The sequence below is a fragment of the Mustela nivalis genome, assembly GCF_964662115.1.
Source record: "Mustela nivalis genome assembly, chromosome: 15".
Classification (NCBI taxonomy): domain Eukaryota; kingdom Metazoa; phylum Chordata; class Mammalia; order Carnivora; family Mustelidae; genus Mustela; species Mustela nivalis.
Window position 1 is genome coordinate 88,696,824 of NC_139034.1, and position 123,907 is coordinate 88,820,730.

The window sequence follows — 123,907 nt, forward strand, 5'->3', positions numbered from 1 at the left end:
TGGAAACACTCAGGAGGCAACCCCGAGGGGTCTCTCTGAGGCCCTGCCTGCTGCTCTGCAAAGCCGGGGTGCCCACCCCTACCCGCCGCAGCCCCGGGGAGCTGGGCGGGAAGGGCGGCCCCCCGCGGTTCTCACTCGCAGCTCCTCGCTGGCTGGGGGTGCCGAGCGTCTGCCTTCTCTGGGGGAATGTCTGTCCAGGCTGCGCCCCACGTAAGCTGGACGACGTGTCTCCCTGCATTCTGGACACAGGTTATCGTCCGCTACGCTGTGGGCAAGCGTTCTCCCCATTCTATGGTTGTTTTCCCCTCGCTGGACACGCTTTAAAACACGAGTTCTACTTTGGTAAGTCTGGTTTATCTATTCTTCCTTAGGTCACTGTGTTTTGGGTGTCACATCGAGAAAGCCAGTTAGCCCACGACAAACATGTACGGCTTGGAAGGGGGACACAGGGTCCCAGCATCCACGGCAGGCCACTCAGTCTAACACTCGCGCGTCTGGCGTCTCAGAGACAGAATGCGAACAAAACGGAGGGAAGAACGGACGTAAAATCGCCCTTGGAGGATCTGACAAAACAGCGCGGAGATGGAGCCGCTCTAGCTCAGGGCAGGGCGGGGTCCCACGGCGGGGGACACGGTGAGACAGCGGCGTGGCCGGAGGTGAGCGCGTGAGCCACACCGGGGGCACGGGCCGCCGCCGGAAAAGCAGTCTGACTGGAACCCTCCATCTCGCACACAGGAGGAAGAGCCGGTCAGCACAGCGGGAGAACCGCGTCCGCAGAGCCGCCCGCGGCACAAGCCGCCAGAGCACGTTCCCAGATCACGGGGCTCGGGCCAGACGGCGCCGGAGCCACAGTCTCCAGAATCGCCGGGCCGGGCCGGGCCGGCCCACGCCGCACGCGGCCTCCTCTCCCTCAGCTCGCGGACACAGCCGCCGGCCAGCTAAGCCCGTGCGGACGACCGCGGTGCGCGCGGGGGGAGCCCGGAGCCGTACTCACGTGTCGCTGGCGCAGACGCGGAAGCAGCTCATGAGCAGCTCGGCCGCCTTCTCCAGCATGTCCCCGACCTTGCTCTTCCCCTTCTTCACCAGCTGCTGGTCTGCCTGATGGACGACAGACACCGTTAACTTCCTCTCGACTCCCTGGTGGGAAGGACGCGGCCGCCGCGAGGAGCAAAGCTGGCGACCCCCCGGGCTGAAGCCCCGGCTTCGGGGAGCCCCTCCGGCCGGTGCTACTGCGCTGAGAAACGGGAGAGACCGGCCGCGATCCGACCTGCACACAAATCGACTGTCGTCAACCGCACCCGCCAGGAGGCCAGCCCGTCGCCAGGTCTGGGGCGCGGGGCCCTGCGCCACTCCCGGAGCCCCTCCTGACGGCCTCACGTCCTGCCCTACAGCCGGTCCACACCCCGGACACACACTTCCCACACGCACCGCGGTCAAAACTACTTCCCGGCCCCGCCGACCGCCGGTATTTGTCTCTTCACGGCAGCGTCGCCCGCACCGACAACGCGAGCATGGCGGCTGGTGACCGTGCAGGGCCTTTCCAGCGACACCAAAGTGCAGCGGCAACACTGTCCACGACGTCACCCCGTGTGGCCCTGCAGCCAACCCCTAAGTTCCCTTCAAACTGCCCTGAGACACAGGAAATACGGAGTCTCGGTTCCTGGACAGAAACTACCTAACGTTCCTTGTGACGAAATGACAGCGCGGTTCCCTGCAGGAGGGCACGCAGGAGGCTGCTGGCGCGGCCGGCGAGTGCGGAAGCGGCGACTGACGGAAGAGCCGGCGGGCCAGGCGAGGGCATCTGCAGAGCTGTGTGCTGACGGTGAATGAAATATTCCCGCCTGTCCCAAGCACACAACTGACAGGGTTTGCGGCCCATGACCTCTGTGTTCTCAAAAAAAACCAAACCAACAGAATTTCAGATCACTTGAATCAGTCACCGTGAACTTGGCAGCATCTTGTTACTCCAAAACCTTTCAGATGAGGTCACTGGAGACATTAACAAACGGAGATCTGGTTTGGCATTTTTTTGCACAATGAATCACGTCCACACGTCGAACATCTCTGTAACTCGGTGAACCCAAACCCTCCAGATGATGAACGTCTGACGCCACCGGACCACACGGGAGCAGGTGGTCCATCCACGGACACGCTAGTGGATTCCACCGCGACAGCAGATGCTCAGTGCGGCGCTTCCAAGGCCGCACCCAAATACCCCTCAGCAACTACACTCGGAGCTTTGGACAGCGCCCAACTGTCTTCTCCTTCCCAGCGACACCTGCATGAGCCAGGCCGTCTCCACGCGTTCAAGCAGAACCACACGCCCAGCACAGTGCCTGTGGAACACACGGGCTAGGGGAGCTTCTGTGAGATTAAAATGTAAAATCCCGCCAGCTTCTCAGCACATTTTGTTCACTTGGAAAACGTAATTATTTTTTACTTAAAATGTTGATGTCCCGGAGCGCCTGGGTGGCTCGGTGGGTTAGGCCGCTGCCTTCGGCTCAGGTCATGATCTCAGGGTCCTGGGATTGAGCCCTGCATCGGGCTCTCTGCTCAGTGGGGAGCCTGCTTCCTCCTCTCTCTCTGCCTGCCTCTCTGCCTACTTGTGATCTCTGTTAAATAAATAAATAAAATTTAAAAAAAAAATGTTGATGTCCCAACATAAAAAGCTCCCTATTTTAGATGAGTATTTTTTTTTAAATCCCAGTTAAAAGTGTTTAGTGAGGTAGATACACAGACATATGATCAAAGTTCTGTGGAGCCTCGATAATCTGTGTTTAGGTTGTATTTCTTGGTTCTAGACGTTTCCATCACAGTTCCTTAGGTCTTCCATTCTCTGCGAGATCATCTGTGTTTTCATTTGCTTCCAGCGTGTTCACGACTCTCCCTGAGGCTGGTTTCTGGCGGCCAGGGTGCCCGCTGGTCCCGCTGGTCCCGCCGGGCAGAGAACGCCACCATCCGGTGTCTGGGGGTCATCTCTCCTCATGGGCTGAGACTCTCTGTGAGTGACAGTCGGGCTTGAGGTCCCGTGGACCCCGGTCGTCTCACATCAGCCGCAGACACCGAGGCAGTGGGGAGCTGCTGCCGGCTGGGCTGGTCTGGCTCCCCGAGGGCCTTGCTGGAGGGCTGGGGACCGGCGGCTGCGGGGCTGCGGCAGAGGTCTGTCCTCTTGGGCTGCCCGCCCCTCCTGCTCTCCCTGGGGCCTCTTCGTCTCTGCCTGTCCGTCTTTCTGGATCTTCCGGGATCCTCTCGGACCCCGTGCAGGACGGGAGGCAGGAAGGAGATGCGGGAGCCCCGCCCCCTGCCGCTCTGCAAGCCGTGCCGGCCTCAGAATTCCACCGGGATGGGCAGGAGAACGGTACCCTCTCCACCTTGTTCAGAACGGAAAATTGCAGTTTGTAAAACCAAAAAGCCATGTTAGTTCAGTACTGCTGCTCCAAAGCCTACTTACGCTGACCCCCAAGGGCAAACCCACCCGTAAGACCCCGTCTTGTCCTCCTCACAGCAGCGAGACGCCCGGCCGCCCCTGGCACCCACGGCAGGGGGAGTCTTCAAGACGGGGCCGGTTCTATCTCAGCAGTGGAGAAGAGTGTGGAGCTGCTGGCGCGACTGCCTTGCCCCCGGGGACACACACAGGAAAACTCCCTCTATGCCCACAGCGTGAAAACCCACCAACCCGGGCAGAAGCAGTAGTCCGGTCCAGCGACCTCCTGCCCCTGCACACTACACCAGGTACGTGCTAACCCACACCCTAACCCGCAAAACTGAAGAATGACATGAAATTGAACAACAGACAGAAGCGGAGTTTGAGTCTTAAAACAGTGACAAGAACTGAACTTACGTTGTTGGCAAACACCCGGAGGTCAAGCGCGACAGCATACAGGACAGGCAGGGCCCTGCGGGGCAGAAAAGCAGGTGGGAAGAGGGCCCATTCCCGACACCCGCCGCTCCTGTCCACCCACAGGGGGCCACCATGCCTCTGCGAATCTGGCGGCGGCTGCTGCCTTCCTCACCTCCTGTCAGGGCAGGCTGCGGCCCCGGGGCATCCGGACCAACACAGACACTGGGGTGCTCCTCACCCACTGCCCTGGACCCCCGCCCAGAGGCCGAGATCCTGGTGCATGCGGGGTCCTCAGCCCCAGACGGCACCGCTTCACACGGAGCACCTTCCCTGTCCCTTCAACCACTCTCCAAGCAGCCCCATTACAGCATGAGGTCAGTTAAGACCTTCTAATGGGACCCAGAAATCCTAACAGACGGAATGTCACGAAAGGATTTTTTTTTTTTTAATTTAGCTGGAACTGGTTTTACGTGAGAGAAGTCTTCACTTAAAGAAGGTATTTGATTTTGTTTTTCAGTAAAAGGTATTCGCGAGCCTTGTCACTTTCGTGGACGCGCCTTCAGTATTTACCTCCGGTTAAGGGTCGCCACACTAGCACTTTGTCAAGGACGTGGAATAACCCGCCCCCGCGCTCCCTCCGGTCTCGGAGCTGTGCTCACCCACCCTTTTATCCGAGTTAAAATCAGAAGTCAGTTCCGAATTGACAACTGACAAAGCTTTCGGGGTCTGGAAGGTCTGAGACAAAGACAAGGCCCCACATTTACGGGAAACCTGCAAACGGCCGGGGCGCAGCTAACATGTCCGCTGACCCTGGCCACGCCACCACCCACGCTGGCACTAGCCTCCGTCGACACGGGACGTTAAATATCCACACGGAAAACACAACACATTTATTTAAGGTTTTAAAAAGCTTCTGCTGAAAGAAAAAAACCCCAAAAAAACCAAACCTGCCGTTTGCCAGTTCCGTTACGTCCGTCCGTACTCACCAGTTTTCTTCTTTGTGGGCTTGAAACGCGCGCAGGAACGACGTACTGCGTTAAGGAAGTCACCACGTACGGAATCTAAGGCGACGCTACCATGACAGTACGAGACATGAAGGATTCTACATTTTAAGTTTAAACGATTACATATCACAGAACCAAGTCCTGGAAGAAAAGACGTACAAACTACAAATACCTGAACGTCATTAGGTGTTAAGACAGTAAGTGTATTCACTTTCACCTGCTCTCCGAAGTAAGAGATTATTGTTAACACCGTCTTAACTGACGACTTCAAACCTTTCTTTGGGTTCTCCTAAATCTAGATAATCACATATCTAATGGGCTTTAGGTTCTGCAATATAAAGTTTTATTTCCTTGATTACGGAATTCTTAAATTCAAAGGAAACTAAGCTAGTTACTAACCAACTCTCTCCTTTGTATGTTTAAAGAAGAAAGTTAAAAAACAAGCAAACTAAAAATCCAGAGATCAACATTTCACTGACTGAGGCCTTAACTAGAAGATACGACTTAAATGACTGAAACCAGACACTGGCTGGCTGAAGGTCTTCCGTGACCACACCTCAGGGATGGTGTGCGGCGTCCACTCCTGACCTCCAGGCCTGGAGTATGCCGTTCTCATATTTTGCCAAAGGGACTACCTAGTTCCTGTGGCTATACTTAATACTTTAAAGGAAACATGACGATTTACAGAAAGGCAAGTAAAACCCTTAACTGTCACCCGCGTTCTTTGTCCTTGTACTGATAACTAGATGACAGTCTTAAGGCCCAGGATACATTTAAGCACCTGAGTGAAATAAACAGAGAAACGAGTTTCTCTCCCAAAGTTACTTCCAATTCCTTTCTAGTTAAAGGTATGAACAAAAGTGGCCCAATGTCTCCAGAACTTAAACCGCAAATATAACTGAGATATATAAATACAACCCAAACGACAAAGATATTGCACGATGACAGTCTGGCATTTATACGCCTCGATGAAATCGTGGTTCCCGACTGCGTAGGTGCATCTGCGAAGGCAACGTCCCAGGGTGAGGACACAGACAGCAGGACCCGCAAGCGAGCCCCACGTGCCCACCCCTCCCCCGACCCGGGGCGCGCCATCCTGCTGCTCCTCCTGCCCCAGGCCACGGGAACCGGGAGGAGGAAAAGCAGCAGACTGGTGAGATCTGAACTGAAACGGGCTGGGGCAGGAGAAAACCCGTGTGGCGCTCTGGGGCCTGGCAGCAGGTTCTCAGCGCCCGGTCCTGGTCATGGCAGAGCACGGCCCTCCGGCTTCCGTTTGGCACATCTAGAGCCTCAACACACACCGCACAGAGCCAGGAAAGAGCGGGCGGCCTCAATCTACCAGGAGCCCAGCGGCACCCCGACTTCTCTGGAAAACAAAGCCCTGTGGGTGCACGGGCAGGAGGGCGGCCCAATGTCTCATGCTTCGGGACAGACAGCCGGCTTTGTCCAGCCCACCCTCCTAAAGGGAACACAGCAGACACAAGATGTCACTGGAAAGCTAGTATTCCGTGTGCTCTGCCCAGTGCTCGTCCCGTCCGCGTCAAGGCAAAGAGGTGACACAGGCATCATGGAAAACACGTCAGTGGTGAGCCACCACCCGCCCCGCCCCGGAACACAGGACTGCTATGCCGCCAACCTGAGGAGCGTGATATAATTACGCAAGACCCGCAAGACCACTATTTATGTTTTAAAACCTACGTGATCTTTGAAATGAAAGAAAGTTTATTAAAAATTTCAAGTGCTTTAGGGATGTCTGGGTGGCTCAGACAGTTGAGCGTCTGCCTTTGATCCCAGGGTCCTGGGATGGAGTCCCCTGTGTTGGGCTCCCTGCTCAGTGGGGAGTCTGCTTCTCCCTCTGCCCCGTGTGTACTCTCTCTGCTAAAAAAATAAAATCTTTAAAAAAAATGTAAAGTACTTTAAGCTTCAGAAAATTTTCATAGGCTTTAGCAAAGTGAAATTAAAAATACACTTTTTCTTAAAATAAGATGAAATGAGAGAGGGAGACAAACCGTAAGAGATTCTTAACTCCAGGAAACAAACTGAGGGCTGTTGGAGGGGAGGGGGGTGCGGGACGGGGTGGCTGGGGGGTGAGGGGGGCGCGGGGTGCGGTGAGCACTGGGTGTTATGTGAGGCTGATGAGTCACCGGCCCCTTCCTCGGAAACTAACATTGTGCCGTATGTTAACGAAACTGAATTTAAATAAAAAAATAGTACCAACCTCCCCCCAAAAACAAACGCACTTTTCTTCTCAAAGCAAACCATCCATTGTTTCAAGTCTAAGATGGTATGTGTGTGTGTTGTTAGTTTTTATTTATTTTAGAAAGAAAGTGTGTTCGTGTGAGTGGGGACAGGCAGAAAGGGAGGGGGGGGGGGTCTCAAGCAGACGCCGCCCTGACCGCAGAGCCCGCCGCGGGGCTCGATTTCATGACCCTGAGATCCTGACCTGAGCCAAAACCAAGAGTCAGAGACTCAACTGACTGAGCCACCCAGGTGTCCCTAAGCCCAAGACGAGGTCCAGTGAAATCCCTCAATGACTCAGCAATTTCCAGATTAGCTTTTTCTTCCTCCCGGGGGGGTTACCTTAAATGAGCAGCAAACATTTCGTCATAAGGGGGTTCCAAAACCTGCTGACACTTCTCTTCTGGAGAGGCCATCTAAATGGTCAGTAGAAAAATGACAAAAATAAAATTAAAAGGCAGCCAAAGAAGGCATGGTGCAGAGACTGAACCGCGGCTGTCTCCAAAGAGCGAAGCGGGCAGCGGGCACGGCCCTTACAGTGAAGGGAGCAGCGGGCACACTGGCCCTTGTGCTCTCACGCACGTGTCGCCCACGGCCTGTGACATGGCGGCGGGCACTCCACAAACACACCAGCCGTGCCCACCGCAGTCCAAGAGATACTCAGGGCACTTCTGTGGAGACTGCCACGTCTAGCAGACGGCCAGGGAAGACGTGTGGTGAAGCGGCTCCTGGGTGCTGCCAGGTGGGGAAGGCGGCGGGAGTGAGTCCCCTCCTCACCTCCTGGGGACAGAGCCACTGGCTCTGCGCTCTAGGCCAGGCTAGCCGACATTCATTTCCAAGGTCCTCTTCCCTCTCGATGGCCAGATTTGGGGTCAGACGAGAGCCACGGGGGTCACGCAGCACAGAGAATGGAAGGGGTCCGCGAGGCCGACGCGGTAAGCCCACACGCATGCCCGCGTGCGTGAATGTGGCAAGGGAGCGGCAGCAGCGAAACCCCCCGTCCCACCATCCCCGGCAGTGCAGCCAAGGCGGACCACGGCCAGCAGTGAGTGGAAAGCGGCCTCGAGGGGCAACGGGGACGGGCCTCGGATCACAAAGGGTGATCCGAGATCTGCCCGTGGTGGAGGCACAGGCCGCCGGCCGAGGAGCGTCTGGGCAGCAGGCCCCTTAGAGCAATGGTTTTCAACACTGTCACACAGGACGGGCACCCAGGAACCGTCCATGTTAAGAGCTGCTTCTACTCCACAAACTGGCTGCTCTGGTCGGCGGTGCGGCCTGTACACTGAGCCAATACACGGAGCTCCTACGTCTTTCAGAAGGAAAAGTGCCCACAGGACCACAGTCCAGGAGTCCAGTCGGAACGAAGGAGGAAAGGGGACTCCCCAAAAGGCCCAGAACACTTTCTACAGGAGACGGGGCCGGCGTGGCATTTATCCATTAAATCAAGGACACTTACAGTTTAGAGCAGGGTTTGGCAAACGCTTTCTGCAAAAGGCCAGATGGTCAACACCACGGGCTCTGCAGGCATAGATGTCTGCCAACCCAGGCGGCTAGGCGTCCGTGGCACAGACAGCACAGGAACGAGCAGACGTGAACCTGCCCCATGAATGATTTACCTCTAACAGGACACCTCGGTGGGCTTTGGGGACAGACAGGCCTGGGCACAGCCTGGTCCCGTGTGCTGGAGGACCTTGGATGACCTTGCTACACTCCGCATGTCTCTGAGGCTCAGAGGGTCGCGTAGGAGCTGACCGCAGAGCACGGGCTGCGCACCTCAGCCTGTGTGTGCTCAGAAAATGGACTGGAATTCCAAACACCGACAATGAACTTAAAATTTCAACAGGCAACAGTATTCACTTCCTCCTGACTCGAACTCTGAGCTTTGCTTCAGACGCACCCGTGAGCGTGGCCTATCTGCCCACCTGAAGCCGCGGGTTGGCGACGTGAGGGTGCCTGAAGGACACCAGCTCTGCACAGGACGCCCCGTCCCTGCTGTCGATGGCTTCGTAGACCTGGAACATTTGAAAAGAGGTGAGTGGAGTGGAAAACAAAGCGCCTTGCCCCCGCAGAACAACACGTCAGACGCCTCGAAAATCCATCCTCCCAGGGTGCCTGGGGGGCCTAGTTGGCTAAGCCTCTGCCTTCGGCTCAGGTCATGATGCCGGGGTCCTGGGATTGAGCCCCACATCGGGCTCCCTGCTCGGCGGGGAGCCTGCTTCTCGCTCTCCTGCTTCCCCTGCTTGTGCACTCTCTCTCACTGTCTCTCTCTGTCAAATAAAGAAGTAAAATCTTAAAAGAAAAAAAAAAGGAAAAAGGAAAAGAAGACCCATCTTCCTGGTTCTGGAGGAGCCGGAGCGAGGACGCGGAGCGAGCTGGCCTCTTGGCTGCAGCAAACAGGGCAACGTTCCAAAATGAGCTGTTTCAGAGGCCAAGAGACAGGTGACAGCGTCAGAAACAGCCAACAGGCAGGATAAGCCACTGCTTATTAACGGAGGCCTGTCATTTTAGTTTGACTCAGTCGTAGGGACACTTGAAAATTCATCTATAAAACTTATGGGGAAAAAAAAACCTTAAAAGCCACTTTCTACTCCTCAGCTGCAACGGGGGAGGCAACAGCTCAACAAATGGTGTCGTGGTCGCACCCCGGGTCACCTGGCTGCCGCGAGCAGGAGACAGCCCCACTGGTGAAGGTGTGCCAGTGTCCTCAAGGTGCTTATTGTTAAGCAAAAATAAACACACACACACAAAACCCAAAAGAAAACAAACAGACAAACCCAAAGTCCCAACTTGATCTGCGGGGACAGAGCAACTGCAGACAGCACGTGAGCCTGGGTAGAGACGCCAGCCCTGGGCCCGTGCGGTGCGGCCGGGGGCCGGGGGCTCTTCCCCATCTCTGTCCCGGCAGCCTGTGCTGCGGCACACCTCTGGAGTTACGAAACCTAACGAGGTGTGAAGATTTTATTCACCAAACGAGAACACAGAAATCCGAACGGGCAGAGGAAGCGTGATCCAGCGGCACTGGGATCGCATCCGTCTGAGGCCCACAGGAGGCTCTGGGCCAGGAGGACACGGAGAAGGGGCGGACGGCACACCCAGGCCAGGCGCTCCCTCACCTCTCAGCCACAAGGAGCTGTAGGTCACGGCCCACAACAGAGAGCGACTGGAGCTCCCCCAACACTGCCGGCGGCAAGCGGCTGGGTCGGTCCGTGCCTGCACTCCCCCCAGCCCGGTAACCCTACGCGGGGCATCCGCAGCCACAGAAACTGCTCCAGCTCCCGGGTGCTCCGAGCACTCACAGGATCAGATGGACGGTTTCTACCTGCTCATCACCTCGTGCCTCCTGGCGTATGCTGGTGGACGGAGGCTGCAGGGAGGGGAAGTCCCCTACCCTTGGAGCTTGCCATTTTCTCTTTTAAAGTAATCTCTACACTCACCATAAGGCTGGAACTCAGAACCCCGAGATCCGGAGTCGCACCCTCCACCAACTGAGCCTGGTGGGTGCCCCCGAACATGTAACTGCTTGAACATACGGACGGAGTCTGCTTCCCTTCTCGCTCTGCCCCCCACCAGCTCATGCTCGTGTGTCCTTAAGCATTTTTTAAAAATGCTTAAAAAAATACATTGACTAGCTCCATCTGCTAACAAGGCCTTGAAGTAATGCCCCCTCCCCAGCCCCCAGCAGGGGCAACGAGCATAGCCAGCACCAGATTCATTTCCGAAACGCCACTCCCACAAGGAGCAGCGAGAGCTCCCTGGAGAAAGGACTGGTCCGGTGCTGGGACAGGACGAGCCTATGAGCTCGGCCCGGGTACTACTGTGTGGGAAAGCAAAGCAGATCTCAGAAAAGGACGCAGACGTGTCAAAAGGCCCCAGAAACCAGTCTAAAGGAGCTCTCAGTGGCCAAATCTGGGATAAACTGAGCTTCAAAAAAAATAAGAGTAACCTTGTATTGGTTCTGGATTATAACTTGGCACTAACAATAATTAACAACAATCTATGATTCTTTTAAAAAGAAGCACAGGTGGGGCGCTGGGTGGCTCAGTGGGTTAAAGCCTCTGCCTTCGGCTGAAGTCAAGTTCCCAGGGTCCTGGGATCGAGCCCCACATCAGGCTCTCTGCTCAGGAGGGAGCCTGCTTCCTCCTCTCTCTCTGCCTGCCTCTCTGCCTACTTGTGACCTCTGTCTGTCAAATAAATAAAATCCTTAAAAAAAAAAAAAGCAGCACAGGGAAAAGCATTTTTAACAGATGAAATAGCAACTAACACACGGAGTGAGAGCCACCGCCTGGCGAACACGCACCCAATAACCCAGCTGGGAAGACCACGGACGAAAGCACTTCTGAAAGGGTGTGGAGCGGGATGTTCACGGGCTCTCAGTCGCAAAGCCATAGGACAGGAGAAGGGTCCTGGGCACTGGAGTGGCAGGTAGGGGCATCAGGGCGAGCCTCCTGACGCTGCAAGAGGCCTACACTGGCCCGGTTCGCCCAAATCGACTTCCGGGACTCAAAGGTGGACCGTGGCACAGCCACGAGTCCACTGCCTGGGACATTTTAGAAATGTCAACTGTCACGGTCTAAATCCGCTCCCGGAAACTGGCTGGAGGACTCTTCCGGATGCGAGAGTGACCAGCAAGACCACCTGGCTCGGAGTGTGAGCGGATCAGACCCGCAGGTGACAGTGTAAGACGGCCGGAGCCGCAGGTGACAGAGAGCTTGGGACAGCACCGTGGCGGAGGCGAAGTCCGAGTGCCCCAGCTGAGGACACTGATGCTACGGCTCTCGGCTATGCTGAAGGCCCCCCAGCCGGAGAGCACAAGAGCCTCAGTCCCATGAGCAGGGCCTCGGGGGCAGCGACCTCCTTCGACATGGCTCAGGGGAGAGGGAAGGACACAGAAACACGGCGCCAGGTGAGGGTGTCCACGTCTCAAATGTTCTCCTTCCAACTTTTCTGTAGTTTGGAAATTTTCACAATGAAACGTTGGAGAAAAATCACAATTTTAAATGTGGTTTATTAAAAGTAACGTGCTGTTGGAGGTAAGAGTTCGGAGAATGCACGAACAGCGCAGCGCCCGGGGAGACCGGAGCAGAGCAGCGCCGGCTGTGCGACAGCCCGGCGGACCCCGACCGGCAGGTCTGGCCTGGCCTTTCCACGGCAGAGCGCTACAGATGCATCTCCGCCTCCTTAGGAGCTTCTCAATAACGTTTCCTTTTCTCTAGCCTCCTCAGTTGTAAGAACAGAGTGCAGAACACAACACAAGGAGCAAGTTAAGTGACCGTTTATGTCATCAGTCAACAGTGCGCTCCCAGTTAAGTTTTTGGTGAGCCGAAAGTTATGTACATTTTCAACGGCATGGGGTGTCAGCGCCCCCAACCCCCACATCGTTCAAGGGCCGACAGTACATGCAAACTAATCTCTTCCTCAATGTAATTTCTAAAAGCAGAATACTTGGGGAAATGTTAATTCAACCCGTCCTCTCCACACAGAGACAAAACCGGAGTCGTGAATTTGGATTGGGAGGTCCCCACAATTCGTTGCCGGGCAACCCGAGGGCTGGAGGAAGGCGTCCCCTCGTCCACCACTGGGTTGCGGAAAAACTGTGTCGACTGCCGTAGAGGTTAGGACGTCTCCCAGCCTCTCGGAGTCACGGAGGTCACCTGGTGACCGGCGGGGTCCACCCTGACGCAGCCGCGATTAGGGCAGGGCTTTCCGGAAGGAGGCGCGGAATCGGGGAAACTCACCACAGCTTCGGAAGTGGCGTTCGGAAAGGCAGGTCCGGTTCGGCCAGGGAAAGGAGAGAGCCTCCCCACTGTGTGGGGGTTCAATCTCCTTCCCGGGTCTCGGCACCAACATCCCGGCCTCTGCCAGCCATTAGGAAGGGCCGCCCTCCTTGGGCCTCTCCAACTGGTCCTGGCCCCACAAGGCTCTGACTGCTAGCCCCTTCACTTGGGCCACTGTTCAGGCTGTTTGTAACTTTGAGAAATGAAGCAGTGCCCTCCCCCCCATCCCTAACCCCAAGTAAAAAGCAGGCTTGCTCACCTACTACTAAATATGTTGATTCCCCAAATGCTGGGTTTCTCTCTTGAATGCAGGTACAGGCACCCTTCTGGGCCCACTGGATCCAAGGGAACTAGCAGGCTGACCCCTCAAGGCCAGCTGCACTGAGCTGAGCTACAGACCCTTGGTCTCTGACCCAGGAATGCATGCGTTCTGCCTGCATCCAAGAAACAAGAGAACTCAGAAACTTAGGAGGGGAGTAAAACCAAACCCCTTCCCTGACGGCTACTGCGACGTGATCACAGAGAAAGGCAATGAAGGACCTACTACGTGTCCACAGGGAGCTGCTGGCTGAGGGGCTGTGAAGTGTGGAAGACGGAATGTGCCCAAACCGAGAGGCCCGTGACAACACCGTGCACTCTGGAAGGTCCTGACGAGGACAGGACACGGTGGCTGAAATTTAGGCTAACAGAGGCAATGAGCTCCATGTTAAGGGCATGTCTAAGGCCTGAACTCCTGGTCTGAAGGTCCGAAGGGACAGTGGGAAGCCACTGAACCGTCTCTGTAAAATGGGCTTGCGGCAGACCCAGCTCCTACAAGTGGTAAAGACGAGCTACTGTGCGTGGCAGCGGCTGGTTCTCAGTGAGAGTTCAACAAGCCCTCGTGGTTACCCCTCCGTCACCCCGACTACTTCGTCCAACAAGACTCCTCTGAGAGCACAGGAGACGAGGCAGCAGAGGTCTAGCCGAGGACAAGCCGACGCTGACCCCGCACAGCCCCTCCCCATGGGATATATGTGACACTGGTCAGGCACCACTGGTCAGGCACTCCCGGCTACCCCGAAGGAAACACACACAGTGGACTGAGCGACCACAATCCTGTTTCCCGCACAAGAGATCTGGCAGATCCCACTGAGGCCATGCAGAGTTACCATCAGTCCTTTCCTAGAGTTTGCAATCCAAATTGTTTCCAGGGGGCTAAAAGGCAGTCCGACGCAGAGTCCCTGGGAACTGAAGAAGCCTACTGGGGCCATGCTCCCAGAGAAGTAAAGAAGGTGCTTTACCAAATGCCCCGCCTCCAGGGGGTGACCCACGCAGGGTATGTCAGAGGTTCTGTGTGTCCAAAGCACCGGGCATCCCTGAAGCAGGACATCGCTACTGATCTCAATCCTGCCTTCCCATGAAGACGTTCCTGCCCTGAGAGGCCCAGAGGACGGAGGCCGCCTCCCTCCCCTGCCCGTTACATCCTCGGCGGCCGGTGGGTGCCTCCAGGAGGGCCCGGCCCCTTCTAACCCATGGAAGATGCTAGAAAAGTTCTGCAAGAGGAAATCACCGGTTTATAACTTAGTTGCTAGTGGGGCACACGGACGGAACACACTGTGTGTGTGAGCATCGCTCCGACACACCGGTCTTTCCGGCCCACGTCCCTGGGGCCGGTCCGGCGGGGCTTCATCCCACCGGCGCTGTCCGCAGGCGGCTCCCAGCGGAGGTCCCGCGGCCAGAACGGCTCGACCCGAGCGCAGGGGGCCGCACCGCGCCACGAGGAGGAACCCTCACACGGGGTCTGCAGGTCGGCGGCCACCGGGCGGCTCAGCGGGCTGTCCCGGCCGAGGACGGGCGGGAAGGGAGAGCGCGGGCCTCCGGTCTCCTCGCCGTCCCGGCCGGGCACGTCTCCGCCCCGCAGAGCGCACACGGCGGGGCGCTGCGGCCTGCGCCCCGGACCAGACCGTGTCCCGCCCGCCCGTCGAGCTCGAGGGGCCCCGCGGCGAGCGTCAAGGACGGGCGGTGGGCGCGGAGGCTCCGAGCCCAGACGACACCGGGAAGCCCCCGGCCGGCGCCGAAGGACGGAGCCCGGGGACGCGGGGGGAGCCCGGGGCGGCGCGGCCGGGGCAGGCGGAGGGCTGCGGCCGCGAACAGCGCGCTCCGGGCCGCGGGGAAGGACGCGGGGCTCCCGGACCCCGGGCTCGCCGGCGCCACGCTCGGGTCGCGCTTCGTCCGGCAGGAGCCGGGCCGCCCCGACGGTCGCCCCACCCGGCGCGGCTCAGGGGCCCGCGGGCCGCAAGGACGTTCCTCGCGGGCGCCCGGCCCCGGCCCCGGCCCGTCGGACCGAGTCCAGCCCCGCGACCCCCGCGACCCCCGCCGCCCGCCGAGCGCGCTCCGCCCGCCCGCGCCCGCCCCACCGCCGCCGCCGTCCCGCGGCCCACACGCCCCGCAGCGCCGCCGGTCCCGCTCCGCCGCCCGCTCGACGGCCCGCGCGGCGCGCTACCTGCTGCAGGTACTGGTTGATGGTGATGTGCGCCATGGCCGCTCCCTCCGCCGGAAGTGGGCGGGGCCGCGCGCCCGGCCGCGGCCGCCGCACTTCCGGCCCGAGGTCCGTCCCTTCCCGCGTGCCTCCCGCCCCGCCTTCCCCGCACGCGGGTTCCGGGCGGAAAGAGTGCGCCGGAGCGAGCGCGGGGCCGGCATGGCGGCGCGCCCGGGCTGAGGACGGCCGGGCCCTGCGCTGCGACTCGCCGCCGCCCCTCGGCGGGGACGCCCCGTTCGCGCCTCTCGGGAGCTCGGCTCGCCCTTCGCCCCGCCGCCGCCCCCCGCTCGACCGTTGCCGGCGCCCCTCGCAGCGCGGCGGCCCGGGGCGGCGTCGGCGTCGGGCCGGGGCCGGGGTCGCGCCGGGCCGGCGGGGCGGCGGTTGGGCGGCCGGGGCGGCGCCGACGCGAGGCCCGCCCGCCCGCGCGGCCGGGGAGGCGGGACGGGGCGGGGCGCGCGCTGCTTCCCGGCCGCCGCCATGGCCGACGCGACCCCCGGGAAGGCCGCGCTGTCGGCGCTCGTCGGACACACCAACGGCCTCACGAAGCCCGCGTCCCTCGCCGCGGCCGCCGTGGCCTCCAAGCCGGGCGGCGGCGGCTCCAGGAAACTGGTCATCAAGAATTTCCGCGGTGGGTGCGGGGCGGGCGGCCGGGCGCGGGGGGCGCCGGAAGGGCCGGGCCGGGCGGCGGGGTCGGGGGGCGGCGGGGTCCAGGGGGGGGCGGGGTCCCGGGGCGGGGGCTCCGGCCGCCGGAAGGACCGGCCGCGGCGAGCGCGGTCCCGGGGAGGGGGCAGGGCCCGCGGCCGCCGGAAGTGCCGGGCCCGGGGCGGCGGAGGTCGGGGGGGACGGGGCGGGGTCCGCGGCCGCCGGAAGTGTCCGTCGTGGGCCCCGCGGCCGGGTCGGGAGCCGCTGCCCCGCTGCCCTGCGCCGGTGACCGGCGCCGCCGACGCCCGCGGGGACAGCTCTGGCCGCGTCAGCCCGGCCCGCCCCGCCGAGCGCCCCGGACGTCGCGGGTCCCGGACGGCGCAGGGTCTCCGGAGGGCGCAGGTCCCGGACGGCGCAGGGTCTCCGGAGGGCGCAGGTCCCGGACGGCGCACGTCCCCGGACGGCGCAGGGTCCCCGGACGGCGCAGGTCCCGGACGGCGCAGGGTCCCCGGACGGCGTAGGGTCCCCGGACGGCGCAGGGTCCCCGGACGGCGCAGGTCCCGGAGGGCTCAGGGTCCCCGGACGGCGCAGGGTCCCCGGACGGCGCAGGTCCCGGAACGGCGCAGGGTCCCCGGACGGCGCAGGTCCCGGAGGGCTCAGGGTCCCCGGACGGCGCAGGTCCCGGAACGGCGCAGGGTCCCCGGACGGCGCAGGGTCTCCGGACGGCGCAGGGTCCCCGGACGGACGGCGGGGGTCCCCGCAGCGGGGCTGACGCGGCTGACGCGGCGCTCCGTTCGCAGACAGACCGCGGCTGCCCGACAACTACACGCGGGACACCTGGCAGCAGCTGCACGAGGCCGTCAGGGCCATCCAGAGCCGCACGTCCATCCGCTACAACCTGGAGGAGCTCTACCAGGTGAGGCCCGCGCCGGACACGGGGCGGGGGGACGCGGCCTGCGCCGGGCAGGCCGCCGTGGGGTGCGCCGTCGGCGAGAGCCAGGCCCTGGACCCGCGAGGACGTGCGTCCAGCAGGAGCCGCCGCGGGCCTGCCCCCCGGGAGGGCGTCGGGAGTGACCGCCCTGCGGGGGACGGCACCGCTCCCAGGTCGCACGGGACGCTGCGTGCGTCCCCGGTGCGGTGTCCTGCGCCCGTCGCCGGCCTGTGCGGCGCGGTCACCCGGCACGGACCTGCGCGCGGTTTCTGTGGCACTTCGGCCGGTTCCGATCCTCGCCCGACGGGCAGCAGCGGGGTCCCTCGGCAGGGTCGGCGGGTCGGCACCGGCTGGCCCGGTGTCCTCTCGGGAGGAGCGCCCGGAGCGGGTCCGCCGCCGCCGGCGCTTTCGGCCCAGGTCAGCCTGCACTAGTGTTCGTTGGGAAAGCCGCGGGGACTCCAGCCGGCTGCCCAGAGGACCCCGTCGGCCACCCGCCCTCCCACCGCCCAGGACGGCCGCTGTGGGCAGCTGGAAGGGCGTCCGCCCTCTCTTGGGTTACCTTACTGTGAGTCTGGCTTGTCCTCGGGGGACTTCTCAGGGCAGAGCCTAGGGACAACGCGTGTGGAGGACATAGCCACGCGGCGGGGACCCGTGGGTACTCATAGCGCTTGGACACGTCTGCTCCCTGCCCCGCCCCAGGCCTTGCAGGTGACGGAGGTCCTTCCTGTCGCTGTCCGCCCGACCCGGGTCCCCGTGGAGGGACCGTATCCTGCAGTTGCTCGTGCCTGGCATCCTCCCATCAGGGTGGTGCTGGGGAGGGTCAAGCCTGTTGAGCGGCGGTGATTTGTGGGCTCCTTGCTGGGGAGACCCGGGGCCACCTTTCCTCGGGGTCACAGACATTGGGATCGCCAGTTGGGGGTCATGGGTCTGGCTGTTACGGACGTGGACACCCAAGTCTCCCGGCACACATGTTCACTGCTCCTGGGTGAAGACCTAGAAGTGGAGTCTCAGAGTCGTGAGCAGAGTGAGCATTTACCTTGTTAGGAGTCGTCCGTTTGCAGAATGGCTGGACCGTCTAGTGCTGCACAGTGAGGTGTGCGAGCACCAGCTTTCCTGTGTTCTTGCTCACATTTGTTTTTTTTCAGATTTTTAAAAAACTTGAGCCTCCTGAGTACATGTGTAGTGGTCCTCTGGATTTTCGTATGGATGTTAGAATCTGTTTGCCTATTTCCGCAGAAATGTCTGCTAGGATTTTGATGAGGATTGTGTCAGGTTCTCGATCAGTGTGACGGATGCTGATGTCTCGATGGCACCACACCTACCAGCTGATCACAAGGCACGGGTCTGTTTAGTCTTCCTCAATTTCCAGTTGTTTTTAGTTCCGTGTCTAAGTCTTGTACCTCATCTGTGAGATTTACCCATAAGCGTGTGATGTTTCTGGTGGTGGTTGCAGGTGGTGGTGTAAGTTAGAGTTTCTGGTTCGTGCTAGTGTGTAGAAGTAGGACTGTTTATGTGTCGCTCTCGGATGGTGCTCTCTTGCTAACGCTACTTCCAGTAGCTTCTTGCAGATTCCGTCAGATTTTTTACGTAAAGTCATGTCACCTTTGAGCAAAGATGGTTTCACTTCTTCCTTCCTTTTTTTTTTTTTTTTAAGATTTTATTAATTTATTCGACAGACAGATCACAAGTAGGCAGAGAGGCAGGCAGAGAGAGAGGAGGAAGCCGACTCCACACTGAGCAGAGAGCCCGATGCGGGGCTCGATCCCAGGACCCTGAGATCATGACCTGAGCCGAAAGGCAAAGGCTTTAACCCACTGAGCCACCCAGGCGCCCCACACTTCTTTCTTTCTAATCTTCCTGCCTTGTGTTTCATTCTCTTACCTCTGCTCACCTTTCAGACCCTCCAGAACGATGTGAGTAGAAGTGGTAGAAGCCGACGTCCTTGTGGGGCTCCTGTGGGAAGAGCCTTCCGTCTTTCATCATGGAGTATGATGTTAGGTGTGGTTTTTTCAAAAAACCCATTGTCAGATTGAGGGACCTCCTTTCTTTTCGCAGTTTGCTGAGAACTTACCAGAAGCACCTTTTGGATTTTGGTGAATTCTTCGGTGCCTGTTGAGGTGATTGTATGACTCGTTTTCTCAGCTTATTGTATTGATTGGCTTTCCAGACGGTAGGACTGTCCTGCAGACCTCAGATAAATCTGACTTGGTAGTGGGGTCTTGTTTTGTTATATGTTGCCGGACTCGTTTTGCTAACACTGTATTCATTTTTGCATTTGTGATCACAGAAGGTGGTGGTGTGTTTTCTCGTACTGTATTTGCATTTGGTTTCAGAGTGCCAAATAGTCCCTCCTTTTAATTTTTTGTAAGAGGTTGTATAGAATTGGTATTATTTTTTCCTTAACTGTTTGAGAGAACCCCCAGTGGATCGTCAACATCGGCTCTCAGCGGGAGCTCGTGAACGACACATTTCTTCAGTGTCTGTAGAGCTGTTCGGGTCGCTCCTGTCTGCAGGGTCACTGATCTTCTGCAGCACAGCATCTGCCAGGACTGCTGTCTGGTGGGATTTTTGTCTCGTGCGTCGGTGTTCTCTCCAGATGCTCACTGGAATCTTTTCTGTGCCTTCCCTGTCATTGGGTAACTTCCGAGCTTAGGGAATGGCCTTAGAATAGCGGTTTCAGTGTTGGTTCCAGGCCACTTTTGAATTCTTTTTCTCCCCAGTAAGGGTTGTGTTTTCTTCTTTGCACGTTGGATAATCTTTGATTGTCAGACGTGTGATTGATATTTTTGTATTTCTATAAATATTCTGAGCTTCCCTGCAGACCTGTTAAATTATTTGGGAACAGTTTAATCTTTTAGAGTCGCGTTTCTAAGATTTGCTGGGCAGGACGAGAGCAGTATTTTGTCCAAGGCTAATTGTCCCACAATTGGGGCAAACCCTTCCTGAATGAGTATTTAGTGCCTAGTCTCATGTGGTTTTCCACTCTGGCTTGTAGGAAGGTGCTATTCCTGGTCCTCCCTGGGCACCAGACACTGTTGTCTCTGAATCTGACAGTTTCCTCACACGTAGGTCCTGGTCATCGCTCTGCTGAATCCTCGGGGAGGGGGCTCCCTTGAGGTCTCCTCGCTCATCTGCAAGCTCCTCTCTGGCTGCATCTCTTCCCTCTGGGCCTTTGTTTTGGAGACTCAAACTTCAGTTCCTGGTACCCACTCCGCAGCCTGGAAACGGGGGTATAAGAAGTTGGGGTGCTGGGGCTTCTTTTCTGTCTCCCAGAGATCACCGTCTGTCACCGGCCAGCGTGCAGTGCTTTGAAAACGGATGCTTCTTTTTTTTTTGTTTTTTTTTTTTTTTGGCAGGGGTGCTGCCGAAGAGGGGCAGAGGGGAGGAAGAGGGAGCGAATCTTAAAGAAAGCAGACTCCATACCCCGTGCAGAGCTCCACACTGGGCTCCATCTCACAAGCCCAAAGTCATGGCCTGAGCCCAAGTCGAGAGTTGGGACACTTAACTGATGGAGCCACACAGGTGCTCCTTTTGTGTATTTTGTGTGGTTTTTGGTAAATTCAGGGAGAAGGGCTAGTCTAGTCTATTTTTTCTTGACCAGAAGCAGGAGTCCTGTCAAACGTCTAAACCCTCATAGGTTTTTAGTTTAAGAAAATACCATGCAGCACAGGTAGAGCTGATTATTCCTCTTTTCCTGGGTACTCAATCTGGTATTTCTTTCCCGTCCTTTTCCTCAGTAGAGTGACTTCGCAGTAGCTTTTACCCAGCAGGATGTCCCGTGAGGGTCTCCACTGATACTACCGCAAGTGCCCTGAGTGTCCACGTGGTGTCTTCGGACCCTGAGGGCCAGAGGGGCTTACCCCTCAAAAGGGATCACACGTTCCATTGTGTGGGCACCGCAGGAGGGCCCAGTGGGGGTGTGAGCACAGGCAAACTCCTGGCCACTCAGAGACCTTCCCCACGAGGTTCAAGACAGGGCTATGGAGTGAGCTGCTCAGATCTGCGGGAAGCCAGCAGGACAGAAATAGTAAGTGATGTCATTGTGTAGTTACTGACTGTGTGCTTTCGCTGGTCTGGGATAAAGGAGGCAGTGCGCTTGACCTCTTGTTTCGAAATAAAGTCTGTTTTCTGAGGTGGTGTGGCGTATACTTTGCCGAAGAATCTCGTGCGAAAGTAACAATTCTTACTGAAGTGTGAAAGTTATTTTGGGTTTTTTTTGAGGACGTCTTCAAGATGGTTTGGTGTTGATTTGTTTCTCAACGTGGGGTCTCTTATCCCCCCATCAAGGCATCCCTTTCGCAGATAGACCCCCGGGTGTCAGCTATAGTCCACTTGTCATTTCTTTGTCACTCTGCTTAGTGAAGAGGGAGGTGCCAGGAGTGGTGACGGGCAAGTCTTCATGAGGAGAACGTTTTCAGTGCATAGAACCTTTTAGTCTGTTCAAAGACCTGGGGTTTAGACCTTCTAGTCACTACCTGTGGGAGAAAGTTTATCTGGTGTGTCTCCTGTCTCTACGTTTTAGTCCTGTTTGTTACCGTAATGAAACAACGGAAAACCGAAGGCTGCGTTTTCAAGAAGAATCTCAGGGAAGGGCTAATGTTGATTTCTGGCAGTTTTGATGCCCAGACACAAAGCCATCATGGGGGACCTGTTGTTCTGAGGAAGGCTCTGCTGTCTCGAGTCCGACTGATGTCTGAAACCGCGCCGCCTGGTGATACTCAAGTGAAGGAAAATGCGGACGTGGGTATCGAAAGCGCTAGTAGGACGGCGCGGACAGATGCGACAGAGTGAAAAGCCCTGCACAGTAGACACGCGCAGACATCACTTGATGGCCTCATTTGAGAAAGTAACAAATTAACCAACAGTGAAATCAGTACATAAGTTATTCAAAAACAGGAAAATCTGCAAACTTCAATCTATTTGGCTTAATAGAAGCGATTTCATGGGGGTGCCTGGGAGCTCGGTCGCTTAAGTGTTTGCTGAACGTCTGCCTTCAGCTCCGGTCCTGATCTCAGGCTTCTGGGATCGAGCCCTGTGTCAGGCTCACTGCCCAATAGAGAGCCTGCTTTTCCCTCTCCTTCTGCTGCTACCCCTGCTTGTGTGCGCGTGCTATCTCTCTTTCTCTCTCTCTCTCTCTCTCTGTCAAATAAATAAATTTTTAAAAGAGATTTTATGTATTTTTCTGACAGAGATCACAAGTAGGTAGAGAGGCAGGCAGAGAGAGGAGGAAGCAGGCTCCCCGCCGAGCAGAGAGCCCGATGCGGGACTCGATCCCAGGATCCTGGGACCATAACCTGAGCTGAAGGCAGAGGCTTAACCCCTTGAACCATCCAGGCGCCCCCCAAATAAATAAATCTTTAAAAAAGAAAAGATTTTGTAAGCCAGCAGCCTCAGCACTCAACAGGGCTGGTTGTTTCTGGAGGTGGCTGGCATCTGGGACCGGGAGTCTGCTGGTAAACACAGCCACACGGGCCCTGGCACTTCCCGTTCCTCAAATCTCCCTCACTCGGATCTGAGTTTTGATTGAGTTTTTACCTCCTTTACTCATTTCTTATAGGTAGAAATCTGGGGGCGTAGAGCCCTGTCGGTGCCTTCTTCCCAGGTGGTGAGCTCAGCACCTTTCGGCGGGGCTGCCGTTTAGGGCCCGTCTGCTGCTGCTCACCGCGGGGCGGTCGCTGCCGCGTTCCGCCCTGATCTGCGCGTGCCTGTTGGTGCGAGGTGCGCTGTGCCGGGCGCCCCAGCCGCTGCACTCCTTACAGGGGTTGGCCGGAGGTGTGGTTTTCTCCAGGGCTGGGGGAGCTTCTCATTTTCCCCTCCTCTACTTAAACAGCTCCTAGTGCCGGCCTGCTCTCACTTTTGTGATTTTTCACACTGTGGCATCTTTTACTCCTTTTTCTCTCTGATCGCAGCTTTGGTCCTCAAGGCCTTTACGGAAGCAGATCAGCGGCCAGAACCGCGTGCCCGCACTGCATGGCTGCCAGGCTCTGTCCCCACCCCGCAGCATGCCTGGCTGGGCATTCTGCCACCGAGGGACAAGTGTCGCTTGGGGCTGAGGGCTTGGCCCTGCAAATAAACAGGCATTTGATGCTGCCCTGCTCGGCTGTCCTAACACGGACAGCAGCCTGAAGGGGTTGGGTGTGGAGGCCTGGAGGACTTAGATTAGAGAGCTGAGCTGTGGGCGGTTCAGACAAGCAGTGTCTGCCACCAAGCGGGAGCCTTTATCCTCACACAGGTGCTACTTGCCCACCTCTAATGGTTGGATTAGGCAAATTCCTCTTCTCTGTTAGGACACTTGAAAAGATGAGTAGGGAATGTCAGAGGCACCCCCCCCTATCCCCCTCACCCCCCATACAGGTCAGACTGAGTACTCTGTAGGCCAGAGAAGGCATTCCTAAATCCAAAGTACGCCTCGGTTTGGGGAGGGGCTTCCAAGTGACGGCGCTGGGCAGAGACGTCTGCCAGGGCCCTGCGAGTGGGGCCGTTCTCTGTGCTCCCTGTAATGTAAGACTCCAGCAGTGACTCAGCAGAGACTCGAGAAAGGACAGCACCCATGGCTAAGCCGGCTCCTCTGGGTTTGCCTGTGGTTGAAGAGGCCCCCAAGTCCTCAGGCTTAAATACAGAACGAATCTGTGTGCTTCAGGTGAACAGCAAGTCTGTCCAGATAGGACGAGAAACAGTGTTGGAAAACCCACAGTGACAGCCTGTCACGGCTGGAGAGAGGGGGCTTTGAGGGCGCTGAGTCCTGCTTCGGGAGCTAGAACATTCGTAGTGGTTCCCTTCAGTGACTTGTTGTTCCAGCTTCTCTGGATTTTTACCAAACAAAATAAGTTTTATGTATTACATTCAAAACATTTCGTGATAATTATGTTTGTGGGATCCCCTAGTGGGATCCCCTAATGATTAACTTACTGGAGCAGAAGCATTTGTCATCGGGTTATCTTGGGTTTTTTAAGAAGGAAAAGGATAGATCTCTGAATTGTACCGACCGGACTACAAAGTGAAGGAATTGCAGAGTTTAAGAAAAATCAGGGGAGGAGCGCCTGGGTGGCTCAGTGGGTGAAGCCTCTGCCTTCAGCTCAGGTCATGATCTCAGGGTCCTGGGATCGAGCCACACATCGGGCTCTCTGCTCAACCGGGAGCCTGCTTCCCCCCTCTCTCTCTGCCTGCCTCTCTGCCTGCTTGTGATCTGTCAAATAAATAAATAAAATCTTTTAAAAAAAGAAAAGAAAAGTCGGGGGATTTCAGCACTGAATGTACATGAGGCTTTATTTCTATAGCAAGACACACCTATATAGCAAGCACCACACCTTGCTGTGGTGGTGGTGGTACCCTGATGATAAACCTGCCAAGAAGTCGTACTTTTTATGGTCACCCCCGCCACTGCTCCCCCCCCCCACCTCCCCACACCACCCCACCCCCTGCGCTCTGCTCTCTTGTAGTCTTTTGAACATGCGTATGTTCCACATCACGGTTACTGTATTTTTCAACTCAGGCTAATGTGTAGCACTTTGTGTAACATTAAGTATGAGGACTATTAATGTTTTAAGTGTTACTGCAGTGAATAACTTTATAAAAACTTGTTATTTTTATTTTCTCAAGAGTACAGTTTTTGAGTTAAATTTAGATTCCAAAGTGTTTCAAGGCAGTGTATCCCCAATTTTTTTTAAATGGCTCAAAACTAGTCAGAAAAAATTACGTTTGCTTTTAGTATCTCCTTTGGAGTAAATGAGATGTTGGTATTGTACATGGGATTTGAAAAATTTTACTGGAACTGGAGGGAATATACAAACATTTTTTTGATGTGCGTCAAAAATATTTTTTAAAAAATGTTTTTTAAAAAATGTTTCTTCCTGAAAAACTTGTTTCTTCGTTGAGACAAACGTAAGTAAATCACTGACTGACCTTGAGGAACGGTAAATAGGAAACGACACAACCTGGTCTGTCACCTGGGCCTTGGCACTGTTCCTTGGAACCGCCTGTGGCTGTGCCCCCCCGCTTGGACGGCGGGCACGAGGGTCGGCCCGTTGCACGTGACGCTCACACAGCTCTCCTGCGCCCTCGCCTCAGACGAGTGAGTGGGAGCGCCCGGCTTTCCTCTGACGTCCCCGGGTGACGTTGTGTGTGGCCAGGTTGGAAGGTTGCTGTGTGGTGGCCACTCAGACATGGTGCGCTCACACCATGTGACTGTCACACCGTGTTCCACAGCCACTGTTGTCACCGTTGCTGCCGAGCCCTGACCGGGCCCCGCGCTTCAGATAGTCATTGCCCTGCACAGGCTCCTAACTGTGCCCGTGCTTGTGGACGTGTGGGGGGCGGGGCGCCTCTCTGACGGCTGTGATCTTTAGTGTGTGTACACACGGGGCTTTTTAAAGACCTGATTTGTTATTCACGGTGAATAATTCACTTGTTCCTTTTGTTTTCAGGCTGTTGAAAATCTCTGTTCTCACAAAGTCTCCCCAACGCTGTACAAGCAGCTGCGCCAGGTCTGTGAAGATCACGTCCAAGCACAGATCCTCCAGTTCAGAGAATATCCTTTTCCTGGCTCATGGGTTTCTGTCCGTTACCTAAATCCTTTGAGACTGAACATTAGTAGGATAAAGAACTAATGAGTATCCTTAATATTAAAACACCAGCTTTTAAAATTCCCATTTACAAAACCTAACTTACGTTTCATGTGGTCTAATATAAAAGACTTTTTTTAAGTAGAATTTTTAACATTTAAATTACGTATCTGCTTAAAGCAATAGAGTGTCCATTTATTGGGTCTGGTTGAAGTATTTAGGGTGAGTTCTGGAAAGTGTCTTAATTTTATTCTGCCTGCCATCCTTTTATCTTGTCTTCTGGGATGTGTCTCCAGTTCCCACGGACTTGGCGACGAAAGCCAGTACCCATCTGTAGGCTCAGCTGCGTGTGTGGGGCATCACGGCTGGGCTCAGTGGGTTCTCCGCTCAGGATCTATCTGGCTGAAAGCATGGGGCCGGCCGGTCGGAGTCTCGCCTGAAGCCACCTTGCAGGCTTGCCGCGGTGGGGGCGGAGCTCCCCTTCCTCTGTGGTGGGACAGACGCTGCTCAGCCCCTGGAGGCCGCCCTGGCTTCTCACCGCAAGGCCTCTCAGGCACCAGGGTTGTTTGCTTCATCTGAACCAGCAGGAGAGGGCCCCTCTCTGGTCTGCTGGATGGGATTGTGTGATGTGACCCTCATGCTCAAAGTCCTCCCAGGGTCCAGAGAGGGAGTTACAGGCTACGACACGGGAACAGGGGTGTCTTCGAGTTTGGCTGGTGTCCAGACGCGGGGCTCCTCCGGCCCTGTCTGGCCTCAGCCCGCCCCTGCAGCTTCCTCGTGCCTCCTGGGTGGGCTTCGCTTTGCGGCACTTGTCTGGGGCCGCTCTTTCTGGGTCTCTCTCTTCGTTTGTGGTCGGTAGCCTGAACCTGTTCATTTCTGACTTTGTTTTCTAGCTAAAGGAATCTTTTCTGTCCTGTACCCTCACCTTGAGAAATGGGAGCTCTCAGAGCTTGTGGAAACCCCTCAGGGCAGCCCCCGTAGTGCTGCTGCCTGCTGATGGGGCTCGGGATTGCCCGTGGCTGTGAAGCCCTGCGGTGCGGCCTCAAGCAAGGGGTCTCTGCAGACGTGGGTGAGCAGAGCCCGTTTTGATCCTCTTGCCTCGGCATCTGTAACTACAGCTCTGCGGTATTTTCTGGCGCAGCTCTGTCCTTCAGGACCACGGTGACCACACCGTTGAACCTATGGAAGAGGGCCAGCATGCCTTACATCTCAAGGCCGTCTTCTGAGGGTACACAGAGGCACCCCTCCGGCCTCAGTGCCACAGCTCAGGAGTCCCGGAGGCTGGGGACGAGTCCAGGAACCCACGTCCGGATGCTGGCGTCTGAAGGGTAGCTAGAACCCAGGCTTCCACAAGCCACCAGCAGATCCCCAAGTTCTTGTTTGCAGACGGGCACACGTGAGGGAGAACTGGTGTGCTCACTCCTCACGTAGCTGGTCTCACAGAGACCTCGTCCGGGACTGCTTGATTACCTGATGAAATCCTCCTCCTCCCAGCTGACCCTGCCTGTGACTTGCACAGATGCGTTCCTGAGTCACTCGTTCAGCAGCTTCCTTCCTGTCCGGCCGCCGGCACACGGGGGAGGCGATTGCCGCACCTGCTCTCTGCCCTCCGGTAGTCCCAGCGCGGTGACCGAGGCAAGGGGCTTGTCACGTGTCCTCGAGGCTGTGACACACTGTGCTTATAGAAATTACCGAGTATTTCAGAGAAGAGAAAAGTTCAAGTGACGCTCTGCCATCTTCTGTCTCCACTAGGGAGAGGCCCCTTGAGTTCTGAGATGCTGAGTTGCTAGAATCAGGGGCAGGAGCGGCAGTGCAGGGGGCGGCCGGCTTGGGCGGAGCTTCCCAGAGGAGGGGACCCGAGTCGCATTGGACAGGAAGGGCAGGGTGTCGCCGGCCAGAAGGAGTGGGCCACGAGACGCACACAGAGAGCCAGAGCACTGTGGCTCGACCGGCCCCGGGACGGCTGCTGGCGTTCAGGGCTGCCGCTGGGCTTTGAACCTGCGTGTACCTCCAGAGGCTTTGGCCATCGTCTGCACATCTGAGAGCCCTCGCAGGTGTGGGAAGCAATCCAGCAGGAAAAGACCGGTGACAAGGGAGGCCAGTGTCCCCCGACCTCCAGTCCTGGCAACAGACAGGAAGACGAAGCTTCAACGCTGGGCCGGGGTGGGGGGGGGGGTTCGCAGGAGCAGAGGGTACACATTTTAGAAACTGCACGGTGAGGAGAGGGCGGCCAGTCATGCAGGGGAGGGGCTGTGCCTGCCGGGAGGAGGGTGCGGGTGTGACGAGGGGCCAGTGGCAGAGCTGCCGCGGATGCCCAGACACCTGGGGCGGTCGTGTGTCGGGGTCAGCGTGTCCGGCTTTCTCCAGTCTCTGGGTTGCTCTCTGACTGAAGGGCTGCACCTTGCTCTGCGTCCGCGGCCTGTAGCAGGAGAGGTGCTTGGGGAGACCAAGGGACCCTCCCGCGGTTCTCCTCAGGTGCTTGCTCACGCGTGTGATCAGTTCTGCACTTACCCACTCCCCACTCCCTTCTCCCAAACGGAGGCCGTCCCCAGGCGCTGCCTCTCCGCCATGTGCCAACCTGGGCGGCGGACGGTGCAACCGGGGGGGATGTGCCGCGCACCAGGGCTCGGTTCACGAGGGCCTCTTCCTAAATGGCAAACCAGACTTTCCTTGGAGTCTGAGCTGCACGTTGTCACAGCTGTGGTTAGCTGCAGGAGCCCTGGTGGCCCTACGTGGGGTGTTGGGGCTGGAATCCTGCACAGAAGCAGCGCAGCCCACAGGGCAGAAAGGTGCACGAGTCGGCGGCTTCACGACTTCCTGTGTCTTCCTGCCCCACGGGGGGCTTCTTTACGAAGACTCTCTGTATTCACGCTTTCAGGGGCCTTCCGCGTGCAGGGCCCTTGCTCTGGCACGGCACCCTCTTCGTCAGCTGGAAGGGGGCAGAGCCGGAGCGTGGCCCCAGGTTCGTGCTGGGGTTCAGAGGCGGGCGCTGTGTGCTTTTCCTCTGTGGGCATTGTGGACTGATGAGGGCCTGAGGGAGGCAGGAAGTGAATCGCCCGACCTGTGAACTTTGGGAACCATTAGGCGAGAGTTCTCTGCCCTCAGATGGGCAGACTGGGTTTGGGGGAGGGCTGTCCATGACGAACCACTGGCGTCGTGTGGAGCGGATCCGTGGACCTGGCGTGTCTGCTGCTGCCGGCCAGCTCCGAGGCCGCACGCTCTGTGGTCGGAGCAGAGTGGCCTGCTTTAGGAGACACGGCACAGACAGACCTGATCACGTTTCTACTTCGGCGTGAGCGCTGTTCCTGATTTCTTCTCTTCGTTTAATCTTTGCAGTCCTGGGAACACGTAGCTGTTAATGTGGTGTGTCAGCTTGTTGCCACGGTGTCTGGAGGCTGCTTAAACCCTCACTTGCGTCTGGTCCTTCTCCAGACAGGAGGGGACGGTGTCGGGAACCCGTGAAGTGCGAGCTGCCTGCTGTGCGGCCCGGCGGTGCTTGTGTGAGGCTCTAGGTTTCGACACCTGGAGGGCTGGAGCTCTGTGTGTGCCACCCTCGAGGCCCAGCCGACCGCTTGCTGCTGCGTTCCATGGGGAGTGGCCAGAAGTTACTGACCTCTGCCAGCTGTTGAAGGAGAAGCCTCTCTCGATGAGCTCAGCACATGGGCCTCTCCCTGCCAAGGAAACCCTGTGCGGGGCGGGGTGCTGCCTGCCTATTAGAGCACGGGGGCCGTCGGGGCGGTCAGGTTGGCTGGTGTGTGTCTCAGTGTGGGCGGCTTCCCTGGTGCCTCGGCCCTCAGCTGGTACAGACGGCCTGTGGAGATGGCCTTCGTGTGGGCCACACCTCGAGTGGCCCATGTGCAGCCGCAGGCGCCAGAGCTGCTGGGTCCCCGCTGCAGTGGCACCTGTGTAAAAGGCGTGTGACTCTTCTTTGTTCAGACTGTCTGTGCAAGGTTCTAATTCTGTATGCCGCTGTAAATGTGGGCAGTCGTAAAATGCTTCTTTGAGAACAGTGTGTTAACCATTGAACTAGTAGTTCTTTCCTAGGACTGTGTAAAAACTTACTAGCAAGGTCTCGAGAGAAAGAAGTAAGATGCTTGGCCAGGACCACTGTGGTTGTGGTCAGCTCGCCTCGCTGGTGTGGAGAGATGCAGGTGTGCCCGTCAGTCCCTCGGGGCACTGTTGATCTTCTGTCCCCTCCCCAAAGGCCTGGCTGTGCCTCGCCCTCCGCACACCTCCCTGCCACCTGAAGACACTGATGTTTGTCTGATTCGACATGTCACACGCTGGCCGTGGGCTTTTTCTCCTTTACGTGCTGTGGATTTTATGTCTAACCTCACACCGTCTCCGAGGAAGTGGAGCCCCAGGGAAGCTCATTCCTGGTCGAGTGTCCTGGAGCTAGGACCACAGGGACGGAAGCCAGGCGACGCAGGTCTCCCCCCTCAGCGGCTGCAGTGCTGGTCCGCAGAGACCGAGCGCCGTCTGCACCATGCGGCTGGGGAGACTGAGCAGCTCGCGCATGAAGGGGGCTTGGTGAGCCACGCAGCAGCGGGCGGACGCTCAGGACCCCAACTTCGCACAAACCTGGGACAGCCGTGCTCCAGACGTTCGGCCGCGGTTTGCTCTAGGAACCCATAATGCGGCTTCTTTTTTCTTAGAAACGCTATTTTGACCTTTCTGAGAAAATAGGTTCTAATTATCAAGCTGAGAGTGGTCCTGGTTTGGAGCATGAATGGGGTTTCCCATCCGTTCTCACTGAGGCTCTCGGTCGGACATCAGCCACTTGCCTGGAGCTGCCAGTCCCCGGCGCCATTAGCAGTCGGCCGGCTTCCTGTGCACCGGGGTAGCGCGGCTCCCTCGGTCTGACCACCCATACCCACGAGGCCTGGGGCCAGGGTTCAGGCAGCAGGGCTCCTCGAGGGGTGCGGGAAAGGCAGGGGAACACAGCCGCGCTGATCACCAGTTTGGGGTGAGGTGAGTGACGGAGAAAACCCACATCCCTGGTCCTCTGCCAACTCAGTGATGGCCGTGTTTGTGTCAGGAATGGCAGTGAAGGGGCTAAAACTGCAGTAATTAAATTGGCCAGCATTTGGCATGTTTTCCTTAGCAGATCTGCACAGACTCACTAGATAGTGTTTTATTTTTAAAGAAGATTAACACGTGCTGGCAGGATCATTGCAGACAGATGGTAAGTTCACTGACTGTCCCCACGAACCCAGCCTCAGGTGTGGGGTGCTGCCCAGGGCCTGCCTCGCTGCCACTGTGCTGCCTCGTCTCCCCTGCGCACGCCCTCTTGATCCTGTTCACCCTCCGGTGTAGCCGAACAGAAGGGAGTGGGGGAGCGGGGAGGATGTGCCCCTTGTAATGCAGCGTCTTTTTTCCTTTTTAATCAAAGCGTGGCCTCATCCACCTTCCCTTACCTGCCCGGGGACGGTGTGGGCCAGACCATAGGCTGAGATAGGGAAGTTCTGTTTAGGGTGAAATGGCGCCATTCAGCTCAATGTAGTTGAACAGCAGAGCAGAGCAAAGCAGGGTGTGAGTTGCTTTTCTAGATTGGGGCTGGCTGCTACCATGAGCTTCAGACCAGCCTGACAGCTCAGGAATCCTGAATGATCTCTGAAGTTTTCCTTATCCTGCCTTGTGCGTGACCGTCAAGCCCGATGAGGTTTCTACTAGAACTGGAAAGCCAAAGTCTTTGACTTTGTGCACGTGTTGATTCTGATTCGGTCTTATGTATGAGTTTCTTCATGTGGCTGGTTCGGAAGTGGAAGCGGGGCCAGTGGCTTTGCTGAGTGGATGGCATTCTTTTGTTTCCTCAGTGAGGTGAAAAGGGGCAATGAATGAGCCTCTTTTCCGGCATAGTCACCTGGTAGGTTCATCAGAATAGATGAACATCTGCGCGGAAGGCTCTGGTCCCAGGGCTGGTGGCTTCTGTGACAGGAGAATCCCAGGGCCGTTGACGAGCCTGTCCCCTCCATGCTCTGCTTGCAAAGGAGAGTCGGACACGTGGCCAGCAGCCTCGTGTCAAGGTGATAAGGACTGATGGTTTAAGAAGCTTAAAGTGTCTCTTTAGGCCCATGAGATACACCACATCGGTCAAGAGATGACCAGATTTCCAAGTTATCCCTTAGGTTAAATAGTTTAAAATCTGTATAATTAGATTTTCTGGATAAAAGAGGTGAAAATTAAACCTCAAAAGAACAACTAAATATGGGGGGAATCAGTCATAAGGGTCTTGGTGGGGAACATCAGGAAACAGTTAATGTTTTTTTTTTTTTTTAAAGATTTTATTTATTTATTTGACAGAGATCACAAGTAGGCAGAGAGGCAGGCAGAGAGAGAGAGGAGGAAGCAGGCTCCCCGCTGAGCAGAGAGCCCGATGTGGGGCTTGATCCCAGGACCCTGAGATCATGACCCGAGCCGAAGGCAGAGGCTTAAACCACTGAGCCACCCAGGCGCCCCAGGAAACAGTTATTGTTAGTTAGATTTGAGACTGCTGCTATAGTCACGATTCAGAAGGCCTAATCTTGGATGTTTAATAAGCGACGTAAACAGATGCTTTTCTGCTCGCCAGATCATGATCAGAAGTATCTTCCTGTTTCTGGACCGCACGTACGTCCTACAGAATTCCATGCTTCCTTCTATCTGGTGAGTGTCGGGGGGCGGTCGAACTGCCTCTGCAGCTGCCTTTTGGGCCGATCCTTTATGTCCGCCAGACCCACGAGCACACACATCCAGACTCAGCTGGACCTTAGTCCCGGGGGCAGAGCTGGGCAGGGCCGCACCAGGGGAGCCCCTCCGGGCCCCTGGCCGGCCTGCGCTGAACGTCGCCATGGAGGTGGCAGGCCGGTGTGGCGGCCCTGTGGGGAGGCCTGTTTCTGTCACCGGGCGCTGTGCGTCGGGGCTGTCCAGGGCCAGCAGCACACCACTCCCCTCTGCTGGGAGCAAGGGGCCGAGGCTCTCCGTGACCATCCAGAAGCTGGTCCAGCCAGTGGTCCAGTGAAGCTCTGAGGAAGGCCGAGGCTGGTGAGGTCATGACGCAGGGTCCTGACGCCCCCCCACGCCTCCCGCCCGCTGACCAGCCACACGCACAGAGGCCTCCTTTCAGTCTGCCTGTGCACGGTGCGGCATCTTTCAGGGATGCCTCACTGTCACCCACTTCCACACCCTCCGCCGCGCTGCCTGGCCCCGGGGTGCCCGCCGCTGCCTCGCAAAGCCCTGCCTGCCCTGACTGGACTGGTTGCTCGTGGCGTCTGTGGGCTCTTCCTGGGCTCTTCTCTGTTCCCTTTCAACCCAAGTTCTTTAAGGAGCAGCTTGCTTTTCCAGTTTCCTTAGCATCCGTTCCCCTGACCTGAGTCTCCCTGACCTGACCCCTGCTTGCCAGAGCCCATGGATGCTTTTCGTTTTCTAGTACCTGACGTCTGTGCGGTTCTGGACACTCCTTTAAAGCCTCCCCTTGTTCGGTGCCGCTGTCGGCCTTGCCGCTCTGCCCTCCCTAGCCTCTGCTCCTGTATGCGAGGCACTGGACGCTGTGGGGGCCTGCAGCCTGCCGGCCCCGGGCAGAGAGGGCAGCCTTTGTTCAGAGAAACAAGGTGCTGTGCTGGGGACGCCATGAACAGCATGGCAGCTGGTGTGTGCAAGTTCCGTCCTAAGAGGTCCAGCCCTGCCGGCATCCCGAGTCTGCAGTACAGCTCTGGACGGATGATCGTTTTCTCCGTTTCACAGATGGAGAAACTGAGGCAGGGAGTGCCCATAATTTGCTGTTCCCAGGTTGTTTGGGCTGCCTAGTCTGAACTGTTGGTTCATGAACACAGTTTAACGTAATCATGTCATTAGAGACCAGAAACTCCACTTAGAGCACGGATGATGCTGGCCTCGGGCCACAGCAGCAGGCGGGAAAGCTGCTCCTGGCAGGACCAGACTCAGGCTGCAGGTGTGCGAGAGCCGCCCAGGCAGGGAGGGCCGGCCTCCCCTGGGGCCTGAGCTTCGCAGAGTGAGCGGGGGTGCTGATGTGGCCGAGGCAGAAGGAGTTGGTACTGAAGAAAAGGAAGCCTGTGTGGGAACGGGAGGTGCCCGGGATGAGCTCTTTGTGGGGGAGGCGGGGACATGAGGCTCACAGGACGTCCTGCTCACCAATGGCAGAGAGCAGGAGAGCGACAGGTGCTGGGGCTCTGAGATTCCTCAGATCCGCCCTGGGAAGAAGGATGTGAGCCACGGTGTTTGGAAGACTGACGGGCTTTGCGGTGAAAAGCCTGACCCACCCCGGGAAATAGCCTTGATAAGGAGCAAACAGAAAGCCGAAAACGGAGATGCAGCAGGGCTCGGCACAGGGACCTGGGGTCACATCAGCACTTTCAGGCTGAGAGTCACTGTAGCTCGCAGCTGTACCTCGGACTTCTAAAAAGTGAAGCTGACGTACAGTTTTGTTTTTACTCTTCATACAGGGACATGGGATTGGAACTCTTCAGAAACCACATCATTAGCGACAAGATGGTCCAGAGTAAAAGTATCGATGGGATTCTGCTCTTAATCGAACGAGAGAGGAACGGCGAGGCGGTGGACCGCAGCTTACTGAGAAGTCTGCTGAGTATGCTGTCTGACCTGCAGGTACTGCCCCCGCCCCGGCCCACTACTCCCGCGGAGACCGGCGGACCCAGGAGAGCTCGAGGGCTGGATGCGAAGCTCAGTTAGCCCCGTGTCACCGGCCCCAGAAGACAGCCCTTCAGACACACACCCAGCGCCCCAGGGAGAGGGCGAGGGCCTTCGGCACTCCCAGAGGAGAGAGTGCGTCCGGTGGTGTGGGCTGCCAGGTCCCCAAGCCCAGAGCCGGCCCTGCCGCCCGGATGCAGCTCTAGGGGCCGCGAGTCAGGGCAGGTCACCGCCACTGGGCTCCCTGGAAGTCGGGTACGTCAGCTCTTCCTGAGCTAGGTTTCTTTCCTGTAATCGATCAATAACTTTGGTCATTTCCTAGGTATATAAAGATTCATTTGAACTGAAATTTTTGGAAGAAACTAATTGTTTATATGCTGCAGAAGGCCAGCGATTAATGCAAGAAAGAGAGGTGAGACAAGGAAGTACTTTTAAATCACATTTTTTGGTTTTGTAGTTGTTCATCTGAATGTAATTTCTAAAAATTTGTCTTTCCACATAAACATTTTATTAGAATTTTCTGAAAGCCACAATCTAGCTGAAATTCTCGGGGGAATGAGCTTCATTCCTACTACAGTGAAGATTTAATTTTTTTCTTCTAACTTAGAAACTTGTTTATTTCTGTCCCCCGCCCCAGGTAAAAAAGGCCAGTAAAGTTGCTTCTGAAATGTGTAAAATGACCCAAAGTGAAGCAAGAGGATAACAGTTAAATCTGAAATAGGAAAGATACGTCATACCCAAGTCTTCCCTTTGTGTGAGACACTGAAAAAATTATCTGGAAAACCACAGGAAAAAACATGAAATAGTAATTTAAACCCAAAATCTTGGTAACGGTTTCAAAAGTATGAGATCAGGGACTGAAGGAGGCTCCTCTGGGCTGTCCCCAAAGGTCCCTTGTCGTTGTAGAGCGTAGACCGGCTGTTGGTTCTTCTTGGTTTGGAGAGGGAGTTTCACACCCCATACCCAGCCCTGCCCTGCCACTATGTCCAAATGCCAGAGACTTGTGTCCTGGGGCCTCTCCCGTGCCATCTGGCGAGGGCAGGAATGCCCTTTGCCCCTGGAAGCATGAAGTGCGTTGTGAGGTCTGTAGCCAGGCTGTTCGGCGTCCTTGAGCGAACACGCACTCTTTTGATTAGCTTTTGCTGACCCTGTTCTCTGTGGGCCGGAGATGCGCTCGGCGCTCGGCCTGCACCCGCCGACCCAGGGGCTGCCCTAGGGGCCTTGGTGGTGGGAGGGGACCCGTGGCCTCGTCCCCAAGCTGCAGTGGGAGCTGGACACAGCAGCGACATGCAGTCCGGTCCCTTGTTCTAGACATCCAGTTTGATCTCCAGAACCAAGTCCCAGGAAGGTTTCTTCTGTGCACCCGCCCCTCCCACAGTGCTCCCCCCGCAGTGCTCCCCCCGCAGTGCTCATCCCCGTAGTGCTCCTCCTACTTGACTACTTCCACTTCTCCCACTCCTCTGTGTTCATATTTGGCTTGAATATATTTTGCTTTTTTAAAAACAACTTTTGTAAGGACCACAATGTTTTAGCTTTTTGGGTAATACCAAGAATCTTTGTTACTTAAGAAAAAAGGAAAAAAGAGTCTTTGTTACTGACACGCTTAAATGTTGTGTTTGGAAGGTTCCAGAGTATCTTAACCATGTAAGTAAGCGCTTGGAGGAAGAGGGAGACCGTGTGATCACATACTTAGACCACAGCACACAGTGAGTACCGCCCATCTTCTCGGCCCTGCGGCCGGACCGCGGCGAGCCGCTCCCCGGGCTGGCGCGCAGGAGCTGAGGGTGATCTTGTTGTTCACGTGTCCTGCTTGTATTACTTGCAGCCATTCCACGCTTGTGAGTTCCGACAGGTGCTGCGTCGTGAGATTTCACCCAAACGGAGGGGCTTGGCAACCTTCGAGTTTAGAGACCGGGATCTGATTAAGTCGGGGGTATCGTTGAATGGTGGACAGTTTGGATTGTAAACCTTTTGTTAGACTTCTGCAGTAGCTGGCGTTTTTATTTATGTTACTAAGTCCCATGATTTTCTCTTCATCTAGTTTTGTTGGCTGTAAATCTGAAAATTGGAAAGTAGTTGGGGAAAAGTAAAGAGGGGGAAATTGTGAGAAGGTGTGTTTCTCACTCTGCACATCGACTTCATACTTGATTCGAGTGAGGGGAGGTAAGGACGGAAATGAGGTGGAAAAGAGACCGCAGGGTACCACGTGCGGGACCTGCGACTCGCCTGGGGCAGGCGGGATGAAAGAGGCCGAGTTACGGCGCTTTGCACAGACCGGAAGTAGAGGGTCAGGAGAGGAAGGGTCTGTTCGGACATTTGAGGGGCCGGGGAGCGCAACACCTGCGGACGGGGACAGTCCTGCTGAAGCCGGGCCGGCCTTGTGCAGGTGCTGTAGGGACACAGAGTCCCAGCGGGGGGGCGGGGGGGCAGCGCGAGGCGCCTCAGGGGCTGGAGGCCGGCAGCAGGGAGGCGCGGGGTAAGAGAGGAAGGACGAGTGGATGAGGGCGCAGGTCAAGTCAGGGAGCTGCGGGGCGGCGGGGCTACTGGCACGGCTAGCACTGGGCACGGGGCTCCTGTTGTTTTGTGTGTGCTGGTGCACTCTTGTACGTAGGCTCTATTTTAAACCGCTCGTGCCAGTTTTAAAAATACATTGCTTAGAAGAGTGTATGTAAGGTCTCCAAGGAAGGCCGGGCGGGGTGTCTCAGATCCAGGCCCAGGCATGGGTGGATGGAGCACCGCCTGCTGCGGGATTCAGAGATCACAGAATAAAGTCATTGTCAAGGCAAGAAGAGGGAGACTAAGGATAGATAAGCAAGCCACGGCAGCCTTAGGGCTGGGCTCAGAGTGCCCCATCCAAGGCCCCCGCCCCCAGTCTGAGTGTTGTGCATGGTCGCCCGGGAGAGCGAGTCTGAGAGCAGCAGGGTGTTACCTCCTGCCACACCTCGTGACCCGCAGCATGGCGAGGTCACTTGGCTGCCCCTGTCCCAGGGAGGGCGTCTGTGTGCCCCCAGGACTCCTGACCCTCAGGGTGGGAAGGAGCCGATCTCCTGTTGGTCGGCAGGAATTCTCACCAAATCAGTTAGTTGTCACCGTGGATTATGAGGTCAGTCTTCGGGCACCTGGGTGCTAAGGCAGTGAGTTCCCCAGGACTGAACCTTTGGTCACAAGGAGTCTGTGGTATCTGCCCTTAGCTCAGGACCAGCCTCGACACTTGGGCTAGGGCAGGCATCATGGGGACTGGCGGGGTCAAAACTGTGATAGGGTTCCCCACGCCGCAGAACCACAGTCTAGGCCATGCCCTGCCTGGAGGCAGAGTCTGTGAGCAGAGGACGAGTTGCTAAGCAGTCATGGGGAAGTGCACACCGAAACCACAGCACAGTTTGCTTCACACCCACCAGAACGGTGTTGTGGTTACAAAGGGCAAGCAGTACGCAGCCTCGGCGAGACTGTGGGGACGGAAGCTTCGTGCCCCGGCGGCAGGCATGGGAAGTGCGCAGCTGCCGGGGAGGACAGTCTGGTAGGCCCTCCAAGGGCTCCGCAGAGGTACAGGCCTTTCCGATGTCCTTGTTCTGCAAACGTACGTTCCCACGAAACTTGTCTACAGGTAGTCACAGCAGCGCTATTCCTAGTCTGCAGGTGGACGGCCCCGCTGCGGCCAGGCATGGGTTGGCGACGCTGCTGGCCCTCCCTGCTCTGCCTCTGACCTCTGACCTCACCACCAGAGCCCATGGCCCTGCTCCCCCTTTTGGAGGCAGACTGGGAAAGTGCTGGCCGGCCCCTCCTCCCTCCCTCCACTGCTCAGGAGGCCTGAGCTGGGGGCTGGAGCCAGCATTGGCCCTCCTCTCTCTCTCGAGGGTCACGGTACTCTGTCGGGAAGCTCTTTATGAACAGAGGCTCTGGAAAGTGCCCCCGATGATAACCCTGGGGCTAAAGCACATGTTCTGATCTTTGGAAACAGCCAGGACGAGAGCAGCTGTGGGAGACGGACCCAGGGAGGGTGGTTTCGCATGTCCCTGTGAGGGCAGCGGCCACTTAGCGCAAGTTCGGAGGCTCACAGCCTGTTCTGCATGGCACTCGTGCCGTGTGAGCCTCACGTCAGAGCTTCCAGAAGTAGGGTTTTCGACAGGCGGTCATGGGAGGGGACAGCCTGTCCATGCAGAGGGCAGTGGGGCCGGGAGCGGGGCGGGCCGTGCAGTGGAAGTGGGGGGAGCTAGGGTGCCTTGCGCTCAAAGGGCAGAGTCTCCTTTGGAAAACTGCCAACTGAGGGGCGCCGGGCACTTGTCTGTGTGGGTGCTGATGTCTCCTCCGCCCTGAACCCCTGTCTTTTGGTGTCAGTCGGTAGACCGTTTCTAGAAAGACTCCCGAGCCCACTGGGACGGCGGGGACATTGTTCTCGGCCGGAGGGAGTGGCTGTCGTGGAGTCCGCCTGGCTCTGGTGGAGTCCCGGGACATCTGGGGGCACAGACCTGACGTCACGCCCACGCGCCATCTCTGACACGGGTGTTTGCTCTCGCAGGAAGCCACTGATTGCTTGTGTGGAGAAGCAGCTGTTAGGAGAACATTTAACAGCAATTCTGCACAAAGGTAGGTTTTCTTAACTGTCCTGTCAGACCGAATGACTGTCCTTAATACATTAAGAAAGCAAACGACGTAGCCAGGGAAAGGACGTGTTGTGATACGACAGTCGCTGAAAGTCAGGGAGAATAACGACCATGTTGGCTCTCAAGGAAAATGAGTTCCGGGAAGTAGTGAGCGGCCTGTGGTAGAAAGCCCACGGAGGGTGCCCTTAGCCTAAGCGGCCAAGACCGACCGCAGACAGCTCGCGCTGGGTCCTCGTGTGGTGCTCGTCCTCCGTCGCCGGGCCCGTGCTCGTGGCGCTGGCCCGTGCAGAGCACCGCGGGTGTAGGCTGCTCGAACAGGCCCTTGGGTTGTCGCGGGGACTTCCTCCCCACGCCCTCTGCGTGGGTGATGCCATGTGGCTGGGGACTTGCACCAGAGTGCGCGTCTCCATCCTGGGTCTCCTGGACGAGCGAGCATGTGGCAGTGCTGACCAGGCCGTGCTCTCTCCCACCACGTCCGTCACAGTGCCCATAAGCCCGGGGGGTCGATGCCTCACAGCCACCGTGGGCTGCTGGATTGGCTCAGTCTGTGCTCCTGGCTCACTCCTGCCCTCCAGAGTGTGCTTCCTGCCCTGGGTGTCCGAGTGAGCATGGCTCTCGCGTCTCCTAGCACGTTGTGTAGTGCGTCCAAGTGCTGATTGTTACCGTTTGGAAGTCCTTGGAGCTACAGGATCTGCTTCAGGATGTTGGAGAATGTAAAGCTTAATCATGGGAAGGCCCAGAATTATAAACAGAAATTAGGAATTATAAGAAAAATGAACAATCAGCTAAAAGATGAGACATGGTGACACACACCAACCCCCCCCCTCCGCCCCGCGACAGATCCGCTCTCTGAGCGATAAACTACATGATGGGTAACATGGGGCTGATTGGGGCGCGCTGGTCAGGCCGTGGTGTGAGCAAGACCTGACGGATCAAGGAACACAGCTGCCCAGGTGCTCAGGGAACAGCCCTGCCCAACAGGGTCAGGTCCGAGCCCAGAGCCCGGCCTGCGCGCACAGAGCAGCCCCAGCCCCTGCCTTCTGCAGTGGCTGGGGTTTTCACGGTGCGCGCCGCGCGTCACTTGTGCTCACCGACTGTGCTTCTGTCTGATGTGCCGCCTCAGGGCTGGACCACCTGCTTGACGAGAACAGAGTGCCCGACCTCACTCAGATGTACCAGCTATTTAGCCGCGTGAAGGGTGGCCAGCAGGTCCTGCTGCAGCACTGGAGCGACTACATCAAGGTGCGTGGGGCCGTCTCGGCGGGGTGTGGCTGTGCCGTGGCTGTGGCTGTGCCGCACGTCGGGCGGACACTCCACCTCCAGGGTGTGTGGCACCTGGCAGAGGAGCTGGGCGGTCTGCAGGCACCATGGTTTTCGTGGGACAGCTGCATGGGTAGACAGAAGTCCTACACTTCCTTCCAGATTGCTGGCACAAACCTTTGTCGGTAAGGATGACGCCAGCAGTGCAGGCACCGCGTACAGCCAGCTGTGAGGAAGGTCTGCCTTTCGTGAGCTCCCTGAGCTCCAGGTCCAGTTCCAGCCATGATTTTCAGGGGTCACCAATTTTGTGACTCTGCTCTTTAAGCACCCCATGCCTTCGCCCATGAGAATTCTTACGCGTTTTGGTGTATCCCTTCGGTGTGTATGCCGCTTCATGTCCTAGCCCCCCAGGACTGCGATTTTCACGACACTTTGGCGTTTCTTGCCATGTTGGCGTGTGGTTACAGGACGGTGGCAGGAGGGTGCTTGTGTCGGAGGGCTCAGCGTCTGACCCTGGCCATAGGTTACACCCCCACGGCTGGGGGGGCAGGTGGAACTGGGGCAGTCTGGAGAAGGTGGGTGCGGGGTACCAGCGCTCAGACCCCAGCTGCAGTGCTGCTCTCTCTCGTTGGGCCCCATGTTAGCATCTGGGGCAGCTGGTAGGCTGTGTATGAGGGTTCTCTTCACTCTGCTGCGTGCGAACCTGTAATTATCACAAGGAAAACTTCGGTAAATAGAAGGGGTGATGGGGGGCTTTCATGCCGCTGTGTGGAACAGTCTGAAAATCGCACATCTGTGCCCACGTGGACCGCTCGGGCACACACGCACCTCCCCAGATGTGTACCGCAGCATGGGGGCTTCGCGGTCCGGGAAGTCTGCTGGAGAACGAGGGTGTGTGAGCAGCTGCAGGGAGCAGGACTGAACATGGGAGGTGCCCCTTGACAGGTGTCTGTCTAGGCCGTGCGAGTCCGTTGCTGCATGTCCATCGCGGATGAGCAGTCACAGTGACGAAACACCGGCGTGTGTCGGTCACAGGAAAGCTGACCCTGGGCAGTGCGTGTATATTATTTTTAAATGCAGTCAGAACAGAAGGGTCCAGAGCAGAAAGTCCCAGCCCTGCTGGCCGTACGGTGTCTGTCCACTATGTCTGTGACACCCAAGTGCATGTGTAGGTTGTACCAAGGCCACGTTTCCAGAAACATACGTGTTCTTCTACGAAAGGACAGGAGTCGACTGAGCACATTTTGAAGATCTCGTTGGCTGCGCTTGGTGATTCGTGAACTGGGCAGTGAGCCATCCGGCAGGTAGAAAGCAGCCCCGGATTGCTGTGCGGCCCAGCAGACTTTCATAGGCCAGGAGGGGGCCGGACAGGACCCTGCTCTGGGAAGGGCGGTTGGTGTGGCAAGGTCACCTTCCTCTGGAGGGCAGGGCTCTGTCTGGCAGAGGACCTCTCCGTGCTGGCAAGCCTGCTGATTGTTCTCGGGCTCCATTCCTCGGAGGGGAGGCAGTTCGTCCCGGTCTGCTGGCCCGCGGCTGGGCATGGGCACTGCACTTGGGGCTGCCGTCTCTGTCTTCGTAGACACATGAAGCAGGACTTGGACTCGCATGATCTGTGCTGTTGGGGTGTGCATGCCTCAGGCAGCCATTACCTGTTGGATAGGGCATGTTTGGGCTAGAGGTACAGGCTAACAGCTGAGCTCTTGCTGGCTGGCAGTGGGGGAGAAGGAGTTCTGCAGTCAGGAAGTCCCAAGTGGGTGTGTGGGGCTGATGGCGACTTCTGATTGAGGAATTCATATGTAAAAGGTTTTTTAAAAACAGTGGATACTGGGGCGCTAGGGGGGCTCAGTTGGTTAAGTGGCTGCCTTTGGCTCAGGCGGTGATCCTGGCGTCCCAGGATGGAGTCCCGCATTGGGCTCCCTGCTCAGCAGGAGTCTGCCTCTCCCTCTGCCCCTACCCCCCTCAAGCTCTCTCTCACTCTCTTAAATAAAAATAAATAAACTCTTGAAAAAAAAATAAGTAAATAAAAACTGGGCACACTAATTGATAAATTCTCCCAGAAGCAGAATTCTAACACTGAAGCATTAATTGTATATTTGCTTAGTCTTTTGAACGTGGGATGAATCTGTGAAACTTGAAATTGCTTGGTGATTAACACCAACAGTAGTTAATTTACATGAAAGTCTCATGATTGAGAGCAGAAGTGTGTTACCATTGCCTGTGGATGAGTTTGTGTATGTGTTCTTGTAGACTTTTGGGACAACAATTGTGATCAATCCTGAGAAAGACAAAGATATGGTGCAGGATCTGCTGGATTTTAAGGATCGGGTAGACCATGTGATAGAAGTGTGCTTCCAGAGGAATGAGAAGTTCATCAACCTGATGAAGGAGTCCTTTGAAACATTCATCAACAAGAGGCCAAATAAGCCCGCGGAGCTGATAGGTAGGAAAACAGCCTTCCACGCGGTTTTTAAATACAGGAAAATAAGGCGGAACTCAAGCAGATGTTTTTTTTCCCCAAATGTTTAAGCTCCTCTTAAGGAGGGGAGGTGTTACACCGCATTGGGACACTCGTTTTTAAAAACGTGTGCATTACGTTTGTATTAAGCATGTGACATTTCTGTGAGGGTGAGCACAGTAGTAATTTTGTAAAGATGAAGCTTGACGTCACAGAAGGAAGGGACAAAACTGTATTCTCTCGTGCACGTCCTGCACTAGCAGCTCCAGGGCTGTGTTTGGCAAAAACAGTGTTTGGTTCTGTCGTGATTACAGCAAGCAATTTGTGCCCAGAAACTGGGTGAGGAGGATTTGCTCGACTCCTGCGTCTCAGGGTCGTGAGGGTGACCTGACTGATCTGTGGAGCGCATTCAGCATGAAGATATACTCAGTCCCTACCTCTGTGTCCTCACATCGGGACTAAAGTAGGATAAAATCGAATGAGGTCTTAAAAGATAACATGGTTTAAGATGAAACCATTTTTAAATGATCAGTTTATTTAATTACGTTGTCATAATATAAAACATATTTCAAGATTTGTAGACCAGTCAGTGAAACTTTTTAGGTGGAGGGCAAAGAGAGAGAGAGTCAAAGCAGTGAATCAGGACTGGGCTTCCTACTACTGTTGAGAGTGTGTGATGGGAACGGAGGTTCATCATGCGGTTCTCTGCCTCTGTGAGTGTTCAGGGTATTGGATAATAAAAAATTGTTAAGAAAAAACTAATAGAAGCAGCAGCAAGAGGGGCCCCTGGCTGGCTCAGACGGTGGACCGTGCAACTCTGCATCTGGGGGTTGTGGATTCGAGCCTCACTCTGAACAGAAGGATTACGTAAGAAAATCTTAAAAAAAAAAAAAGCAACAAAAGAAATTCACAAGGCAGTTCAGTTGGGCCTTTATACCACTTTATGGATCGTGGTTTCTCCGAAGACCCATATTCAGCTCTTGGCCAAGCCCCGTCCGGTGGTTGATCCGTGCAGCACCCCTCAAAGGCAGGCCATTCCGGTTTCTGCAGTGGTGGTGTTGTGGAGCCCAGGCATGTGATTCGAGTATTTATTCTCACAGGATTTGAGAGTACTTATCTTAGAAAAGCAGATTATCTACCTTTGGTCTCTTATCAATGTCATTTTGGAAAGGTTCCAGTGCTGCCACCTGCTGTTTGTGTATGGAAGTTAACGATGTTCTTTTTCTGTAATTAGAAAGTGTATCAGTTCTTCAGATAATTTAAGCTCTTGATCTCACAGCAAAGCATGTTGATTCAAAATTGAGAGCGGGTAATAAAGAAGCCACGGATGAGGAGCTGGAGAGGATTCTTGACAAGGTCATGATCATATTCAGGTTCATCCACGGTGAGACGCGCCCCCACGTTGTGGCTGTTAACACTCAGCAGGGAGGGGAGCTTACCTGTCCAGACTTCTGTCTGGGGCCGTCTTTCCTGGCAAAGACTTGCCCGAGACATTTCCACTTTGGCACTAGCACAGGGGGTGGAGGGACAGCCGCCCATCGATGGCCGTGCACGTGCTCTCTGGGGGCAGCGCCCGGGGAGGCTTCCGAGTTAGAGCCGCAGAGCCAGCGCCTAGACGTCCCGCAGTCGGAGGGAATGTTGGCGTGTTAACTGTCTGATGTCTTATGTTGTTCTCAATTGGTTACAAATAGGGAAAGATGTCTTTGAAGCATTTTATAAAAAGGATTTGGCAAAAAGACTTCTTGTTGGGAAAAGTGCCTCAGTAGATGCTGAGAAATCAATGCTGTCCAAGCTAAAGCATGGTAAGTGTGGGGCCAGGCCCGTCTGCCGCGGCGCCGCGCCCCGTGCCCGGTGCCACTCACGCCCTCTGCTTGTGCCCCAGAGTGCGGCGCCGCTTTCACCAGCAAGCTGGAAGGCATGTTCAAGGACATGGAGCTCTCCAAGGACATCATGGTCCAGTTTAAGCAGGCAAGCTCTATTTTCGTTCAAGTAGAACAGCCGTGCGTAAGCAGTCCCATTCACGTTGTGTCAGGCCCGCGGCCTTCAGAACGACACCTCGTGTCTCACGCGTGTGAGTCACTTAAATTCAAAATGGAAAAGAAGAATAATCCCTAAAAATTCATAAACAAAAATATGACTTAAACAAGTGCAATAGCATCCCGTGTTGGTAACGTAACCAGAAAAGCAGGAAAAATATCCCAAGTGACTTTGGAACAAGTGTTCTGTGGCTTCAGTGGAATGTGTCCTTAGGACTAAATACAAACGCGTGTTGAGCTGTATTTTGAAAATTACACCGTTTACCTTTTCACGAACTCGTTGTTTTTGATGATATTCTACAATACTTACTTTATCTTGTTTTGTTTTCAGTACATGCAGAACCAGAGCGAGCCAGGCTCCATAGATCTGACCGTGAACATACTTACGATGGGCTACTGGCCAACGTACACGCCCATGGAGGTGCATTTAACGCCAGAGGCGAGTGTCTGAGAGAGTGTCTGCCCTGTGTTCGTACGTACATCAGCGCCACCAAACCGCCATAGACATCCTGCACGTCAGCCAGGCTCAGACGTGTTGTCTATCACCAGATACCAAATGAGAGGATTTTTAAATCGTGCCCTCAAAGATCCAGTGTCCTTGTAGTCTCTGGAAAGCAGCGATGCTCAGGGACGGCCTGTGTCCCTGTCCGGCTCCTTCTGTCCCTGCCCCCCCCCCCCCCGAGTCCCCTGGCTGACCGGGGAGAAGGCAGCAGCCAGGCGCTAGGAGGCAGTACTTGCTGGTTGTCCTTCGTCCCGGGGTCAACACGGCGGGTCTCGTGGGCACCACTGCTCAGGGATCTGTAGGTTAGCCACAGCTGCGGTCCTGCTGGGGATTTGCAGGTAGGAAGGAGGGTCCTGAGCTCGGGTACTTAAAGTCGGCCCCGTTAATTATTAATACCAGGTGACAGGGAAGAGGGCTGCTTCTGGTGTGTCTCCGGGAGTAAAAAGAGCAGGGACGAGGACCTTCTGGAAAGGCCCAAAAAGGCATGGAGTTGTGGGAGCTGGGAGCCCTGGTTGGGAACAGTCCCTGTGAAGGCTGCTTGTGTTATTTCCAAGACCATGTCTTCCAGGATTTTCTTGTTTCTCACCCTACTGGTTGCCTTTGTTTTAGTTTGTTTTTAATTAATTGTTGAAGTACTGGTGTCGCACCAGTTTACACAGTCTTCTGCCCGTCCTCTGCCTCTGCTGTAGACACTGACGGTCCCAGAGCCCTTCAGCTCCCTTCTCAGCCCGCGCAGGCACTCGGACTCTAGCCTGTGCGTCCTTGAGCCTGGGCACACTTGGACCTCCCGGGCTCCGCACCCCAGATGGCTCTCATCCCCGCCCTGTGGGGAGTGCGACTGTGTCTACAGGTGCAGAGGCTGTGTCCAAAGCTGCTTGTAGGTGCCACGCACCCCCTGCCTCCCCAGCTCCCACATTTTCCGGGGCCTCTGTGTGTCATACCCCAAACGGAGCCCCGTGCAACAAACCTCGCTTCCCCTCACCCCTCACTGTGCAGCAGGCCGGCTGGGGGGGTCCACCAGGCTGTGCCTCTTGGGATGCTGCCGAGTTTTTTGCTTCTTATTTTGAGGTAAGTGAAGATTTGGACGGACTTTGCAAGAATAGTTCGAAAGGTCCCCAGAAGTGACTTCCCGTGTCTCCAGCCCTGCCGCCGGCGCTCCTTCTCTCTACGTGGAAGTGCGGCACGCTCCTGCCCGTGCGAGAAATGGGCTCCTGCCCCTAATACCTCGGTGGGCGCGTTGCCGGGTCAGACCCCTGATTCTGCTCTAGTGATTGTCCCGTGGGGAGCCCTGTCCTGTTTTGTCCAGACCCCGCCCAGTTAGCTGCCTCCCTCCTCCGTCACCCCTGCACCATCATCTTTCTTTCCTGAGGCTCCCGTTCTCTTGAATTGTCTCTGTGTGGCGTGTGATGCGATTCCGGCCATGCTTGTTCAGCCAGAATCGCACCCGGGTTTGCTCGGCGCTATGACAGGAGGCCTCTGCTGTCCGTTGACCCCCCCGTCTGTCGGTGGTGGTTCACGTTGTCATTGGGTTACGGTGTTCGCTGGTGTCTTGACTGATTAGTATGTTTCCTTTTGTAATTTTGAAAATGTGGGGGAAGATGATACTCTTCTTTCCCCACAGACTCTCCTGCTGGGCAGTTCCTGCCTGAGGCCACTTTCACCTTGACGAGCAGTGGCTTTCTCAGTCTTTATTTGTACGAACTCACGGACCCCTGGTTACTTGCCTCGACGTTCACGCTGGCCCGCGTCTGGCTGGCTCTCTTCCAGGCCCTTTGTCCTTCTACACGCTTGTGTGTTTTTTTCAGTACTTCTTCGTTTCCTAGCAAAAGATGTTTGAGGCTGGCCATACTCTGCCTTTTTAGAAAATACGCCTACAATATGAATGAAATAACTCAGTTGGAGGTGACGTGTACCTACAGTTTAGGGCTTTAAGCTGTGCAGTTGGGAGGCACCTTCTAGTTCACTGCGGACAGAGCCTGCAGCCGTCACGCTCCCTCCCGCCCCACCCCCCTGCCCAGACTCGGCACCCACCAGCCCTCCATCTCTGGGTCTCCTGTTCTGGAACTAACATCCGTGGAACCTCACGTTGTGGCCTTTGTGTCGGGCTGCTTCCTCTTGGCTTCCTGTTTCAAGACCCGTCCGTGCTGCAGCTCGCATCAAGCCTCCTTCCTTTTTAGGGCTGAGTGATACTCCGGGTGTTATAGACCACGTATCGTCCATCCATCTGTCCGTCCGTCCACGGATACTTGAGTCGCTTTTGGCTTTTGGCCTCTGCAGGTGTCGCGGCTGTGACGGGCGTGGAAATACAGGGTCCCTCCTTTCAGTTCATTTGCTGTTCACGCCTAGGAGCAGAAGTGCTGGCGTGCGTGAAGGCCCTCATCCCCCAGTTTCTGCAGCGGCTCCTGCTCCGCTCGCACTCCTGGCGGAGGCACACGGGCCTCCGGCGTCTCCACATCCGTGTCCACATTCGTCATTTAGCTGCCGTAGCGGCAGAGAAGCAGTGTCTCGTTTTGGTTTGTTCTGCTTCTCCCTAATGAATAACGAAACTGTTCAGTGTCATTTCCCGTGCTCATTGGCCACTGTCGCTCTTGGAAGAACCCTCTGTGCGAGTCCTTTGCCTGTCTTGACACTGTGTAACCTGCCTTCCTGTTGCTAAATCGCCAGAGTTCTCTATGTATTTGGACACTGCGTCTTTTATCGGGTGTGCAATTTGCAGATATCTTCTCCCATTGTGTAAGCTGTCTTTTTCCTTTTTTAATAGTGATTTTTGCACAGAATTTTAGAATTTTGGTAGAGTCTGATCTGTTTTTCTGTTGTTACTTTTTGGTGTCCTGTCTAAGAACTATGGCCAGCCCAGGGTCATGGAAATGCACTCGTATGTTTTCTTCTGAGGCCTTTGTGGTTGGTTGTAGCTCCCACATGTAGGTCTCTGGTCCATTTTGATCCTGGGGCTGTAACCGGCGCACAGTAGTCACCCAGAATTAGCCGCTAGCCTCTCACTCTTCTTACTGCTGCCGGGAGTTAATCTCCGGGAAAACGTTTGTAAGAAGCGTGTCACTGGACTGGCTTATTTTGTTTGGGGGTCGTACGGTATCAGATGCATGTTCTCAGAGTCGCTGCCTTTCAGATACATACTAGAAAGCTTAGAAACGAAATGACAGTCACGTTTGGGATTTGACGTTGACGATAGGTAATGGGTTTGGGTGATAGTTTCGAAGCGTGAGGACAGGTTTGCCGCGTGGGTACGAAGCCGGTGGGCGTCGTGTCTTGGAGGGAACGCACAGGAGGAGTGCAGGTGGAGTCGGTTCACTCCCTCATACCTGCTGCACGGCAGTGCGGCCCTGCCCCTGGGCTCCCTGTCCAGTCGTTGTGACTGCTGCCAGAGGCAAGAGCAGCCAGAGAAGACCCGTGAGGAAGGCGTTCTCACAGGTGAGGGGCGTGGTGGTGGGTTCCCCCTGGAAGCCCGAGGGGGCATGGCGTGGTGCACCGAGTCAAGTGGAGGAGGCCAGGAGAGGCCAGTGCAGTCAGCGGTTCAGATGGAGGGACCTTGGCTAGCCTCGGGGGGGTTTCACTCTTGCTCCTTGGAACTTGGAAGCAGCCAAGGACACTGACAATGGAATGAGCCAAGTGGCTGACACGGAGGGCCAGAAACTGACAGTGCCCCGGGAGCCGGGGTGCGCGGGAGACCAACCGAGGAAGGCTCCGAAGGACGGACGTGAGACAGACACGGAGGTCTAAGCGACGAGTGTCATGGAGGGCAGGGGCGGCCGCCGTCTGCCGTCCGTGCAGAGCTGTTAGTCAGGGTCATCCGCTAGTTGCAGCCTGAAGCAGCACTCGGCTGTCCTGGGCAGAGTGGGGCACATCCAGGGACCCGAGCACAGAGAGGGCGGGGGGGCGTCTGGCACCTCAGAAAGCACGTGTGGAAACGCTGTCGGGGACATAAGAGAGCTTGTCTGTTAGGAAGAGTGGGGTGCCGGGGTGTAGACCGCACGGACCCCTGGACAAGGAGGAGGGGCTCAGGAGCTTGGAAGCAGGGTCACAGCGGTAAAGAACTGGGAGAATGTCTGGAAGGTGCGAGGAAATCCCCGAAAGTAAGGACAGAAACAGACGCAGGCTGCGCAAGCAGGCTCCCCGCCTCTCCCAGCCCTGCCCTGCAGGGGGGGGGGGGGGCGGAGCACCAGGAGCTGGTGCGGCCGGGGCCTGTGGCCAGCGTCTCTGCGGCTGTTGCCAGTGGTGCTGACGGTCTCTGCCACGGGCTGGGGGAGCCCAGTGTGCAGTGTGGGCGCTGCCGAGTGCGGCCTGTGCGCCCATCAGGTACCACTTCCGGCAGCATCGCAGGCAGGAGGAGACCCTGGTGTGCCGGACGGCGCACAGCTGCAAGCGCCGTAGGTGAGCCCGGAACCACGGCGGTCAGAATACAGAGCTGATCTTTCTCTTCCGCTGAGAAAACCTGTAAAAACTCTGTGAATTGCACAGGACGTGGTCTTCGATGGCGGTGTTACTGTGATTACATGTGTTGTTTTCCTGCACTTGGCAGATGGTTAAACTTCAGGAAGTATTTAAGACGTTTTATCTCGGAAAGCACAGTGGTCGGAAACTTCAGTGGCAGACGACACTGGGACATGCTGTTCTCAAAGCAGAGTTTAAGGAAGTAAGTTCTTTGTCTGGTTCACTTATTTTTTATAAACATGTTATTAGCATTTTTCAAATTGTGGTTGAGCTTCAGTAACAAACAAAAGGTCAGTATAACAGCACTGGCTTTTCTGGGTCAATAGAATGAAATACTTGAAGGGTTAATTCTCTAACCAATAAACGTCAATAAGAGATCAATAAAGATAGAAAAGCGTTCACCTAACTGAAAAAGGAGCCAAGGGCAGCTGGCCGGGCGGCGCGCGGACCAGAACCGGCACAGCAGAGAAGCGGGCACGGCCTCTGCGAAGATGACACGCAAGTCCGCGAAGCAGCCTTTGCTTTACAAAGAGCAAAGGATAGAGGTGGCTCGTGAAAGCAAGGCCAAGAAAACCGAGTTCGATGAAAATAAGTTCTACTTCTCTGCAAGTGAAAGGGCCATGTATTAAAATGCAGTAAAATACCACATTTTAAGTGCAGAATTGATCAAGGCTAAAACTTCAAGGAGCAGCACCTCTCACTAGTGGGAGCGTGGGAGCGTTTGGGAGGGCCGTTGGCAGCGCCTCTCCAGCCTCTGACGTCACAGGCCTTGTCACAGTAGTGCCGGTTCTGGAAATTCCTCTTAACAGGACGTTTGCACAGAGCAGGGAATAAGCCTGTCTGTTTCAGTGCTAGTAGTAAAGGGAACGCAATAGGAGAGGAAAGTGCATACCATGATGACAGAAGCGGTCACAAAACGGTGCCTTCATGTTACTGGGTGACTTCAGTTCTGTAAATAAGATTTGATGGAATACACTAAGCAAAGACTTGACAAAATTTCTGCTTTGTTGCTGTTACAACGTACTAATGCATTGTATCCTGCAGATGAGGCAAACATATGTACACGACGTGTAAATCACACATACCCTGACCTGCCTCTGCACAGCTGCCCCTCCCCCACAGCCCTGCAGCTTTCCTCCGCATGGAGCTCCCTGCGTGCGTGCTCAGCGTGCGTGCTCAGCGTGTGCGTGTGCGTGCTGGCCTCTGCCGTGGGGACTTGGTGAACAGAAGTGGGAGATGCTGTGAGGTCCAAGGCCCAGCTTCTCTTTATTCTCGTATAGTCCGTTGCTGCTGCTTATTTGGTGGCTGGTCAGTAGTCCCCTAGCCCCACACCCCACACAGTTTGAGAGAGAAAAGGAACCTTTTCAGCTTTTCCATAGACTGTGCGGACCACTCCCCACACGCCGTGCCCGTCTTCTTTCAGGGAAAGAAGGAGTTCCAAGTGTCCCTCTTCCAGACGCTGGTGCTTCTCATGTTCAACGAAGGGGATGCGTTCAGCTTTGAAGAAATAAAAATGGCCACGGGGATAGGTAAGAGTCCTGCTGTCTGGATGAACGCGTGGTTTCTGCATGTCCTTGTTGTGAAAACCTGTGTTCGTGTCAGAGAGGATGTGGGCTCGGGCTCTGCTGGCCACACGGAGAGCGCAGCTCCTTCGCTCTTGCTGAGTCTCCTTCCCTTTGATGGCGGCCGCTGCCTGGTTTTCTCCCCATGCAGAGGACAGTGAGCTGCGAAGGACGTTACAGTCCCTGGCCTGTGGCAAAGCCCGAGTTCTGGTTAAGAGTCCGAAAGGCAAGGAGGTGGAAGACGGGGACACGTTCACGTTCAACGGGGAGTTCAAGCACAAGTTGTTCCGGATAAAGATCAACCAGATCCAGATGAAGGAGACCGTACGTACGAACTTCCTCGCGGGGGCCCCGGTGCCCACGGTCCTGGTCGTGCGCCCTGGTGTGGCACCGGTTCACTTGGTGTTCGTGGTCGGGCTGGACGGGAGACAAGCGCGTGTAGAGTGCGGTAACAGATCCTCCCGGGCGGAGTCTGTCAGCGTCACAGATCGTCCCGGGCGGAGTCTGTCAGCGTCGAGAGCTCGTGTCCAAAACCCCATCGCTTGCCTTATCTGCGCCCAGCGCCCTTCAGCCTTGGCCTCGGCCAGGGCCTGGGGAGGAAGTGCGGAGGGTCGTGGGTGTCACAGGCCCACTGATGTGGTGGCTGCGGTCTGTGCAGGGGCAGCGTCTGCAGCTTTGATGAGACACCAGCTGTCTCATGTCCGGAGCAGGGTCTGCGCCGCTGCCCTCGGGCCCTTCCTGACGCGGTCGCCCTCACGCCCCTGGGCTGCTGTCACGCACGCAGGCCAGGAAGGCAGCGGCGCCCCTGCTTCCCACGTACACAACGGGGTGTCCAGCTGGTCCCCGGGCGTGTGTGTGAGCGGAGTGGCCTTGTGAAGGTGCGAGGTCGCCTCAGACAGTGTCAGGACAGCTTCCGTTGGTCTCAGGGGCTTCCCAGGTGGAGACACTGACTGTGTCACCTGCCCGCGGGTGTCCAGGTAGGGCCCAGTTGGAAGTTGAGATCACACAGAAACGCGAGAGGCCAGTAAACTATATGAAAGATACTCATTCTCATCAGTAATTGTTTTTAATTGGAATTTATTCCACTTTTCATCTGTCAATGTAGGAAGTGTTTAAAAGTTTGATAATATCCAGAGTTGGCAAGTATGTGAGAAAACAGGCATTCTCTTTATGTTTTTGTCTTGAAAGATGCTTTTAGTGGGCAACTTGACATACTTGTTAAAGATTTAAATGCATATGTCCTTTGATCCATCTTTTTTAATATTAGGGATTTCTGATAGAGTAGAAGGTGCACCGTGTTAGAGTGCAGATCTCAAAGTGGAGCTGTCCTCCGGCTCCCCATGAAACAACCTCTCCTGCCGCTTCGGCTTGCACTGGTGCAGCTTTCTCCAGTGCTGTAAATAGATCAGCTTTGTTCTAATGGGATCACTCTGTGTATGCCATTGGTATGTAGCATTTTGTGACCCATTTTTACTCTTTACTGTGGGCTTCTTGCCGTGTCAGGACTTGGGTTTTCACGGAAGCAGATCAGTTGGTTGTGTGAATCTGTGGGAGCGTGACAAAGCCGTGTTGAAAGGCATTTAAGCTCCTTCCGTCTCTACGGGAAATGACGTTCCATGAGACATCCTGGCACAGAGACTCCTCTGCGCCTGTTTGTTTCTTCAGTCTAAAGCCATTGTCCTGCGGAGCGCCTGGGTGGCTCCGTGGGTTAAGCCTCTGCCTTCGGCTCGGGTCACGATCTCAGGGTCCTGGGATGGAGCCCCGCATCGGGCTCTCTGCTCAGCGGGAGCCTACTTCCTCCCTTCCACTCCCCCTGCTTGTGCTCCCTCTCTCGCTGTCTCTCTCTGTCCAATAAGTAAACTTTTAAAATCTAAGAAAATAAAATAATAAAACAAAATTGTCCCTGTTGAATTACAGGGTCAAAGAATGTGTACTTTTGTTAGTTTGACCAGCCTTTGCCGAACGGAAGGACTTGCACCAGATTCCAGTGTCCAGCGTCGCGGAGGCCGGCTTCCCTCCACCTGCCTTTGCCCACCCTGCTGGCCGGCCGCCTTAGCTGGAACTGGAGCGTCTCTATGCCACTTCATAGCTTGTGCACATTCCGTAGTCTTTCTGATCCCCAAGTCTTCATCTTTTAAAGTAGACCTAATACGACCACAGGCTGTGTGAATTAGCGCGGTATTGACAAAGCCTCCTGGCTGAGCACCTGTCAGCGTTTGTCGCTGCGGCCGTTTCATGGTGAGCCGTTGGCTTTTGTGTCTACTTAATCCCTTGTTCACGTCACTGGCACGTTTGCTGGCGTATTTGTTCTCACTAGGAAATGTTCGTGTGTATTAAAGAGACTGACCCTTTATCATTTGTGACACTTTTGTCTTCTGAGATTTTTTTCCCCCCACATCGTAGTTTTTAAGTTCTTAAGTATAGTCTTTGCTTTCATGGTCTCAGGCCTGGGGGTCGTGCCTAGGAACAAAGCCCTTCCTTTACCCCAACATTTAAAAAATAGTTACTTGTATTTTTCTGGTAGTTTTTACATTTAAGTTTTTCTTTGGGCAATGTAGAAATTACTTTAATATCAAAAAGCAATCTAACTACTTTTCCTGTTCTAAAACTATGGATTGAAACTACAATTCTTTGACGACTTATTTGAATTGTCCCCTTTATTTATTAAGTTTACATATTATGGGTCAGTTTCTCAATTGTGTCTGCGACATTGATTGATCTGTTTTAAGACCAGCACTCAAAATTCTTTAAATGAATGTGTCTGTTCCTATAAACCTATTCTCCCAGGGAGCTTGAGAGTAATTTTACTTTGTCTTAGCCCTCTGAATAAGAACACGGACATTTTTTAATCAGTGCATTACATTAAAATTTCCAGTTTTCGTTTTTATCATACTAAGTCTGATTTATATCTGTGTTTGTATATATATGGATATAAATCACTTCTCTTCATGGGATTTTTCTACAAATACCAAGCACCTTCTCTGGGCCAGGTCCTCTGTGAAGCACCGAGAATTCATCTGTTAACAATAACACATTCTTACCAAGTGTCTGTCTCGGGGAACTTTGAGCCAACAGGTGCTAGATGATTACGTTCCAATGAGCTTGTTAGACTTTAGGTCAGAGTCATGACTGAGAAGTCCAGGAAGGCCGGTCTAATCCCGAGGGTCAGGGAAGGCTTTCCTGCCAAAGGCAGAGCCGAGCTGGATGAGGCCTGGAGAGGCAGGTCACACCCATGAAGGCCGGGGGAGGCACCGAGGGCTGCAGGCAGGCAGGGCCCGTGCAGCGCTGACCCTCGCGCTGGTGCACCTTCTGCGCGCACGTGTCCGTGAGCACCGTTGTCTTCGCGTCTGTATCTGGTTTCCGGCCCCTTTACAGAATTCTCATGGTCTTCGGTCGTTCTTCAGTTGATTTTCTTGGGTGTTTGGGTTTATAGCTCATCTACAAAGAATTATTATGTGTCTGCTCCTCTTCAGTAAAGTTCTCTTAGTGCATAGCTAGAGCCTCTGAAATAACTTTCTGTTTTATTTTTAATTAACTTATAATGTATTATTGGCCCCAGGGGTACAGGTCTGTGACTCGTCAGGCTTACACCCTTCACAGCACTCACCATAGCCACACACCCTCCCCAGTGTCCATCACCCAACTTTTTATCCTGTTCAGGTTTTGTTTTTTTTTTTTAATTGTTCCTTATATGTTAACATGTGTTTTAGATCAAGAAGATGTTCAGTTTCAGTAGTGGGTTTCCGGATGATGAGCAAAGCTGACATTTCTGGAGCGATCTCTGATAGTTGTTGTGCTGTTTTTACTGTGCTACTGGATCTAATCCAGAATATGTAGGATTTATATAGTGTTTTGTAGCTTTTTTGTGAGGGAAATATAACTTTATTTTTGAAGGTCTGGTACTGAAGTCGTCTTGTCCTTGGGAAGCTAGGTTTTGCTAGTGTAACAACAGGATTTACCCAAAGGTTGGCCTTTCTTTGCATCAGAAGTTTCTCCTCCAACTCCACACTCTGAACTAACCCGTCGTGTGTCCGCGTGTGCAGGTGGAGGAGCAGGTCAGCACCACGGAGCGCGTGTTCCAGGACAGACAGTATCAGATTGACGCGGCTATCGTCAGGATAATGAAGATGAGAAAGACTCTTGGTCATAACCTTCTAGTTTCTGAATTGTACAATCAGCTGAAATTTCCAGTAAAGGTAAGTGGATATTATCTTAATGAAAAGTATCGTGTCGTGCTGAACATTGGAAAGACGTGTTCCGTTCTTAACACCATAGACTCCTTTGTCCCTCGTCACGGGGCCTCGTTTCTGCACAGGCCCACCTGTGCGTCCACCAAGTGTCGAAAAACCGGCAGGTGAGGACAGCAGAGTCTTTATCCCAAATGCTGTCCGTCACCGTCGCAGGAATGAGAGGTCGCTAACACTCGCCCTTGCAGGGATGTTGTACTTGCTGGGGAGGGGAGGCCTGTGGCGCAGCTCCAGACGGTGTCTCTCAGTAGGAGTGTGGCTCTCCAGATTATGCCCAGGGAGATCCCACAGACAGCTCATTTACTCAGCAGCGACAAGCACCAGAGCGTTTCTGTTTTGATAATATCTTCTTGTTTCTGTGCGTAAGAAAGTCGACCCTGAACCCTTCTGTCCGTGCACGTGTCCAGCCTGGGCGTATGTGTGGTCCCAGCGGATAGGGAAGCATTAAGGAAAACTTGAAAGCGTGAGCCTCCACCTGGAGAGGTATGAGATCCTCCCGAGACCTGGCTTTCCGGTGCCTGCGCCTAGCCGGCCCCGTGTTCCTCAGGGGTGGAGGCTCCCTGATCCCGTGCCATCTGGTCTGGTACAGGGGCAGCCGACTCTGTCCTCTCCGAGGGGCCCAGTTAGATGGCTCAGTGAGCAGACGCCGACGCGGCTGCAGGGGTCTCCCCGGGCGGGCACAGGGCTGCTGTGCACACGGGAGATGGCACATTCTCCACGGTCACGAGACCCTGCTGCGGGCGCGGTCCTTTCCTGCCTCTAGCTGTGCGGGGCTTCAGTTCCGCTTTGCAGATGAGAGACCCACAGTTAAAGGACTGAACGGGGGGCGAGGTGTGTGGCGGCCCCTTGTCTTCTGAATGTACGATCTGTTGCTGAACAGGTGGCCAGGCCTTGGATAGGGACTGTGTGCCCTTGCACAGGGGAAGCTGGTGCGTATGTGTCACAGGTGTGCTTCCTGCCACAGCAGGGCCGGGGGCGCCCTTCCCAGGCAGCCTTGCCACAAAGCCCATAGTCTGCTTTCAGCACGGGAGCACTCGCAGTCTGGGGCACCCCCCTGCCCAAGCATAGATCGCCAGGACGCGCTCGCACAGCACGGGACTTAGGGAGACACATCTTCACAAAGGATGAAGATGCCGTCGGATTTCCCGTCAAACAAATGCAACGTGTGGCCCCCAGAGTGGGGCTGCCGTGCTTGGGAGTCCGTGAGTGCTGGCCGAGAACGCAGTCCCCCTTGACCCCTCAGGGCCTGCTCTGACCATTCACAGGGGAGCACTTGGATCGAGGGAGAATGTTAGCACTGTCTTTGAAGTGCAGGGACTTCCACTGGGTTCATTTGTAATTGGCTTTTAATGGTTGTTGACGTATGGATACGTACATCTCCTATAATCATGCACACGCTTGTAACCATGTGCTTCTTGCATACGTTCTGTTCCCTTTGTAAATTTAATGCTGCTACAATGGAGGCATTTTGCTTTTCTTTTTCAGCCTGGAGATTTGAAAAAGAGAATTGAATCTCTTATAGACAGAGACTATATGGAGAGAGACAAGGACAATCCGAATCAGTACCACTATGTGGCCTGACGTGTTTTTGTCTCAGCAAGACACTAGAATGTACCTTCAGAGCAGTGACGCACCACCGTGCTGTTTCCAGGACTTCTGACATGGAGCCAGCACGGAGACTCTGGGATTAGAAGGAAAAGAGATGATTCTTGGGTCGCCCTTTACGAAGTTCATGGGTTTGCAAACGACATATGTAACTTTCCCTCCAGTTCTCCTCTTACTCTCTCGGTGTGCAGATCGTTTCTGTTGCTCGGTTGCAGGTTGACTTGCGATTGGACGAGAAGATGTTGGTTAGAAGAGTTTCCTTTGTGAGATGTTGCTCTTGTGGCAGGAAGCTGAAGGTTTGGTTTGGCCTGTGTGTGCGTGTGTGTGTGTGTGTATGTGATTATGAATGCACAGCGGCAGAGACCCTGCGGGCTGCATTTGCGGGCTGCAGGGGGCTCAGGCGGACTCCCGAAGGCAGGCTCTCGCAGTCGACAGGACGCCCAGTTAGAAGCGAGAGCCCTGCGCGGGCGAGCGTGAGGAGGAAGCGGTCGGAGGAAGCGGTCGGCGTCAGACACCGGCTCGCCCGTCACGCAGCCCAAACTGGCATCTGTTTGTTTCCTGTATTTTCCACACGTTTTCGCTCTCATGACTGAGCAGAGCGAGGTTCCCAGTGAGACCTCTCTCGTGTGCCAGGACAGCGCCGGGCCGGCGTGCCTGCCGCGGGAGCCCGCGCGCGTCTTTGCTCTTCTTCCACGGAGTTGTTGTGAATTTTCTGTTCAAGGGCTTGGGGGACGTTGTGCTTGTGTGTGTACAGATTGCGTCGAGCAGCCCCTGTTTTTGCGTCGGGGGAGCTGCTGTTTGATTTAATTGCTCGAATAAAGTTTGGTTTCACAGCCCTGCACGGGGACAGCCGTTGCGCTCTGTGCTGGGGCCACTGTAAAAAGTTTTCTAGGAGACTTCAATCTTGCTGTTGTGAAGCAGAGGTTATTTTGTCAAAAGATTAAAAGGATTTTGTTGGCACCTTGGTTTCACGTTGTGTGTATATAGGTGAGGCTGAGCAGGGGCAGGGGTGTTAGTGCCGTAACTGTAACAAAGATACTTTTCTGGTAACATTTAAAAGTACTTTATATTTTACATAATAGCATGTTTCATTTTGATTAAAAGCTACCAAAGGAATTTTGATCATGGTATAAGTGTTTAAAGCAATATTTTCTGGGATATACCAAGTTTATATAATTTAATTTTGTGCTAAATTATTAAAATTCTCTCCCTTTTTGAAACATGCGTGTTTAAAATTCGACATCTTATGGGTTTCCATGTGAAAATCTTCACTCTTGAAGTATTATTTCTATATTTGTAAATTTTCATTTGTCTGTTCTATACTACATGGTCTGTAAGAGACCAAATAGATTTCTACTTCTTAAATTTTACGTTCATTGTCTCTAGAAATTGTTAATCTTGTAATTTAATGTAGACTTAACTCTGAATAAAATTAGTTTAATTGGCCTTAAAATTACATTAATAAAACTTGTGGTATGCAAACGACACATTCTCCTGTTAAGCAACTCAAAGTCCACGTCCAGGACGGTGGACAGAGAAACACGGAAGTGGGTAGACGGGGCGGCCCTCTCAGGAGTGGAGCTGACCTGTCCGCTCACGAATCAGGGTTGGCGAGGGTGTTGTTGCAGTGAAAAGCCAATGCGGCCCAGCAAAGGGTGTTTGGGAAGGCGGGGGGTGGGGGGCAGGAGCCACAAAACTGGAGAGGTGGTGAGCCCAGAAAATCTGAGAGAACCAGAGAAAAATCGGTGACCAAGAAAAGAACAAGTTTTTATCAGAACACACAACTAGCAGGAAAGCCAAGATATAACGGAAAGGCATGTTTTCAGTAGCCTCAGAACGATGATGAAATTTCTGGTGGCAAACAGGGAAATGGAAAAGCGTGTTTAAATGACGTGGGAGCAGAGAGAAAGCCTGAAGAAGGGGCCAGAGGCTGCTCTCACATTGTCTGTGCGGCGTCTGAGCGTGCGACACGGCCTTACCTGCGAACACAGACCAAGGGGACCCCAGAGTCGCAGGAGAAAACCCATCCTGGCGTCGTGTCAGGAGAGGGCACGACACGCTCCAGGCACGCAGAGGCCGCCTGCCGCCGAGCCGTCTGTAAGTGATGCAGGCCCGGGGGCGGCGGCACGGGGGGGCGCGGTGTCGGGCAGGAGCTGAGTCACCGCCTCCAGAAAACCACAGTTGGGTTACCCTCCTTGACACCGACATAAGTGCCGGAGCTCAGAGAGTTCAGTGTTAGAAGAAACGAGACCATAAATAGAAGGAGGAAGCACGAGATCGTTTTCTTCTAATTCTCACTGGAGAAATGTCTAACCGCAAATTAAGTTCCGTGTTTGTTTCTCAAGTGACATGTGGCCTTCTGAAAGTTCACGTGCGGACCAGTGTGTCCGCGAGGCGCGGGGTAGGGCTCCGAGGTGGACGCGTGGGCCAGCGGCCCGTGCGGCAGGGTGGCGTGCTCTGCGTGAGCTTGAGGAGTGGGGGACGGCGGAGGAGATGGGTGCGGCGAGCGCCCACCCGCTGCGATTTCCGGAAAGAAGCCAGGGTGGGCTCCAGGGGTCCTTTGGAGACAAACTGGTTCAGAGCTTCCCCGAGGTTTGGGCAGCATGGTGGAGAGAGGCGTCCTAGCCGGGGTGGGGGGGGGGGCGGGGGTGGCCACCCAGGCGGCAGGAGCCGGCCGCCGGGTCTGCCCCTGGGGTTGAGCCGACTCCACGACGGCCGTCCGCCGGGTGAGGAGTTGTGCGTGTCGGGAAGGGTCCGGCTGGAGGCGGGGGCAGACGGAGGTGGGGGGGCTGGGGTGACCACAGCCTAGACAGGAGGTGTGCGCTTCCGAGAAGCCAGGGTCTGCAGGAGGCAGTGAGTGGAAGGGAAGCCTCCTACCCCGTCTCCAGGCCCAGGGCAAGGGGCTCGCGATGGTGGGCCCAGAGGTGCGGAGCTGCAGGAAAGCCAGGCCCGGGGACGGCCTGGGGGGCCGTGCAGGTGGGGAGGCGCCACCGGGATGGGGGGGCTGCCGCCCCCAGGCCTGTGGCCGACATCCCGGTCGCTCCCCTGCTGCCCAGAGGGGAGAAGAGAAAGAGAAGGGAGGTGCACCGCCCGCCTCCCCTGCCTCCCGCTCCTCCCACGGGAGCCAAAACTTATTTTTTTTTGAAGTCTTCTCTGCAGAGCTCTGGGTGCTGACCCGCCGACTCTGTTCTGGGAAGTGCTCACCCTCCCGTGCACGCCCCACGTCCCTCCTGCTCTCAGAGAAACGCTAAGCAGACGGCACGAGCCCTGCAGCCTCCCTCGACCCTGCCCAGGGTGCACTGCTGTGTGTGCTTTTGCATTGCACAGTTGTTTCTGGTTTCCTGAGTGCCTGAGCTGAGTGGCAGACCATCTAATGGCCACGGGATCTAGTCCTGCGCCTCTGAGGCCCAGTTTCCAGGTTGATGGGCTCTCGGGCTTGGTAAAGGGCCGTGCAGTCTGGAGCTCTGGCTCCATGGCTGTGTGTGCTCACCGTGCCGTCTCCCCTTGATCTGCCTTCCGGGCACATCGGGGTCACGGGGCTGGCCTCGGCTCCCAGCTCTGGCGGCGCTGTCCCTGGGCTCCACGCATCCATCTTGAGGAGAGTTTTCGGGCACATGAGCCCTGCGTACGCAGCATCTGGCGTCCGTACACATTCAGTGAATACCAAGACACCGCCGCGAGACAGGAGTGTGGATGGAGCCAGAGAATAAACATGGGTGTGGGTGCCAGGAACCAAGGAGGGGGCTTGAGGAAAGAGAGGGCCCCTGCACCAGCAGCTGGGAAACGTCCAGCTTTGGTGTAACCAGGGCCCCTGCTGATGGCACAGTCAGCGGCAGGTGGAGGCAGGGGTGAGGCAGCCTTTCCTCTGGGAGAGGACATGAGCAGGTGTGCACCGACTCGTAGGAAGGGGCTCTGGGGGAGAGGGGCATGTGTGTGTGAGCGTGTTGACGTGTGCCAGTATGTGTGTTCGTACACATGCGTGGTTTTGCTGAGACAGGTCACCATGGAAACGTAGTCACAGACACAGGTAAGTGCAAAGCCACAGGCTCAAGACCGGAGGAGACTTGTAAGGGTTCTTGTCACCAGCGACGTACGGATCAGGGTCCACTGCTTTACAGGCTGAGACCTGGCATTCTCCCGCGCACGTGCTGTTCTGGGTCTGCTTCTCCGTGATGGAGCACGTGAAGCGCCAGAGTCCGTGGAGAGATGGTTTCGGGCTGCAATTTTGAAGTCAGATGGCTCAGGGGTCCGAGCCTGGCTCCGTCTCCATCCGGGTGCTCCTGCGAAAACGACTTAGATTCTCTGGACCCAGTTTTCTTGTCTTCTTGAAGAGGATAATGCTAGTCGGCTCGTGGGTTGGTTCTGAGTTACCGTGTGCGAAGGTTCTCCTGCTCCATACTGCCCCCACAAAAGGTTGAGTAGGGTCGATGCATGTCACAGATGAGATCTGCCCACAGGAGGGCAAGGAGATGCGGACGGGGATCAAGAGCAGAGACAATTCCCAGGCCGAGAACTCAGACCGACGTCTGCATCGTCCACCAGACAGGCGTGGTAAGTAGGTACAGCAGGCAGTGAGAAATGACCCACCACGAAAACTGATCGGGAAAGCCGGAGTGGCCTCATTCAGACTAAGCAGCCCCAAGAACAAGGATGCTCCCAGGGACGAAGAGCCGACTTTAGAAAGAGAAAAGACAGACCTGTCCCCTTGAACCCTGACCCCACAGGCCTCCAGGAACAGAGCTTCAGAACACACAGAGCAAAACCTGACAGAGCAGAGAAGAGCAACAGAAGACAAATAAAGCCGTGCTTGTGGTCGGGGGCATCAGCACCCGACAGACAAAATCAGGACAAACCCAAAACATGGTCAGCCAGTTACAGGGATGTGCATCAAGGGAGGCCTACGGTGGGACGTTAACAAGTCTCATGTCATCTGACCACAAACTAAATTAGAAATCTAACAAAGATAACTGTAAATAACTAAATGTTTGGAAATTAATACGCTTTTTCTTTTTCTTTTTTTTTTGAAAAACTTATTTTTAAGCAATCTCTACCCCTGGCGGTTTGAACTCACAAACCTCAGATCAAGAGTCGCGTGCTCCACTGACTGAACCAGCCAGGCGTCCCTAGCAATACACTTCTAAACAAATAATCCAATAATCCTAGCATCAATAGATGATGTAAGTAAACGGCACACCTTTAAGTAACCCGAGTCAAATAAAATCAGAAAATATTCTGAGTGACTAGGAAAACACACCATGTAAAGGTTTATTTTAAAAAACAACTAAAGAATTACAGGAAAATTTATAGCTTCAAACGTTTACATTCAAAATGAAAGGTTTAATTAATGTTGATGTAAGCATCCACCTTTAAAAACTAGAGAGGAACAACTTAAGACCAAAATAAATGGAAGGAAATAATAAAAGTAGAAATTAAAGAACTAGAAAACGAGCAGATACAGAAGACCCACAGAACTGAGGAGCCTCTAGTCAGACTAGCTGCAGGAGAGGGAACGAAAATTGTGGATACCAGGACTGAAAGGACATGTACCTACGGAGAAGGCTGTGAGTCGTTCACGCTGGTAAAAAGTGGTATGGCCACATTCCCTGAGATTCACAAGCTGTCCAGATGGACACGGAAAGAAACAAAGCAGTTCAATCTGACATTTTAAATCTTTCAGAGGGGAAAAAAAAAAGATCAGAACTGGAGGGTATACCTGGTGAATTCTACTAAACTTTTAAGGAAGAAGCAACACCTATCTTAGACTCTTTCAGACACACAGGACAGGACACCTCACAACAATTTTATGAGTCCAGCATCATCCCAGACAGAAATATTACAAGAAAAGAAAATGACCAGTAGCTCTTCACCAAATACTAGCCATTTGAATCCAGCAATATACAAAATCCGCAATACACCAAAACCAAGTACAATTTGATGCAGAAGTGCAAGGTTAACTTAACATTTAAAAATCTAAAAAAGAAATAAAAACATAATCATCTCAAAAACAGCAGCATCGATGACATCAAACACTGTTGACTTAACTCCCAGCAAACTAGGAATGGAAAGGAGCTTCCCTAAGCCGGGAAAGGACATTTGCAATCTACGGACTGAAGCTGACATGCTGAATGTAACAGACTGAAAGCTCTCCCCCTGCAGCCAGGACAGGCAGTCGCCGCTGCGCTGAGCCCGGAAAGAGAAAGGAAACGCATACAGGTGGGAAGGAGTTGTGAAGTAGTGGTCACACGGGACAGGAGCGTGTGGGTAGAACAAAGCTACCGCTAGAGCAGGTACGCCAACCCAGCAAAATCAGCAGAGGTGGCTAAACCAAGGTCCGCTCTATTTGCACATTCAAGCAACAACTGGAGAATGAAATTCAAAGGTGCAACCCCATTCACAACAGTGTCCAGAATGTGTGGGGTGCCGGAGTTACAGACTGCACAAAAACACAGACGCCGGAAACCGTGAAGTATCGCTGAAAACAATTCAAAGAATCAAAGGGCTGCGTCAGGTCAGGGTTTCTTTTCCCCTGATGGGTGCGTTCAGTCCCACCCGCGAGTTCCGGCCGGGTCTCCTTCACACAGCGGTGAGCTCGTCTTAGAATGCATATGGAAGCTGAATCAAAGCAACTTGTGAAAGAGCCACTGGAGAGCTAAGTGTCCCTAATTTAGAGACTCGCTCTGAAGCCAGAGACGGACCCAGACGAGCCGAACGGAGCGGGAGCATAACCACGTGCCCAAGGGAACTAAGGCTTAGTCTTTGCATCAAAGAGCTGTCCGTCCGTGGAGGGGAGAACTCTGATTTTTATCTCACACCATCCCCAAAACTTAACTTGATCATGGGCCCAATTCTAGAAGCTAAAAGCATAAAACTTCTAGAAGAAAACATAAGAAAAATCATTGTAATGTTTGGAAATGCAGAGATTTGTCAGGACACAAAAAGCATGAATCATGAAACTAATATTGAGAAGTTGAATTTTAATTAAATTTAAGTTTTGCTTTTTGAAAGATACTATTAATAAATAAAAGGGCTAGCCGCATCATGGGAGAAAATGTTGACAGGACAGGGAGGTAGCACATTCAGAATACAGTTTAAAAAAGACTTGGAATTCACAAACAGCAATAAACTTTAAAAATGAGGAAAAAATTTGAACACTTAACCAAAGAAGACCCATGAATGGCGATGAGCACACGGAAGGGCCTTTTCATCTCGCCGGTCCTCATGCCGACTAGCACAAGGCAATGACACAGCTATCGGAAAGACGGGGGACACCAAGTGTTGACAAGGCTGTTGGTAAGGATGGGTCCCGGCTTTTCCACCCCGAGGTGTTTACCCACAAGAAATAAAAGCCTTGTCTGCCCCATGATGTGGGTTTGGGTTTTCATTGCAGCTTTACTGGTAACAACCCAAACGTCCTTCTGCTGTGCACAGGTGACCGTGGTCCTACAGTGGGACCTGCTCCATCCCTTCTGAGCACCATTGTGGGTTACAAATGTTGAAATATCAGTGTTGATTTCAGTTCCCATTGTGTCTCCACTCTTAGGAAAGGGCTCTGGTTAACCACATTTGATTTCTCAAACGAGCACAGGCCCTAGGTGATGCCACCCCACACCCCAGGGCCCCCAGGCCACGACCAGGTGAGTGTGTGTCGCTGGAAACGTGAACTTAATTAAAGCTACACAGTTACTCCTGCAAGTGACTAGGGCTGTGTGAGTTAACTCCGTTTTCCAAGAAAGCAAGTGTTTTGGTTCTTTTTTTATGAAAGTTCCTTTTTCATAACCGTCTGAAAGGAAGACTACCATGGTTGGAGTATTTCAAGGAATCTACCCAAAAGCTGTTGTCAGAGGTGTGCACAAGACGTGCAGTGGAGACATTCTCAGTGGCATTATTTTAAACCGCAAACAAGCACAGGCAGTCTAAGTGTCCTAAAGGAGAGGGCTGGTCTTCATACGTGTGTGGGACAGGACTCTCGCTTCTCTCCCCACCGTGAGCACATGGTTCCCTTGCAAGCTGACAGTTTGCCCGTGTTCCTGACGTGTCCCTCACTGACTTACCCTGTAACTTAAATTAGTTTCCAGCTGTGATCTACTTGCCTTTGTACCATTACTAAGCCAAAGTAAGTATTTTTGAGGTACATTGGCAAGAGAATTGGGGAAGAGAAGTGAAAAAATCTTGTGTCTGGTAGAAAATGACAGCAGCATGGCACAGACCCAGCCGTGACGGAACGGGCACCGCGCAGCTCCCCGCCTCCTTCAGGCCTGGTGCTGGCCACCCTCACCCTTCTGCAGGGGTCCGCCAGCCGTTGTTGGGCAAAGGAGAAGTGACCGGTATCTTACTCAAAACTGGAATATGACCAAATGGTGCAGCCCGTATGATGAACCACCGGGCAAGAGCAAAGGTCATGCCCCCGGCACACACTGCCAGTCCGTCCTAAACCTGGTTACCTTGCGAATCTACTGTTTATTCCCAGGACTGTCCGTCTTGTGAGGCTCCAGGCACATGGCAGTCCCGGCATCACAGGGTCCGTCTCACGCGCGCTTCTCATCTGTAACTTCTTTCTTCCCGGGGCCACCTGCAAACTATCTACTTATTTGCCAACAGCCGTAACCAAGGTAGTTTTAAGAACTGAGTCCTGCCCCTGAGCATTAATAAAGAAAACTGGTTTAGAACGGAGTCTGGAGGCTGGTGGGGGGACACACAGGCCCTGCCGCTGTCCTCCACGGCAGGCCCCTCGGGAAGTCTGACAGGTCAGAAGCTGGACAAGGCGGCCAGACGAGCTTACTACAAGCAAGCACGTGGGAAACTAAGGGGAAAGGCCCCAAGAATCGAGGACTGTCCGGTGCGGGCAGTAGACGCATGCGCCCCTCGAGCTCGAGGGACACCTCCAGAGGCGGCGAGGGCGGAGGCCCCGGTGGGGCAGCAGGACCGGCCGAGGAGGAGGGGCCGGGACACTCGGGTCTGCAGAGCCGCGCGAGCGAAGCGGGGCGGCGGCCGAGGGGAAGGGCGCGCGGCCGGAGCTGCAGGCCGCGATGAGCGCAGACCCGGGGAGCCTCTAGGGAAACCGAGGGCTCGGCCCGGGCGAGCGCCGGGGAGGCCCCGCGGAGGCTCCTCTCCCGGGCGGCACCAGGCTCCGGGCCCCGCCCGTCCTCCTGCAGGGGTCACGGCCGGCGGCCACCTCCGAATCCCCTTCCGCCGCGGTCCGCCTGCAGCTCGGTCCTCCGCGGGGCCGACGGGGATCGCAGCGTCCAGTCCGCGCGTTCGAGTCCCGCCTTGCTCAGCCCCGCGTCCGGCCGCCGGCGACTCCGCGGCCGCAGGAGCCCCCGGTACAGTGCCCGGCCCCGAGGGAGCAAACGGTCCCGGTCGAGGCTCTCGGGCGGCCCAGGTCGGCGCGGGCCTCGGCAGGGAACCGCCCCTCGGGCCACGCGTCTCCTCCCGCCGCGGAACCCGGACGCCCCTGCGCCGCCCCCGCCCTCTTTCCGCTTCAAGCCGGCAGGCCCCTCCCCGGCCCGTAGCTGGGGTCACGTGGAGCCACGGTCACGTGCCTTTGGGTCACGTGCGAGGCGGGCGCCGGCCGGGGCGGAGACGTCGTATCCTCGTGCTCTCGCGAGATCCGCGGGGTCACGTGACAGCGCGGGCGCGGCGCAGCCTCACGTGACGGGCGCCGCCGGCCGAAGGGTCTCTCGCTCGCCGCGGGCGCCACAGCGGCAGGGCCTCGGACCGCGGGACCCTCGCCCTCACGCCGCCCCCGGCCCGCCCGCCCGCCCGCCCCCGGCGCCCGCCCGCGGTCCAACCGCCCCGACCCGCTCGGCTCCCGCTCCGGCCTCGGCGGCCCTCGCGCCCATGGCGGCCCTCGGCGGCGCTCGGCGGCGGTCTCTGCTCCTGCTGCTGCTCGGTGAGGGCCGGGCCGGGCGGGCGGGCGGGCGGGCGCCGGGGGCGGGGGCGGGGGCGGCCGGCCACGCGAGGGCCGGGGGCCGGGGTCTGGCGCGGAGCCGTCCGGCCGCTGCTTGAGGACGTGGGGCGAGAGGTCCGCGGGGGCCGCTGCCGCCCAGGGTCGGCGAACTCGCTGTCTGCGCGTCGGGTCGGGAGCCCGCGGCTGGCGGGGCGCGGACAGCGGCGGGGCGGCCCGGGGCCGGCGGGACCTGCCTGGGCCCCTGCCCTGCCGCAGACGCGGGTCTCCCCGGGAAGGGCCTCCTAGAAGCCGTCCCGGGTTTCCTCCCGGTCGGGCGGCGGGGCGGCGGGGCGCGGCGTCCGGCCTCACAATGGCCGCGTTAGCGCGCGGTGCGGAGAGCGCTGCTGTGCGGGGGCCGCCGGCCTCCGCCCGGACCGACCTCGGAAGCGGCGGGGGTGCCCGGGGCGTCCCCGAGCGGGGCGTCTCCGCGGAGCCGGGGCCGCGCGCTGTCTGTCGGGGGTCACTGCGCGCCGTGGGTGTAAGTCCGTTGAGGGGCCCCTCCGCTCCCCGCCAGTGCGGGCGGTTCTCCCGACGGCCGCGTCTGGAAGACCCTCCGAAGGGGGCGCGGGGAGGGAAGCGGACGTCGGGCGCCCGCCCGCCGCGGGTTCGCGCTCCGCCCCCGGGAGCTGGGACGGCGGCGGCGGATTCCGGCTCCCGCGTCTGTTCGGCCCGTCGCGCGCCGCGAGTGGCGGAGCCGCGCGAGGACCCGGGGGGCGGCCTCCCTCGGCAGCCGACCCGGGCTCTGCCCCTCCCCGGCCGGCGTGCGTCCTCCCGGCGGAGCGGCTGGAAGTCGGACCGGCAGCGCCGCGCCTTCTCGAAGGGCCCGCAGACTGGGGGTGTCGGATTTTTGTGTTTTGAAACCACCTTGAAAATGCAGAGAAGCGGCCTTGTTCCCTGCGTGGTGCGGGCCGGGCGTGCTGTGGGCGGCCCGAGCTGGCCGGGCGTTCTGGCTTGTCTTCGGGTTCGAGATTCCGTTGAAGTCCAACTTTTAGAAAAGGTACATTCCTTGGGATTTAGATCCTTTTTTTTCCTTGAAGATTTTATTTACTGATTTGGCAGAGACTGCACCAGCGGGGAGCAAGGGAGGGGCAGGCTCGGGGCTGAGCAGGGAGCCCGCTGTGGGGCTTGTTCCCAGGATACCGGGATCCCGACCCGAGCTGAAGGCCGTCGCTTAACCAACTGAGCCACCCAGGCGTACCAAGGGTTTTGGTCTTTTTAAAATGTTGGTTTTGATGCATAATTTCACCAGAAAGCATTTTTTCTAAAAAATACTTCAAACTTCAAAACTACAGATTCTTCGTACATTCACTATTAAGTAATTCTGAAAGCTTCATTTGTGTTTCAGTATTTGGTAGAAAGCAAAACCAGGGGTGAACTGAAAGTGTCCAGTCCTTGGGATTAGGTGACTCTTGAAACCGCTGGTGTTAACTAGATGACTTCCTTCCCTTTTCCGATAAAGACCGTCACTTAGGAAGCTTGAAACGTTTTATTCTGATGAGGAGTATTCTTGATTGTGGGACTTGGTCAGTTGCTTAGGTTGGTGACCAGATTCTTAGCTGTATTTGAAGTTGAAGTGCTCAGGGTCCATGGCCTCGAATTCCTATTACTGGACACTCCCAACTGTCTGCGTCCAGAGGACGTGAACGACATTTCCGTTGTGCTGTGATCACTTACGCGTCTCCCTCATCTCACAGCCCATCTTGTGCCTCCCACATAGCAAGTCCTCCGTGCGTGCACACAGACGCCCCGGGTTACAGCGGCAGTCCCTCACCAGACGCGCTAAAGTCAGCTCTTCAAGAGTGTCTGCACCCGGGCCCTGCCTCTGTGGATTGGGATTCCCTGTGAGGGATGGAACCGTGGTCTTTTTTTCTTCTTTCTTTAAATCTTCACAGGTGATTATGTATTACTGATTAAGAAAAAAATACTGGGTTTAAAAGCATCAAACCAAGACACACTGGAAGTATTTCTTTAAAAAAATATTTTTGAGATTTTATTTACTATTTGAGAGAGAGCACGCATGAGCAGGGGACGGTGGGGGGAGAGGGAGGTAACAGAATCCCCGCCCTGCAGGGAGCCCAGCGCAGGACTCAGTCCCAGGACCCCAGAATCATGACCTGAGCCAAAGTCAGATGCTTAACCCCTCTTACAAAAATTTTAATGTAGAAGTTCATTGATGTGTTTGTTCGGAGGGCAGTGTCTTCATTTCAGAAATGAGTGTTTCACAATTGGAAACCTATTGCTCACTTGGCAAGTGTTGGAGAGAAAGTGCGGTTGGGATGTGGCACCAGTTCCAGATTACTCAGCATCACTAACTAGCTGTGTGACCTTGAGCAAGTCAAGGACCCTGTCTCAGTGTCCGCAGCTGTGCAAGGGAATCCTGACAGTGTTCCCCTGTTGCCCTGATAATTAACTGCGGAGTGCTTAGAGCAGGGCCCGGCACGTAGCAAGTGCTGTTAAATCAAACACTCTGCGTTTTGTGTCACATACTGAGGAGTCCGCGATGAACTCGGTGGTTGAAGTCTAAATAGTTCTATCGAAATAAATGTCGGTGCGCGTGAAACCGGTGCTGATGCTCTGCACACATGGGCTCATCTCATACTCTGATAGCCCCAGCGGCTCAGCACGCCTGTTCCAGCTCATAGGCACACAAATGGAAGGCAGCAGTTGCTACCGGCCCAAGGTCACACGACTAGTAAGTGATGGAGTGGTCTCTCGTAGTCCTGCTGCTGACAGCTGACGGCTGTGCTTGTTTTAGAGAGTGGGGGCACTACCAGTGGAAGTGTGCAGAAGGAACAAGCCAGACGTGCTCCTTCGCACGACCCCTGGAGACATGACCAAGTCCATGCCTGCGGGGAGGACTGCTGCGGTTAGCCATTGCCAGCGGGCCGGGGGCTGGCTTTGAAGAGGGACACCTGCTCCTCATCACTGCGACATTTTAATTCATTGAAGATTTTTTTTTCTTCTTAAGCAGCTATCACTGTTACAGAATTCTTTTTTTTTTTTTTTTAACACCTCAGACCATTAAAGGGCTCCGGGGTGGCTCAGTTGGTCAAGCGTCTGCCTTTAGCTGAGGTTGTGATCCCAGAACCCTGGGATCGAGCCGCGCGTCTTGGGCTCCCTCTCAGCCAGGAGCCTGCCTCTGCTCTCCTCCTGCGCCTCCTTGCTTGTGCTCTCTCACGCTCTGTCTCATCTCTTCCAAATGAATAAATTTATTAAAAATCTTAAAGAAACTTTTGACCATTAGCATACAGACATTTAGAGTTTTATGTTCTGATGCTCTTGTAGAGCTCTTTGCTTGACTGAAATCTGGCTTCTGGGGCTAAGTTTCTTGTTTGAACAACTGAAAATTTCTGGATCCCTCCAGAATAATTGTGGGTATCTAGTGCTGGTAAAAGTTTAAATTTGTTTTGGTAGCACTTCTTTTACCTTGAAGGCTTATATCCTCAGAGTATTTACTAAGGGAAAAGATTCTGTGTTTAAAAAGTTACTTAACGTTAAGTATATTCTGATGAAGTGCTTTGAGTCAGTAGAAAGTGTTTTGATGATTTCGGGAACTCATTTGTGGAAGTGCAGCGTGGTAAAAAGCGGTCCGTGCATGATCCCATGCGAGGCAGTGCCCTGCCATGTCCGTGGCGTACACGCAACCACGCGTGACTCTGCTGTAGTTAGCCAGCCCTGAAGACCTGTGAGGGCCTCCGGCCCAGGAGAGCCTTTGACTGGTGCACGAAGTAGCCCATGTACACCTGATCTGGGTCAGTGTCTGGTGTCTTCCTGGCTCCAGCGCACGGGCTTTAGCACGCTCTGCTCGCCGGCGTCTCTCTGCGTCCCCGGGACGCTTAACCTGTCGTCTGAAGGCATGAGGAGGATTTGTTTGGTTTTTGAGAGCCTTTACTGAGTCAGAAACGAGCTGTGGCATTTTCTCTAGGTTTTACAGTGGAAATTCATTTATCAGAGTTGCCTTCAGTTTAGTCTTAGCTGAATATTCTGGGATGTAGGTTAAAATTCTGCAAAGCAAAACAAACTGCGCAGGTTTCTTATTTGCCCTAGTTGGCTTCGTTCTCGTGCACCAGCTTCTTGTGAACACAGAGTTCGGTATTTCTCGTACCGCAAACTTACAGGAAGGTATGTGGGGTTTCTGGCTACATCTCGCTTTGTGCCTGAATAATAGTTGACTTTAAAGATTTTATTTTGTGAAAGTTGGAAGGGTAAAAGAAATTGTGTTTGTTGGAGTCATCCACTTTGCTAGGGACAGGGATTTTAGAATGCAGAGTTACGAGTGTCCGCGGAGAGTGTGCCTTCAGAGTGTGCCTGAGGCACATCGACACTCGGAGTGGCCAGCGGATAGCTAGAGGGTGTGCAGGGACCGGCAGCAGCAAGGAGGGAGGGCATGTCACTGCTGAACCCTGCAATGGGCGCTGCTGGCTGCCAGCGGTTCGGCTTTAGGACGAACGGAAATACCTGTTTCTGCTGGCCGTGGAAGCTGAGCGCACGGACACGCGCGGCTTGGAGGAGTCAGCTGCTGCTCCATGCCTGGGCCGGCGGACGCCCACTGATCGCCTGCTTGGGGCGGTGGGTGTCATGAAGTCGACGTGGCACTGACCCTGAGAATTTAAGGAGGAAATAGCCATCATCACTGCCGAGCTGGAGGGACCTGTGAGAATTTCATTCTGTCCCCTCCTTCTGGGGGTATAGCAGCCCTCCCTAGACATGGTGACCAGTGTCCTAACCTCACATGGCCACGTCCAGGTTCTGTTGAATGGCTTCTTGAGAAGCTTTCTGAACTTGGGCCCAGAGCTCGGATCTGTGAGCCCATGGCTTTTCCTGCCACGCCTGCGGCCCATGAGAGGTAACACGATCTGACTTTGAATAGTTTAGCACGGTGGCACCGGATAGCACCAGTTCTCCCACGGGCTTCTGCAGGTCAGTATTTAGGCTGAGTCCTGCCTCCGGGACACAAGCGCGTCTTCCGGAGGCCCTCTGAGGACTGAGCCTGCAGCGGCGTGTGCCCAGGGGTGACCTGGGAATTTCCAGGTGACCTCTCTCCCCATCAGCGTCCTGACACCAAGCATTAAAGAGCTGTCAGCCAGGTTGGCAAGCTCATCGGTGGACTCAGAGTTACCATTTCCAAACTCCTATCTAGGAGAGACAGGACAGAAGACCCAGCTGAAACCAGCCTGGTAACCCGTGTATTTCTCTCTTTTAAGCAGCCCAGTGGTGTCTCTTAGTAAAGCCCATTGTTGCCACAGCTAGGGGCAACAGAAGCACCCACTTGTATTTTCAAAACTCTCTTTGGCTATTTCTGTCTTTCCTGGAATCAGCAGGCCTCGTACATGGCGCAGCGGCGATGTTTGTGGTGAAGGACGCAAGCGGGACAGCCTGCATCATGGCCAACTTCTCCGCTGCCTTCACGGCCAGCTATGACACCGGGAGCGGGCCTAAGGTAGGAAACGCCAGGGCCTTCGTGCGGTGTGTGCGGTGTGTGTGAAGGTGTCTTTATTATTATTTTAAATAAGTGTTTGGAGAAGGACCTCACCGTAACACGGTTGGCGTGTGCGTGTACCCCACTGGGCCGTCGCCCGTGCTCTGTGTACCCTGAAGCTGCAGTCGTGACTAGTAAGCCGTCCTGTCCTCTGCTCTCACTGTCTGGTAGGAGAGTTGTCCCAGACTTGTGCACGATTCCTCTGTCTGGTCACAATGCTGACCAGCCTGGTGTGCTGGAGTCCCCCTGGGGCCCCGGACGTCTCACACACTCTCGGGCTCCGGGCGCAGCTGTGTCTGCTGTTTGCCGAGCCGCCTGCGAGCACGGTCCTACTCTGAGATGCTCCTCAGTTGTCCTCTTAAAGCGCCTTGTACTCCTGCAGGATTAAAAAAAGGCCTTTTGCATTTGTCGATTTCTCACAGGCTGCATTTGTTGATCTTTCTTTGTTAATTACTCTGGCGGACATTTCACTTGTCTGTGTAACGTTGACTCTTAAATGTATCTCTCAACCAAATAGTTTCAGTTCTTTGTTGAAACCACAGTTTTTTCCTGCCCAGCCCCAATGTTGACAGCATCAGATCATCTTACTGCCACCGCGGGATGGTGGAGGGGCCCGGCGTTGGTGGGAGGGACAGAACTCCTTTGGAACACTCGGGGCTTTGTGCCACACGGTCAGGCCTCATCAGCTCGTGAGTGCGGTCCTCCACATGAGCGTGCTTGCACCCGAGAGAGACGGTGTCTGGGCAGCTTCTGTACCGCAGAAGCCTTTCAAGTTACAGAGACCGGTCCAAACACCTCTTGTGGTTGTTACCACTATTTTGTGTTTGGATTTTTTAAATGTAATTGTGATCTAGATTATGTTCCACAAATGGGATCTCCCTTGTGCTGCAGTGTGCCCTCCTATCACCGTAGCTCCGTCACCTCATGGAGCTGTCATTTCTTGGAGCAGCTTTAGTGGACAGCATTGCTGCACTTTGGTTAGTCGGTGCAGTTCCTTTGGGGGGGTCTCTGGGTGGTTTTGTAGTGGTTCGTGTTGCCTGCAGCGGGCAGTTCAACAGTTCTGCAGCAAACACCCCCTTGTCTGTGTGTAAAGTACAGTTGACGCACAGTTGTGTCAGTTTCAGGTGTGTAACTTCGTGATTTGACAAGTTTATCCATTATGCTGTGCCCACTACACATGTAGTGGTCATCTGTCCCGTGAAGACTGACTTCTTCAACATTTTTTAGCAAACAAGTGGTTTTGTCAAATAAAAGTAACACAGCTTACTTGAAGCCTGATAAGAAATATTTCAGTGTAACAACATGACTTTAGTTTTAATTCTGCTGTGAAGTTGTTATGTTAGCAAAGAACGTTTAATTGTCAGCTTTGTCTTAAACATTGCTTTTCACGTACCGACACGTAATACTGATTTTCTTTATGTTTTTATTTATGTTAAAAATGAATGTGCTAACGGTGGCGTCTGAGAAGGGGCTGAGGTCCAACTTCCTGAAGGCCGGTCTTTGGTGTGTCTGAATCCGTTTTGTGACCTGGGTTCTGACTGGGTCTGTCATCCTTTGCTCTAGAACGTAACCTTCGACCTGCCGTCCGATGCAACCGTATCCAATAGCAGCTCCTGCGGCGGAGAGCATGCGTCGGACCCCAGTCTCAGGATCGCTTTTGGAAGAGGACATGCACTGGCCCTCAATTTCACAAGAAATGCAACACGTTACAGTGTTCGGCTGATGACTTTTATTTATAACTTATCTGACACACAGATTTTCCCTAATGCAAGCTCCAAGGGTAAGAACCCAAACCGACCAGTTATAAAGTTAAGAAAATTGGATTGGAGAGTATCTAATATTTCAAAATTTTTAAAAATGTTAGTACTTTAGTTAAAAATTGATTTTCTTTTTTTTTTTTTTTTTTTAAATACAGATACCCAGACTGTGGGATCTGCCACTGACATCAGGGCGGACATGAATACCAAGTACAGATGCGTGAGCACCGATCGGGTCCACATGCACAACGTCACCGTCACACTCCGCGATGCCACCATCCAAGCGTATCTTGCCAACAGCAGCTTCAGCAAGGAAGGTAGGGTGCTGCCATTGACCGGGGTGCCCAGTCCCAGCTCCGGTGGCTGCTCACATGGCTTTGAGCCCAGGCCTGAGGAGGACGCGTGTGTGAGAGCTCGTGCAGCCAGGACTGAGCTGGGGGCTTGCGCTAGAATTGCTGAACGTGTTTTCTTCTGGAGAAGGTAACTTTTTAGGTGAGGTTGGACAGATACTGATTTAAAAGGGCAAAGCAATTACATCCTGTCAGGGTCACAAAATCTCTTCCCGTTCAAGCCAAGTGTGTTTCGACCAAGACCTAGGCTTAACTTCTGTTCAGCTTGGCGGGCCGAGGGGCAGATGGTGGAAGGATCTCGAGTGCCTTTTGGGGAGGGGGTTGGGCAGATGACCCACCAGGGAAGCACCCGCCAGCCCAGCTGCACTGGTGGGCTCTGTGGTCTTGGGTAAGGTGCTCAGCCTCTTTGTTTCCTTCCCTTGTGAAGTAAGAACAGCCCATGTTAGCAGGTCCGTCAGGTTGAGATGGAAATTTAGGCCGAGTACTTATCTCAGCGCCCAGCTCTGAGCTCGTCGTAAAGCGTGTTGTCATCCGGCTGTGACCACAGAAGGCTCTCTCCTCAGTCCTCCAGTCAGCTCCCAAGTTGCGGTCGTCTTCTGGAAGGGTGAGGGGCTGATGGTCTTGAGGAAGCCTCCTTCCTCCTGGTGCATAGCCGAGCTCTCGCGAGCCTTGGGTTGCGGCGCCCCTGTGGTGAGACTGGCTCCTCGGAGGTGCCTGCTGGCCTGTGACTGACGTGCACCGAGTCATTGCTGCCGAGGGGCGCAACAGACTGATTAGCGGTCTGTGCAGTTGGGTGCGGCCCTCCTGAGAGGCCTGTCTGCTCTGGCCTGCAGAGGCCAGCCAGCTCACCTGCGGTTTCTCTAAGGCCAGTAAGCTAAAACTGGATGTTGTGTTTATCAGTTCAAAGTGAAGAAAAACCAAAAGAATGTTTCACAGCACATGAAAATGGTGCGAAAGTCAAGTTTCGGTGCCTGTAACGGGTTTCTTGCAGCACTGCCGTGTTCGTTCACACACCCGTTTCTACGGATGCTTTCACGCTCCCATGGCGGAGCTGGGACGGCACAGCCACCAGACAGCCCCAGAATCTAGAACGTTCGCTGTCGGTGACTGGGAAGAACACGTGCAGCAGTGTGCGGGGAGGGGCGGGAGGTCTGTGTGCCCTGCAGCGGAGGAGACGGGCTAGGCGGGCACTCTCTCCACGCCCATGTCGGGGTCGCCGTGTGTGTGCGTGTCAACCAGCAGGCTCAAGTGTGCACGCCAGCCAGCGCCTGCTCAAGCGGAGCAGAGCAGAATGCCTCGGTCTCCGGGTGGTGGCTTCTCCCTCCTGCCTGGAGCAGAACGGAAGCGTGGAAACTGCCGAGGCCTTGGGAAATGAGAGCATCCGGGTTTGCTGGCTCCGTGCAGTGAGCTCACTGCTGCCTGGGCTGCTGGTGGTCGCGGGGGGGAGCTCCTCACCTCCACAGCTGGTTTTCTTCTGCTTGGAAAGCTTCTGGCCACAGGCCGAGATGACCTGGCCTCCCGTGTGGGCTGCCCCGCTCCTGGGGCAGGGCTTGGTTTCTGGGCTAAAGTCACACGCGAGAATGTTGAGAGGCTAATTTCTTGTAAGGTTATTTTGTTTTTTGAATAGATTTTATTTTTCAGAGCAGTGTGAGGCTCCCCATGAAACAGCGAGTGCAGGCTTCCCAGAGCCTTGTCCGCACACGCACACAGTCCCTCGCCGTCACTGTCCTGCATGTCGCTCCCGGCAGGGGACGTATGCGCGTGATTCCAGGTGGAAAAGCTGCCAGAAGGAGGTGGCTCCTCCTGTGCCTGCGTCCCTGCCGCTGGCCCCGTCTTCGGAGGCCTCCGTCCTGTCCTGCAGAGGGCTGCCTGGGGGGAAGCTACCTGCTGTGCCCTGTGAGCTGTTGATCAGAAACCCGCTCACAGAGTTCAGCCTCACTCCCCACCCCCCTTGTGTCCCGTGGTTCATCAGAGCTTGCTTCCATTTTATGTTAAAGCTGCCTCTGCTGATCAGTTTGCTCGGGAAAGGAGACGCGCTTCCTCTGAAAGACGCTGGAGCGCTGTCCTAGTGATTCCGCTGGGAAGAGGGGCTAAGAGGCACCCCGAGATGCACAGAGTGTCCCGTACAAGTTGGCGTGCCCCTGTGACAGGCTGGCGGGCTCGGTGAGGTCATGGCACGCCTGCTTACTCTTCATTGGATGGGAAGGAGTCCCCGTTGGGCTTTTGGGCTCTTGTCCCTATCAGGTCACATTATCTACAGTCACCCCTGATCGGGCTTTACCTGGCGTGCTAAGAAACGAAACCAGCAAACAAAAAATATGGCGGAGCTCCAGGGACCACCCCCATTCCCCCCACGTACCCCCAACGCCGTGATATCTTTTTTATTTTGGGGGATGTGGACCTCCAGTAGCCTGGGCCTAGTGACTGGGGGAGTTCTCAGAGTAGCCGGGGAGGAGCTCCAGAATGGGTGTCTGCTCTATGGGGAGGGGCTGCACCGTTCCCAGAAATGACCGCGGCACGCCTTGAGCAGCACAGATGAGCCGTGCAGGCCCACTTGCTCGCGGTCCTGCTTCAGGACGTGCGGCCCGGTTCTGTAAACATGTTCGCACACTTTCGTTTTCCTCTACCTCTGTGGGAAGAAAACAGTATGCAGTGTCTATACCATACAGAATGTGTGTTCATTGGTGGTGTTATTGGCAAGGCTTCTGCTCAGCAGTAGGCTTTTATGATTAAGTTTTTGGGGGAGTCAGAAGTTAAAGTGGGTTTTCGAGTTTGTGGGGGCCGTGCCCCTCCCCCATATCATTTAGGGTCAGCTGTAGTTGATGACCTGATCTGAGCCATGCTGAAGCTCTGCTGCTCGCGTGTCCCACTGTCCTCAGCTCTCTGAGCTTGGTCTGATCTTCGGAGAGCCTCCTGGCTAGCCAGCCCCTGTCACACCACTCTTAGTCTGTGCTGCGGTTTGTGACCGTGGTGTGCAATCCAAGGGACCCGTGTCAAGCAGATTTGATGCAACTCTCACTCGTATCACGACAGCGTATGTGGCTTCTAGAAGTATTTGGTTTCTGTTAAAATTGAATCATTTATCTCATTTTGTGCCAGTTCTGTTTCTTTGGTTCTTAGGCACAGTTTTTTGTTTTTGGTTTTTTGGTCTGTTACCCAAATTGTAAGCTTCTTCAGGGAAAAGATTCCCTTTTACGTATGTTAAGTATATTTTGTCTTTTTGTAGTTGGTTCTACTCATAGATTCTTCATTAAGAATTGTTCCATAAAGGGGCGCCTGGGTGGTTCACTCGTTAAGCGTCTGCCTTCAGCTCAGGTCGTGGTCCCGGAGTCCTGGGATCAAGCCCCGCATCGGGCTCCCTGCTCCCCCGGCAGTCTGCTTCTCCCTCTCTCACTCCCCCTGCTTGTGTTCCCTCTCTTACTGTGTCTCTGTCAAATAAATAAAATCTTAAAAAAGAGAGAACTGTTCCGTAAAGATAACATCCAAACACTAGTAAATTTTCGGTCACAAAAACCCATGTAAAGTTTTTACTTGATGAACTGCGGTGTCGGGTCAGGCTTCTGCGGCCTCGCTCGTCTGCAGTGTGGTGTTGTGGGGGCCTGGACCAGAGACCCTGGTTCACTCCGCCCCTTCGTGTGCGCTGTCTTATCGGAGAGGCCTGTGCTTGACAGATTCTGGTTTAAGTATCGCGCACAGGCCCAGGCTGCCGGACGGTCCCGTCCGTTTCGCTGGGGCAGGTGAGCGCCGAGGAAGCCGCATCTGTTCTCCCCTGCGAGGGTGGTGGGTGGTGATCGTGCTGGTCAGTGTGGAGAGCTCTGCCTGGAGGGGGCAGGGGGCGCGTTCCCCTCTGTGGGAGCGGCCTTTCCCGCCCCAGACCCGCAGAGGGTTTGTGTTCATTCGTCTTGGCGTCTTGAATTGTGGTGCATGGCACCTGTGGACGCCTCTGGGACCGCTCGTTCAGAATAGGGACTTTTCGGTGTGGTTGACCCAAGTTCACGTCCCACCCACTCCCGCCCAGTTTGGCAGCATTTCTCCCTTGGGAGTGACTCCCAGCGTTGCTCAGGGTGAGGGGCTGCTGCTCACGTGTCCGTCCCCACACGAGCCTGAGCTCGCGGGCTTCCCTGGAGGTCGGCTGCTGGTGGGTCGTCTGGGGCCTCCAGGCCGGGAGCCTTTGAAAATCACTGCACGGGGCTCGTGGAAGGGCGCGCAGCCTGCGCTTCTGGGGCCCCGGGTCTTCCCAGAGGCGGCTTCACGCGCGGGTAGCACTTAGCACACGCCGTGCCTCCTACTTAGATTTCCTCGTCGTGGATGGCGCGCTCCGCGAGGAGGGCTGTCGTTCTGCTCCGGGACGGGCTGTCCGGAGCGTGGACTTGGCATTTGCAGCAGGGGGAGGAGCACGCTGTATCCGTGCAGATTCCCGCGGTCCGGACGGGGTGCCGTCCGTGCTCCCCGGCTGACATGTTGCACCCCGTGCTGTGAACACCGTGGTCGTGTGTAAAAACGCCGGTCAGAGCCGTGGAGGTGGCTCTCCCCGTGCGTGTCGAGGGCAGGATCAGGAGGCCACCTGTTCTCGCTCTTGCTGTTGCACAGTTAATTGTGTCACGTGTGACCCTTTGTGAGGTACTGAACCCGCAGCTGTAACCCGAGCCTACGGCTTAGCTCTGGCGAGAGGCGGGCGGCGCAGGCGGCTCATTCCGAGGGGGCCGTCTCCCGCGGCGCTCGTCCTGCCACCGCGAGCCCCGGTCACGCCGGTCCGAGGCGCTCTTTCCGCCTTCCCCTCCGGGCTGGAAAGGCGTCCGACTATACGAGATTGTGTCGCGTGAAGACGCGCCGCGTGCGCGGGCTTTCCAGAAGGCGTGGGGAACCACTTCTATGTCACAGTCTTCCTACGGGTGAACTTTCCCGTCTCCCCCCAGCTCGACTGCCCCCAGGTGGATGGGCTGTGGAGGAGGAAGTGGCAGAGAGCCTCCTTTGAGCTTGGCGCAAGAAGCGATCCGGTGCTGGGAAGTTTGGGCATCTTCCCGATGGGCGCCGTGGCCCTGGGAGCAGTGGGCCGGCTCCCTGGCTCGGCGGAGCAGAATGGGGGCAGGGCGGGAACTGGGCGGCAGTCGCGGACGTTCTCTTCCCAACTCCTCGGTCATCCACAGAAACAGGGTGGTAGAACAGCTCAGCTCAGGACTGACGGTCTCCCGGAAGTGCCGAGGACTGTCCAGTCGGGTTCAGAGAAGGAGCAGTGTGTCCGGGGTGCACCTGGAGAGAACGTTCGTTTATCTTGCTTTGGTTCCGTCTGCCCTGGCTTTGAATATAGACTTTTGTTGTAAATCCCAGATTAAACTGCTGAGGTCTCCTCGGGGGCACCGTGTGCCCTCTGCCAGGGCCTGTCCTCCGGCTTCCCTCACTCCTGGATGGCGGTTCCTTCCTGGGAGTTTCCACCCACACTTGACGGGGCCTTCTCCCTGCCTGTGGGTGCCTTCGCCCCTTCTTGCTCCAGATCACCCCCACAGCTGGCTGACTCTGGTGCCTGGTCTCAGCGCTGGTCTCGTCTTGCAGGGACCCACCAGACGCTCATTCCTCTAAGGCCCTCCTGGGTTCGTCTCCCACGGGCACCGTGCTGCCACCCCTGGCTTTGCCTGGTGCATGTTTCTGGGGCTGTCTGTGTCCCTCCGGAGCCCGAGAGGTTCCCGGCGGCAGGTGACAGTTAAGGTTTTCTTTACTTCACAGTACGATGGCAGTTGCGTCGTGCAGAGGGTTAGGTCTGTGAGGGCAGGGCTGCCCAGAGGCTGAGCTGAAGGAGCTACCAGTCAGAGCCGTGGTGCGGTGGCAGGAGTGAGGGCGGCCCTGTGGGACGGCGGCGCCCACCTGTCCCGTCCATGCAGCGTGCGTTGGCACGTGCCGTCCCTGGGCAGACGGAGAAGTCCCATTCTGCGTACGGGGTTCACTGGGCACCGGCGGGGCCGCCGCTCCCGGTAGCTCTGAGAACCGGGACTTTGTCTCTCTGCCTCTTGTCTGTCCAGAGACGCGCTGTGAGCAAGACGGGCCTTTCCCAACAACGGCGCCGCCGCCGCCTCCCCCCCCTTCGCCCTCCCCAACGCCCGAGAGCCCCTCCGTGCACAAGTACAACGTGAGCGGCGCCAACGGGACCTGCCTGCTGGCCAGCATGGGCCTGCAGCTGAACGTCACCTACAGGCAGGAGGACAACACGGTAGGCTCAGCCCCCGGAGCCCTCTCGGTGTGTGCAGGGTTGGTCCGTGAGCAGCAGGACCCCGCGTGTGAGGCTGACAGGTCCCAGCTGTGGTCGGCTTCTCAGCCACGGCCGGACCCATCTGTCCGCACGCAGGGCTGCTGCTCCCTGAGACAGAGTCAGGGAGTGGTAGGGGGTCCCCAAAGCGGAAGACACGTGTCGTTTGGCGTATTCTTTGGGACAAGTTTACTGATCCCTAAGAGAATGTTAAATTTCGCTTTAAACTTCACTGCTCCAACCTTTTTTTATGCTTTTCTTTTGAAATAATGATTCTCTCTGCTGGTAACCACGTCTTCAGACTGTGCGGGCTTGTGATGGGTGTGAAGCCTGCGGCTTTCCGAGATGGGGCGGAGGGCCGGGTGGGCGTCCTTGTGAAAGCGCAACAGGAGGAGCGGGGAAATGGTTTGGGAACCCAGAAATCTGCGCTAGAGTGAACTTCAGCTGTTTTCCTTCTGGTTTTGGTTAAAATGATTGTGGCCTTGAAGTTCCTGTTTTAAGATTCCTTTTGTCCTTCCCAGAGTAGGAGGAGCCAGGGCAGGAACCCGCAGGGTAACTCCTCTGCTTTCCTCACTTAGACCGTGACGAGAGTGTTCGGCATCAACCCCAATAAGACCACCGCCGGGGGGAGCTGCGGCCCCCAGCTGGTGACCCTGGAGCTGCGCAGCGACAGCGTCTCCCTCCTGGCCTTCCAGTTTGGAATGGTGAGGCTTCCGCTCCCCCGCAGCCTGGAGGCTTTGGTGTCAGAACCGGGTCGGGCCGCGCGCGCTCTGCCGCCCGCTGTGGCTCTTTCTGCCGTCCCCTCTGGCCTGCTGCTACGCGGCGGCGGGGCCCAGGGCCCTGTGCGCTGGCTGGGGCGGAAATCCACAGCTCTGCCTTTGTGAGGAAGGGGAGTCTGCTTTCTCTGCCGCCTTTTTTTTTTTTACTGGTGTTTTGGACCCTCGCCCCCACCCCCGTCCTCTGTTTCCGTGAGGAGCATCTTGGTTGGTTCCCCACACGGCAGACGCGGGAGCAGCCCGCCGGCGCGGCCCAGCCTCCCCCTCACGCACTGTCACCCCCGGGCACTTGGCTGCAGGGCAGCGGCTCTGCGTCCTGGCCCTTCCCTCCCTTACGCCCGTCGGGGACGCGTCCTGTGAAGTTAGCGGAACCACACGGGGCAGCTGCGTCGGGCCCTTCCCTCCCTTATGCCCTTCGGGGACGCTTCCTGTGAAGTTAGCGGAACCACACGGGGCAGGAGCCGTGCCCTCGGCAGGCGTTGACCGCGCACACCGCAGATGAGCCGAGCGGCCGTTGGGTTTCTGCTGATAATTTTTTTTTTTAAAGGATCTTATTTATTTATTTGACAGAGAGAAAGATCACAAGTAGGTAGAGAGGCAGGCAGGGAGAGAGGAGGAAGCAGGCTTCCTGCTAAGCAGAGAGCCGGATGTGGGACTCGATCCCAGGACCCTGAGATCATGACCTGAGCCGAAGGCAGCGGCTTAACCCACTGAGCCACCCAGGCGCCCCTCTGCTGATAATTTCGACGGCATTGGGAAAAGCCTACTTTTATAGACTAGGACTCTTGCAGTCCCTATTTGAGCAGAGTCTGATTCTGTAAAAAGGTCTCGAAGGAACAATCAAGATTTCATTCTCAAGGGACATGGGATGCCTTTAACAGACGGCGTACCCCACAGCTTCATGCTGGAGCTAGGAACGCAGGCTCCGGTGTACCCCCGGACGACCCTTCAGGTGGGACGCTAGCGCGGGAGTCTGGCGGGTGGTTCAGGGCTCTTGTCTTCTCTTTAAGAACGCGAGTACAAGCCGCTATTTCCTGCAAGGAATCCAGTTGAATATGACTCTTCCTGACGCCAGAGGTGAGACCCGCATAGCACACCCCCCACCCCGGCCCGTCCAGGCGCCCCAGAGCACTCACTCTCCCCTGCCTTTGCAGAGCCCACCTTTAAGGCCTCCAACAGCTCTCTGAGGGCCCTGCAGGCCTCCATCGGGAATTCGTACAAGTGTAACGCCGAGGAGCATGTGCAGGTCACGGACGCCTTTTCCGTCAACATCTTCAAAGTGTGGGTCCAGGCTTTCCAGGTGCAAGGCGACAAGTTCGGGTCGGGTGAGTAGCCCCGAGGTCAGCGTTGCAGACTCCGCACGGGCCTGCCGGCTGTGCTCCTGGGTGGGCAACTGAGGCACTCAGCAGAGCGGACTCCCCTTCCCGCATTGCCTTGCTTTTGAGAGGCCCAGCGTCGCAGATGTGGGCACGGAGTGCCATGGGAACGGAGGTCATGTTAAGAGCTGGCACGTGTCTTCCCCTGTGAAAGCAGGATCTGGGAATGCTGGCGCACGGCCTGCAGTGTCCGGGCGGTGGTCGACGAGCCTGTGCTGTTCCGTCCTCCCGGCCAGGCTATGGGCAGGGGTGGGACGGGGGGGGGGGTGGCTGTGAGGTCGCGCAGGGACAGCTGGCACGAGCGTGTGCGCTCCCTGTCTCTGCAGTGGAGGAGTGCCAGCTGGATGAGAACAGCATGCTGATCCCCATCGCCGTGGGGGGCGCGCTGGCCGGGCTGGTGCTCATCGTCCTCATCGCCTACCTCATCGGCAGGAAGAGGAGCCACGCTGGCTACCAGACCATCTAGCGCGGCCGCAAGAGGCGCGACCGGCCGCCGCCGCGGGGCCTCTGCTCGTTCCCCTGAGCTTAGATGGGTGTTAAGGGAGACACACTTTCTCGCAAACTGATTTTCAAATCTGCTTTATCCAATGTGAAGTTCATCTTGCAACATTTACTATGCACAAGAGTAACTCTGAAATGACGGTGTTAATTTTGCTAACTGGGTTAAATATTTTGCTAATGGTTCAGCGTTAATATTTACCAAAGTAGAACTTTAAGGTGGGGAGGGTCAGAGTGCTTTTTTCTGAGAGGGCACTGGCTCTGCTGTATTTGGCTTTTTAAGATTCTGGTGTTTGGCCTCTTCGTTCTTGACTAAGATTTTCAGCCTTGCCAAGGAGGGTCCCTGGTCTCGACCTCAGGGCCTCTGAGGAGGGCTGGCTAGTGTTAGGCTTGTTAAGAAACTAGTAGAGAAAGATCTTAAAACAGAAGTACTCCAAAAGGTGAAAATCTGGAACGCTTCAATTAAGCTGTAGAAGCCAGGACAGGCCCGGCCACCTGCCCCCAGGCCGTGCGGCTCAGTCCTTGGGCACGGGCGCCACCGCGCCTCCGGCCTTTCCGTGCTCTGCCACTCGAGAGCCGGCACTTTTTTAAAATAGATAAATGGGTGTTATTTTTATTTACCTTTTTGTACAGTGATTCTCAGTCTTCTGTTGGAGGTCCAGGGTGAGCCTGTGCCGCACTTGTGTAAACACTGGGTATCGCGCTCCGCTCTACCCGCTCGCCGCTCCGGCGGCTGTGCACTGAGGACCCTGCACGTCGCGCGTTGCTGTAACAATGCTAATAAAACGTGTCTTTCTTTCTTTGTCTGGACCTCGTGCTTCTGTCTGCTCTCACGCGAGGTCTACGCGAAGAGGGGCGGTGGAGGGCAGGTGTCTGCCCTGCCCCCAGCATCCCACCCACACCACGAGGACGACCCTGCGGCCCCACCCCTTCCGACATGGGCCACCTTAATCTCCCCCCGGGGTGGGGGCCGCAGGAGGCCCCTTCGGCTGTGCTCAGCGCTTTCAGAGCAGGAGCTGAAGCCTAAGGTTTAATTTTTCTTTTTAAAGCAAAGACCTGTGCCCTCCAAGGATTTGTGGACCTTGCTGATGGAGACTGAGGCTGACGCCAGTCTTCCTGCCAAGCAGCCTTGGGACCACAGCGTCGCGGAGCAGCGCCCACACACCTGCACCCGGGGCCTGCCCCAGAGCTGCTTCCTGGGAGGGGGTCGGGGCCACGCAGCTGCTGTGTGTCAGGCCTTGCCGGGCAGCTGTGCCCACTGCACGCTGGTGAGCCCGCACTGGACTGAGCCACAGGCGGCAGCCTCCGGGACTCCGCAGACTCCGGTCACCTGCCCTAGCCACCATGTCCTCCCTATGAGAGCATCTCTGCATGCAGTTTGGTCCCAGTGCAGTGTCCTCTGTGACACCAGGGAAGCGCCGGGCCTCTGCTGTGGCTGCGCTGGGAGCAAGGACAGCCGGGCCCTTGCCATGGCACAGCCGCCATCACTCAGTGCCTCAGCTGCGTTTCCTTTTAGGGATGACCCGCAGCCGCAGGGGTGCTGGCAGGTACCCCGTCTCCCGTGCAGGGCTCTCTCCGCAGCCAGAGCCACTGCTGCCGTCGGGACCAGGGAGAAAGGGGTCTTCTCCAGGGACCCGGGGTGACTGCAGCTCCAGCTGGCACTCGGGCCCCAGGCAGCCGTCCGCCGTCCCCAAGGCTGACCTCCTTCCGTCTGCGGGACGCGGTAACTCCAGAAGCCGTTTGGAGCAATCTCCCCTCTAAAGCGGTCACATGCTGTGTGCACAGACCTCGGGTACCGCTCAGTGCGCGCCCAGGGAGGGGACAGAGGACTCAGCGCTAGTGACGCCGCCGACAGTCTGCGCCGTTCCCACATCCGGTCAGCCGACGAGCTGACACAATCACACACTCGCAGTGTTGCCACAGTTTATTACAAATCTGTACATCTCACGTTTCATGGAGGAACGTCTCAAGTAAAAATAGTTTTAGAAATTTAGGACGTCGTGGGCCATAACAGAGTTACAGAAGGACGTTATGCCAAGTCGTTCTTTTAAAAAAGTCCCAAGTGTAGAGACCTCGAGTATTCCCAGCACTGAAGAAGGGAAGCAGCAGAAGCTGGTGGGCCCTGGAAACGAGGCCTCGCGGTGGCGGCGGGCAGGGGCCCCAGTCAGCCCTGTGCCAGCAGCCTGGCCCGGCAGCTCGCGCGCAGCCTGCTGATGGTGGCCATGGACAGGCTCCCCGGCTCGGAGAATATCTTCTGGAACAGAAAGGGGGTCCGTTTAAGAAGCCAGTTCAGCACATCCCCACCCACCAGGTAAGGGCTTGCCAGCGGCGGTGGAGGGCCTCAGCCCTGCTGCCGTGCTGCGCGGGGGAGGGGCGCTCGTGCGGACCCTTGAACCCCGAGAGCCCAGGGCAGTTCCAAGCCTGCCTGACCGAGCCTGTGGGGAGCAGAGGGCCAGGCCGTCACACCCTTTATGCTCCGTGATTATTTCTGCGGTTACGGCTGAGAAGTTCAGTTACAAACTAGACCACACGCAAGGCTACATTAAAAAGGTTTTTTTTAAAGAAATTTCAGAATTTCTCCCACAGGTGCATGTTCAGCCAGCCCTGAGGTCTGGGTGGAGTGTTGCGTCCCAACGGGCCACATTGCCAAAGGGGTCAGGTGCGTCCTCTGCCGGGCGCCAGGACGTCGGCGTGGAGCTGTTTCCACACCAGGATGGCCGCCCTGAGCTGGTGCGAGGTCACCACTTTATTCCCCAGAACATTCTAGATGTCCCTGTGCGGACTGACAGATGAGCTGCTGTTACCGTGCTGACGTGCTTTAATGCAGAAACGCACGTTCGACTCCCTGTCCCAGGGCCGTGTCCCCAACGACATCCTTCGAAGGGGTGTGTCTGCACTCTGTGAGGCCGCACAGCAGTGTCGTGTTCCTGTGGGCACACTGGGGGAGCAGGCCCCACTGCCTCCTGCGCGTCCGCACTGCCCTCGGGCAGCTCTGGGAATGCCCGTGCTACTGCCCCCGGAGCAGGTGTGTGAATGTGTGTGTGTGTGTGTGTATTTGGCTAGAGTCCCACACGCACACGGGGGGCTGCTGGCTGGGTGCAGGGGTGATGGCTGCACACCCAGGAACGGCCCAGAGGCCCCGCAGCCATCACACGTGTTAAGGGGGACACCAGCTCACTCCAAAACAAAACCCCGGCGCCCCATTCAGGACAGCATTGCGGCTCCTAGAACACAAGACTGCAGACTCGTTCCCAGATGCCTGCCCCTGCCCTCTGCTGCTTGGCTGCCCCCAATGCTGGCAACAAAGGGCTCGCAACACAGAATCCCTCCTGGACCAGGCATCCGGTCCCACGCGACCAGCCTCGCCGTGGGTCGGCTGCCATCCTGTTCCCCATCTGTACCCCACCATTCAGAAAACGCTATAGCCCCTGGTGACCAGGGTCCCCAGCACAGCAGCCACATGCAGCTCGTCCCACGTCCTCGGGGCCGGCCTGAGCGGGGGCCCCCATCCTCCGAGCCCTTGGGCAGAGACCCCAGCTGCTCTCTAGCTCTGTGCAGGGGGCCCCGGGGCTACCTGACTCCACACGGTGCGTGAGCAGCATCCTTGATTCCAGGACGTTCCGCCTGCAGAAGGCCGCCCGACAGCTAGGAGCCAGTGCCCCAAGCGGAGCTAGCGGCTTGCTCCCTCCTGGGCGGTGGGCAGAACCCCCTGGCCCCTGGCCTTCCCAGCACCCTCCACCACCCTCCCTGCACCGATGATCCTTTCGGGTGGGAAAGTGGAAACCCCAAATCTGCCTTTCCCAGTCTCCCTCCGCGGCCTCCTGGAAGGCCTGTCAGTCCTTTGAGCTCCGACTTCACTCACTCAGCAGATGAGTGGTCTACACGGCCGTACCGGATCCAGGACCCTGTTGAGGGCACTGCCCTTCGGGGGGAGGACAGACAACAGACCGTGCGACCCCAGTGGGGCTAAGGCCAGCCATCCAGAACCAGAGTCACCAGCAGCAAGGGAAGGGCTCCAAGAGGACAGCGGATCAGAGGCACTGTGCTCCGACCCCGGGGAACCTGGGCCGGCCCAACGGGGATCCCAGCCGCCCTGGAGCCCATCGTGGGGCTTGCAGCCCAGCAGGAGTGGCAGCCATTGTCGTGGGGCTCCGGGAGGAGGTGGGTCTACAGGTCTGAGGGGCCAACAGAGGCAGAGGCCCACAGGGGCCAGGGACAGGCAGATGGGCTCTCCCCCCGACTACCGGGCGGCGGAGCGGAGCCCGCCCAGACACTTGCCTGCATGAAGGTGTGGCACTCGGTCACAAAACTGCCCCTGGTGATGGCCTTGAACCTCTCGCAGATGTCCACCACGCTGGTCCCTTCCAAAATAAAGGCCTGATACTGCTTGATCAGGGTCAGGGCCACTCGGAAGATAATCTTGGATCCTTCGTTAAACAAACAGTCCCAGATCCGGAGCACAGTCTGCAGAGAAACACGCGGCATGTCGCGGGGCGGGGCGGGGCGGGGGGGCGACCCAGGCAGCCCCGGTCCCAGCAAGGCACATGCTGCGCTCACCTCCACAGGCAGGATGTCCACAAACAGGCAGATGAACCAGCGCGACACCACCAGGGGCCACAGGACGCCGTGCCCGTCCATCAGGGCTGCCACCGCTGGCAGCTTGGTCCTCACCAGCTCTCCCAGGACCTCCTGGTCTGTCTTCAGGCCCAGCATGGTGGGACTGTAGTAATCTGCCACACGGACCAGAGATGAAACCCAGGCACTGCGTCCCTGGCCCCCTCTCCGCTGGGAGGGACAGCGGAGCGTTCCAGGGAGCCTCTGCGGCAAGACGCTGGGAGCCCTGGAGCGGCTCCCAGAGCAGCCCCTCCGGGCCGCGAGGCCCCGCCGCGCAGCAGCGAGAGTCCACTGGCTGTGGGGTCTCCCCGCAGTGTGTTCTCAGCAGTGGTTCCCACGACCACCGCACGGAGGACGCAAGTCCGTGTCTGCCCCCAGGGGAGCGGGGAAGAGAGGTGCACTGTGCACACAGTGGGTTACCACCAGCCTTAGGAAGGGGACCCCGACACCTGCTACCATGTGGGCGAACCACGAGGACACTGTGCTCAACAAACATACTCTCACAGGAAGTCGGACCCAGCCGCCGGGGCCCGCCCACCTGCTGCCCAGCTAGAGGCGGCTGTGGGGCACAGGGGCAGGCCTGGGGTCACGGCACCCTTAGGGACAGCGCAACAGGGAGCCCCTTCCCGGGAGCCAGGGCAGCCGTGGTCCAGGCAGCCTCGCAGGGGACAAGCCTCTGGCCACAGATGTCTACACATGGAGCCCGACGGGCTTGTCCCCTCACAGTCAGGCCTACATGCTGTCTGCACACTCGAGGGCCCAGGACAGTACATTTCCCAGAATTCTAGAAGGAGCCCTCTGACTACAGAAGGACAGCGTGAGGTCTACAGTCTGTCCCGTTCATTCCCAAGGAGAACCGACGGCTTGATGTTGGAGACATTCCTTGGTGGCCACAGGAGCCCAGAAAGCATGACACGGGCGCCCAGACGGGAAAGAGCCGTGGGACAACGGCTGAGGAGCGAGCGGCCGAGCCGGGTCCGGGCACACAGAATCAAATTCCAAAACCCGTGCTCTCCGGCCCCATGAGAAAGCGAAGGCCCGGCCCGCGAGTGGGGCTGCGGGGGGGGCGACCGTCCGGTGTGTGCATCCCGGGGACTGGGGACGCAGGCCCGCCCCTCTGCTCCCCGGGACCCCTGAGCCTCCCCATCGCGCTGCCCGGGTCCACCCTGGGGCCACCTCGCTTGCGCTGGGCTACGAACCACCCGTTGCCTGTGCCTGCAGGGGCGACAGCTGCTAGCCTGCTCAGGAGGCCACCACCCCGCCACAGCACTCTCCCCGCCCTCCCGAGGTCACAGCACCGTCAGCACCCGGGAGCTGCAGGCCCAGGAGGCCTCCACCTGTCCCCTCCTCCGCCCGCGGGACGTCTGGGTTTCGGGGGTGACGACCCAGACGAGACCACCCGTGTCCCCGTCGCTGGCGTGAGCAGCCAGGTCTGGGCGTGCAGGGCCCGCGGAGCGCGCACAGACACCTCGCACTGGCGTCCCAGAACACGACTCCTGCCCTACGCCAATTCCGAAACTGGGGTGCCACTGGCTTCAGGTGGTGGCCGCTGGTGGCTGAGGCTCTGCCGTCCGCGTCGGGCCCACCCTGTGCTTACCAGAGACCCCGGCCAGCCACGTGGACCCCTGTGTTGCCAACGGACGGATGTCTAGGGAGCTGCTTCTGCTGAAGCGCAGGAGGTCTTCACGCGCGGTTTCACGGGCACAGACGCCCTCCCCCAGACGGCAGCTCCTCCTTCGGCATATGACGTCTCGTGTCAAAATCGGTTCATTTTCATTTTCAAGTAACTGAGATTATCAATCACATCTTCTGCAGAATTTCGCGCAAGAGCTTCGTGTGTGCTCGGCATCGTGAAGCCACTGTGCGCCTATGTTCTCCAAGTTTGCTTCTCCACATACGTCCTGGGTTCACCCGGACAGAAATACGGGTCTAACCTTGCTTCCTTCCAGGCAGACGGCTGTCACACGAAGCTGCTGACGGCCTGTCTTTCCCCACTGACCCGTCTCCCGTACCGGCTCCCGCAGGCCTGCGCCTGGGCAGACCGGTTTCTGCCTCGGCACCGTGCCGTCCGCCGCTGACCGGACCCCACAGTGTTCCCACAATCACAGCATCTGGACGCGTGCCCGGGGCTCCTTCCAGCCTGGGTGGCTTCACGCTGCGCTCGAGCTTCTCAGTTAGGCCTTCCTGCATCCCGAGACCCCGCAGCCCGTCAGGATCCGGGCTGCCGCTCTGCCCGCTGTGTGCGCACACGAGGTCGGCCGGCACGGGCGAGGTGGTGCGGGCCCCGGGTCGGGAGCGGACAGGCGTTTCTTCCTCTATTTTCTGCAAAACCGATGAAGACATGATCTGTTCCTCTGAGGTCTGATGCGACGGTGCGTGTCCGCCCGAGGGTTCTCCCAGACGCTCTCGGCCCCTCCGGCAGCTCTGTAAGGCGTGTTTCCTCAGTTCTCCACCCGGCCTCTTCGTTTTATTCACTCTCTTGGCGTTCTTAATCCCAAACTCCAGCACTCTTCATTTCTAAGTATCTCGCCCACTTTTTCTGGGCCAATCCTGCCTGTTCTGTCGGCTTTTCCAAAAAAACAGCTTTCGTGTCTGCTTACCTTTCCAACGGCTCCTGTTCCGTGTTGCCGGTCCTCACTGTGTGGTCCGCGTGTGAGCGCGTGTGTGCGTGCGTCCCAGGAGCCCGTGCGGCAGGGCCGAGGTTCTAGTCTGTCCTCGCCGCCACCTCAACTCCTCGCGGGACGCTGGCGTTGGAGCCGCCGGCTTGTCTGGCCCACGCACCACGCCTCCTGTCCCCTTGCGTCCTGGCCATTCTATTTGGATATTTTGGTTTTGAATCAAGACCTGTGCAAACTGTGGTTTGGTTCGGCGGCACCTTGTGATAGTAGGAAATGACCTCACGGGCTGACAGAGGGTCAGCCTCCTCCTGTTCTCCAAGCTGGTGCTTGTCACCTCCTGGCACCTGCTCTGCTCTCCTGGGACGCACTGAGCCAGGGCAGGCCATTCACGCTCCCTTCCTGGAAGAGCCCAGGCCCCCGGAGCAACGCTGGGATGCGGTGGGTTCTCCGCAAACCTGTGCAGACGTCCCGGTCCGGGACACAAACATGCCTCACGGTGCAGTCTGTCACCTCAGCATCGGGTGTCCTGCCCCAGCTTCCTCGCTGTTCCTGCCCCCACAGCGCAGACCCCCACGATGACGCCGGGACGCCCAGGGCCCGTGCCTTCCTCGAAGGTGACCCATCACGGCAGGTCACCGGCAGGGGTGCTGGTACCCTCATGGATGGCGGCACGGGAGCCAGAGGAGGCCCATCTGGAGGCTTCCTTCCTGTCCCGAAGCCACTCTGGTTCACGCTTCCCTAAGACACGAGCCAAGGTCTCACAACCATGGGGTGGAGGCCTCAAGTGTCCTCATCCGTAAAATGGAGTCGCTCACCAGGCCGTGCGGCACGGCTGTCCTGGCGCCGACACAGGCTGTGTGCCACACGGCAGAAGCCAAGCGCCCACTGACACATGGTCGACCCGCTCTGCCGGGGGGATGCCAGTCCACAGCCCGGCCCTGCGGGAGGCTGTGTGCGGTCCCCACCCCCGTCACGGCCACGGAGGACACAGGTCCTGCCCCACCCGCCACGGCTCTCCCCAGAGCGAGCTCCATCTACACCGCACGCCGCCAAAACCAGTGGTGTCTATTAACGAGTAAACTAATGATTCACCTCTAATTAAAATAGTTAAAATTAGTTAATAAAGAGACAAGTAGAAAAGTGTGAAAATAACAATTTCCACCTCGGTAACAGCAGCAGTGCTGCGGACTCTTGAGGACGGGTCGCGACACTGGGACCAAGTCTGCACGGGGCCAGACGGCCTCCCCCGCATGCCGCGGCACTCGCACGGGGGTCCACGACGCTCCCCACGATGGTTCAGGCGGGGACCCGGGGCCAGGCGCCAACACTGAGGATTCCAGCTCCGAGACGCGGCGCAGAAGCAGCACAGGCCCCACCGGTGCCCGTTCTCCCCGTAAGCCCCTCCCGCTCCCGGACGGCCCCTCCGAGCCAGCGCGGCCGCCGTGAGGACAGCGGGCCCCGATCGGGGAGGGCCTGTGGCAGGAGCAGTCCACGTACCCGGCAGTATCCTTCCCACGAGAGCATCCAACAGCCAGAAGGCCTCTTCCTCACTCTTGGTGACGAGGATCAGGTATCCGGCTACGAAGTTCATGCCCTGAAGGGAGAAGAGGACGCCTGAGCCCCTGGAGGCTCCGGGACCCTCAGCTGCTCGCCACGAGCTGCCCGTCCCTCACTCGCCCTGAACCTGCGCCAGTCCGTGGCCTTCTGGTGACACACTGGGCACAAGAGGCGGGAACACCGCTCGGTGTCAGGGGGCTCCGGGGACTTGGCCTGGAAGCCTGCGGTCTCTCCGCCTGCCTTCCTCCTCGGGACACCGGCTCACAACCGGGTCCTACGACGGTCAGACACGTGGCTACATCAGACAGGAAACCAGACCCGGACCCGAGTCTCCCCCAAACCATGAGGAACATGGCCTGACACGTGTTGCAGACACATTCTGTGGCAGGGAGGGGGACGTCACGGGGCCCACGAGCTGCAGGCCGGGGCTGGCCCACCGCGGACGGCGTCTGTGCGACAGCCGTTCAGACCCGCCCTCCGCGACCCCCTCCACCGTCTCCACGTTCTCGAAAACGCATGTCCCTCTCCGGTCACGGGGGACCAGTCAGCTTCTCCGACTTCTCACAGCCAGCGAGAGGACTGTCGACCCACACACCCCACACGGGAGAGGCCACATGACGTGGGAAGCCCACGTCAGGGGCCACCAGGGGCCGGGGGCTGGGAGCAGCCTTCCGCAGGCCTCCGAGGGACCCCGTCCACCACCCGCTCCAACAGCTTCCTGCACACCCCGACCCGGCGGCCTGCGAGCTCTGGCCTCACCCACGCTCAGCCCAGTGGCTCAGAGTCTGGAGCCATTTCTAAAAACCGCAAGAACAGAGGCCAGACTGTGGACGGGTGGTTTCCCGACCACGAGGTCTCCACAGCCCCTCCAGGCCGGTCCTCGTCCAAGACCGTAAGTGATGATGGTGAGAAGCGCCCAGGCGGGCCTCCTCCCCAGCGGCAAGGGCCAGAGGTTCAGAACCCGCACACCTCTGCCCGGCTTCTGCGAAAGGCCCCGCCCCGCCGCCACCCGAGCCTCGCCCATGGCTGTCCAGATCCAACCGCCCGAGGCAGACTTCCCACCCGAGAATCCGGCATGACCAGGACACAGCAGAGGCCGGAGCTTGGGAAGCAGGAAGCCGCACCACCCCTCCAAGGCCAGAGGCCGCGGGCACCGTGTGTCGGGCTGACGACGGGCCACTCACACGACCCAGCAGCACAGGCCCACGCGGGAAGGCCCACGTGTCCCCCCACAGGCCCTTGGGTCCTTCTCTCTTTCCCTCCCCACGCCCCGGGCAAAGAGATGTCTCGGAGGAAGGATGGGTCCACACGTGGCCTGCTGCTTCCTGCGCAGATCCTCACAGCGTGACAGCCACCGACGGGTAAGGAGGCCAGCTGGTACCTGCGGCCGCGGGGAAGACTGGGGAGAGCGGGCGCCACAGCGACGTGGAAGGGTCTCCCACCACGTCGTGTGCACGCGTGCACACGCACGCTACACGTGTGCATGCAGACGCGAGCGTGTGTACACACACCCACAGGCATGTGCACTCACATGCTCCCTGCACCGAGGCCTGGACGTCCGCTCACATAAGGGACTTCCCGTCTGCTCCCCAGTCTCACCACTCCCTACCGTCGGCACCAGAAGAAATCCCGAACCGACGCGATACGGATTCCAACAGCACAGCCTGCAGCGGGGGCTCAGGAGCGGGACTGCGCACTCAGCCGTCCCAGGAGAACGTCCCTGCTGCGAACTGCGGCGCTGCTCGCGCTCACCTTCCCTGCTGGCACGTGTTTCCTGGCGCTCACCTGGCAATAGCCCACACCTTGGTTGTGGCGCCCATAGGCCAGGAGCACGTTGTACAGGGTCTTCTGTAAGCAGGGGTCTGCGCTCTTCCGAAACTTTACATTGTCCGGGAAGGTCCTGTTCATATCTACAGGGAAATTCACGACACAGAATCATCCAGAGGGCAGAGACAGAACACTGGCCCATGATGGACAAAGCAGTCGCTGTGTCTACCCCCAAGGAGGCCTAAAACCCCGTCTGGCAACCCTGACCGCCCTTCATGGAGTCAGGACAGAAGACAAAGGTGCCGGCGGGGTCCCCTTCCCTGTCCAGCCGCAGCCCCACAGCCCAGGACGCCCCAACAGCACATTCTCCCTGAGGGCGCTGGTCCCGCCGCCCCCAACATCCCCCCCAGCCAGGGGCTGCTCCACTCCAGGACCCCAGGTGCCAGGTGAGCTCCGCTCAAAGCCCTGGAATATCCTCCCAACCCTGAACACAGAAGCCCACGGAGCAGCCCTGGCAGAGCTGAAGGACGCCAGTGAGCACAGAGGACAGACCCCTCGCATGCCCCGGCCGGCCTTCCGCCCCCGCGCCGGACGGCCCATGTAGACCCCACACCTGCCCCTGGGTGTCAGCCCTGACACGGCTGGGAGGGAGCGGTTTCGTGTCTTTCTCCCACGTGGGATGAGGGCGCACTGGCTGCATCACCGGAGCGGACGGAGACACGCCGGACCCTCAGCCCCCTGCTGTGCCATCGAAGGCACCCGGAGCCCGCCTCGGCTTGTGCCAGTGTCCCCACCGCAGACAGACAAGGCCACCGTCCCCGCCCGCGGCGCCCGAACGGGAGGCCTGCTCGTCCAAGCCCAGCCCTGAGCGCCCGGTGCACGGTGCTCCCCGTCGCGTGTTTGTCTCCAGGGAAGCTTCTGCTCCAGAATTCTGAACGTTCCGGAGCGAGCATCCCCAGGACCGGGGTCGTTCACTAACCCGGACTCTGCAGTGACCGCGGTGCTGGCTCTTCGACACTGTTCTCCACTGGGAGCTTGACCTCATTTTGAAACCTTTCTCTTCCGATCCCGGGAGGAGGCATGGAAGGGGCGGTCCGGCTGCGCTCGCACGCGGCGTGAGAGCTCCAGCCTCCGTCCCCGCGATGGGACTCCTCCCGGTCCCTCCGACCGCAGGACCCCGCAGTCCCACTTCCGGGCCGTCCCCCGAAGAACGGGAAGCAGGTGTCCTGGGACAGCGGTGCCTGACAGCCAACTTGCGCGAGCAGGCGGCGACCGGAGCGCCCGTCACTGGGCCCGGAACGGGCTCTGTCCCGACCACGGTACTCAGCCCTGAGAGGGAAGGACACCCTGACACGTGCGGCAGCACGGGCGACCTCGACACCCCGGCTGAGCCTAGCGAGCCCGACCCAGCGGTGCAGCTCCCGCCTGTGTCTGTCAGTCAGCTGGGACAGACGGCGGGGGCCGGGCAGGGCGGAGAAGTCGCAGCTGTTTAACGGGGGTGGGGTTTCAGCTTGGGAAGATGGGACGGTAAATTCTGTTACCTACACTTTACGGAAAAAAATTTTTATCCAAAAATGCCGTCACTAAACAGAGCCTTTAAATTCTCTTTTCAAACCGACAGCAGCAGCATTCTGTTGTATTTGACACCGCGCCCTCCCGTGGACCCCAGGCCTCCCCCAACATGAGGCAGCCCGGAGGCCCCTCCTGCCCCAGGCTCTGGTGTGGGGGCGGCCTTGAGGGCTAAGGGACCCCCTTTCTTGGGCTGGGCACACAGCCCAACCTTACTCCACCAGGGAGCCTCACCTCAGCACATTCGAGTAACTGGGTTTTAAAAAATCATTTTGTGGGGCGCCTGGGTGACTCAGTCGATGAAGCCTGTGCCTTCGGCTTAGGTCACGGTCTCAGAGTCCTGGGATGGAGCCCCGCATCGGGCTCCCTGTCTGGCGGGGAGCTGCTCCCCTCCCCACCCTGCACCCCCACTCATGTATGCGTACTCTCTCTGAAATAAATAGCAATTAAATAAAAATTAGAAAGATTTGGTGTTTAAGTTTGTATCTCTCAAAAACAAAGAAAGGGAGAGAGACGCCCTCAAAATCTAATTATTCAGTTTAGATTGTCTGGGGCACTCTGCACGTTTACAAACTGGTATGCCACTGAGAAATCTGGGGACCCCTCAGCTCCCAGTCAAGGACGGGAGTATGACACAGGGGCCGCCACGGCGTACGTACGTCAGCACTGTGTCTAAGCCCAAGGGCACTGCCGTCAGCACAAATCCCTCAAGCGATTACCGATTAAGGCCCCGTCCTGACCGCTGGCTCAGCAGCCCCGCCCCCCCCTTCCAGCTCCCCACGGAAGAAACCTGGTCCTGCCCTCGCCCCGGTCCCTACCTGCTGCAGTTTGCAGAAGCAAGGGAAACCACTGTTCTCCCCCTGGGAATGCTTCAGCTTTGGTTTTCCTTCAGAAAAATAAAATTTCCACTTCCAAGCAGCAGGTGCCTCTTGAACAATGTTCCCTCTGGAACGTGACCGTCCTGGGGGGCTGCCCACCCCACACCCCCGCCTGGGCGGCTCACCTGTCCTGATGGCCTCCTGCAGCCTGTCGTCGTGCTCGCCCTGGAGCAGGCGCTGGTAATAGCCGGGGTTCTGGTCCATCTGGGCCTGGGCTCCACTCACCCCCATCCAGATGCGGGCCCGGTGCTCGAGGGGGACGCCTTTCCGGATATAGCGCTTCACTGAAACGGAGAGAAGAGGCTGCATGGGGTCAGGTGCGCGCTGCCCGGGCTCCGAAACCACGCAGAGGCCGTTGAGCCAAGAATGCTCACTTCTCCGCGCGTTCAACAGCACAAGACGGGGACACCCACGTGGCACAGACCCCACTGGCTGTCCCACGCTGTAACAGGCAGGGAGGCGATGCAGGCAGCTCCTCGGGCTCCCCCCTCACCAGCACGGACAGTGCCAGACGCCGCAGGCCAGGCCCCGAGCTCCGGCTCAGGGCCATGCAGGCCAGGATCCACACGGGAGGGGACACCTGGGAAACCGAGGGACAGAGGCCACGCTGAGTGAAGGGACAGAGGCCAGGAGAGGCCCTTGCTGGTCAGAGAGCAGGAAGCAGAGCATCAAGGGTCAGAGAGAGGCTGTGTGCGGGGACAGCAGCTCAGGGATATGGTCCAGCCCTGGGGTGACTGGGAAACGGGACCGAGGTCAAATGGTGGCTCGGGCAAGCACGAGCGTGAGCCAGAGCAAGGGAGGAGGCCCGGCAGGTTTCGGGGCTGGGGTCCGCATGGCCCCACTGGGCTGGGGGTTTCAGCGGCAGCGGTCACCGCCCTCTATCCTACACCTGCTCCGTGTAAGTGCAAAACTGGTTTGAGAGGAATATTTTTGCTGATAAGTATGTGAAAAAGTAATCACTCATTTTCTAATGGCCAGAGAAACACAAGAAAAGAAGCCAAAGCCGGAGCTACCCGAACGAACCCCCATTTCCCAGGCAGGTGGGAAGACCCGTGGCGCTCACAGTGACCGGAGGCATCACGTCACGCTGTTAATGATCCTAACTTAACCCTCAAAACAGCTCACCTTCAAAGGAAACACTCAAAGCATTGTTGTTTTCCTCTCCTGGTGTGTTTTAAGCACCTCAAGTATTCTTAAAAAAGAAACGCACTTGAAAATATATAAATTTTTTTTAAAGACTTTAAGAAAAAACAAAAGGTCCTACAATGAAAGAAGCTCCACCGTCCACTGTGGGAAGAACACCAGGGGCGCCCGCCGCACGCCCCGGGAAGCATCGCCGGAGGAACACAGGCTCAGTCCCGCAGGGTCCCACGACCGCGCCTGGCATGGGCTCCCAGAGGAGGGAGCCCTCTGGTCCTGGCTGAGCACGACCACGGCCGGGGACAGAGGGACACTGCTCAGTGAAAGTCCAAGGCCACCAGAAGCCCCCTGCACCGCCAAGGCAGCAGCCTCTAAGCCGGGATCCTCTCCCGGCGTGGGACCAGGACAGCGGACGCGCGGGCCATGAGCACACGAGGTGGTCTGGCGGGGCGTCACCCCCCCTTCCACCGAAGGCGCTGCCCTCACCTGGCTTCCCTGTGGGGGGCGCGGCCCACAACTGGGGGTACCCCAAAAGGGAAAGACAGACATGACAACGACAAACTACTGGAACTTTAAACCTGATGGACCAGTTTGACCTGGTTCCGAAAGTCCCGGGAAAGACAAGGGAACCTCCCCTCGAGGGGAAGCCGGAGTCCCTACCCGAGTTCGAGGTAACACCGACCGTGTGGGGCTGGTGGAAACAGACACGGAGGGGAACAGAGGACACAAAACCCAGAACGGGCTCCGCACAAGCTTTCTGACAAAGTTGCGAAGCGATGTCCTGCAGGCCAAAAGGCCTTTTGCACAAGGCAGCGGGTGACAGGCACGGCTCGAGAAGGCGGGAGGAGGCTGGGCTGGTGGCCACGGCGGGAAGGCTGCGGCTTCCCGCACAGTCCATACCATTGCCAGCAGCCCTGGCCGGTCGCCTGCCCCGCGTCGACCGCCCGCCACACCCAGGCAGAGCCCATGGTCACCGGACCCGGAATGTTCCTCTGCGACACCCAACCACCGCCAGCAGACCCAGCACTGGGGACGCGGCACCGAAGCAGCACGAGGCAGGAGCCAGCCTCGGAGGCCCTGGAGGGACGGGCAGCAGGGGGGACTGTTCTCAGTCTTGCTGGGAGGGACGCTGAGCTCTGTGCGTTTGTCTAAACTCAGAAGTGTAAAGAGGTAAGAGTGATTCTCCCTGCAAATTAAAACTTTTTTTAAATAGAAGAAAAGCAAGTGCAAAATGCGTGAACCCCTTCCTGGAGTGAGACACTGGGCTCTGGAGGGACCTGCCACCCTGTCCGGCCAGGACGTCAGGGGCTCAGAGCTGTTGCAACAGTTTCCAAGGACAAAAGTTTCTGCTACTTTTGCTGCGTGTTCTCTGGAGTCACACTGTTTCTTCAGCAGAAAATGAAACTAGCTTCCCTGCGCCCAGAGCCTGACCTTCCCCAGAGGGGCTCACCCATCCCTGACCTCGGGGAGTGCAGGCAGCACCTCTTTAAAGAAGGTGCAACAAATCCCCATGTTCTTTGGTATTTGCCTTTGAAAGTCTGTTTTTGCAATTTAATTCTAACTGAGATGGTGCGGATTCTCTAAGCTACTAGGACGAAGATGGGAAGCAGAAGAATGCCCGGCACTTGGGCCCAGGGACGTGGGCGGGAGCAGGAGCAGCAGCAAAGGATGCCTCAGGCCGGGCTGAGCTCGCCCAACTGCGCGTTCCTAGGCAGAGGGGGAAGAAGCGGTCTCAGGGTCCCCAGTGGGTATCTGCTCCACACGGAACGAACACAAAACAGACCTTCACCGCGTCCGTCACATCCGCGAATGTGCGGTCGAGCCGGAAGTCCGGGCTGCCCTCCGCAGACGTGCCTGACACCAAGATCCAGAGGTCACCGTGTTACTGGTGACCTGAAGATTGGCGTCCAGATGAAAGTCATCCAAAACGGGACCCCACGGCAGGACGGCGAAACAAAACTCGGTCCCAGGACGGGACCAAAGTGGGTGTGCAGGGGAAGCCAGAGGGGCTCTGAAACAGCTCCCGGGCTGTGAACGGGCACCCGCCGGTCCCCTCACGTCGCCGCTCCCCGGGACGCCACATGCCCGACAACAGTGCCATCGGCCTGGAGCTGGTGGGAGAACTCGAGTCTCACGGTTGGAAGGACCGGCGCGCTCCCGCTCCTGCCCGACAGCTCCCCACCCGCACACCCAGCGCCAACCTCGACACCCAGCGTGACGGAACTGCGTGGCCCACACGCCTCGCACCGGCCGTGCCCCGCTTCCCGACGACGGCAGGCCGCGGACACCGCCCGCCTGGGCCCAGGCAGCAGGCGCATCAGGACCCCGACATTCCTGCGTCCGGACCTGCGGCGCGGCTCACCCTCTTCAGCACAATCACACGCTAACGTCATCGAGCCAAAGAAACAGTAAAGCAAAAATGAAGTATCTCAATGAAACCAACTTCCATCCTTAAAGCCGACAGGTGCCAGAGCTGAAAGAGGCAGCAGCAAAATCGGGACAAAACCTTTGAACCACGAGAGAAGGACGAGCATCTGGAAGGTTCCGCACCCGGCTGCTCTCACTCCTGCTCCAGCTGGAGAGAACAGACGCTGGAAAACAGACACGGGACACAGAGCGTGGCTTCGGGAGGCCACGTAGACCATCGTGGGAAGGCTCATTCAAAGGGAAGGTCGCGACTCGCTAGAACCAAACGATAAAACCAAAGATCAGGAGATGAAGGTGCGTTTGCGCTTCACATGAGAACACAGGCTTCCGCACACACCCTGACAGTGAGGGCGCGGACCCCGGCCGAGGTCAGCCCTGCGAGCCAGCCATGGCAGCCGAGAGGCCTTCTCTTGCATGAAGGCCAACCGGCCGTGCGGCTGTCGGCACGCGTGTGTGTGTGCACCGGGCTCCCTCGGACACACAGCGCCGTCCTGACCACTGCCTCCGCCTCACGCAAGGGTCTGGGCCTGGAGAGGAGCTCGAGCTCACTTTACACCTTTCACTGCACGTTTTACCCCATCCATAAATTGTGTGTACTTCACACACTTGTACGTTTTTTAAGGACAAAAGACCAGTCAACTTTCAAGAACAAATAAAGAAGAAAACAAAAGCAGATACGCTCTGGAAACATAGTAACACAGGGGACAGGAGGGGGTGGCCGTTCTGGCCCCTGGAGGAGGCACACAGTGCACGGGCCTCCACAGTGCACCGCAGGGCCACAGGGACCAGCCCAAGCCCCCCACCCCCGCCGGGGCACCCGCCCCCTGCCAGCCCTCCAGGAATGAGGCCAGCTTACCTCAGTGCTTACCAAACCCTCCCCCATCGGTGACAGCCAGGAGGGGGGCCCAGCAGGGGGGAGCGTGTTGGTGGACAGCCCCGTGTCAAGCAAGAGCCTCCCTCCCCCACGACCGCCCCCCACCCCCGAAGATCAAAGTGTCTCTGCTAACCCTCCTGTTCACCTGCCCCATGCACCGGGACCACTCTGCGCCCTATTCACTAATCCCTTTACAAGCAAAAATGGTTTTTGTCACCCCCTTGCTTAAAAACCCTTTTACAGGTGGCCTCTCTAGGCCTGGTCATGTGACTGAACCCTGGTTCCAAGTCCAGCACGCTCGCATTCCATCCCGGTTCTGGTCACAGGGCTCTGGCCCGGCAGCTGCCCTCAGCCCTCATCTCTCCTTTGTCACAAAGTCCTATCTCAGAAGGTCCCTTATCTGAACTCCGGGAAGCACACACCTACCAACGCCCTCGGCGCCGGCCGCAGGTCCCACCCTGCCCCTCTCTGCCGGCCGCAGGTCCCACCCTGCCCCTCTCTGCCGGCCGCAGGTCCCACCCTGCCCCTCTCTGCAGCCTGTGGAACCCGCAGACAAACACTTCTTCCTTCACTCCTTCAACAAATTCTGAAGCTATTACAGAGACCCTGACTCCCGCAGGGACACACCGAAGCAGACAGGCCCCAGCCACACGGCCAGAGAGGGAGGGCCTGCGGGGCTGTGTGGTTTAACAGGAAGGACCGGCCATCCCAGATAGGAGCTTGGGAGGGCCTCCGGGAGATGGCATCCTGGTCAAAGCCTGGAGGAGGGGAGAAGCCCAGAGAGGCCAGCGCAGGCCAGGTATTCGTGGGGGGAACAGGTGGCAGCAGCAGGCCTGGGGTGAGGTGGGCTTCGCCCTGAGGGGAGCCGGGAGGGAAGGCTTCCCTGTGGGTACAGGCCAAGGGAGAACCGCGCTCGCTCCCTGGAGAGCAGGACAGCGGTTTTCTTGCCGGCCAGCCCCCCGCCCCAGATCGGGTCCCCGGTTTGGAAGGAAGGCCGGGTCCCCATCCCAGGGACGAGGGACGGGTCTCCCGCGCCTTCCCAGAGCAAGCTCTTGCGAGGTCGCGGCTGTGGGCCGGGGAGCGCTCGGGAAGCCGGCCGGGCCCCACTCACCTGTGCCGCTTCGCTGGACACGGCCCCTCCCCTTCAGAAGTTTAGACCATTTTATGGCTCTTCTGGTGAGCACGACCAGGTAGGCCGAAGCGAACTCCTCATAAGCGGCGTAATCGAAGTCCTCAGGCCTCTCAAACCCGTAAGGGTCCACCCTGCGGCCCCAGGAGGAAAGGAACCCGTGAGCCCCAGACAAAGTTTCGCGGGCCCGTGCGCCCCGTGGCCCTGCCCAGGGTCCCCGCGGGGACGAGGCCGCCAGCGCGCGTGGGGCCGGGGGACGAGTGCAGCGGGGGGACCCCGGCCCCACACCCCCCGCACCCCAAACCCCGGGTCCCCATCCCGCACCCCACGCTGGGCGAGGCGCGTCCGGCCCCCACGCACGCACCTGGGGACCCGGTCCTGGGCGCGCTCCGCGGACTCCATGCCGGGAGGGCGGGGAGGGGGCGCCCAGGAGCGCAGGAACCGCGGGGTCGGCGCAGGGGGCCGAGGCCTCCAGCCGGACCGGAGCGCGTGTCCTTCCGCCGGGCCGCGGGCGCGGGAGGCGGGGCGGTGGGCGGGGCCCAAAGGATGAGCAGGGGGAGGGGCGGCGAGGGAGGGGCGGGGGCGGGGCTGCACCTGCTCCTGCCGCCCCCGCGGAGGGCGGTGTCCGGAGCTGCGGGAGCGGGGAGCGTGGGAGGGGTTAGGCTTCGAGGGAGGGGTGCGGGGTGGGAGGCTGGGGGCGGGATCAAGGCTCCTTGGGGGCGGAATGGGGTTGGGGTGGACGCTGGGGCGGGGTGCGGTGGGGGGGGTCTCTGGGGGCAGGAATGCGGTGTGTTGGGAGCACGAGGCGGGGGTGGGGTGGGGGGGCGGATAGTGTAGGCAGGGGTGGGGGGCGCCTGGACGCCAGATGGGGTGTGCGGAGGCACCCGGGAGCGGGACGGGGTGTGGGGGCACCCAGGGGAGGGATGGGGTGCTTGGCGGGGGGGGGGCCTGGGTGTGGGATGGGGTGCACGCCCACCTGCAGGCCATCAGGAGTCCTCGTCACTCCCTTTAGGAATCCAGTTGGATGTCTCAGAGATACCCCCAAAGGGCCCTGCAGGGCAGGTCCAAAGCTCAGCGTTCTGACCTGCGACCCATGTTTTACTTTCTTTCTGCAGAAAAGAGCGAGTCTTATTCTGCGCTTGCTCTTTTTCAGGCTACGGCAAGAGAACAGCGCATGGATGAGATCCTAATCCCCGCACCCACCTGGGGGCCTGCCCCATTCCTTCCCGCAGCAGACTCAGACTGGGGCCTGGGTTCCAGCCGCGCCCGACTCCCGGGGAGCCCGGCCTGGGAAAACCTCTGGCTGGCTGGGGCTCCCGCGGCCCAGCAGATGGGGGTACAATGCACGGCCTTGTGGGATTGCGCCCGGGGTGGGTGACGCCAGGCTAACAGCTCGGGATGTAGTCGGCTCCCCACAGGAGGCAGAAGTCAGGGCTCCCTCCTCAGCTGCCTCTTCCCAAACTTGGAGTCAGAATCTTGGGAGCGGGAGTCATGGCCAGGCGCTGTTTGCAGCTCAGGCAAACGTAGGCACACGGCTCCATGTGGTTGCTGTCCCCCCGAAGCAGCTGGTCAGGCACCCCCTGACGCTCCACAGCAGCCCCGTCCCGGCCCTTTACTCTGTCCTGAGATCTCAATATCGGGGCATGAAAACCAGGTCTAGGCCACTTGTCAAATGGGGGAAACCACAAAAAGTTGCCAAAGCTGTTGTGCACTTTGGTTTAGAAAGGTGATGAGAAGTGGGGGGCAGATTTAAGATACTTTTGTAGGAGACAAACCATAAATGACTTAATCTCACAAAACAAACTGAGTGTTGCTGGGGGGAGGGGGGTTGGGAGAGGGGGGTGGGGTTATGGGTTGGGGAGGGTATGTGCTATGGTGAGTGCTGTGAAGTGTGTAAACCTGGCGATTCACAGACCTGTACCCCTGGGGATAAAAATATATGTTTATAAAAAATTAAAAATTAAAAAAAAAAAGATACTTTCGTAGGGTGCCTGGGTGGCTCAGTCGGTCAAGCCTCTGGCATCTGCTCAGGTCCTGAGGTCCCGGTCCCGTGGTGGAGTCCTGAGTCACACCCCGACTCGGCGGGCACCGGCTCTTCCCTCTCCCTCCGTTGCTCCCCCTGCTCGTGCTCACTCTCTGTCTCTCTCCGTCTCCAATAAATAAAATCATAAGAAAAGAAAAAGATGCCTTTGCAGCCTCAGCCCTCCTCATCCCAAGAGTTGTTTTGGAAAAAAGGAGCAGGAACAGAAAGACAACTTCTCTGTGAGCAGGAGCCCATGGCCCCCGCGGCCAGCCTCACCTGAAGACGTGTCTTTCTGGAATGCCCCAAGCGCCTTCCGGTGGGAAGGGCCTCTGGGCCACGTCTAGACATGGTGAAGCTGTGACAGCACCCACTGCCCGCCTTCCCAGACGTCGGGGAACCTGCGGCACCTGACGTGTTTCAGAGGCGGTCCGTCCCGGCGGGGGGACCCAGAGAGGAAACTAGTGGGACACACTCTGCCCCAGCTGGCGGCTGGGAGGCGTCCGTCCAGACATCCTCAAACTTCTCCAGGCCCAGGAAGACTGCAGGAAACTTAGTGCTCCCCTGCACCTAATCTCAGAGGCCAGTTCTGCTAAAGGTCCTGGCTCTGGGGAAACCCTTCAAGCTCAGCGGAGTTCACCACGTTTTGCTTTTGAAAGACCATGTCCCTTCTTACAACTCCCCTCGTCCGTGCTCTGACCTCCTTGGGACAAACAAGCATCCTTTCTCCTGCAGAGACAAAGTCCGCAGATGAGGTGACTTACCCTCACGGCACCTACTGGATGGGTGCCTGTCCCTGTCCTCCCCAAGCCACCCCTCCTGTCTCTGCCGCTTCCTTCCTTGGCAGGTTGCCACCAAAGTGAATGACTCCCTGAATCCCCACCCGTTCTGAGTCTTCTTTGGGTCCAAACCCCGTTTCCTGTTTCCCATCACCATGCCTACTAGGGAGCCAACATTCCTGCCCCCACTTCTTTAGTAGTCAGCACCCTGTTTCCCCAAACCAGCCCAGCTTCCTGCCTAGCCACCCTGGGACGCGCCTCCTTCCTTCCCCGTAAATTCTCCTCCTCTCCTGGTGGGGGGCAGGACCCGGCCTCACTCCCTGCCGTGCACTTTCTCCAGCTGCCTTGAAGAGCAGTGTGGACCTTGGCGCTCATGCTCCAGGGCACACCCAGACCAGGGGACGTGTGCACTTGTATCCCATTCCTTCCCAGCCAAGGATATTTTGGGGCCAATGAAACTAGACAGCAAGTATTCCGTGTGGGGCACGCTCGGTAAGAATGACCACCCCGGGAAGTGGGGGAGGGAAGAAACGAGGGGACCCCAGGTGGCCAAGATGGTCAGCAGCCAGAGGGTCTGGGCTTTACGGCTGCTCGGCCCAGCGTCTGCCTGAGCCCCCCATGTTGGAGCAGGAGGCACCTGGATACCTGTGTCACCTCCCCACGCCGAGGGCTCTGATATCCCTGGACGGCCCTACTGGCCAGAGCCCCCCTGCTCAAAGCTAACAGCCACAGTCGTCCAGCACACAAAAACTGGCACCCCATGGCCAGCCAGTTCCCAGTCTCTCCGGAGCACCTCCTCCCTATGCCCCTGGGAAGGCTGAAGCTCCTGAGGGCCGTGGCCAGCTCTCCTGTGGGAAGGGGGGGGCCCGCCAGCCGGGTCTCGAACACCATCCCATTGGTGCCTCTTGCTGCCGGAGCCCCGGCTCCTGGGGCCTGACTGGAAAAGCAGCCGCTGGAGAACTTTAGCTCTGGGGGCGCCATCCCCTGGCCAGTCACGGCTACCGCGGGAGATGGAGGGCGAGGGAGCCGTGCCTGAGCCCGCGCTCCCTGGAGACCACGGCAGCTGGCTGCCACGTGCCCGCTTCCCGCGGAGGCTGTGGGGCGCGGGCAGGAAGGCCTGGGTGGACGGCTGCCGGGACAACGCACCCGGGCGGGGACCCTGACTCGGAGACTCTGCATCTCTCATGAGCTCGGACAGCCCAGACCTGTACGACATGGTGACCCCACTCTCAACGGGGGCCGCGGGGGGCCGCGGGGCGGCTAGTTTGGGTGAGCAGAGGCTGCAGAAGCGGGACCACCACCATCCTTTCGAATAAAGTACGAAGTCCCGATGTGTTTTCCGTTTGACTAAAGAAGACTATTGATGGGCGAAACGGTATGACGTCTGACTTGGCTTGAAATCTCTTCCAGCGAGAGAAAAAAGGAGCTGCTGCACGAAGCCACAGCAGAGATGGTGGCTGGGCCTTGGGTCCACGGAGGGGTTTGCATGTCTGAAAATTTCCAGAATAACGTATGTAGCCAGTAAAGGAGTAACAACCCCACCCCAGTGGGGGCAGGAGGGCCCCCGGGCCCTGAGGGCTATGCCCCCCACCAGCCTGGCTGTGGGCCTGCCTCCTGGTCTGGGCCGGCCAGCACTCGGCCTCCCAGGCCCACTGGGGCTCAGGGGTCAAGGTGCACAAAGCCCGCACCCCTGCCGCTTGCCCGGGGGAGGGCCCTCCGCACAAAACCGGAAGGAGCACATACGATGGCGTTAGTGGTGGATTAAGGAACTGGGGCGGTCGAGGTCTCCAGCCACCGCACCAAATGCCCACATCTCCGCTTGTGAGCGGCCACCCGGCTGGCCAGGCGTGGGGCCTGTCCTCGGGGCGCTTTCCTCGCACAGCAAACGCGCTTCCCGACCCCACAGGGCAGGGCTGGCCCAGGCTGTGGCGCAATCGTCCTCTTGGGGCTGCAGGCGAGCCCTGGGCCCACCCAGTGCACCCGGTCTTGGGATCCCTGGATGTGGGCCTTCCTGTTTGGGGGAGCCATCTTCCCGAGACTGCAGTGGACAGGACGTGGGTCCTGGAGGCTGTGCTGGTCCCCAGCTCTCACTTCTGGGCACGTGACCCCAGCAGGGCCGGGTCTCCGCGTCCCCGGAGGGGCTCCGGCTGGAGGCGGGAGGCTTTTCGCGGGTGCTGGGTCCGCAGCGCGCTCGGCAAAGGCCAGGCGCTGTGTTTCTGTTCTGGACCCCCCCAGACTCGGCGTCTCCCGTCCGCCTCCCCTGGAGAGCAAGTCCTGCGAACCCTGCGGGGAGTCACCCCAAGCTTCCCTGCCCGAAGCCCTTTACAGGAGCTGTCAGGCCCAGCGGGCCGGGGAAAGAGCTGCGGGAGCCCAGGACGCTGGAGGGAGCACACGGCTCGTGGGCGGGGACGGAAGCAGAGCCCTGGGGGTCGCTGGCGTTTCTCCTTCCCCACTTTGAACGTCAGGTATCCGGCACGTTCTGGGCATGGCGAGAAACTTACGGTTTGGTTTTGGAGACCGTTTTCAGGAACTGTTACCCATAAGCAAGTTTTATTTCAAAATCAGATAAAGTGGACTTTTTAAGACAGATTTATCTATTTATTTGAGAGACAGTGTGGAGCGGGGGAGGAACAGAGGGAGAAGCAGACTCCCCACTGAGCAGAGCTCGCCACAGGGCTCCGTCCCAGGACCCTGAGATCATGACCTGAGCCGAAATTACGAGTCTGATATTCAATTGACTGAGCCACCCAGGCACCCCTAAAATGAACATTTTAAAGAAAAAATACTGTGATACGACCTATTCTACCCTCACCCCCAGAGGTCCTGCAGGATGGCAGAAGCTGCTTCTCCTCAGGCCGGTGCAAGAGCCCCTGCTCCTCCGGAGGCCGGCGGCGGGAGACAGGTGCCTCTGGGCCGGCAGGAGAGGCAGGAGGCCCCCAGCTCGGGACAGCCCCGGGCTCAGTGCGCGCTGCTGCCTGTCCCATCATTCTTTCTCCTGTTCTTCCTTCTTTTTTTTTTTTTTCTTTTTAATGTTTTAAAGCTTTTATTCATTTATTTGAGAGCAGGGAGAGAGAGAGAGACAGAGTACCAGTCAGGGAGAGAGGAAGACGGAGAGGGAGAAGCAGGCTCCCCACCACGCTGGCAGCCGGACACGGGACTTGATCTCAGGACCCTGAGGCAGATGCTTCATGACTGAGCCCCCCAGGCACCTCTCTCCCATTCTTCCCTTTGTAAGAGACCCTGCCTGTGTTAGTGTTGTTAGCCGGGCCGTGGCGACAAAGAACTACAGCCCGGATAGTGAGTATAGCAGGCACTCCTGTCCACACAGTCCTGGAGTCGGGAAGTTCCAGGTCCTGGCCCCTGGACGTTTGACACTGTCTCCTCCTCATGTCCTCATGGGGTCGCCCGTGCACGTGCAGCCTGATCTCCCCTTCTCACTAGGACACCGGTCAATGTAGGGCTCAGCCTACCAATGTGTCTTACCTCTGCTCACTTGCTGGATCTCCAAACAGTCATGTTCAGAAACATTCCTGTGGATGAAAAGTGACAGCCTTGTCCACTTTGGAGCATAAAAGCAATAGCGTCAAGAAAGATGTCCCAGTTCATGACAGGACAGTCACACACGCAGGGACACAGCCGCCACACGGACACCGAGGTGGAGCCGACGCGTACGTATGTTCTCTGTGGCTTTCTGCACGGCCGGGCCTGGGAGCAGTGGAAACACCAGGCCCCACACTTCCATGAGCAGGGGTAACCAGATGCTTTCTCCCTGAGAACCTTTCTAGGAGAGTCTGTCCTGCAGGAAGAACACCTTCGTTTCTGTGCTTTTCCCTCTGAACTTGGAGAACCCTCCCCCAACCCCCGCCAGCCTGGGAAGTGGACGCTGCCCCTGGTCTTAGCGAAGCAGGTCCCAGGGTTACAGGAGAAGAGCGGCAGGGGCTTGGTGGGCTGGGAGCTGAGTGTCTTGGAGCCTCCACGCCCTGTGGGAGATGTCGCGTAAGCCGAGGTAGGTGTCTACACTCCGCCAGCGCCAGGACGTGGAGCAGCTGAATCGGTCACACGGGCGCTGGTTTTGCGGGACCTGCTGGGAGGCGCTGCTTGCCGAGCCAATACACCAGCACCCAGAGCGGCAGAAGGTGGGGGGTGGGGCGTTATTTTTAGAGGCCTGTTGACCTTTCTCAGGTGCCACCTCTGGCCGGCTGGCAGCTCGGCAGCAGGCTCAGAGCTGCCCCGAGGCCCCATCCCTGGACGTACACTGCTCCTGCCCGCCAATGCCAAGGCCTCCTACCAACCTCTCCCGCTTTCAAAATTGTGCTAAAATATACATCACGCACAACGGAACACTGGGCCCGGTTTTAAGTGAGCGAACAGCCCAGGGGCCCTAAACACGTTCCCATAATTGTGCGGCCAGCACCATCGTCTGACTCCAGAACTTTCTCACCTTCCCAAACTGAAACTGAGTCCCCATAGACACTGCCCCCAGCCCCTGGGGCCCTCCTGCCGTCAGCCACTGTGAACGGGGCTCCTTTTGTGACCGGCGTCTTTCTCCTGACATGACCTCCTGCGGGTCCTGTGGGAGCCCAGGTCCTGACCAGGTGGAGCCCGTTTAGCCAGAAGACACAGTCTTGTTGGTTCTCTTCCCTCTGAGGCTGTGGGATGCAGTTTTGGAGGGCCCGCCTGTGTGGGGAGCAGCTTCTCTGCACGTGTGTGGTCTGGGGGGGAATGGGGGCCAAACGTGGCCAGGGGCTCCGTGGGCTGCGTGGGTCTTCTGTCCCAGCGACAGTGGGACAGGAAAGGCCCCCTCGGAGCCAACGGGACCTTCCGCTTCCCGAAGCCACAGAGAAGAGAAGCGCGTTTGCAGAGGCGGGTCCGTGCACAGCGCGCTGGGGGCTCTCCTGGACGGAGCGCGCAGCCGGGGCCGCGGCCCCTGCAGTACCTTCTCCGGGAAGCCGCGCGGCGGGAAGACTGGGTGGCACGCGGAGGTGATGGGGGACCGGAAGGCCCCCCAGGCCGGGGCAGGTGAGCCCCGCGGCGGCGCTGACGCGTGTGTGGTCGCTCCCATGGGGAACGAGTGGTGCGGGCGTCTGGGGCCCCGCGCCGGGTGACCCTCCCTGCCTGGACTTCGAGGCCCGGGGATGCGCGGCGTCCACGCCCTTCTCGCAGCCACGAGTGCGGGCTGAGAGCAGGGTTACGTCCACGCGGGGAGAGCCGACCCGTCGCCGCGTGTCCGGCGGGCAGCCCGGGACTGCCAGGCCAGCGTCGGAGAGCGGCTGTCACCCAGGAGCGGGGCCTGCGCTGCGGCCCCCAGAAGACACCTGCCGGCTGGAGCTCGGCAGGCCCCGCCCCTAGGCTGGCCCCGCCCCCACTGCTGGCCCCGCCCCGTCGCCCTGCTGCGCTGCAGGCCCCGCCTCCTTGCAGGCCCCGCCCTTCGCTGCACGGGCCCCCCCCCCCCCCCCAGTGCCCGCCCAGCTCCGGGCCGGGTGCTGAGCGCTGAGAGCACAGGCCCTAACTGGGTGCCCACGAGGACCGGCGGCAGGTGCGGTGTTTTCAGTCTAGGGCGGAGAAACCTGCAGCAGGCCGTGCGCGCGCACCCACCGTCTCCGCCCAGGGACCCCACAGGTGTGCACGAGCACACACACGGACCCCTTCCGAGGCTGTGCTGCAGCCCCAGAAGGTCTAGCGCAGAGGCCAGCTCGTGGGCTGCAGAAGCCTGTGCACATCCGGCCACTGGAAAGGCCCCTCCCCGGGGGCGCCGTTGAGAGCCGTGTCCCCAAGGGGTAGGGCGCTTGGGTCGGCCTCACCTGTGGCCCCAGAGCGCCGGGTGTGGTGGCTCCCGGTGGTGGCCCCGTGACCGCTCTGCCACGCCCAGCCTGCCCAGCCGACATCCTCGCCCCTGGTGTGCAGGGCTGTAAGGGACATGCCCTCAGTCGCCCCAAGATGGCCCCACCTTGCTGAGACAGGAAACATCTTTTATTTCTGCTTTTGAAATTGTCTCCCGCTGAATGAAGTTGGTAAAAATTCAAAGGGAAGAACACAACAGATACAACAAATTATAGTTAGTAGTTTTTTCCAGAGAAACCCATTTTTGAGATACTTATATACAAAAGGGGTAAAACAGAACGGGGAATCAAACAGCTGTGGGTTATTACACAATCACGTAATTACAAAATCGAAACTCAAAGAAGGAAGAGACACTGAGTTGGCAGAATCCTAACCACGGGCACTCACAGATGGCGCACCTGAGACCCGGGTGGGCTCCTGGGAGTTTTCACCAGCAGGAATTCCCCAACAGCACAGCAGGCTGGGTACCTGAGCCGTCCGTAAACCGCAGAAGGAGCCATGCAGGCTAAAGCAAGCCTTTGTGTCCACGGCCGCCCCGAGAGCACAGCGCGCCCCTGGGCCGACCGGCTCATACACACGTCCCCTTATTCCGATGCCCACAGCCCAGGCGGCCCCCCCTTCTGCCACCAATTGTTCTGCTGCATGGGGGCTCGGGGGCCTTCCTCCTGTGGGGGCACCTGCTTCCATGGGGGTCCTGGGCCTGCGTGGCCTCTGTGTAGTGGGAACGCCCATGGAGCTCCGTCCAGCCCCCGCGACGGCGAGCTGCTCCAGCACAGGCAGGGCACCTGAGGCTGGACTTGGTGCATGGGGAGCAGGGCACCCCGGCTGAGCAGGTCACTGTCGCCCGCGGCGCTTGCCAGGCGTGGAGCTGAGCTGGGTGCGCAAACTGTTGGAGGCTGCATCTGGAGGAGGCTCTGGTTCCCACTTGGACTCACACCACTCTGAGCCTTCTCCAGCGGACTTTCTGGTCTATTTAAAAATAGCAACACAGTCCCACCGCTTATTTTAAAAACAGAACATGCAGTGAATATAATATTTTTATCTCTTCTGTCATCACATTCTTGGCCAAATGGCCTCAGATCCTCTGGACCGGAGCAGGAGGATGGACAGTGAAGAAGGCGGTGCCCTGCCAGGTGTGGCGGCTCGTGGTCCCCATCAGAGGATGCGGCAGCGGGTGTGAGCAGATGTGGACGCCGAGCTCTGTGGGGCCCCGCACCCGAGTGTGGGCACTGGCGCTGCCCGGGGTTTGTGGCTCCAGGAAGCCAGCCCACCAGATGCAGCCTTCCCGAGACTCCCAGGGCAGGGACACCAGACCCCCCAGCCTGCAAACCCCCAGGAAGGGACCCCCTTCCTCCGGCAGAGGTGGGACGGCCCCTGTCCCCCGCCAGCCCTCAACTCCATGTAGGAGCCAGATGCAGCAGGCGAAGTGCCCCCCAGGGCTCCCAGGTGCCCAGATGAGGGCATGGGCAGCACGGGGCACACAGGCAACTGTCTGTCCCATGGGGTCAGGCTCGGGCCCTCGCGGAGCAGCGGGAGCACTGTCGCTGCTCCACAGAGGAGGCCCGGCACATTTTGGCAACCCCTGAGGATCCTGGACTCGTGACCCCACAGTGGTGGAAGGTGCCCATCCGCCAGACTTTGAACCACTGGCCTGAGGGGTGGGCAGCTGGCAGTGTGTCCACTGCTGAACAGATCACAGCTGGCCGCGTGGACCCTCTGGCCCCTGCTTAGCCTCTTGAGACCCTCCGTGCACCACGGTCACATCCCGCGGCTCCAGCCGGAGGCATCAAGGAAGCGTTTACGGGACCAGCTGAATTGGTTACGGGACCAGCCACGTTGCTGAGAACGTGGCTCACCCGCAGCAGAGCGGACAGCACTGCGAGCTCGAGGCGCGGGAAGCCCCTCCCACGGCCAGGGGTCTTGAGAGCAGCGCCTGTGGGGCAGCCCTCCCGCTGTCCCCTCGCACCAGAGCTGGCGGCTGGCCCGAGGCCACCTGACGGCCCTGACCCTGGTGGGCGATAGTGTTGAGAGTTGGACAGCGTACACGAGATGTGCCCCCAGTGTGGCCGTGCTGTGGAGACAGCGAGGGAGAAGCAGCCACAGTCGGAGAAACTGCCTAAGGCCACGTGACTACCGGGGCCTTTTATTTCCTTTCCTGCTCTTCCACACGATGCCTGACGATTCCAGACGGCGGACGCAGCAGAGGCCGAGGCTTAGGGACCGAGGACCGCAGGAAGAACACACAGGGACGCGGAGGGACAGGCGGGAAGCCCTGCAGGCGGGCGCGGGATGGGGCTCCGGGGACGTGCCCCGTCCTCAGCCAGCGGCACCCACAGGGCCGTTTCCTTGGGACTGTGGGTCTGGAAACATCCACACCTGTGCGGCTTCCCTTGGGGCCGAGGCAGGTGTCCCGGGGCTCCTTCCACCAGAGCCCGCCCCTTGGGCTCTTCACGGGCAGCTCTTGTGCCTGTGCCGAGCAGTGGGGCTGCGGCCGGCAGATGACTCCACAAAGGGCCGGGTGGCCTGAAGCACCAAGGCAGGACAGGAGAGACGCCCACAGGCTCAGCAGCAAGCGCAAAGGTGTGGAAACAGCAGTTGCACCGTGGCACCCTCGAGCACCGTGAAGAACGGGACCCGTGGGGACAAGTGCCTGGATGTCCTGGTCCTGCGGCTGCTCCGTCCCCGAGGAGAAGCCAGGTGGGCCCCAGGAAGATGGTGCAGAGCTGCACAGCTCGAGGACGCAGACCCTCCCAGGACCAGTTACCAAGAGCGAAAGGGGTCCTCCTCGCCGCGCTCTGGACGTGCGTGTGTGAGGGAAGCAGTCTGGGCGCGACGAGGTGCAGGAACGGAGGTGCTGGGCATGTCCGTGTTCGGGAGCCGGGGCCTCACTTGGGGAGTTCGAATGTGTCATTGGCCCTGATGGTTGTGGGTCGGAAGGACAGATCGAAGGACCGCTGGTCGCTGAAGCTCTGGGCTCTGTACTTGGCAAAGTGCGCCAGCCTTCCGCGCCGCACATGCTCCCACGCACCACTCTCTGCCTCCGGGGCTTCTGGGGGTCCCTCCTGGGCCGGGGCACAGGGCATCTCGCAGCCCCCGGGCTTGGGTGTGGGCCCTGCGGAGCCAGGCGCTGGCTCGGGGCCAGAAGACCACGGGCTCCTGCCCACCATAGGCTGGCTTTCTGCCACCTGGTGTGGGGCTCCGGCCTCCGCCTGGCTGCCCTTGGGGGCCGGTCTGCAGGACCTCCTCCTCCCACCCACAGCAGATGCTGCTTCTGACGAGCTGTCGGCAGGGCCTGCCGCGATGTGGGGTGCCGTCCTGCCGGCCTGGGCCTGTGCTGGGTGCCCCGGCTTCTCTGGGGGGGATGGTTCTTGGTTCTTTCCAGCCTGGGCACTATGTCCCCAAGGGGGTCTCTTAGCAGGCCTCGCCCTCTGCCCCTGTGCATGTTCTGGAACTTTACCAGTGCACTGATGACCTGTCCCCACCTCGGTGGCCCCCACCTCAGCACCAAGGCCCACCTTGACCTCCCTGGGCGGTGTTTGACCTTTTTTTATAGCCTGTGGCCCAGCCTTCTGGCCCCGCAGAGCCACGCCCCTGTCTGGAGGACCATCCAGCCTCACAGGCCCGGCAGCCCCCTCCTCCAGTGCCCCCTGGCCTGCCCGTGGTTGATGCCTGTCCCCAACCTTGACTCTGTCCTGGACGCCGGCCCTCATGAGGGACACAGATGGTGAGTGTGCCGGGGGGTCGGGGCCCTTCTGGAGTGCCCCACCCACCCACTGCCCTCCTGCTGCTCCAGGTGGTGGAGGCTGGCAGGGAGCCCCAGCACCAGGAGGAACCTGCTCTTTGGGCAGGACGTGCTTGTCCTCCTCGGCCTGTTGGTTCCCAGAAGGCGGAGGCTCCACCGCAGCACTGCCCAGGGGTGTGGGGGGAGCTCCCCCTGGGATTCGGGTCATGACCCCCCCACAGGGGCTCCCGTGCACAACTGGGACCCCTCTGCCTCCTGCCACCACGCTAGCTTTGCTCTCAGCCACGACACTCACTCGTGGCTCAGCCGGTCTAAGCGGGGTGTCTGCCGCCTGCAGTGGGACAGCGGCCAGGGACTCGGGGGGCTCTGGCCAGCGCTGCCCTAAACCCACACGGGTGCTACTCTCGAGCAGGTGCTCGCTGCACCTGGTTGGCGCGGAGCTGTGCGGGGGGCTAGAGGCCTGGGTCAGGGCCACGGCTGCAAGGCTGGGGAACGCTGGCAGGGGGCAGCCCCCCGGCTCCCGCGCTAGGTCCCGCCCTCTGGCCACGCTGTCTACAGACTGCAGAACGCTGCCTGCTGCTGGTGCAGTGTGGCTCTCTGTGGCCCTTGTGGCTGCCTCCTGCCTAGGGGCTCCGGGAGCTGGCTGGGGACGTTCGATGAGGGGGGCAGGGCTGTCACTGCCGAGGCCAGGGCTGGTGCTCCCTGTAGCCTGCTCGCCAGGCTGGGCGGAGTCTCCTCGGGGCGGCCCTCCGAGCTCGTGCCCACACAGGATCTTCTCTTCCCCAGTGGTCGAACTGTCAGACTGGGTTCTGTCGCTGGGGGTGGCCCCCAGAGCTGCCGAGACACCCACTGGGTGTCCTGCCTGGGTAGGCAGCTCTCGCTGATGGTCAGGGACTGAGGGGCTGTCCCCTGTCTGTCGATTCCCTGAGGCCATGGGATGATGCCATGGGGTGTCCCTGCCATGGACCAGCCTGTCCCCTGATGCTGGCCACTGATGCTTCTTGCAGGCCGGCTCAGACACATCCTCTCCTGCCCGACCCTCAGGATGCTGGAGCTCCTTTGAATCCCCAAAACCGTGGGTGTTTGCCAATCCCTGGGTGGGACATTGTTGTGGGGCTGCCGCTGGGCGGTCCTGACCCATGCTGGTGGCACCCCTTGCTGGAGGGACACTCAGAACTTGGAGGGGGCCTCCAACCGTGCGGGCTGCTTGGATGTTCTCACTTCCTGTCCCCATGGGAAATGCCCCTCGAGCACTTTCAAACTCACCCCGACCCCTGCCTTCACTACTCAGAAGACTAGAACTTCTGTCTCCACCACCTGATGCCTGGTGCAGCGTGGCAGGTGCTGGTGGCACTTGGCACGTATCCAGATGTGGGACAGTCACGTGGGGAGACGCCACGGCCTGGGGCGGCGTGGCAGGTGCTGGTGGCACTTGGCACGTGTCCAGATGTGGGACAGTCACGTGGGGAGATGCCACGGCCTGGGGCGGCGTGGCAGGTGCTGGTGGCACTTGGCACGTGTCCAGACGTGGGACAGTCACGTGGGGAGACGCCACGGCCTGGGGCGGCGTGGCAGGTGCTGGTGGCACTTGGTAGGTGTCCAGACGTGTGACAGTCACGTGGGGAGACGCCACGGCCTGGGGAGGCGTGGCAGGTGCTGGTGACACTTGGCACGTGTCCAGACGTGGGACAGTCACGTGGGGAGACGCCACGGCCTGGGGCGGCGTGGCAGGTGCTGGTGGCACTTGGCACGTGTCCAGACGTGGGACAGTCACGTGGGGGGATGCCACGGCCTGGGGCGGCGTGGCAGGTGCTGGTGGCACTTGGTAGGTGTCCAGACGTGCGACAGTCACGTGGGGAGACGCCACGGCCTGGGGAGGCGTGGCAGGTGCTGGTGACACTTGGCACGTGTCCAGACGTGGGACAGTCACGTGGGGAGACGCCATGGCCTGGGGCGGCGTGGCAGGTGCTGGTGGCACTTGGCACGTGTCCAGACGTGGGACAGTCACGTGGGGAGACGCCACGGCCTGGGGAGGCGTGGCAGGTGCTGGTGACACTTGGCACGTGTCCAGACGTGGGACAGTCACGTGGGGAGACGCCACGGCCTGGGGCGGCGTGGCAGGTGCTGGTGGCACTTTGCACGTGTCCAGACGTGGGACAGTCACGTGGGGAGACGCCACGGCCTGGGGCGGCGTGGCAGGAGCTGTTGGCACTTGGCACGTGTCCAGACGTGGGACAGTCACATGGGGAGACGCCACGGCCTGGGGCGGCGTGGCAGGTGCTGGTGGCACTTGGCACGTGTCCAGACGTGGGACAGTCACATGGGGAGACGCCACGGCCTGGGGCGGTGTGGCAGGAGCTGGTGGCACTTGATATGTGACCGGCCGGGTGACAGTTATCTGGGGAGACTCCAGGGCTGACTGTGTGCCCTGCAGGGCCTGGACCGCAGGCGCTGGAAGTGGCGGGATATGTCCCGCTTCCTTCTGTTCCGGGAAAGTCTCCTGGAGCGCGAACTGGAGGTCTTCCTCCGAGCCTAGACTCACTCCTTCTGTTTCATCCTCAGAACTGCAAACCGTCAGGGCAAACTTGGGGGCCATCCCAGCCCCTGCGCTCTGGAGCTCCTGCCACAGGCCTGGCCCAGCTTCCCCAGGCGCCATGGTGTGCTGTGCAGTGTCCCCTGCAGGAGGGCTCCCCGTCCCATCGCCTCCCACGGCCCTGGCACGTGCTGGGCGGGCTGGTTTGAGGAGCGACCCCGCAGGCTCACGGCCAGGAAGGGGCCCACCCCTGTGGGAGGCAGGAGAGGGGGCTAGCCCGGGGATGGGCTTGGTCCCCTCACTCAGGAATGCCATTTCCAGGCTGTCCCCAAGAGCCGTGGCCCAGGGTGCTGGAGGCTGTGTGGGTTCCCCACTAGGCTGTCCCTGTCCATCTCCTATGACCCCCATGCTGGGGGACGCGCCTGTTCCTCCCCGGAGCACGTGCCCTTGCCGGGAATGGCTGATTTTGGCACAGTGGGACAGCCAGCTCCGGGGGCCGCAGACGACAGTGGCGATGTTGAAGGCCAGCACAGGCTCCGCGGTGCAGGCCAGGAAGCGGGCCAGCGGCGTCCCGAGGCAGGTGCTGGCAATGGTGGCCGTGCTGAGCGTGCACGTCTCCGGCCGGTGCGTCTTCCTCCTCACCAGGTTCTTCTTCTTCCTCCCCTCCGTGCGGAGCGGCAGCACGCCAGCCTCGGAGCAAAGACAGCCACTCTGCTCGAACTTCTCCCGCAGCTTGGACAGCATGGAGCCCCTCTTGGTGGGCTTGGGCAGAGGCCCCTTGGCCGCTGTGGGCTCCTCACAGACCTCCTTCTTCTCCGCGGCCAAGAATATCTTCAGAATGTTTTTCACGGTGCCCTTCCCGGCGGGGAGGCCCTGTCGGGGTTTCTGGCTGGGGGGCGGCTCCCGGTCCTGCATGGGGCGGCCGGCTCCCTCCCGGGCCTTGTCCAGGAGCTTGTTGATGGTAGCGGTCACCAAGCTCCTGCCAGGACCCTGCTTGTCCTTAGATATCAGCCTCCCTACCTCCCGGGCCTTCTTGAGGCGGAACTCACGGCCTGTGCCCATGAACTTGGCCTGCAGGAGCTGGAAGCACGTGGGTCGCCGGTGGGCGTCCTGGCTCTCAGGCGAGTGGTTGGCCCTGCTCTCCGCGCCCTCTGCCCTCCTGGCGGACAGTGGCTCCAGGGGCCTGTCCTGGAGGTCAGTGATATAGAGCAGCAGGCTGCTGAGGACGGCTCGGGCAGCCGGGCCGCACGTCACACTGCCAACCTTCTTCCGCAGGGCTTGGACGTCAACAGGCTTCTCGCTGCCACAAGTCTTGCCGTGCTTGGAGCTGCAGGAAAAAAAAGATCAGTCGTCACAGATTTTATCTTTGTATTCTCTAGGGAGACTCCATAGAACATTTCCTGTGGCGCAGTCGCATTGTAAACACCCTCAATGTCCGGGGGAGGACAGAGGCCTGAGAGCCTGGAGACGTGGAGGCGAGAGACACGTGTTGCCTCTCGGGCCGCCGCTCGCGCCCACTGCCAGCCCACTGTCCTTCCACGGGCTTCAGAAAGTGGTGTTAAAGTTTGGAACGCAGATGCGCGCCTGAGCGGGACTCGACGGTTTCCGCCGCGGAGACATTAGGCTTGTATAAACAGGGGAGTGAGTGCACAGAATTCCCACTTTCTGCGGGTTCTGTGCATCTCTGACTTCCAGTGTGAGAAATGAAGTGATCGTCGTGGTTATATCCCGACTCAGGGCGGTGGGCGGACCGAAAGCCCTGGGCCGACATGGGGGTCTCAGCCTTAGGGAAGGTCGTGGGGCAGGACCGGAGGGCGGTGGGCCCCTGGAGCTGCAGGAAGTGGTCTTTGCTGCTGAGCAGAGTGGATGAGGCTGGGCCGGCCCACAGGGCGCCCCGGAATGCTCCGGGAGGTCCCCGCCTGAGCCCCTGTCCCGGGGGAGATGCTATCAGCACGCAGCCCAGGCCCTCGACCTCAACCCAGCGACGGACGGGCCTCCTGGGGGTGGGGTCTCGGAAACTGGGTGGGACGCCCGCCTCCTGCATAGCCTGGCACGGCAGGGTCGTCCCCGGTGGGCCGAGGCACGTCTGTGAAGAGGTGCCTGGAACGCTGCCCCGACGTTCTGCCGTCCAGTGACTCCTCCCAAGCAGAGGATCACCACGCCCAGGAGAGGACCACAACCCGCCCAGATGGTCTTCCCACAGCTGTGGATGACGTAAAACGTCGGCAGCTTCTAAATGGGCGGCGCGGGGCCACCTCACGCACAGCGGGTCCCGGCGGGAGGAAGAGCGTCGTCCTGCCTCGGGACGTGCTCACGGCGTGGGCGCAGCGGCCAGCTGCACGGCCCTATGTGGACTTCGATACCACCTTGGAGCACACACCGTTACTTTTCCTGCTTTTATGCATTTCCCAGAAGAGGGCTCTGCTTAGAGAGTCCACATACGTCCTCTTAAATGGCTGTGAGGAGGTGCCCAGAGCCACAGGTGGTTCGTCCTCAGCACCCTGACCACAGCCCCGGAGCCCAGCAGCGGGTCCCCACACCGGGAAGTACTCCTTTCGGGAGGCTGACTGCGCACGCCTCCCCGCAGGCTCCCGAGAGCCTCCAGTCCACCCGGTGCGGTCAGTTCGCTCAGAGGGGCAGTGCTAGTTGTCCTCGGACACCAGACAACCATGAAGACCCTGCCTGCGGGCGGCACCGCGACCGCCTCGGACTCCGTCATCCACCAGGGTTCCCACGCGTCTCCAGAGCCGCGGCAGCTGCTGGCCCAGGGACCCCACCTTGAAAACCCGCGGGATAGGCCGGGCTCTTTCCCAACATCAGACGACCGTGTGTTTGGTGCATTAAGCTCCTAAACCAAAACAGAAACTTGAACCCATTCCTAGGCCAGAGGGGTGTGGTCTGGCACGGGCACCGGTGCCCGTCCAGGCACATGGGGCGCCCATGCCGCCTACGCCCCGGCCCCGGACCAGGGGCAGCTCCTCCCGTTCTGGTTCTCAGACTGCGCCCAGGCGGCACGCCCGCCTCACCGTGCGCCCAGGACTGCAGGGACATCCTTGCCCACACCCGGCCGCAGGGTCATCAGAAACCTCACTTCTCCCGCCAAGGTGGGTGGTCGGGGGCACTCAGGCTCCGCGACCCAGGCCTCCTCCAGAGCCACGGGCTCTGTCTCCACATCATCGAGGCAGCCCGAGGCGCTGCGACCAGGGACCCAGGGACAGGGAAGAGCTGCGGTCGTGGGGGCTCATCTGCACAGCCCCTCCTGCTGCCCTGGCACCGAAGGAGCGCCGGTCCGTGGCTTCCTAGCCTGGCTGGTAGCTGGTTGGCCGCCCGGCTAGCCTCATGTCTTCTGTGTGGTTCGTCGAGACTCTGCCGTTGACCTGGTGGACCTCGCTGGGCGCCCTGTGAGGGCCCGGGCTGGTCTCGCTTCACCTGGTTCTCTCCCCGCCGCTGGGCAGACTCGCGGCCTGAGCGTGGCTCTGGGGCTGCATCGCCGTCCCGGTGGCTTGTGTGTGTGGAGGGCTGTCGCCCAGGATGCCCAGCTCCGTGCCTCCCCCGGCACAGGGTCTCACAGGCGCAACCCACGCGGCCTTCCGGCGCCCCCACGGCCCACAGCCGCCGCCCGCCTGGCCGGGCTTGGCAACCCTATGTTTCCCTCCACCCCACGGTCCCCTCTCCACTGCACGAGGTCTAGAACGGTGTCCAAACTCTGTAGGTGAGGCTGTGGCCCTGAGTTCTTGGCTCCACCTCCCCGTGCTGCCCTCCTGCCTGCCTGAGCTGGCTCCCCACTGCTGGGAGCCACACTCTGGAAGACACTCGCGGAAGCTTCGGCCCCTGGAGCACCGGCCGCGGTGCTCATCCAGCCAGACCGACACCAGAGCCCAGACCCTCTCTCCAGGCCGTGCGCGCAGGGCCCGTTGACGCTGGTGGAGCTCACGCTGGGACTGAGCGGCGGGCAGACGCCGTCACTGCGCAGCCTCCTCCAGGGCCCCGGGGTAAGGGCAGGGGCTGGTGACGGCCTGCGGGATGGATGGCCACCCTGCTGGGCTCCGTTCACCTTCAGGACAGCGGGTTGAGTCCCTCGATGGCTGAGATAGCTGTGGGGTCGATCTGACATCGGAACACAGGCCCCAAGGACACACCGTGTGGCCTCGTGCAGGCTGGCCGCTTCCTTGATTCAGTCCAAACAGGCAGCAGCTCTGGAGGGGCGCGAAGATTAGGGCAGCTCGGTGTGGACTCAGCCCCGTGCCTCTGCCGTCGCTACCCGATTCCTCCCGCCAGGGTCGCCGAACTTCGACACCAAGCGCCCCTCCGTGTCAGGAAGCTCGGTGAGGACGCGTCCCGACTGTGTTTACCTACCAGCCTGCGGCGGGGCTGATGCCCGGGGACTTGCCAGGACCGGCTGGCCACACAAGAGGATGAAGATTCAGAGTGACGCCGGGGGCAGTGAGCACAGAGGGTGACCACACGGTCTCCACCCGTAGGTGGCTTGTGTGTAACCGCCGCCCAAACACGGGACCCTCCTCACCCCTGCCCGCTCCTGCGCCATCTCTCTGTCCTGCTCCCTCTAGCCTGGGGAGGCCCTGGCCCTGCAGAAACGCCGAGCTCTGTTTGCAGGACGGCTGAGCAGCGCGCCCTCACCACGTGGCTGAGCTGGGCTCCTGCCGCCCTGTGGGGACAGACTTCCCAGGGCTCAGGCTGCGAGCTGCCCCATCTGGCCCTCTGACCCCAGCTTGTACTCTGCTCCAGCCGCACTGGCCATCAGTTGGTCCCTAGCTCATTCCTATCCCAGGGCCTTTGCACAAGCTGTTCCCTCTGCTTCATACCGCCGGCCCTCGGGGTTTCACCTGGACCCTCCTGAGGTCAGTCCCTGAGCTTGTGGCCCTTGTACCCCGGCTGGGGTCCCTGTCACTGAAGCAATCGTCATCGTCTGAGACTTGTGTGCCGTTGCAAGCACAGGGTAGGTTTGGCTCCGTGTGGGCGGGAAACCCATCTGTTCTGCACCTTCCTGGGGCTTACAGAGGGGTCTGGTAGGAGCAGACACTCAGCAGACCCCCATGGAGGGGCCCTGTCTGGGGCTCTCGCTCACCCTGCCCATTGCTGAGTCATAGCAATGATTCAGCCCCACACTGAGCCTTCCCTCCTTCGACAGCCACAGTCTTGACGAACTCCTATGCATCCTTCATGACCCAATTCAAATGGCCTCCTCAGTGGAGCCTTTCCCAGCGGCCGGGTTATGCTGCCCCTACTGGTCCTGGGGAGGCTCCTCTGTGTCCCTGCAGGGTACCAACATGGCCCTCAGCAGGCCTGCAGTCACGGAATCAGAATGGCTGGGGCGTGAGTTATCCCGCAGGACGGTGCGCAAGCAACCCGGGCCTGCAGACAGCCAGTGCTTTCTCCTCTGAGCCCCACACACCCAGCCTGAGCAGCATGCTGGACAGACGGGCCCTGTGCACGGCAGGGGAGGACAGTTTGGGGAGGGTAAGTCATTCGTGCCTCAAAGCCAAGTGGTTCCCTTCTGCTCAGCACTTCCCAGAGGCGGTCTGGGATCCGGATTTCGTGCTGGGCTGCTGCCCGGACGGCTGAGGCAGGCGGACATCCTCAGGCCCATGCCAGGACAGGACCGGCACACATTTCTCTGGGGCCAGTTGAGTAGCATGGCCGCGATAAGCTCTCCTGGTGGTTCTCTTGGTGCCTCTGGCTACTGAGAGGTCACCTGGAAATACAGCAACGCTGGGGTGTCAGGTACAGGCTTGCCAGCAGCACTGGGTCCCTCGGGGGTCTCTGTGGGGCTCTTCTGGTGGACAGTGCCTGGCCTTCACTGTCTGCTTTTCCAACAGACATGGGTCAGGCTGTGTCAGCATGTCCTCAGGCAGCGAGGGGATGTCCTTTGGTCCCCGTGTCCTCTTCTGAGATATGGAGTCTCCATATCTCAGCGAGATATGGCAGACCTCCAAATCTGTGGCAACAGAGACGCCCCCGCCCCGCCAAGTGCGTCCTCAGAAAGGAAGGGAAGAGAAGCTGGCCAGGATCAGCCCACAGCGCCGGTCCCCGCTCGTCCTCCCCACGGCGGCTCTGGGGCCTGGGGGACCTGCACGCACCCTTTCCTGCCCTTCAGAGGAAAGCCTGGGGCCAGCACTGCCCCCTGCTGCCCTCCGACCCAGCGCACTCTCCCACGGGCCGCACACAGCCTGTGCCCTTCCGTGCCCTTGCAGATGCCCCTTGCAGGCGATGGGGGACCGGATCCCTGAGCAGGCGGGTCCTGCTGCCCAGACGCTCGTGGGGTAGTTGCAGCAGAAGTTGTGGGATTCAGAGTCAGGGACCCTGTGCCCCCGGCCAGCTGCTTGGAGAGAGGGGTGGCGGCCCCGCCGTGGCTGACGGAGGCCCGAAACGCAGGCGGGCCGAGGTCCTCGGGCGCTCTCCTCATTCTCTGGGCACGGCCACTGCTGGGTGCGTCCGTCCGCATCACTGAGAGAGAAAGCAGGCAAGTGTGGCCTGGGGGGAACAGCTGGTGAAGGGAAACTTTGGGGCCACTTTGTGGCTTTTTGTGGGTTTTAATGTGCTTGACAACAAGCTATTACAACGGGCGCCGTCTGGATGTAGGGCTGGGGGCCTCCCTGGTCTCCCTGGTGTCCCCCTGGGCTGTGCCCTGAGAAGGCCCAGGGTCCCCAGTAGCCTCCTCAGAAACGGGTGTGTTTCCAGTTCTCTCCGTGGACACCTGGCCAGGCCTCATGTGCCGTCTACTGCAGGTACCCGTGGGCCTGGAGCTGGGGACAGGTGTCAGGGCACCGGGCAGGCATCTCGGAGGTGGGGCCAGACGGGCAGGGCCGCTGGGTTTACATTCTCCCGCCATGACCGCTTCCCCCGGCTTGCCCCGCGGGGGCGTCGACCACACCTGCTTGCTGGCCCACCCCCGACTGGGGAAATCCCCTGCCGGAGGGGTGGGTCCCAGAAGACCCAGCTGAGGCCATCGTGCAGCTGGACCCTGAATGGACCCTTCCAGTCTTGCCAGGGGACTTCCTGGGTGAGCGACCCCCAGCCATCAGGGGACAGTGCATCTTCCAAACCCACCCCCATCCGGCTTCCAGACGCAGAGCGCTGGGAGCAAGAGTTCAAACCTGAACCAAAAT

At 58.1% G+C, this 123,907-nt stretch overlaps 4 protein-coding genes and 2 long non-coding RNA genes across 23 annotated transcripts in view; 3 read left to right on the forward strand and 3 right to left on the reverse strand.

Moving 5' to 3' along the window:
• The window catches only part of PCID2 (PCI domain containing 2), an 11,295-nt gene extending 5,455 nt beyond the window's left edge, over nucleotides 1–5,840 (reverse strand). Inside the window, exons 1-4 of one of the 2 annotated variants that reach the window (XM_082701198.1) lie at nucleotides 5,786–5,840; nucleotides 4,828–4,872; nucleotides 3,842–3,896; nucleotides 995–1,098 (exon numbers count right to left, since the gene is read on the reverse strand). In XM_082701198.1, the coding sequence (XP_082557324.1) occupies nucleotides 995–1,053 (59 nt within the window). In that variant the 5' untranslated portion in view covers nucleotides 1,054–1,098; nucleotides 3,842–3,896; nucleotides 4,828–4,872; nucleotides 5,786–5,840. Of the gene's footprint in view, nucleotides 1–994; nucleotides 1,099–1,675; nucleotides 1,849–3,841; nucleotides 3,897–4,827; nucleotides 4,873–5,785 lie in introns of those variants that run through there. The other variant, XM_082701199.1, reaches the window with a different exon arrangement.
• A 9,531-nt stretch (nucleotides 5,841–15,371) lies between these two features.
• Nucleotides 15,372–58,357, forward strand: CUL4A (cullin 4A). 3 transcript variants are annotated; one of them, XM_082701145.1, is made up of 21 exons: nucleotides 15,372–16,003; nucleotides 16,818–16,933; nucleotides 17,366–17,513; nucleotides 25,372–25,475; nucleotides 30,625–30,694; nucleotides 32,081–32,154; nucleotides 33,951–34,113; nucleotides 34,478–34,567; nucleotides 35,779–35,861; nucleotides 38,672–38,739; nucleotides 39,880–39,998; nucleotides 42,264–42,456; nucleotides 43,751–43,855; nucleotides 44,163–44,273; nucleotides 44,354–44,439; nucleotides 44,839–44,946; nucleotides 49,547–49,660; nucleotides 50,882–50,987; nucleotides 51,172–51,344; nucleotides 55,064–55,216; nucleotides 56,753–58,357. In XM_082701145.1, exons 1-21 carry the CDS (start codon nucleotides 15,374–15,376, stop codon nucleotides 56,846–56,848), a joined length of 2,910 nt encoding a protein of 969 aa, XP_082557271.1. In that variant the 5' UTR covers nucleotides 15,372–15,373; the 3' UTR covers nucleotides 56,849–58,357. The 3 variants fall into 3 exon arrangements, with proteins under 3 accessions (XP_082557271.1, XP_082557270.1, XP_082557272.1); XM_082701144.1 differs by having other exon boundaries at nucleotides 15,744–16,003; nucleotides 16,822–16,933; XM_082701146.1 differs by lacking the exon at nucleotides 17,366–17,513 and having other exon boundaries at nucleotides 15,749–16,003.
• Nucleotides 58,358–62,105: 3,748 nt separating this feature from the next.
• LOC309849023 lies at nucleotides 62,106–66,323 on the reverse strand. The gene is made up of 2 exons (XR_014303428.1): nucleotides 65,314–66,323; nucleotides 62,106–63,743 (listed from the first exon to the last, which is right to left on the reverse strand). It is a non-coding gene; the product is annotated as an uncharacterized lncRNA (long non-coding RNA).
• Nucleotides 66,324–66,418: 95 nt separating this feature from the next.
• Nucleotides 66,419–84,102, forward strand: LAMP1 (lysosomal associated membrane protein 1). Of its 2 annotated transcripts, none has more exons than XM_082701173.1 (9): nucleotides 66,419–66,761; nucleotides 72,137–72,258; nucleotides 73,861–74,077; nucleotides 74,213–74,371; nucleotides 80,419–80,606; nucleotides 81,221–81,346; nucleotides 82,429–82,495; nucleotides 82,573–82,743; nucleotides 83,121–84,102. In XM_082701173.1, exons 1-9 carry the CDS (start codon nucleotides 66,710–66,712, stop codon nucleotides 83,258–83,260), a joined length of 1,242 nt encoding a protein of 413 aa, XP_082557299.1. In that variant the 5' UTR covers nucleotides 66,419–66,709; the 3' UTR covers nucleotides 83,261–84,102. The 2 variants fall into 2 exon arrangements, with proteins under 2 accessions (XP_082557299.1, XP_082557300.1); XM_082701174.1 differs by having other exon boundaries at nucleotides 66,426–66,761; nucleotides 72,140–72,258.
• GRTP1 (growth hormone regulated TBC protein 1) lies at nucleotides 83,477–102,387 on the reverse strand. 14 transcript variants are annotated; one of them, XR_014303403.1, is made up of 10 exons: nucleotides 102,230–102,387; nucleotides 101,848–101,999; nucleotides 96,720–96,875; nucleotides 96,421–96,579; nucleotides 93,867–93,991; nucleotides 92,022–92,118; nucleotides 87,850–88,022; nucleotides 87,571–87,756; nucleotides 86,097–86,516; nucleotides 83,477–85,546 (listed from the first exon to the last, which is right to left on the reverse strand). XR_014303403.1 is itself a non-coding variant. In XM_082701179.1 (9 exons), the coding sequence occupies exons 1-9, from the start codon at nucleotides 102,265–102,267 to the stop codon at nucleotides 85,457–85,459; spliced, it is 1,176 nt and encodes a 391-aa protein (XP_082557305.1). In that variant the 5' UTR covers nucleotides 102,268–102,387; the 3' UTR covers nucleotides 83,477–85,456. The 14 variants fall into 14 exon arrangements, 6 of the variants coding, with proteins under 6 accessions (XP_082557305.1, XP_082557304.1, XP_082557303.1 ...); XR_014303404.1 differs by having other exon boundaries at nucleotides 87,850–88,072; nucleotides 92,018–92,118; XR_014303406.1 differs by having other exon boundaries at nucleotides 85,459–85,546; nucleotides 86,128–86,516; nucleotides 87,850–88,072; nucleotides 92,018–92,118.
• LOC309849021 lies at nucleotides 101,052–103,409 on the forward strand. The gene is made up of 3 exons (XR_014303426.1): nucleotides 101,052–101,186; nucleotides 101,249–101,535; nucleotides 102,981–103,409. It is a non-coding gene; the product is annotated as an uncharacterized lncRNA (long non-coding RNA).
• Nucleotides 103,410–123,907: the final 20,498 nt, after the last annotated feature.

What these genes read in the sequence shown, in the direction of transcription:
- CUL4A (XM_082701145.1), top strand. Translation starts at nt 15,374, where the DNA reads ATGGCCGCTCCCTCCGCCGGAAGTGGGCGGGGCCGCGCGCCCGGCCGC. An exon ending in ACCTGGAGGAGCTCTACCAG is followed by an intron (nt 16,934 to 17,365) that starts GTGAGGCCCGCG and finishes CTTTCGGCCCAG; the next exon opens with GTCAGCCTGCACTAGTGTTC. An exon ending in TCATGGTCCAGTTTAAGCAG is followed by an intron (nt 44,440 to 44,838) that starts GCAAGCTCTATT and finishes TTTTGTTTTCAG; the next exon opens with TACATGCAGAACCAGAGCGA.
- GRTP1 (XM_082701177.1), bottom strand. Translation starts at nt 102,267, where the DNA reads ATGGAGTCCGCGGAGCGCGCCCAGGACCGGGTCCCCAG. An exon ending in AGCGTGGGACAGCCAGTGGG is followed by an intron (nt 96,580 to 96,719) that starts GTCTGTGCCACG and finishes TCTCCGTTTCAG; the next exon opens with TGAAGCGCTATATCCGGAAA. An exon ending in AAGGTGTGGGCTATTGCCAG is followed by an intron (nt 92,119 to 93,866) that starts GTGAGCGCCAGG and finishes TTCTCCCTTCAG; the next exon opens with GGCATGAACTTCGTAGCCGG.
- LAMP1 (XM_082701173.1), top strand. Translation starts at nt 66,710, where the DNA reads ATGGCGGCCCTCGGCGGCGCTCGGCGGCGGTCTCTGCTCCTGCTGCTG. An exon ending in ACACCGGGAGCGGGCCTAAG is followed by an intron (nt 72,259 to 73,860) that starts GTAGGAAACGCC and finishes CCTTTGCTCTAG; the next exon opens with AACGTAACCTTCGACCTGCC. An exon ending in CCCTAATGCAAGCTCCAAGG is followed by an intron (nt 74,078 to 74,212) that starts GTAAGAACCCAA and finishes TTTTAAATACAG; the next exon opens with ATACCCAGACTGTGGGATCT.